The sequence below is a fragment of the Oncorhynchus nerka genome, linkage group LG3 (assembly GCF_034236695.1).
Source record: "Oncorhynchus nerka isolate Pitt River linkage group LG3, Oner_Uvic_2.0, whole genome shotgun sequence".
NCBI classification, from domain to species: Eukaryota; Metazoa; Chordata; class Actinopteri; order Salmoniformes; family Salmonidae; genus Oncorhynchus; species Oncorhynchus nerka.
This window is the reverse complement of record NC_088398.1, coordinates 77,211,974-77,333,869: the sequence shown is the minus strand read 5'-3', so window position 1 is coordinate 77,333,869 and position 121,896 is coordinate 77,211,974. Positions and strand designations below refer to the sequence as shown.

The following is a 121,896-nucleotide window of genomic DNA, read 5'->3' as shown; positions in this document are numbered from 1 at the left end:
TTTCTATGCATAGTTTTACAGATGATGAAAACAAGACGATAAAAATACTAATATCCCATTTCATCCATTTCATCCATTTCATCCATTTCGGAGGACAAAGGAAAATGCACAATACGGTAATACAATCAGGCTGAAGGGTTCAAGCTGGCAATATACAGAATGAAAGCAGCTTAATTGCAATGAAAATACTGATGAGGCACAAGGTACAAAAGCATTACTATTAGCATGTAATGTTAAATCAATGTGAAAATGAAAAAGTCATATTAGCATTGCAAGCAACCTCATATCAGAGACATTAACTGTCATTTTTACTGAACAGATCATAAGGCCTAATGTTTGCCCGGGACAAACAAACAACCCACTGGGCACAGACGTCAATTCAACGTCTATTCCACGTTGGTGCAATGTAATTTAATTGAAATGACGTCGAGACAACTTTGATTCAAACAGTGTGTGCCCAGATTTGCAGCAAATATTCAAACAACAAAAATCTTAGTGAAAGTAATGACTTATATATTGCAGTACCTTCATTTCCCCTTAAGATGTGGGGGCATAAAAAAACTTGGTACATTCAATAACAAACTAAGATACTTTGGTTATATCTTGAATATTGGGGAATTACATTCATAATGTTCTGTATGTTCAAGTTTCATTTTCCCCATCATAATAAAAACAGGGGGATGACAGTTACACTTGTGTTTGGATGAGTGAATGGATGACTATTAGAATCAGTTACAGCTGTGTTTGGATGAGTGAATTGATAACTATTAGAATCAGTTACAGCTGTGTTTGGATGAGTGAATGGATGACTATTAGAATCAGTTACAGTTGTGAATGGATGAGTGAATGGATGACTATTAGAATCAGTTACAGCTGTGTTTGGATGAGTGAATGGATGACTATTAGAATCAGTTACAGTTGTGAATGGATGACTATTAGAATCAGTAACAGCTGTGTTTGGATGAGTGAATGGATGACTATTAGAATCAGTTACAGCTCTGAATGGATGACTAATAGAATCAGTTACAGCTGTGTTTGGATGAGTGAATGGATGAATATTAGAATCAGTTACAGCTGTGAATGGATGTCTATTAGAATCATTTACAGCTGTGAATGGATGACTATTAGAATCAGTTACAGCTGTGTTTGTTTGAGTGAATGGATGACTATTAGAATCAGTTACAGCTGTGTTTGGATGAGTGAATGGATGACTATTAGAATCAGTTACAGTTGTGAATGGATGAGGGAATGGATGACTATTAGAATCAGTTACAGTTGTGAATGGATGACTATTAGAATCAGTAACAGCTGTGTTTGGATGACTATTAGAATCAGTAACAGCTGTGTTTGGATGAGTGAATGGATGAATATTAGAATCAGTTACAGCTGTGAATGGATGAGTGAACGGATGAATATTAGAATCAGTTATAGCTGTGTTTGGATGAATATTAATATCAGTTACAGCTGTGAATGGATGAGTGAATGGATGAATATTAGAATCAGCTAAAGTTGTGTATTACAATCAGTTACAGAAGGCCATGAACATTAGTTGTAAAAGCTAGTGACCAAAACATCACATTTAAGTGTAACGGCAGTAACAAAAACACAATGGGTTTTCATTTGTTTGGCAACAGCTCCACCAACAGAGAAATAGCACAAAGACACCTCTTGTTTCAATATGATAAATGTATTTGATTTCGGTTATAATATCAGCATTTTATCTCATAGGATGATATTAGAATATAAAAATGAACATTGTACGTAAGCCACTAGTATTGATCCATTCAGATTCATTCATACACCATTAGTCTGAGTTGGGAAAAAATAACATTATAAAACACATAAATTACACGGTATGAAAATAATGTGTTTTGTTATTACGCCCCCCCCCCCCAAAGACTCAGACAGTCACATCTCAGTGATGTTAACTTGTGTCTCTGTTAAGGTATGTCTTAGTGACAACATGTTGGAGTCAAGCTTCTGAAAAAAGTTTAGGTAACACATGAGGAGAGTGAAACAACAACATTAACAAACAAACACGCCGTTACTCACAGACAATTGGCACATCTCAGTAAGTAGCTGATCAACATAATCATACAGGAACACCCCCCCCCCCATCCCTCCTCTCCCCTTGGTAACACAGTAGTTGAAGTTAGTGATTCTACTCAACGCATCACACCAGTGTCTCTGGTAGTGTGTCTGTGTTGTCTGTTGATAAGAGCTTCCATATCTGCCAACTCTCTCTCTGCCAGTCTGGGCTGACTGGCACCTTTCCTTCCAGAGGACTAGAGGAGGGGTTCTTAGGGGCCACAGTCCGGTTCCTGGGGCTGCAGCTGCCCTGGGGGGGCCGTTGGGGGCTCTGTGGGGTCACACACTGGTGCGTGGAGAGGGAGAGGGAAGGTGTAGAGGGAGAACATTCTCTGTGTGTTCCTCTGAGAGGTCCAGGGTACGGAGGGGGAGGCCTTCCATCCACCCTGCCGCCAGGCCTGCCTCTGAGGGAGGGACTGGCAGGCTGTGACACTCCTCCTCTTAGTGCGAGGTCCTCTGAGCTGTCGGCCCCTGGTCTTCCCTGTGGTCGGTGATGTAATAATGAGTCGGTACCCTGCGGTCTTTGCCCTCTCTCCGTCAGAGGGCTACTACTGCAGCGAATCACCGGGGGGTGTGGTCTGCACTCAGGCACACCTAATGAGGTATAAGTTCGTCTGACAGGCAGTTTGCTGTTGTTACCTTGGTGACGGTCGAGTCCCTCTGATGAGCCGCAGGAGCCGTGTTCCGAAACGTCGCCATGGGAACCTAGGGGAAAACATTTATACACATAATCAACGTCTAACTCCATCTAGTCTACAATGTTTATTCTAGGTTGCAAAGTTTCAAAGAGCAAAGAATGAGACGTTATGTTTAAAGACAATGAATGTACCAGTGATGTGATGATCCATAAACCCTTTCCTTAGAGAGGCATGCCAGGCACCCCAGACATGTTCATCAGGTGTGTCTAATGGAAAAATAAGACATATTCCTCAGCCTAAGTAGCAATATACAATACAGCATATTGTGCTATTTTCAGAAATTAAATGACCAACAACTCGACCATTGGGAAGCTCACCTTTGCCTGTGGATGGTGAGTGACAGGTGATGCTAGGACGACCTTTGACGTGGCCAACCAGTGTGTACTGCTCTGGAACCCTGAACAGCCTATCAGAGAGGAGGTTCCTGTCCTCCTGGGGCTGGGAGAGCAGCCGCTCTGACAGCACTGGTGAGTTGTTGTCATAGGGGGACACATCCCCACTGGAGGCCTTGTTGGAGTCACTGGAGCAACGCCTCTCCCTCAAAGAGAAGGGATCCTCAGTCCTCAGAGGGCCTGGACCACTATGGGGGAGAGGAGAAGAAAAAGACATGATGTAAAATGAGACGTATGATGACCAGTAGATTTACCATAGTAGGTATTATCTGACCAGGAACAACTCATTGCCCTAGTTACAAAGTATGCCATGGTGTACAGAGAAGGGAGACAATTGAAATGATATGTTATCACAATGATGTCTGGGTAAGAGAACGGAAACTACATTATATCAAATCTAATTTTATTGGTCGCATACAACATATTTAGCAGATGTTATTGCGGGTGTAGCAAAATGCGTGTGTTCCTAGATCCAACAGTGCAGTAATTTCTCATGTTTAGGTAAGAACATTAAAACCACATGCCATCACAATGATAAGGTAAGAAAACTGAAACTATATGTCATCACGATGATGTTTAGGTAAGAAAACTGAAACAATATGTCATCACGATGATGTTTAGGTAAGAAAACTGAAACTATATGTTATCACGATGATGTTTAGGTAAGAAAACTGAAACAATATGTCATCACGATGATGTTTAGGTAAGAAGTGAAAATACACAATAATACCACCACGGGGTGCTCAAGTACCTTATCAGAGCCCCATACATCACTGTACATGATTTTTACATTTTTTGTCATGTAGCAGATGTTATCTCATCCAGAGCAAGTAGGGTTAAGGACATATTTTTCACCTAGTCAGCTCAGGGATTCAAACCAGCGACATTTCAGTTACTGGCCCAACGCTCTTAACTACTAAGCCACCTGATGCCCATTTGGCAGAGGCACAGCATCACGTCCAATCGTCCATATCTAAGCACACAAAAGGCCACACACTCACGAGTGCTGAGAATCCTTCCTCCTCAGGAGGTAATCCACCACGTCAGGATCCGTCTCTAGTAGACTCATCAGAACCTCATTCTGCAGGTCAGGCGGCACCTGGAAGGGCCAGAAACACACAATCCTTAACTAGACGTCTCAGCCGAACAGACAGTTGTTACATCTATCTCATTCTCTGTTGGCTTAAACTGGATATCTAAGTCATTCACTGTAAATCAAGCGGCTCAGATGTAGGCCAAGTGTTGAGACAGATATTGACACAATAATGTAAATATGTACTCTGAAACGCTAAATTACAAGAGCTGAAGCAAGAATGTCTCCTACAGACGATGTATAATAAGCAAGTGGTTCAAGTAAAGTTTAAAGCTATTGCACCATTGGTTAACACATGCTAATATATATATATATACAATACCGTTCAAAAGTTTGGGGTCACTTAGAAATGTCCTAATTTTGAACAGAAAAGCAAATTTTTTGTCTATTAAAATAACATCAAATTGATTAGAAATACAGTGTAGACATTGTTAATGTTGTAAATTACTATTGTAGCTGGAAACGGCAGATTTTTAAAGGAATATCTACATAGGCGTACAGAGGCCCATTATCAGCAACCATCACTCATGTGTTCCAGTGGCATACTGTGTTAGCTAATCCAAGTTAATCATTTTAAAAGGGTAATTGATCATTAGAAAACCCATTTGCAATTATGTTCGCACAGCTGAAAACTGTTGTGCTGATTAAAGAAGCAATAAAACTGGCCTTCTTTAGACTAGTTGAGTATCTGGAGCATCATTTGTGGGTTCGATTACAGGCTTAAAATGGCCAGAAACAAATAACTTTCTTCTGAAACTCGTCAGTCTATTCTTGTTCTGAGAAATGGAGGCTATTCCATGTGAGAAATTGCCAAGAAACTGAAGATCTCGTACAACGCTCGTACTACTCCCTTCACAGAACAGAATTGAAAGAGGAGTGGGTGGCCCCGGTGCACAACTGAGCAAGAGGAAAAGTATATTAGAGTGTCTGTGAGGCGTCTTTCTCAAACTAGACACTCTAATGTACTTGTCCTCTTACTCATAAACTTTGATTAGCTAACACAATGTGCCATTGGAACACAGGAGTGATGGTTGCTGATAATGGGCCTCTGTACACCTATGTAGATATCATTAAAAATCAGCCGTTTCCAGCTACAATAGTCATTTACAACATTTACAATGTCTACACTGTATTTCTGATCAATTTGATGTTATTTTAATGGACAAAAACAAAAGTTTTTCTGTCAAAAACAAGGACATTTCTAAGTGACCCCAAACGTTTGAACGGTAGTGCATATAGCTTAGATGCAATGCAATGGAAAGGGTAAGGGAGGGATGGTTGTGAGATATTTTGTGTTGAAAGATCCCACAGACTAAGGTTAAGAAAAATAGAGCAAGTTTAGAGGAAATCCACGGTTGCTGTATCTATTCCATCTATTTATGGTCTTATCAAATTAATGACATTGATTCTTGAAGAATATAACTTACAAATGCCTCTTGAGCTAAGATCAACGGTCGTACCATATCAGAAACCAAAATACACTTAAAATATATACGAAACATGCAACAATTTCCAAGATTTTACTGAGTTACAGTTCATGTAAGGAAATCAGTCAATTGAAATACATCCATTAGGCCCTATGAATTTCACATGACTTGGAATACAGATATGCATCTGTTGGTCACATAAACCTTTTAAAAAGTAGGGGCGTGGATCAGAAAACCAGTCAGTATCTGGTGTGACCACCATCTGCCTCATGCAGCGCAGCACATCTCCTTTGCATAGAGTTGATCAGGCTGTTGATTGTGGCCTGTGGAATGTTGTCCCACTCCTCTTCAATGGCTGTGCGAAGTTGCTGGATATTGGCAGGAACTGGAACACGCTTGTCGTATTTGCTGTCATACATGTTGATCCAGAACATCCCAAACATGCTCAATTGGTGACATGTATGGTGAGTATGCAGGCCATGGAAGAACTGGGACATTTTCAGTTTCCAGGAATTGTGTACAGATCCTTGCGACATGGGGCCGTGCATTATCATGCTGAAACATGAGGTGATAGTGACGGATGAATGGCACGATAATGGGCCTCAGGATCTCGTCACTCAGGATCTCGTCACGATATCAAATTGCCATCGATAAAATGCAATTGTGTTTGCTGTCCCTAGTTTATGCCTGTCCATACCATTACCGCACCGCCACCATGGGGCACTCTGATCGCAACAATGACATCGCAAACCGCTCGCCCACACGACGCCATACACGTGGTCTGTGGTTGTGAGGCCGGTTGGACGTGCTGACAAATTCTCTAAACCAATGTTGGAGGCAGCTTATGGAAGAGAAATTAACATTCAATTCTCTGGCAACAGCTCTGGTGGACATTCCTGCAGTCAGCATGTCAATTGCACGCTCCCTCAAAACTTGAGACATATGTGGCATTGTGTTGTGTGACAAATCTGCACATTTAGAGTGGCCTTTTATTGTCCCCCAGCACAAGGTGCACCTGTGTAATGATCATGAACCTCAAGGATCATATCCTTTTTTTCAATTTTCATCTAAAATGATGTAACCAAATCTAACTGCCTGTAGCTCAGGACCTGAAGCAAGGATATGCATATTCTTGATACCATTTGAAAGGAAATACTTTGACGTTTGTGGAAATGTGAAATGAATGTAGGAGAATATAACACATTAGATCTGGTAAAACATGTTTTTTCTATTTTGTATTTTTCCATCATTGAAATGTAGGAGAATGGCCATACTTTCATATAGGAGTCAAGGTGTAATTTAGATTTTGGCCACCAGATGGCAACAGTTTGTGTGCAACGTTTCAGACTGATCCAGTGAAGAATTACATTACTGCACAAAATGTTGAATCAAGTCTGCCAGGAGATTGCCTAAATGTGCCGAATTGATAATTTATACATTTTCAAGTACATAACTATAGAGAACATATAAAAATGCTTTGGGAATAAAAAATGTAAGTTTACACACTCCCAGGAAGGTCATACAGTACATGATGGATCATTAGCTTATACACTTTCACAAATCTAGATGGCCGGGTCAAATCAAATCAAATGTATTTGTCACATACAAATATGTATGTAGTTAGCAGATGTTAATGCAAGTGTAGCGAAATGCTTGTGCTTCTAGTTCTGACCATGCAGTAATATCTAACAATATCTAACATCCAATATCTAACATCCTGTGACATCGGGTGGTGTAGGTGTCCTGGAGGGCAGGTAGTTTGCACCCGGTGATGCGTTGTGCAGACCCCACTACCCTCTGGAGAGTCTTAGGGTTGTGGGTGGAGCAGCTGCCGTACGGTGGTGGGCGGTGATACAGCCCGACAGGATGCTCTCAATTGTGCATCTGTAAAAGTTTGTGTGTTTTTGGTGACAAGCCAAATTGTTTCAGCCTCCTGAGGTTGAAGAGGCGCTGCTGCGCCTTCTTCACAACACTGTCTGTGTGGGTAGACCATTTCAGTTTGTCCGTGATGTGTACGCCGAGGAACTTAAAACTTACTACACTCTCCACTACTGTCCCGTCAATGTAGATAGGGGGTTGCTCCCTCTGCTGTTTCCTGTTTTGTTGACAAATCAAGCCTATCACTGTAGTGTCGTCTGCAAAATTGATGATTGAGTTGGAGGCGTGCATGGCCACGCAGTCGTGGGTGAACAGGGAGTACAGGAGAGGGCTGAGAACGCACCCTTGTGGGGACCCAGTGTTGGGGGCGGCACGTCAGGAAGTCCAGGACCCAGTTGCACAGGGTGGGGTCGAGACCCAGGGTCTCGAGCTTAATGACGAGTTTGGAGGGTACTATGGTGTTAAATGCTGAGCTGTAATCGATGAACAGCATTCTTACATAGGTATTCCTCTTGTCCAGATGGGTTAGGGCAGTGTGGTGGCGATTGCGTCGTCTGTGGACCTATTGGGGGGGTAAGCAAATTGGAGTGGGTCTAGGGTTTCAGGTAGGGTGGAGGTGATATGGTCCTTGACTAGTCTCTCAAAGCACTTCATGATGATGGAAGTGAGTGCTACAGGTCGGTCGTCATTTAGCTTTCTTGAGAACAGGAACAATGGTGGCCCTCTTGAAGCATGTGGGGACAGCAGACTGGGATAAGGATTGATTGAATATGTCTGTAAACACACCAGCCTGCCAGTCTGTGCATGCCCTGAAGATGCGGCCGGGGATGCCGTCTGGGCCTGCAGCCTTGCGAGGGTTGACACGTTTAAATGTTTTACTCACGTTGGCTACAATGAAGGAGAGCCTGCAGGTTTTGGTAGCGGGCCATGTCAGTGGCACTGTATTGTCCCCAATGAGAGCAAAACAGTTGTTTAGTCTGTCTGGGAGCAAGACATCGTGATCTGCAACGGGGCTGGTTGTTCTTTTGTAGTCCGTGATTGACTGTAGACCCTGCCACATACCTCTCGTGTCTGAGCCGTTGAATTGTGACTCCACTTTGTCTCTGTTCTGACGCTTAGCTTGTTTGATTGCCTTGCGGAGGGAATAGCTACACTGTTTGTATTCGGTCATGTTTCCGGTCACCTTGCCCTGATTAAAAGCAGTGGTTCATGTGTTCAGTTTTGCACGAATTCTGCCATCAATCCACGGTTTCTGGTTGGGGAATGTTTTAATAGAAGCTGTGGGTACAACATCACCGATGCACTTGTTAATAAACTCGCACACCGAATCAGCGTATTCGTCAATGTTGTTGTTCGCCGCAATGCGGAACATATCCCAGTCCACGTGATCGATGCAATTTTGAAGCGTGGAATCAGATTGGTCGGACCAGCGTTGAACAGACCTGAGCGCGAGTGCTTCCTGTTTTAGTTTCTGTCTATAGGCTGGGAGCAACAAAATGGAGTCGTGGCCAGCTTTTCCGAAGGGAGGTCGGGGGAGGGCCTGAAATGCGTTGTGGCAGTTAGAATAACAGTCTAGGGTTTTGCCCTGGTAGCACAATCGATATGCTGATAGAATTTGGGGAGCCTTGTTTTCAGATTAGCCTTGTTAAAATCCCCAGCTACAATAAGTGCAGCCTCAGGACATGTGGTTTCCAGTTTACATAGAGTCCAATGAAGTTCTTTCAGGGCCGTCGATGTGTCTGCTTGGGGGGGAAATAACACATTAAAAAAACAAAATACTGCATAGTTTCCTAGGAACGCGAAGCGAGGCGGCCATCTCTGTCGGCGCCGGAAGTGAAGGCACGTGGGGTGGGTGTGGAGCCAGAGACATCAGTGGGGTAAAACTGTAGATCCCAGTTGCTGCATTTGAACATAAAAATGGATTTTATCAAACACAACTATGCTACATTTATCTCTGGGACCCTCGGGATGACAAATAAGAGCAAGATTACTAAATGTATCAAACCAGTTGCGGTGATAAAAGGTTTGTTGTTTTACACTCTCTTCAAACAATAGCATGGTATTTTTACATTGTAATAGCTACTGTTAATTAGACACAGCAGTTAGAATAACAAGAATGTAATCTTCTGCCCATATAAGACACGTCTATGTCCTGGAAAGTTGGCTGTTTTATACAACGACATTCTAGTCACATTAGCAACAACTGTCCCGGTTTAGGGACACTGATCCCGTAGAGGTTTTAAATAATCAACTTCTTGATATGCCACACCTGCCAGGTGGATGGATTACCTTGGCAAATGACAAATGCTCACTAACAAGGATGTAAACAAATTTATGGACAAAACTTTATGGAAATAAGGGTCTGAATACCTATGTAAATGTGAATTCAGTTTGACATTTTTTTTTATACATTTTTCCCAAAAATTCTAGAACCCTTTTTTGCTTTGTCATTATGGGATATTGTGTGTAGATTGAGGATGGAAGAAAAACAATTGAATCTATTTTAGAATAAGGCTGCAACGTAACAAAAAACTTCCTGAATGCAAAAACTGTGTATAGCTACAAAATATGCTTAACTATATTGTTGATATATTGAATGGTCAGTCCTTGTGTCAAAATAGCTCTGTCTATGAATTTAAGAGTGATTGCATTTCTCCATGTCCATCCCTCAACTTTTTACCATAACAGAGGCGGTGCGTGTGCTTTGTTATTGTTTCAACTGAGGATTGCCCCTTTAAGAAAAATACAGCTTGGTCTGGAAAGAAACTGTAAAACCACTGTAATCAGTATGTCCAAATCCATAGTCCTCCTTTTCCTGGACCTTATAAGGACCCGTACAGGAGTGAAAAACAAAGGCAGGAGTTGATGATCTTCTCTGTGGAGCTTGGTTTTACAAGGCTTAGGCCTTCTCCAAAACGTATAAAATGCATGTTTACATTTCATTAGATGGAGCCACTCTATTAAAGGAATAGATCTGGATTTTGGCAATGATGTCCTTTTATCTACTTCCCCAGAGTCAGATGAACTTGTGGTTACCATTTTTTTTGTCTCTGTGTGCAGTTCGAAGGACATTCCTAACTAGAACTACTGCAATGACTAACTATAGTAGCGTTACCACAATGACTGGAAGTCTATGGTATCTGCTAGCAGAAACTACCTCTAATTTCCTTCATAAAAATGTAATCCATGGGGAAGTAGATAGCAGGCCTCATTGCCAAATTCCCAAAGTATCCCTTTAAGCACAATTCCCCTAAGAACAATTATTCTAGGAAAGGAGAGCAGTGACTAAGAGAGTTCAATTGTTTGTCAGCTGTGCCAATTTTGTACTCTGTTCTCTATCTAGTGTGATAAACACTTATATATATCCATCTATTGGTGCCATGTTACAGTGTTTTCCATAAGTGGATAGCTTACCATGAAGAGGGTCTCATACGTGGTGATCATGCTGTGTACCACGCCAATGATGGCTGTACTCTCCTCTGCGCGGGCAACACTCTGAACAGTAAACTCCTTGTCCGAGCTCTTCTGCTTGTGTAGAAGGTTGGGCCCAAAGACGGTGGCCAAGTTGAGTGATGTCATCTTGTTCCCGGTGATCTAAAGACAGCAGTGGGACAATGAGCACAAAAAACATACACACACACACACACACCTTTCTGAGAAGCTCTCCTGCCAGTGCTGGCAAACATGAGCTCCTTCTGCTCGGTAGGACATGAACAGTTTGTTATGCATCGTCATGAAATCCCCAGTAATAACAGGATAATGAAGCCTGAATTGATCTCATTCTGGCTGTCCGGCCAGCAGCCCCACAACTCACAGCCTCACAGGCCAAGTACGTGATTGTTAGCGAGACATTTTCGTCTGATCTTTTGTGGTTACAGGAAAAATCAGGACTATGCTGAAGGTTAGGTTGATGGAGGTTAACTGGAAGGATTAGTTAAGGTAACACTGAATAAAAACATCAGATTACTTTCTGGTCTTTCTTTTAAGTTCAATGTAAAATTAACATGGAAAAGCAGTCATTTATACAGATCATTTTTAAAAATCAATTATGATTAAGGTAGCAATAGAAAACAATTAATGCACATGGTTGACTCTTGACACACAGAGGTGTATACATATTCAAACCGAGAGGAGTGTGGGAATTAATACTCACTTAAGCCGCTCTTGTCAACATGAATAAAGCTATAAAGTCCGTCAATTTGTTACATCAGAATGTAAAAATATCCTTCCCATGTACTCCTCTCTGCGCTCATTTGGGGTGATGGAAGTACTATTACTAGCATGCTAATGACAATGTAGTCTGCGCTGTAATGTAAAATGCTTGCAGTATTTCGATAGATGAATATGACTCATGATCTAGTCATGAATCATAAATAACCAACATTGGGAAAAACTACAACATTCATCTATGAAAGTTGATCTCAGACAAAATGAGAAAAGGACCGTAAACCTGAGTAAATTAATTACACTACTAACCTCTCATCCTGTCATGCTCTGCCCTGTCCTCCAGCCCTTTCCTCGTGTCCTGCCATCATGCCCTGTCCTCCAGTCATCCTATCCTGTCCTCCTGTCCTGCCGTGTCCTACCCTCATGTCCTGTCCGCCAGTCATCCTATCCTGTCCTGCCGTGTCCTGCCCTCATGTCCTGTCCTCCTGCCCTGTCCTCCAGTCATCCTATCCTGTCCTCCTGTCCTGCCGTGTCCTACCCTCATGTCCTGTCCTCCAGTCATCCTATCCTGTCCTCCTGTCCTGCCGTGTCCTACCCTCATGTCCTGTCCTCCAGTCATCCTATCCTGTCCTCCTGTCCTGCCGTGTCCTACCCTCATGTCCTGTCCTTCCCTGCACTGCCCTCATGTCCTGTCCTCCTGTCCTGCCGTGTCCTGTCCTCCTGCCCTGTCCTCCAGTCTTCCTATTCTGTCCTCCTGTCCTGCCGTGTCCTACCCTCAAGTCCTTGCCTGCCCTGTCCATTCCACACCTCATGTCCGTCCCTGTCCTGACTGTCCTCTGCGTGGGCGGTCACCGTGGCCAGGAACTCCAGGAGGCGTTGCAGGGTGTCACTGTTGCACGGCGGCAGCAGATACACCAGTAGCTGGATGGTGCTCTCCTGGTCTGGATGGTCCAGTACTGCAGAGGAAGACAACCATCAACACAACTCCCTCTCATTCTCACAGGTACAGGTACAGACACGTTTTACAATATAGACGGTATAGGAATCAGGTATACTCTCTTGGTGTATGAAGTATATGCTTTCTTAATAACAAACTACTGTAGTGTACAGTGGCTTGCGAAAGTATTCACCCCCTTGGCATTTTTCCTATTTTGTTGCCTTACAACCTGGAACTACAATATTTTTTTTGGGGGGGGGGTTTATCATTTGATTTAAACAACATGCCTACCACTTTGAAGATGCAATTTTTTTAAATTGTGAAACAAACAAGACAAAAAAACTGAAAACTTGAGCGTGCATACTGTAACTATTCACCCCAACAAAGTCAATACTTTGTAGAGCCACCTTTTGCAGCAATTACAGCTGCAAGTCTCTTGGGGTACGTCTCTATAAGCTTGGCACATCTAACCACTGGGATTGTTGCTCATTCTTCAAGGAAAAACTGCTCCAGCTCCTTCAAGTTGGATGGGTTCCTCTGATGTACAGCAATATTTAAGTCATACCACCGATTCTCAACTGGATTGAGGTCTGGGCTTTGACTAGGCCATTCCAAGACATTGGAACGTTTCCCCTTAAACCACTCAAGTGTTGCTTTAGCAGTATACTTAGGGACATTGTCCTGCTGGAAGGTGAACCTCCAACGCAATCTCAAAGAAATTCCCTGTATTTAGCGCCATCCATCATTCCTTCAATTCTGACCAGTTTCCCAGTCCCTGCCATTGAAAAACCTCCCCACAGCATGATGCTGCCACCACCATGCTTCACTGTGGGGATGAAGTTCTTTGGGTGATGAGAGGTGTTGGGTTTGACCCAGACTTGGTGTTTTGCTTGTTGGCCAAAAAGCTCAATTTTAGTCTCATCTGACCAGAGTACCTTCTTCCATATGTTTGGGGAGTCTCCCACATGCCTTTTGGCAAACACCAAACGTGTTTGCTTATTTTTTTCTTTAAGCAATGGCTTTTTTCTGGCCACTCTTCCGTAAAGCCCAGCTCTGTGGAGTATATGGCTTAAAGTGGTCCTATGGACAGATACTCCAATCTCTGCTGTGAAGCTTTGCAGATCCTTCAGGGTTATCTTTGGTCTCTTTATTGACTCTCTGATTAACGCCCTCCTTGCCTGGTCAGTGAGTTTTGGTGGGCGGCCCTCTCTCGGCAGGTTCGTTGTGGTGCCATATTCTTTCATTTTTTTTATAATGGATTTAATGGTGCTCCATGGGATGTTCAAGTTTCAGATATTTAAAAAAACAACAACCTTGATCTGTACTTCTCCACAACGTTGTCCTTGACCTGTTTGGAGAGCTCCTTGGTCTTCATATTGCCGCTTGCTTGGTGGTGCCCCTTGCTTAGTGGTGTTGCAGACTGAGGCCTTTCAGAACAGTTGTATACATACTGAGATCATGTGACACTTAGATTGCACACAGGTCGACCTTATTTAACCAATTATGTGACTTCTGAAGGTAATTGGTTGCACCAGATCTTATTTAGGGGCTTCATTTAGGGGTGAATACATATGCATGCACAAACCACTTTTCCATTTATAATGTTTTTGAATTTTTTTTAACAAGTTATTTTTTTCATTTCACTTCACCTATTTGGAATATTTTGTGAATGTACATTACATGAAATCCAAATAAGAATCAATAAGTTGTAATGCAACTAAATAGGAAAAACGCCAAGGGGAATGAATACTTTTGCATGGCACTGTAGGCGTAACTAAACCCTTCACACATTGGGTTGATTAAGGCTATGAGTAGTGTTGTGGTTAGATTGTGGTGAAGAAATTGAGTTATATAGTGTATGAAGTGTACATGAATGTGGGGTATGGGGTAAATGTGGGCTGTTCATGGTAGTGATGAAGGCTGTGTGAAGTGTGGTGGTGAGATTGTGTGTCATATTGTGGTATTAAGTTTAGATGTGAGCGTAAAGTATGGATTTAATAATGTGTTTGTGTCTGTCTGTGTGTGTGTGTGTGTGTGTGTGTGTGTGTGTACTTCTGTGTGTGGCCAGGGTGTGTGTGTGTGTGTGTGGCCAGCGTGTGTGTGTGTGTGTGTGTGTGTGTGTGTGTGTGTGTGTGTGTGTGTGTGTGTGTGTGTGTGTGGCCAAGCCCGTGTGTCTGTGTTCCTCACACATGGTGTTGAGGAATGCGGTGTAGAGCTCTCTGGTCAGCAGGGGTTCAGGCATATCCCTCAGGAACTCCTTAAGCAGCGCGGCCACATCATGGACACTGTTAGCCTCGTCCAGCTGGACCTCCATTCCCAGGTCACACTGCTCTCTGAGCTGGAAACAGCATACCAACATCCCAGATTCCACAGTTTAACACTATAAACCTATTGGAGACAACAGCCCTCCCTCCACATTTTAACACTAGAATCATACTTGAGACAACAGACATCCCTCCACATTTTAACACTAGAAACATACTGGAGACAACATCCCACCCTCCACAGTTTAACACTAGAAACATACTGGACTGGAGACAACATCCCACACTCCACAGTTTAGCACTAGAAACATACTGGACTGGAGACAACATCCCACCCTCCACAGTTTAACACTAGAAACATACTGGAGACAACATCCCTCCCTCCACAGTTTAACACTAGAAGCATACTGGAGACAACATCCCTCCCTCCACAGTTTAACACTAAAAACATACTGGACTGGAGACAACATCCCACCCTCCATAGTTTAACACTAGAAACATACTGGAGACAACATCCCTCCCTCCACAGTTTAACACTAGAAACATACTGGACTGGAGACAACATCCCTCCCTCCACAGTTTAACACTAGAAACATACTGGACTGGAGACAACATCCCTCCCTCCACAGTTTAACACTAGAAACATACTGGAGTGGAGACAACATCCCACCCTCCAAAGTTTAACACTAGAAACATACTGGACTGGAGACAACATCCCTCCCTCCACAGTTTAACACTAGAAACATACTGGAGACAACATCTCTCCCTCCACACTTTAACACTAGAAACACACTGGAGACAACATCCCTCCCTCCACAGTTTAACACTAGAAACATACTTGAGAAAACAGCCATCCCTCCACACTTTAACACTAGAAACATACTTGAGACAACAGCCATCCCTCCACATTTTAACACTAGAAACATACTTGCGACAACAGCCTACATTCCACAGTTTAACACTAGAATCATACTTGAGACAGCAGCCTACATTCCACAGTTTAACACTAGAAACATACTGGACTGGAGACAACATCCCACACTCCACAGTTTAGCACTAGAAACATACTGGACTGGAGACAACATCCCACCCTCCACAGTTTAACACTAGAAACATACTGGAGACAACATCCCTCCCTCCACAGTTTAACACTAGAAACATACTGGAGACAACATCCCACACTCCACAGTTTAGCACTAGAAACATACTGGACTGGAGACAACATCCCACCCTCCACAGTTTAACACTAGAAACATACTGGAGACAACATCCCTCCCTCCATAGTTTAACACTAGAAACATACTGGAGACAACATCCCTCCCTCCACAGTTTAACACTAGAAACATACTGGACTGGAGACAACATCCCTCCCTCCACAGTTTAACACTAGAAACATACTGGACTGGAGAAAACATCCCACCCTCCACAGTTTAACACTAGAAACATACTGGAGACAACATCCCTCCCTCCACAGTTTAACACTAGAAACATACTGGACTGGAGACAACATCCCTCCCTCCATAGTTTAACACTAGAAACATACTGGACTGGAGACAACATCCCCCCCTCCACAGTTTAACACTAGAAACATACTGGAGTGGAGACAACATCCCACCCTCCACAGTTTAACACTAGAAACATACTGGAGACAACATCTCTCCCTCCACAGTTTAACACTAGAAACATACTGGACTGGAGACAACATCCCTCCCTCCACAGTTTAACACTAGAAACATACTGGACTGGAGACAACATCCCACCCTCCACAGTTTAACACTAGAAACATACTGGACTGGAGACAACATCCCAACCTCCACAGTTTAACACTAGAAACATACTGGACTGGAGACAACATCCCTCCCTCCACAGTTTAACACTAGAAACATACTGGAGACAACATCCCTCCATCCACAGATAACACTAGAAACATACTGGACTGGAGACAACATCCCACCCTCCACAGTTTAACACTAGAAACATACTGGACTGGAGACAACATCCCTCCCTCCACAGTTTAACACTAGAAACATACTGGACTGGAGACAACATCCCACCCTCCACAGTTTAACACTAGAAACATACTGGACTGGAGACAACATCCCACCCTCCACAGTTTAACACTAGAAACATACTGGACTGGAGACAACATCCCACACTCCACAGTTTAACAATAGAAACATACTGGAGACAACATCCCTCCCTCCACAGTTTAACAATAGAAACATACTGGACTGGAGACAACATCCCTCCCTCCACAGTTTAACACTAGAAACATACTGGAGACAACACCCCACCCTCCACAGTTTAACACTAGAAACATACTGGAGACAACATCCCTCCCTCCACAGTTTAACACTAGAAACATACTGGAGACAACATCCCTCCCTCCACAGTTTAACACTAGAAACATACTGGACTGGAGACAACATCCCTCCCTCCACAGTTTAACACTAAAAACATACTGGAGACAACATCCCTCCCTCCACAGTTTAACACTAGAAACATACCGGACTGGAGACAACATCCCACCCTCCACAGTTTAACACTAGAAACATACTGGACTGGAGACAACATCCCTCCCTCCACAGTTTAACACTAGAAACATACTGGACTGGAGACAACATCCCTCCCTCCACAGTTTAACACTAGAAACATACTGGACTGGAGACAACATCCCACCCTCCACAGTTTAACACTAGAAACATACTGGACTGGAGACAACATCCCTCCCAACACAGTTTAACACTAGAAACATACTGGAGACAACATCCCTCCCTCCACAGTTTAACACTAGAAACATACTGGACTGGAGACAACATCCCACCCTCCACAGTTTAACACTATAAACATACTGGACTGGAGAAAACATCCCTCCCTCCACAGTTTAACACTAGAAACATACTGGACTGGAGACAACATCCCTCCCTCCACAGTTTAACACTAGAAACATACTGGAGACAACATCCCACCCTCCACAGTTTCACACTAGAAACATACTGGAGACAACATCCCTCCCTCCACCGTTTAACACTAGAAACATACGGGAGACAACATCCCTCCCTCCACAGTTTAACACTAGAAACATACTGGAGACAACATCCCACTCTCCACAGTTTAAAACTAGACACATACTGGACTGGAGACAACATCCCTCCCTCCACAGTTTAACACTAGAAACATACTGGACTGGAGAAAACATCCCTCCCTCCACAGTTTAACACTAGAAACATACTGGAGACAACATCTCCCCTCCACAGTTTAACACTAGAAACACACTGGAGACAACATCCCTCCCTCCACAGTTTAACACTAGAAACATACTGGACTGGAGACAACATCCCACCCTCCACAGTTTAACACTAGAAACATACTGGACTGGAGACAACATCCCAACCTCCACAGTTTAACATTAGAAACATACTGGACTGGAGACAACATCCCTCCCTCCACAGTTTAACACTAGAAACATACTGGACTGGAGACAACATCCCTCCCTCCACAGTTTAACACTAGAAACATACTGGACTGGAGACAACATCCCACCCTCCACAGTTTAACACTAGAAACATACTGGACTGGAGACAACATCCCTCCCAACACAGTTTAACACTAGAAACATACTGGAGACAACATCCCTCCCTCCACAGTTTAACACTAGAAACATACTGGACTGGAGACAACATCCCACCCTCCACAGTTTAACACTATAAACATACTGGACTGGAGAAAACATCCCTCCCTCCACAGTTTAACACTAGAAACATACTGGACTGGAGACAACATCCCTCCCTCCACAGTTTAACACTAGAAACATACTGGAGACAACATCCCACCCTCCACAGTTTCACACTAGAAACATACTGAGACAACATCCCTCCCTCCACCGTTTAACACTAGAAACATACGGGAGACAACACCCCTCCCTCCACAGTTTAACACTAGAAACATACTGGAGACAACATCCCACTCTCCACAGTTTAAAACTAGACACATACTGGACTGGAGACAACATCCCTCCCTCCACAGTTTAACACTAGAAACATACTGGACTGGAGACAACATCCCACACTCCACAGTTTAACACTAGAAACATACTGGAGACAACATCCCTCCCTCCACAGTTTAACACTAGAAACATACTGGAGACAACATCCCTCCCTCCACAGTTTAACACTAGAAACATACTGGACTGGAGACAACATCCCTCCCTCCACAGTTTAACACTAAAAACATACTGGAGACAACATCCCTCCCTGCACAGTTTAACACTAGAAACATACCGGACTGGAGACAACATCCCACCCTCCACAGTTTAACACTAGAAACATACTGGACTGGAGACAACATCCCTCCCTCCACAGTTTAACACTAGAAACATACTGGACTGGAGACAACATCCCTCCCTCCACAGTTTAACACTAGAAACATACTGGACTGGAGACAACATGCCACCCTCCACAATTTAACACTAGAAACATACTGGACTGGAGACAAAATCCCTCCCAACACAGTTTAACACTAGAAACATACTGGAGACAACATCCCACCCTCCACAGTTTAACACTATAAACATACTGGACTGGAGAAAACATCCCTCCCTCCACAGTTTAACACTAGAAACATACTGGACTGGAGACAACATCCCTCCCTCCACAGTTTAACACTAGAAACATACTGGAGACAACATCCCACCCTCCACAGTTTCACACTAGAAACATACTGGAGACAACATCCCTCCCTCCACCGTTTAACACTAGAAACATACTGGAGACAACATCCCTCCCTCCACAGTTTAACACTAGAAACATACTGGAGACAACATCCCACTCTCCACAGTTTAACACTAGACACATACTGGACTGGAGACAACATCCCTCCCTCCACAGTTTAACACTAGAAACATACTGGACTGGAGAAAACATCCCTCCCTCCACAGTTTAACACTAGAAACATACTGGAGACAACATCTCTCCCTCCACAGTTTAACACTAGAAACACACTGGAGACAACATCCCTCCCTCCACAGTTTAACACTAGAAACATACTGGACTGGAGACAACATCCCAACCTCCACAGTTTAACACTAGAAACATACTGGACTGGATACAACATCCCAACCTCCACAGTTTAACACTAGAAACATACTGGACTGGAGACAACATCCCTCCCTCCACAGTTTAACACTAGAAACATACTGGAGACAACATCCCTCCATCCACAGTTTAACACTGGAAACATACTGGACTGGAGACAACATCCCACCCTCCACAGTTTAACACTAGAAACATACTGGACTGGAGACAACATCCCTCCCTCCACAGTTTAACACTAGAAACATACTGGACTGGAGACAACATCCCACACTCCACAGTTTAACACTAGAAACATGCTGGACTGGCGACAACATCCCTCCCTCCACAGTTTAACACTAGAAACATACTGGACTGGAGAAAACATCCCTCCCTCCACAGTTTAACACTAGAAACATACTGGAGACAACATCTCTCCCTCCACAGTTTAACACTAGAAACACACTGGAGACAACATCCCTCCCTCCACAGTTTAACACTAGAAACATACTGGACTGGAGACAACATCCCACCCTCCACAGTTTAACACTAGAAACATACTGGACTGGAGACAACATCCCTCCCTCCACAGTTTAACACTAGAAACATACTGGACTGGAGACAACATCCCACCCTCCACAGTTTAACACTAGAAACATACTGGACTGGAGACAACATCCCACCCTCCACAGTTTAACACTAGAAACATACTGGACTGGAGACAACATCCCACACTCCACAGTTTAACAATAGAAACATACTGGAGACAACATCCCTCCCTCCACAGTTTAACAATAGAAACATACTGGACTGGAGACAACATCCCTCCCTCCACAGTTTAACACTAGAAACATACTGGAGACAACACCCCACCCTCCACAGTTTAACACTAGAAACATACTGGAGACAACATCCCTCCCTCCACAGTTTAACACTAGAAACATACTGGAGACAACATCCTCCCTCCACAGTTTAACACTAGAAACATACTGGACTGGAGACAACATCCCTCCCTCCACAGTTTAACACTAAAAACATACTGGAGACAACATCCCTCCCTCCACAGTTTAACACTAGAAACATACCGGACTGGAGACAACATCCCACCCTCCACAGTTTAACACTAGAAACATACTGGACTGGAGACAACATCCCTCCCTCCACAGTTTAACACTAGAAACATACTGGACTGGAGACAACATCCCTCCCTCCACAGTTTAACACTAGAAACATACTGGACTGGAGACAACATCCCACCCTCCACAGTTTAACACTAGAAACATACTGGACTGGAGACAACATCCCTCCCAACACAGTTTAACACTAGAAACATACTGGAGACAACATCCCTCCCTCCACAGTTTAACACTAGAAACATACTGGACTGGAGACAACATCCCACCCTCCACAGTTTAACACTATAAACATACTGGACTGGAGAAAACATCCCTCCCTCCACAGTTTAACACTAGAAACATACTGGACTGGAGACAACATCCCTCCCTCCACAGTTTAACACTAGAAACATACTGGAGACAACATCCCACCCTCCACAGTTTCACACTAGAAACATACTGGAGACAACATCCCTCCCTCCACCGTTTAACACTAGAAACATACGGGAGACAACATCCCTCCCTCCACAGTTTAACACTAGAAACATACTGGAGACAACATCCCACTCTCCACAGTTTAAAACTAGACACATACTGGACTGGAGACAACATCCCTCCCTCCACAGTTTAACACTAGAAACATACTGGACTGGAGAAAACATCCCTCCCTCCACAGTTTAACACTAGAAACATACTGAGACAACATCTCCCCTCCACAGTTTAACACTAGAAACACACTGGAGACAACATCCCTCCCTCCACAGTTTAACACTAGAAACATACTGGACTGGAGACAACATCCCACCCTCCACAGTTTAACACTAGAAACATACTGGACTGGAGACAACATCCCAACCTCCACAGTTTAACATTAGAAACATACTGGACTGGAGACAACATCCCTCCCTCCACAGTTTAACACTAGAAACATACTGGACTGGAGACAACATCCCTCCCTCCACAGTTTAACACTAGAAACATACTGGACTGGAGACAACATCCCACCCTCCACAGTTTAACACTAGAAACATACTGGACTGGAGACAACATCCCTCCCAACACAGTTTAACACTAGAAACATACTGGAGACAACATCCCTCCCTCCACAGTTTAACACTAGAAACATACTGGACTGGAGACAACATCCCACCCTCCACAGTTTAACACTATAAACATACTGGACTGGAGAAAACATCCCTCCCTCCACAGTTTAACACTAGAAACATACTGGACTGGAGACAACATCCCTCCCTCCACAGTTTAACACTAGAAACATACTGGAGACAACATCCCACCCTCCACAGTTTCACACTAGAAACATACTGGAGACAACATCCCTCCCTCCACCGTTTAACACTAGAAACATACGGGAGACAACACCCCTCCCTCCACAGTTTAACACTAGAAACATACTGGAGACAACATCCCACTCTCCACAGTTTAAAACTAGACACATACTGGACTGGAGACAACATCCCTCCCTCCACAGTTTAACACTAGAAACATACTGGACTGGAGACAACATCCCACACTCCACAGTTTAACACTAGAAACATACTGGAGACAACATCCCTCCCTCCACAGTTTAACACTAGAAACATACTGGAGACAACATCCCTCCCTCCACAGTTTAACACTAGAAACATACTGGACTGGAGACAACATCCCTCCCTCCACAGTTTAACACTAAAAACATACTGGAGACAACATCCCTCCCTGCACAGTTTAACACTAGAAACATACCGGACTGGAGACAACATCCCACCCTCCACAGTTTAACACTAGAAACATACTGGACTGGAGACAACATCCCTCCCTCCACAGTTTAACACTAGAAACATACTGGACTGGAGACAACATCCCTCCCTCCACAGTTTAACACTAGAAACATACTGGACTGGAGACAACATGCCACCCTCCACAATTTAACACTAGAAACATACTGGACTGGAGACAAAATCCCTCCCAACACAGTTTAACACTAGAAACATACTGGAGACAACATCCCACCCTCCACAGTTTAACACTATAAACATACTGGACTGGAGAAAACATCCCTCCCTCCACAGTTTAACACTAGAAACATACTGGACTGGAGACAACATCCCTCCCTCCACAGTTTAACACTAGAAACATACTGGAGACAACATCCCACCCTCCACAGTTTCACACTAGAAACATACTGGAGACAACATCCCTCCCTCCACCGTTTAACACTAGAAACATACTGGAGACAACATCCCTCCCTCCACAGTTTAACACTAGAAACATACTGGAGACAACATCCCACTCTCCACAGTTTAACACTAGACACATACTGGACTGGAGACAACATCCCTCCCTCCACAGTTTAACACTAGAAACATACTGGACTGGAGAAAACATCCCTCCCTCCACAGTTTAACACTAGAAACATACTGGAGACAACATCTCTCCCTCCACAGTTTAACACTAGAAACACACTGGAGACAACATCCCTCCCTCCACAGTTTAACACTAGAAACATACTGGACTGGAGACAACATCCCAACCTCCACAGTTTAACACTAGAAACATACTGGACTGGATACAACATCCCAACCTCCACAGTTTAACACTAGAAACATACTGGACTGGAGACAACATCCCTCCCTCCACAGTTTAACACTAGAAACATACTGGAGACAACATCCCTCCATCCACAGTTTAACACTGAAACATACTGGACTGGAGACAACATCCCACCCTCCACAGTTTAACACTAGAAACATACTGGACTGGAGACAACATCCCTCCCTCCACAGTTTAACACTAGAAACATACTGGACTGGAGACAACATCCCACACTCCACAGTTTAACACTAGAAACATGCTGGACTGGCGACAACATCCCTCCCTCCACAGTTTAACACTAGAAACATACTGGACTGGAGAAAACATCCCTCCCTCCACAGTTTAACACTAGAAACATACTGGAGACAACATCTCTCCCTCCACAGTTTAACACTAGAAACACACTGGAGACAACATCCCTCCCTCCACAGTTTAACACTAGAAACATACTGGACTGGAGACAACATCCCACCCTCCACAGTTTAACACTAGAAACATACTGGACTGGAGACAACATCCCTCCCTCCACAGTTTAACACTAGAAACATACTGGACTGGAGACAACATCCCTCCCTCCACAGTTTAACACTAAAAACATACTGGAGACAACATCCCTCCCTGCACAGTTTAACACTAGAAACATACTGGACTGGAGACAACATCCCACCCTCCACAGTTTAACACTAGAAACATACTGGACTGGAGACAACATCCCACCCTCCACAGTTTAACACTAGAAACATACTGGACTGGAGACAACATCCCACACTCCACAGTTTAACAATAGAAACATACTGGAGACAACATCCCTCCCTCCACAGTTTAACAATAGAAACATACTGGACTGGAGACAACATCCCTCCCTCCACAGTTTAACACTAGAAACATACTGGAGACAACACCCCACCCTCCACAGTTTAACACTAGAAACATACTGGAGACAACATCCCTCCCTCCACAGTTTAACACTAGAAACATACTGGAGACAACATCCCTCCCTCCACAGTTTAACACTAGAAACATACTGGACTGGAGACAACATCCCTCCCTCCACAGTTTAACACTAAAAACATACTGGAGACAACATCCCTCCCTCCACAGTTTAACACTAGAAACATACCGGACTGGAGACAACATCCCACCCTCCACAGTTTAACACTAGAAACATACTGGACTGGAGACAACATCCCTCCCTCCACAGTTTAACACTAGAAACATACTGGACTGGAGACAACATCCCTCCCTCCACAGTTTAACACTAGAAACATACTGGACTGGAGACAACATCCCACCCTCCACAGTTTAACACTAGAAACATACTGGACTGGAGACAACATCCCTCCCAACACAGTTTAACACTAGAAACATACTGGAGACAACATCCCTCCCTCCACAGTTTAACACTAGAAACATACTGGACTGGAGACAACATCCCACCCTCCACAGTTTAACACTATAAACATACTGGACTGGAGAAAACATCCCTCCCTCCACAGTTTAACACTAGAAACATACTGGACTGGAGACAACATCCCTCCCTCCACAGTTTAACACTAGAAACATACTGGAGACAACATCCCACCCTCCACAGTTTCACACTAGAAACATACTGGAGACAACATCCCTCCCTCCACCGTTTAACACTAGAAACATACGGGAGACAACATCCCTCCCTCCACAGTTTAACACTAGAAACATACTGGAGACAACATTCCACTCTCCACAGTTTAAAACTAGACACATACTGGACTGGAGACAACATCCCTCCCTCCACAGTTTAACACTAGAAACATACTGGACTGGAGAAAACATCCCTCCCTCCACAGTTTAACACTAGAAACATACTGGAGACAACATCTCTCCCTCCACAGTTTAACACTAGAAACACACTGGAGACAACATCCCTCCCTCCACAGTTTAACACTAGAAACATACTGGACTGGAGACAACATCCCACCCTCCACAGTTTAACACTAGAAACATACTGGACTGGAGACAACATCCCAACCTCCACAGTTTAACATTAGAAACATACTGGACTGGAGACAACATCCCTCCCTCCACAGTTTAACACTAGAAACATACTGGACTGGAGACAACATCCCTCCCTCCACAGTTTAACACTAGAAACATACTGGACTGGAGACAACATCCCACCCTCCACAGTTTAACACTAGAAACATACTGGACTGGAGACAACATCCCTCCCAACACAGTTTAATACTAGAAACATACTGGAGACAACATCCCTCCCTCCACAGTTTAACACTAGAAACATACTGGACTGGAGACAACATCCCACCCTCCACAGTTTAACACTATAAACATACTGGACTGGAGAAAACATCCCTCCCTCCACAGTTTAACACTAGAAACATACTGGACTGGAGACAACATCCCTCCCTCCACAGTTTAACACTAGAAACATACTGGAGACAACATCCCACCCTCCACAGTTTCACACTAGAAACATACTGGAGACAACATCCCTCCCTCCACCGTTTAACACTAGAAACATACGGGAGACAACATCCCTCCCTCCACAGTTTAATACTAGAAACATACTGGAGACAACATCCCACTCTCCACAGTTTAAAACTATACACATACTGGACTGGAGACAACATCCCTCCCTCCACAGTTTAACACTAGAAACATACTGGACTGGAGAAAACATCCCTCCCTCCACAGTTTAACACTAGAAACATACTGGAGACAACATCCCTCCCTCCACAGTTTAACACTAGAAACATACTGGAGACAACATCCCTCCCTCCACAGTTTAACACTAGAAACATACTGGACTGGAGACAACATCCCTCCCTCCACAGTTTAACACTAAAAACATACTGGAGACAACATCCCTCCCTGCACAGTTTAACACTAGAAACATACCGGACTGGAGACAACATCCCACCCTCCACAGTTTAACACTAGAAACATACTGGACTGGAGACAACATCCCTCCCTCCACAGTTTAACACTAGAAACATACTGGACTGGAGACAACATCCCTCCCTCCACAGTTTAACACTAGAAACATACTGGACTGGAGACAACATGCCACCCTCCACTATTTAACACTAGAAACATACTGGACTGGAGACAAAATCCCTCCCAACACAGTTTAACACTAGAAACATACTGGAGACAACATCCCACCCTCCACAGTTTAACACTATAAACATACTGGACTGGAGAAAACATCCCTCCCTCCACAGTTTAACACTATAAACATACTGGACTGGAGACAACATCCCTCCCTCCACAGTTTCACACTAGTAACATACTGGAGACAACATCCCTCCCTCCACCGTTTAACACTAGAAACATACTGGAGACAACATCCCACCTCCACAGTTTAACACTAGAAACATACTGGAGAGACAACATCCCTCCCTCCACAGTTTAACACTAGAAACATACTGGACTGGAGACAACATCCCTCCCTCCACAGTTTAACACTAGAAACATACTGGACTGGAGACAACATCCCTCCCTCCACAGTTTAACACTAGAAACATACTGGACTGGAGACAACATCCCCCTCCACAGTTTAACACTAGAAACATATGGACTGGAGACAACATCCCTCCCTCCACAGTTTAACACTAGAAACATACTGGACTGGAGACAACATCCCTCCCTCCACAGTTTAACACTAGAAACATACTGGACTGGAGACAACATCCCAACCTCCACAGTTTAACACTAGAAACATACTGGACTGGAGACAACATCCCTCCCTCCACAGTTTAACACTAGAAACATACTGGAGACAACATCCCTCCCTCCACAGTTTAACACTAGAAACATATGGACTGGAGACAACATCCCTCCCTCCACAGTTTAACACTAGAAACATACTGGAGACAACATCCCTCCCTCCACAGTTTAACACTAGAAACACACTGGAGACAACATCCCTCCCTCCACAGTTTAGCACTAGAAACATACTGGACTGGAGACAACATCCCACCCTCCACAGTTTAACACTAGAAACATACTGGACTGGAGACAACATCCCTCCCTCCACAGTTTAACACTAGAAACACTACTGGAGACAACATCCCTCCCTCCACAGTTTAACACTAGAAACATACTGGAGACAACATCCCTCCCTCCACAGTTTAACACTAGAAACATACTGGACTGGAGACAACATCCCTCCCTCCACAGTTTAACACTAAAAACATACTGGAGACAACATCCCTCCCTGCACAGTTTAACACTAGAAACATACCGGACTGGAGACAACATCCCACCCTCCACAGTTTAACACTAGAAACATACTGGACTGGAGACAACATCCCTCCCTCCACAGTTTAACACTAGAAACATACTGGACTGGAGACAACATCCCTCCCTCCACAGTTTAACACTAGAAACATACTGGACTGGAGACAACATGCCACCCTCCACTATTTAACACTAGAAACATACTGGACTGGAGACAAAATCCCTCCCAACACAGTTTAACACTAGAAACATACTGGAGACAACATCCCACCCTCCACAGTTTAACACTATAAACATACTGGACTGGAGAAAACATCCCTCCCTCCACAGTTTAACACTAGAAACATACTGGACTGGATACAACATCCCACCCTCCACAGTTTAACACTAGAAACATACTGGACTGGAGAAAACATCCCTCCCTCCACAGTTTAACACTAGAAACATACTGGACTGGAGACAACATCCCTCCCTCCACAGTTTAACACTAGAAACATACTGGACTGGAGACAACATCCCTCCCTCCACAGTTTAACACTAGAAACATACTGGAGACAACATCCCACCCTCCACAGTTTAACACTAGAAACATACTGGACTGGAGACAACATCCCTCCCTCCACAGTTTAAAACTAGAAACATACTGGACTGGAGAAAACATCCCTCCCTCCACAGTTTAAAACTAGAAACATACTGGACTGGAGAAAACATCCCTCCCTCCACAGTTTAAAACTAGAAACATACTGGACTGGAGACAACATCCCTCCCTCCACAGTTTAAAACTAGAAACATACTGGACTGGAGAAAACATCCCTCCCTCCACAGTTTAACACTAGAAACATACTGGACTGGAGACAACATCCCACCCTCCACAGTTTAACACTAGAAACATACTGGACTGGAGAAAACATCCCTCCCTCCACAGTTTAACACTAGAAACATACTGGACTGGATACAACATCCCACCCTCCACAGTTTAACACTAGAAACATACTGGACTGGAGAAAACATCCCTCCCTCCACAGTTTAACACTAGAAACATACTGGACTGGAGACAACATCCCTCCCTCCACAGTTTAACACTAGAAACATACTGGACTGGAGACAACATCCCTCCCTCCACAGTTTAACACTAGAAACATACTGGAGACAACATCCCACCCTCCACAGTTTAACACTAGAAACATACTGGACTGGAGACAACATCCCTCCCTCCACAGTTTAAAACTAGAAACATACTGGACTGGAGAAAACATCCCTCCCTCCACAGTTTAACACTAGAAACACACTAGGAATTTCACAGTGTGTTTTGATGAGCACCTCATCGATGTGTTCATCAGCATTTTCCAGAGAAACCTCACCTGCCGCACTCTCTTCTTTGAGCTCCCTACACGGAAGATGCCAACTGTCTGTAGACCTAAATTACATGGAGAAATAAAGGGCAAATTTGATGTGACACCAACAGGGAAAATGTGTACATAAACTCCAGTCGCATTTAACAATCCTCTGCAAGTCATATCCTCCATTGACTTCAGTGAACGATTTACATGAAAGTCTGTGTCGTCTGCGCTCACTACAACTCTGAATCGGGCCCAATATGCGTAGCACTTTCTGAAGATTGACGGCAATTCCTTTGTGTGTACCATATTTCTCCAGATGCAGGCAGCACATCTCCACCACCCTGGGAACCTGTCTATAGATGGGGTTGAGGCTAAGCTTCTTGTCCCTCTGCTTCTTCCTGTTGCTGGGTGTCTCGGCTGGTAGGGACAGCTGCAGGGCTTCCAGCAGGCGAGACTGATTGTCATCCAGGTCAGTGATGCAATCCACAGACACTCCTCCCTGCCAGATACACATAGTTGAGTGAGTACAGTACAGTACAGCCATATGGAGAGGTGATGGATAGCATATGGCGACGAGACATGGCATGGAATGATGGATTATATACAGTGTACTCGGAAAGTGTTCAGACTCCTTCACTTCCACTTCCACATTTTGATACGTTACAGCCTTATTCTAAAATGTATTCAATCTATAAACAATAACCCATAATGACAAAGCAAAAACAGGTTTTTGGAAATTTTTGCAAATATATAAAAATAAAAAACTTAAATATTACATTTACATAAATAGTCAGACCTTTTACTCAGTACTTTGTTGAAGCACCTTTGGCAGCGATTACAGCCTCGAGTCTTCTTTGATATGACGCTACAAGCTTGGAACACCTGTATTTGGGGAGTTAATCCCATTCTTCTCTGCAGATCCTCTCAAGCTCTGTCTAGTTGGATGAGGACACAGCTATTTTCAGGTCTCTCCAGGGATGGTCGATCGGTGTTTAAGTCCGGGCTCAGGCTGGGCCACTCAAGGACATTCAGAGACTTGTCCCGAAGCCACTCCTGCGTTGTCTTGGCTGTGTGCTTAGGGTCATTGTCCTGTTGGAAGGTGAACCTTCACCCCAGTCTGAGGTCCTGAGAGCTCTGGAGCAGGTTTTCATCAAGGCATGATTGGTGGAGTGCTGCAAAGATGGTTGTCCTTCTGGAAGGTTCTCCCATCTCCACAGAGGAACTCTGGAGCTCTGTCAGAGTGACCATCGGGTTCTTGGTCACCTCCCTGACCAAGGCCCTTCTCCCCTGATTGCTCAGTTTAGCCGGGCGGCCAGCTCAAGGAAGAGTCTTGGTGGTTCCAAATTTCTTCCATAGAAGAATGATCCGCTACATCCGCTACAAGACCATGGTGCTTGCCTACGGAGCTGTGAGGGGAACGGCACCTCAGTACCTCCAGGCTCTCATCAGGCCCTACACCCAAACAAGGGCACTGCGTTCATCCACCTCTGGCCTGCTCGCCTCCCTACCACTGAGGAAGTACAGTTCCCGCTCAGCCCAGTCAAAACTGTTCGCTGCTCTGGCCCCCCAATGGTGGAACAAACTCCCTCACGACGCCAGGACAGCGGAGTCAATCACCACCTTCCGGAGACACCTGAAACCCCACCTCTTTAAGGAATACCTAGGATAGGATAAAGTAATCCTTCTCACCCCCCTTAAAAGATTTAGATGCACTATTGTAAAGTGGCTGCTCCACTGGATGTCATAAGGTGAATGCACCAATTTGTAAGTCGCTCTGGATAAGAGCGTCTGCTAAATGACTTAAATGTAAATGTAATGGAGGCCACTGTGTTCTTGGGGACCTTCAATGCTGCAGAAATGTCTTGGTACCCTTCCCCTGGTCTGTGCCTTGACACAATCCTGTCTTGTAGGTCTACGGACAATTCCTTCGACCTCATGGCTTGGTTTTTGCTCTGACATGCACTGTCAACTGTGGGACCTTATATAGACAGGTGTGTGCCTTTCCAAATCATGTCCAATCAGTTGAATTTACCACAGGTGGACTCCAATCAAGTTGTAGAAACATCTCAAGGATGATCAATGGAAGCAGGATGCACCTGAGCTCAATTTCGAGTTTGATACCAAAGAGTCTGAATAATTATGTAAATAGCTTTCTTAAAATACTGTTTTCGCTTTGTCATTATGCGGTATTGTGTGTAGATTGATGAAGAAAATGTTTTATTTAATCAATTTTAGAAAAAGGCTGTAACATAACAAAATGTGGAAAAGGGGAAGGGGTCTGAATACTTTCCAAACGTACTGTAAGTGGATGGCATACATTGAAGTGAAGTGGGAGCCCGGCCAATAGTATTTCTACCTCTGCCCATCAAGTTATATGGGGAAGGCAGGGTAGCCTAGTGGTTGGAGCTTTGGACTAGTCAACTGGGAGGTTGCAAGTTCAAATCCCCGAGCTGACAAGGTACAAATCTGGCGTTCTGCCCCTGAACAAGCAGTTAACCCACTGTCCCTAGGCCGTCATTGAAGATAAGAGTTTGTATTTAACTAGGCAAGTCAGTTAAGAAAAGGTCAAATAAAATTATATGAACAAGTTGCTTTGGATGTAACAGAATACATTCAGACTCATACCATAGGTTTGTTAGAACAGCCACCACGGGTAAAAACCTACCCTTCTGCGGGTGTGTGTTGCTGCTTCGGGTGTGCTGGGTGACGGTGACTCAGTGGCCGTCTCAGAGGTGGAGCTGAGAGACGAGTTGCTGCTGGACAGCTCCTTGTCTTTGGTGCTCTTCCGTGAGGTGAGGTGTAGCAGGGAGGACACCAGGTCACTGGGGTCACGGTGCTCCTCGCGCTGGGGCTCCTGACGCTGCTTGTGGGTGCGATCGTTAGAGATCACCTGCGACAGAAGTATGCCGAAGGCCTGGGGCGTTGCCTCTATGATGCGAGGGGAAAGGGGAGGACCCGGAGTTAATATTCATAAATTCAGCATTCAATTAAATTCAAGACTTGCTTCAAAGTATGAAGTAACGTACTGTAACTGTGCAGTGAAGCCTGGATGGCTATAAACTATGCTTCCTTATTTAAAAAAAAAATAATAATTACATTTCCCATAGGCCCTCTAATTGAAAACTCTTATCTATATAAAAACATATCTAAAGGTCCTTTGGGAAATGCAGTGTTTAGCCTAAACAGTATCCGTACCATGTATACACTATCCCCAGTCAGGGGACGCATACTTTGGGATCTGTCTCTTTAAACACAGGGAGAGAAAATTTAAAAAGAGCGGGGGTGGGCTAGGGTTGTCCATGCCTGAGGTTAGGCTGGGATGACTGAGGTTAGGCGGAGATGACTGAGGTTAGGCTGAGATGACCGAGGTTAGGCTGAGATGACAGAGGTTAGGCTGGGATGACCGAGGTTAGGCTGAGATGACAGAGGTTAGGCTGGGATGACCGAGGTTAGGCTGGGATGACCGAGGTTAGGCTGGGATGACCGAGGTTAGGCTGAGATGACCAAGCCACTTCTCAAGATTGTTTTTGTTCTTTCCTTGACCGCCCAGGCGACAGAGAGAACTCACATTCATGTGAACATTGTAGCAGAAGGCTGGGCAGCAGTTGGCAGTGCTGATCAGTGGAGGCTGCTGAGGGGAGGACGGCTCATAATAATGGCCGGAACGGAGCAAATGGAATGGCATCAAACACCTGGAAACCATGGAAACCATCTGTTTGATGTATTTGATACCATTCCACTGATTGAGCCCGTTCTCCCCAATTAAGGTGCCAACCAACCTCCTGTGGTGCAGTTGTTGAAGCAGCCCTGGCTCTTTCAGGAGGAGGCTCCTACTGTATATTTTCCTCTCAGAGCTTGGTGGGTTGAAACAGCTGAGAATGCTTGCTCTAGTGAGCTCCACATAGCTCCAGTGAAACGGATCAAAGAGTCAACGGATGGCCCGGCCAGTGTGTGAGATAACGGAACCCAGCTGGACATGAAGAAAGGTCTAGAGGACTCAGTGTCTGTCCCACAGCCTCCAACTAAAAAGAGCCATGTTTATCTACACTGAAAGATCAACATCAATATTATCACTGACTACATGCAAGACACTTTTCTCAAATATGCTGTAGTGATGGAGAGCATTTGAGAATCCCCCAATATTGTCATTGTATGGTATGGCGAAGTGAAATATGTTTTATATATACTTTCCGAGGCAGTGGAGGCTGCTCAGAGGAGAAGGGCTCATAATAATGGCTGGAACGGAGCGAATGGAATGGCATCAAACCCGCTCCCACCATTACCATGAGCCCGTCCTCCCCAATTAAGGTGCCACCAACCTCCTGCGTTCTGAGGGTATTTTGAGTCTAGGGCTGCACCATTGACATGTGTAATATCCATATCCCATGCAATATTTTGAAACGCCACTCAGCAGTGTGTAATGTCCGTTTGTATAGTTTACTCGTTTGTTGTCTCTCTCCTCTAGCGGCTGCTTCCCACACACACCAAGCCCTGCCCCCTGTCACTCAAGCAGTACGCTTCCTCTGCTGTTAGATCCAATATACGTTTGCATGCTGTTCTGTTAGGTTAAATGCAGTCAACACATTGTTCCAAACAAGAACGATGGTGCTCTCCATCAATGTATTTCTATGATTCCAACAGGTCACCAAAGTGTTTTGATCTATATCGCAAGTCAAATTGCAAAAGCAGTATTTGGTTAACAAAGAAAATCGCAATGAAATGTTTTTCCCATTTTGTGCAACCCTACTTGAGACATAAAATAAACATAGCTAACTCATGTGACTAATTAATGGAACTACCTTTGTCTTTACTCATCTCTTTGGCCAGTGAATCCAACTTCCTCCTGAGGGACTTCTTACGCTTTTGACCATCTAAGAAAAAAACAAAACCACTTCATAACATTCTACCACATTCTACTGCATTCTACCACATTCTACTGCATTCTACCACATTCTACTGCATTCTACCACATTCTACTGCATTCTACCATACTTGTCACACGTAATTTCATGACTCAATATTGCATTACCATACACAAATGTTTTCATCACAATCACTCAAAAATATCCTTAAACAGACAACCCAAGCATAAATCATGTAATATTTAAAATGTGGAATATGAATCCTAATCCTAGTTTTCAATAGCACTGTTAAAGTCACATGTGACAATCCACACAAAAACATGGCCGGATATACTGTGTCTTGTCTTTTCTAACTCAATCCATATGTAGAAAGGGTGGTTCTAATGTCTGCTACTATTTCAGATTACATTTAATGTGTTTTTCCTACAGTTGACTGTTTACTTTTCATGCTAGTGTTTTCTAAAGTTTTAATGCTTTTCATGCTAGTGTTTTCTAAAGTTTTAATGCTTTTCATGCTAGTGTTTTCTAAAGTTTTAATGCTTTTCATGCTAGTCTTTTCTAAAGTTTTAATGCTTTTCATGCTAGTGTTTTCTAAAGTTTTAATGCTTTTCATGCTAGTGTTTTCTAAAGTTTTAATGCTTTTCATGCTAGCGTTTTCTAAAGTTTTAATGCTGCAGTTATTGCGAGTGACTGTTGATGGCAGTGCATGTCTATAGGGTGCCTGTCCCATGTTAGCCTAAAATAGTTAAGGCAGGAGCACACGAGGGAATGTAGTCCAAGACAGAGCCTGGCTGACCAGAAACAGACCATGAGGTGAAGATAGACAACCTCACACCACGACAAGACAGTTGAAATAAATAACTCCTACAGCTACATACCTATAATTGACTATCTTCTATAGAAAAAGTCATTAAATACACAGTTAAAACAGGGTTTTACAAATTGCTATCCATGCAAAAGCTAAATACACAGGACATCCTATGTAAAATACACAGAATAAACTAGAGATGATTTATTACATTCAGTTTTGGTGTCAGTATCTGTTGTGTAACATTCAGACTTGTTGTGACAAGAATGTTTTCCAAGTAGCTTTGCTCGTAGAATGGAGAGATCAGGAGATAGTGGATGTTAGATGGCCTCCAAGCCTGAATAGTAGAGTACCTTTGGGGATGGTGATCTGGCAGCCCAGGTTGTATTCCTGGAGCAGCCTGCTGAAGGCCACTTCTTGCAGGCGGACTCTCTCCAGCTCTGAGAGGCTCTGGAGGGGCACAGGCTTCAGACGAACGCTCCGCCCTGACATGCTGTTCCACGTGAAGGCACCCTGTGGTGAGGAGACAGGACACACACACGTTAGAGAGAAAACAAGGGATACACACACATACACACATCATATACATCTATCACTACTGTTACTGTGGAGGTACCTGACTGGTCATGCATTTGTAAAGCAACAGATATTTCTGCCTGACCTGACAGTTGAGAAACTGGAGTACATCAATCATTTGACAATTCCCATGATTAATTCCCAGTTGGTTTTAGCCTAATATGTGTTCAGATCTAGTTTGGTTTCTATTGTACAACAAATTATTTAAGGAACATACAAATTCTTATTTCTTTCAACTCTGTAAGTAAGTATGAACCAGGGTTCATGTGAATAATCTCCCTGACAACGGATCTCAATGACGACGGATCTCCCTGATGACGGATCTCCCTGACGACGGATCTCCCTGACGACGGATCTCCCTGACGACAGATGGTTATTTTGCCCACTAAGGGAAGAGAATGTAAAAACTGGGTCATGCCAACCACTCTAAAAGGAAACAGACTCATGTACTTTCCGCAAACTGAACAAACCTTTACAAGCGAGACACAAGAGCAAAACTAGAATTTAAAACACATTATGTCCCGACCTCCTAAATGAGAAGTGTGTAGGCCTAACAGGCCTAACAGTATAAAGAGCCTGTTCTGTTAAGTGAAACCCATTTACTCAGCCATTACCAAATATGTCTCTCTCCCGTCATCTCCCCTGGTCTATAATGAGGTCACAGTCCATGGTTTCAAAAGGCCATCAATAAAAGCCTAGTTGTTGTAATTTCCTCTCTGACTGGAGAACTTGGTGAATAACACAGCTGGATGGGCTGAAACTCCCACTGTGAGCGAGAGCTTGCCAGAGCACCATCCATGCTTAGGAATGTCAGACATTGAGCCCTGTGTTTCAAGCCTCATTACAGCCTCTCCCAGCTCTGGTTGGAGAGGTAAGTGCTGCTGACATACTGTATGCCAACTCTCTCTGTCTAATGTTGAGATGGTGTTAAGTGTAAATTCATTATCGTCTGACAGTATCCAAGAACTGTGACATGGAGAGAGTTCAATACTCATCCAGCCACCACCATGCGTGGAGAACATTCCATACAATACAATTTGACTAACATTTCAGGCTTGAGAAAACACACTGATTTGCTTATATAATGCAAATTCAAGACTAACAAAATAACAGTTAATGATCTATGATGAAAAGGACTCTGCTGAGTTAGTTAATAGGATGAACCCCTGTTGTGATCTACCAGACTAGGAAACCAGGAGTCCTCACTCGCTGCTGAAAACCCTGACCTCGGAGCATCTCTCTAATAAATCCAGCCAGCAGATTAGACTTCCTTTGATCTCATATGAGCCATGCTCCGAATCGACTTACGGGCTCATTATCAGGCTTTGCCTACACTACTGTACAGTAGCTTACTCTCTCCTGTTGGGAGAGAAATGTCTTTACTTCACAAAGTCTAACTACTTTAACTGAGTTAATATCACGCACCTGATACTGAATCATGGACATACATGTACATCTAACAGCTCTGCTCAGGCATGCTCCACCTCTATGGCATTGGACATACATGTACATCTAACAGCTCTGCTCAGGCATGCTCCACCTCTATGGGCATTGGACATACATGTACATCTAACCGCTCTGCTCAGGCATGCTCCACCTCTATGGCATTGGACATACATGTACATCTAACAGCTCTGCTCAGGCATGCTCCACCTCTATGGCATTGGACATACATGTACATCTAACCGCTCTGCTCAGGCATGCTCCACCTCTATGGCATTGGACATACATGTACATCTAACAGCTCTGCTCTGGCATGCTCCACCTCTATGGCATTGGACATACATGTACATCTAACAGCTCTGCTCAGGCATGCTCCACCTCTATGGCATTGGCTAACACCTCAACTGCAATCAGAGGTTCTGGGGATGGAGAGTAGAAATATAACAGCATAGAATAGAACAACTTGTTTTTTTTCTGTTGAGGAAACCAACAAACATAGACACTAGGCGTACTTGGGAGATCTAACGGAGATCTAAGGGAGATCTAACAGAGATCTAACGGAGATCTAACAGAGATCTAACGGAGATCTAAGGGAGATCTAACAGAGATCAAACGGAGATCTAACAGAGATCTAACGGAGATCTAACAGAGATCTAACGGAGATCTAAGGGAGATCTAACAGAGATCTAACGGAGATCTAACAGAGATCTAACGGAGATCTAACAGAGATCGAACAGAGATCTAAGGGAGATCTAAGGGATATCTAATGGAGATCTAAGGGAGCTCTAAGGGAGCTCTAACAGACATCTAAGGGAGCTCTAACGGAACTAAGGGAGATCTAATGGAGATCTAAGGGAGATCTAACAGAGATCTAAGGGAGATCTAACAGAGATCTAACGGAGATCTAACAGAGTTCTAAGGGTGATCTAACAGAGTTCTACGGGTGATCTAAGGGAGATCTAACCGATTTAAGGGAGATCTAAGGGAGATCTAATGGAGATCTAAGGGAGCTCGAACGGACATCTAAGGGAGATCTAACGGAGATCTAACAGAGATCTAAGGGAGATCTAACGGAGATCGAACGGAGATCTAACAGAGATCTAAGGGAGATCTAAGGGAGATCTAACAGAGATCTAACGGAGATCTAAGGGAGATCTAAGGGAGATCTAACAGAGATCTAACGGAGATCTAAGGGAGATCTAAGGGAGATCTAACAGAGATCTAAGGGAGATCTATCCATTCTACTGTATCAATCATGTTTCACAGCCTTGACGGCCTCCTGACATTACAGTGTTTACCTCAGCTCATTGTGAGGGTTCCTCCCTTGGTAGGGTGTTGAATCATTGAGTCATTTTCCCCAGTCCAACCCTCCATCGGCTACACAAGGGACTGATACTGTGTAGTACTTCCTTCCCTAATCAACAAACAAAAGATTGTCTCTGTTGCGATTCTCTCCATGTTCTGTCCACTGGAGCCAAGATCTCTGCTGTAGCCAGAGAATGTGTTTAATCTCCCTTCTCTGCGTGCCAACCCATAAAGACCAAAAACACACACACACACGTTTGGTGTTAATTATCCACAGCTGGGAGGCATCAACACCCAGTAATACATCACAGCACGTTATCACACGTTTCCACAATGTGGGATTGAACACAGAGTAAATGGGATGATAAGTCTGCCCAAACAATCCGGTTCAACAACATTACATCTTATTGTGTGGATACACGTGATATATTGTGAAGATTGTCGTCGGTTTTTCTGATATGAGAAAGTGGTCGAGAGGAAAGAAAATAAGATACATTCTATTCTTCTTCTTCTTCTATTATTTTTACAAATCAAACTCAGAGGTAAAGCTCAAAGCCCTGCTAGTTAATTGGCTTCCGAGTGGCGCAGCGGTTTAGGGGAGGGTTTGGCCCGGGGTAGGCCATCATTGTATAATAAGAATTTGTTCTTAACTGACTTGCATGATAAAAATAATAATACATAATAAATAATGGTTGAGGCTTGAGCAGGTGGCAGTCCGGGGTTGGGATACAGTCAGAAAGTCAAATAAAGCCGTCAATACAACCCTTTCCAAGATTTAATACATCTGGTAGGTAACTTAGCAACCACGTAATGGTTTACTTTCCCCCTTGCAGATTTACATATATTTACATAACAGGCTGTAGCATCTGTCCACACAATTACAGGGTATTTGTTTACAACCCACTCTGATTAAGATGAAAAGATAAGTGGGTTATGTACTGTATACATGGCAAGCAGTGGAGGCTGCTGAGGGGAGGATGGCTCAAAATAATGTCTGGAACGGAGTAAATGGAATGGCATCAAACACATGGTGTATTGGAAACCATTTGTTACGGCTGTCGTCTGAATGAGACCAAGGTGCAGCGTGGTAGGTGTACATTTTGAATTTATTAAATTAACACCAAAAAAACAAAAAAGATAAACGACACGTAAAATATAGTAGCGCTAAACCAGCAACTAACGAAAACAAGATCCCACAACAGAAATTGGAAAAAGGGCTGCCTAAGCATGAGACAGCGATAGACAGCTGCCTCTGATTGGGAACCATACTCGGCCAAAAACAAAGAAATAGACAACATAGAACCCATCAAACCCATCAAACTGAAAACCCATCAAACTGAGAATACATCAAACTGAAAACCCATCAAACCGAGAACCCATCAAACTGAGAACCCATCAAACTGAGGGAACATCAACCTGAGAACCCATCAAACTGAGAACCCATCAAACTGAAACCCCATCAAACTGAGAACCCATAAAACTGATGGAACATCAAACTGAGGAAAGATCAAACTGAGAACCCATCAAACTGAGAACCCATCAAACAGAGGGAACATCAACCTGATAACCCATCAAACTGAGAACCCATCAAACTGAAAACCCATAAAACTGAGAATCCATCAAACTGAGAACCCATCACACTGAGAACCCATAAAACTGATGGAACGTCAAACTGAGGAAACATCAAACTGAGAACCCATCAAACAGAGGGAACATCTAGGTTTTCATCCGGCGCCGACAGAGATGGCCGCCTCGCTTCGCGTTCCTAGGAAACTATGCAGTTTTTTGTTTTTTTACGTGTTATTTCTTACATTAGTACCCCAGGTCATCTTAGGTTTCATTACATTCAGTCGAGAAGAACTACTGAATATAAGATCAGCGTCAACTCACCATCAGTACGACCAAGAATATGATTTTCGCGACGCTGATCCTGTGTTCTGCCTTTCAACCAGGACAACGGAATGGATCCCATGCGGCGACCCCAAAAAACGACTCCGTAAAAGAGGGAAACGAGGCGGTCTTCTGGTCAGACTCCGGAGACGGGCACATCGTGCACCACTCCCTAGCATTCTCCTCGCCAATGTCCAGTCTCTTGACAACAAGGTTGATGAAATCCGAGCAAGGGTAGCATTCCAGAGGGACATCAGAGACTGTAACGTTCTTTGCTTCACGGAAACATGGCTCACTGGAGAGACGCTATCGGAGGCGGTGCAGCCAGCGGGTTTCTCCATGCATCCCGCCGACAGAAACAAACATCTTTCTGGTAAGAAGAGGGGCGGGGGCGTATGCCTTATGGCTAACGAGACGTGGTGTGATCAAAGAAACATACAGGAACTCAAATCCTTCTGTTCACCTGATTTAGAATTCCTCACAATCAAATGTCGACCGCATTATCTACCAAGAGAATTCTCTTCGATTATAATCACAGCCGTATATATTCCCCCCCAAGCAGACACATCAATGGCTCTGAACGAACTTTATTTGACTCTTTGCAAACTGGAATCCATACATCCTGAGGCTGCATTCATTGTAGCTGGGGATTTTAACAAGGCTAATCTGAAAACAAGACTCCCTAAATTGTATCAGCATATCGATTGCGCAACCAGGGCTGGAAAAACCTTGGATCATTGTTACTCTAACTTCCGCGACGCATATAAGGCCCTGCCTGCCCTCCTTTCGGAAAAGCTGACCACGACTCCATTTTGTTGATCCCTGCCTACAGACAGAAACTAAAACAAGAGGCACCCACGCTGAGGTCTTTCCAACGCTGGTCTGACCAAGCTGATTCCACGCTCCAAGACTGCTTCCATCACGTGGACTGGGATATGTTTCGTATTGCGTCAGATAACAACATTGACGAATACGCTGATTCGGTGTGCGAGTTCATTAGAACGTGTGTTGAAGATGTCGTTCCCATAGCAACGATTAAAACATTCACTAACCAGAAACCGTGGATTGATGGCAGCATTCGCGCAAAACTGAAAGCGCGAACCACTGCTTTTAATCAGGGCAAGGTGACTGGTAACATGACCGAATACAAACAGTGCAGCTATTCCCTCCGCAAGGCTATCAAACAAGCTAAGCGTCAGTATAGAGACAAGCTAAGCGTCAGTATAAAGTAGAATCTCAATTCAACGGCTCAGACACAAGAGGTATGTGGCAGGGTCTACAGGCAATCACGGACTACAAGAAGAAAACCAGCCCAGTCACGGACCAGGATGTCTTGCTTCCAGGCAGACTAAATAACTTTTTTGCCCGCTTTGAGGACAATACAGTGCCACTGACACGGCCTGCAACGAAAACATGCGGACTCTCCTTCACTGCAGCCGAGGTGAGTAAAACATTTAAACGTGTTAACCCTCGCAAGGCTGCAGGCCCAGACGGCATCCCCAGCCGCGCCCTCAGAGCATGCGCAGACCAGCTGGCCGGTGTGTTTACGGACATATTCAATCAATCCCTATACCAGTCTGCTGTTCCCACATGCTTCAAGAGGGCCACCATTGTTCCTGTTCCCAAGAAAGCTAAGGTAACTGAGCTAAACGACTACGGCCCCGTAGCACTCACTTCCGTCATCATGAAGTGCTTTGAGAGACTAGTCAAGGACCATATCACCTCCACCCTACCTGACACCCTAGACCCACTCCAATTTGCTTACCGCCCAAATAGGTCCACAGACGATGCAATCTCAACCACACTGCCCTAACCCATCTGGACAAGAGGAATACCTATGTGAGAATGCTGTTCATCGACTACAGCTCGGCATTCAACACCATAGTACCCTCCAAGCTCGTCATCAAGCTCGAGACCCTGGGTCTCGACCCCGCCCGGTGCAACTGTGTACTGGACTTCCTGACGGGCCGCCCCCAGGTGGTGAGGGTAGGCAACAACATCTCCACCACGCTGATCCTCAACACTGGGGCCCCACAAGGGTGCGTTCTGAGCCCTCTCCTGTACTCCCTGTTCACCCACGACTGCGTGGCCACGCACGCCTCCAACTCAATCATCAAGTTTGCGGACGACACAACAGTGGTAGGCTTGATTACCAACAACGACGAGACGGCCTACAGGGAGGAGGCGAGGGCCCTCGGAGTGTGGTGTCAGGAAAATAACCTCACACTCAACGTCAACAAAACTAAGGAGATGATTGTGGACTTCAGGAAACAGCAGAGGGAACACCCCCCTATCCACATCGATGGAACAGTAGTAGAGAGGGTAGTAAGTTTTAAGTTCCTCGGCATACACATCACAGACAAACTGAATTGGTCCACTCACACAGACAGCATCGTGAAGAAGGCGCAGCAGCGCCTCTTCAACCTCAGGAGGCTGAAGAAATTTGGCTTGTCACCAAAAGCACTCACAAACTTCTACAGATGCATAATCGAGAGCATCCTGGCGGGCTGTATCACCGCCTGGTATGGCAACTGCTCCGCCCACAACCGTAAGGCTCTCCAGAGGGTAGTGAGGTCTGCACAACGCATCACCGGGGGCAAACTACCTGCCCTCCAGGACACCTACACCACCCAATGTTACAGGAAGGCCATAAAGATCATCAAGGACAACAACCACCCGAGCCACTGCCTGTTCACCCCGCTATCATCCAGAAGGCGAGGTCAGTACAGGTGCATCAAAGCTGGGACCGAGAGACTGAAAAACAGCTTCTATCTCAAGGCCATCAGACTGTTAAACAGCCACCACTAACATTGAGTGGCTGCTGCCAACACACTGACACTGACTCAACTCCAGCCACTTTAATAATGGGAAATGATGGGAAATGATGTAAAATATATCACTAGCCACTTTAACCTGTTGCTCCTACCCTCTACTTTTTTGAACATTTTGTTAAAAATCGCGCAACATTTCAGCGCCCTGCTACTCATGCCAGGAATATAGTACGTTCATATGGTTAGAATGTGTGTATAGGAAACCCTCGGACGTTTTTAAAACTGGTTAAATCACGACTGTGGCTATTACATAACGTGCGTTACATCGGAAAGCGCAGGAAAACCTGATCACAGAAAATGGAAATAAATATCCTTGCGCCACTTCCAGCAATTGTTAACAGTGAGCCGAATTAGATAAGACCGAGCATTCAACTCCCACAGCATCCCCACGTAGTCGAGTATCTTGTGAATTTAATCATCTTTGATTCTTGGTTGAACCGAAAGAGGGGCACCGCTTACCTCCGGTCTCCGCCCAGATCATTCCGGAAGAGCTCTCTCCTGAAATTTTTCCAAGACGACAGCTAATGATATATACATCGCCTACGGATGATTTTTATCGCTTATTAACGTTTACTAATACCTAAAGTAGCATTACAAACGTATTTGAAGTGTTTTGTGAAAGTTTATCGTCTACTTTTTGAATTTTAAAAAATGACGTTACGTTGTGAAATCGCAGTTTTTTTCGTTTATCACACAGTCTACATATAACGATATCTTGGCTTTATATGGCCCGATTTAATCGAAATAAAGACCCAATAGTGTTTATGGGACATCTAGGAGTGCCAACAAAGAAGATGGTGAAAGGTAATGACTGTTTTCTATTTTATTGTGCGGTTTGTGTAACGCCGAAATGCTAATTATTTTGTTTACGTCCCCTGCTGTGCTTTTCTGTTGTAGTGTATTGGTGCATGCTATCAGATAATAGCTTCTCATGCTGTCGCCGAAAAGCATTTTAAAAATCTGACTTGTTGCCTGGATTCACAACGAGTGTAGCTTTAATTTGATACCCTGCATGTGTATTTTAATGAACTTTTGAGTTTTAACTAATACTATTAGCATTTAGCGTAGCGCATTTGCATTTCCAGAGCTCTAGTTGGGACGCAAGCGTCCCAAGTAGAGGCAAGAGGTTAAACAATGCTACCTAATATAATGTTTACATACCCTACATTATTAATCTCATATGCATACGTATATACTGTACTCTATATCATCTACTGCATCCTTATGTAATACATGTATCACTAGCCACTTTAACTATGCCACTTTGTTTACATACTCATCTCATATGTATATACTGTACTCGATACCATCTACTGTATCTTGCCTATGCTGCTCTGTACCATCACTCATTCATATATCTTTATGTACATATTCTTTATCCCCTTACACTGTGTATAAGACAGTCGTTTTGGAATTGTTAGTTAGATTACTTGTTGGTTATTACTGCATTGTCGGAACTAGAAGCACAAGCATTTCGCTACACTCGCATTAACATCTGCTAACCATGTGTATGTGACAAATAAAATTTGATTTGATTTGATGTGTGTGCGTTATGATAGACTCAGTTGTATATTACACCATATCCTATTCATATCAGCTTTAACGATAGCTCTCATCTGCTCAATCTGTTCCGATGTTCCTATCAGATCTCACTACATCAGACGAGGCTGTGGGAGGAGTTATAGGATGTAATGGCTGGAATGGAATTAATGGAATGGTATCAAACACATCAAACATATGGAAACCACGTGTTTGACTCCGCTCCATTCATTCCATTCCAGCCATTACAATGAGCCCTTCCTCCTATAGCTCCTCCCACCAGACTCCTCTGCAGTACATTCCATGGTTCACCGTCCTATTCAGAGACAGTCTAGAAGGGCATGGTCCCACCATCCTACTCAGAGACAGTCTAGAAGGGCATGGTACCACCATACTACTCAGAGACAGTCCAGAAGGGCATGGTCCCACCGTCCTACTCAGAGACAGTCTAGAAGGGCATGGTACCACCATCCTACTCAAAGACAGTCTAGAAGGGCATGGTACCACCATACTACTCAGAGACAGTCCAGAAGGGCATGGTCCCACCGTCCTACTCAGAGACAGTCTAGAAGGGCATGGTACCACCATCCTACTCAGAGACAGTCTAGAAGGGCATGGTACCACCATACTACTCAGAGACAGTCCAGAAGGGCATGGTCCCACCGTCCTACTCAGAGACAGTCTAGAAGGGCATGGTACCACCGTCCTACTCAGAGACAGTCTAGAAGGGCATGGTCCCACCGTCCTACTCAGAGACAGTCCAGAAGGGCATGGTCCCACCGTCCTACTCAGAGACAGTCCAGAAGGGCATGGTCCCACCGTCCTTCTCAGAGACAGTCTAGAAAGGCATGGTACCACCATACTACTCAGAGACAGTCCAGAAGGGCATGGTCCCACCGTCCTACTCAGAGACAGTCTAGAAGGGCATGGTACCACCGTCCTACTCAGACACAGTCCAGAAGGCCATGGTTCCACCGTCCTACTCAGAGACAGTCTAGAAGGGCATGGTCCTCACATTGACAACTACAGACATGTGTACTAGACTCTCACATTACCCCACCACTCATAAAGCATCTCTCGTTGAACTGTTTAGTGTGACAGCAGTCTTGGATAAGGTTGTTAAGGGAGGGTATACTTACTGGAAACGTTCTAAATTTAACAGGGTCACTAGATGTCTTGTGATAGATTACATAAAATCCTTGAAAGATACCAGCATTTTGTTAGTTTACTGGTCAATTTAGAAAGTTCCAGTAATATCCCCTCCCTTTGCAACCTTATCCAAGACTGCTGTACTTCAGATTATGACAGGTGTCTGTAATTATCTCTGGCCCTCTGTTGGGCCTTATCACATTTAAGATATATGAAATCATTAAATAAAATTATAAATAAAATAAGATGACAAAGCTGTAAAACATTATCCTAAATATAAATCATCAACTAAGTGAATACCATTTGTGTTTAATATGAGGGTTTCAGCATTTAATATCCTATATATATACTATATATACTCACGTGTGTGAGTAGGGATGCTTATTCCTGTTACTAACAGTTCTGATAGTTAATAACATAAAATAGAATGGATTTTCCATTCAGTTTCATGAAATAGTACTTAAATTCATAATGTACTGTAATACTGTAGCATCCTGTATGAAAGAGTTGCCACAATGTGCATGTCCTTGAGTGGTCCGTCCCCAATGCAATTAAAATAAGAGAAAGTGTTAGCCATCACTCAGTGAGGTACAATGAGTAGCCATGAGCAAGGGAAACACAAAGTAGTGAGACTGACAGCTCAGAAAACAGCCATTAAGCACACTTGAGATAGGTATGTTGGGTGATGAATATTCCTCCCTGTTCAGGAAACCATTGAATGGAACATTTAACTAGTCCTGTTCTCCACAAAGACTTCAAACCGCGGCTTGACTCATTTTAGAAACAAATACCGAAAACAATACCAAAACATCTACTACAAGTCCAACACTAATATAATTAACTAACAAAGTGGAAGAGAAACTGCCACCGTCCCAATCTGAACTAAACAGGATTCTGCACGCTGATCAATATTTATGACTGCACCTCAATGAGGTTATTTTCGGGTTGGTTGACTGTTCATTGACTTTCTGATGTCTGGGAAGTTCACAACCTGCACACACAGCAACCATTTATCTAGATCGAGGGGAAACACAACCACGATTTGTTATTTCCAATCTGATGAGGAGATGATAGATAGGACATAGTAATGACAGCTTCTGTGGCACCAAAGATAACTAAAGGAAACTAGATTCTTGGCCTATTCAAAACAATACCATAGGATTTTTTTTTATAGACATTGTGAACAAAAACAGGCTTCAATGATTACTATTATTGAGCTTTTACTAATATAGTGTTGTTGGAATAATGGTGTAAAACAGTTTATCATACTTCATATAGTACTTCCTGCTTTTAAGCAAATATTATTCAGCTACAAGGAGACTCCCCAATAATGTGTTATCTTTCATACTACATGAAGCACAAGGTCAGATGCACATATTTTCAAGGATAATTAATAAAAAACATTACTAAAAAGTGACCATGTAAGTTGCAGTATGATTTTCCTCCTACAGTTTCTACATGTATCACTGAGGTCCAATAAGATTCATAAGAAATATGGCGTTTATCTCAATGGGCTAACAGGGTCTTGTTCATGTATTTGTTTAGTTTTTACATTTGAGTCATTTTGCAGACGTTCTTATCCAGAGCGATTTACAGCAGCAATAAGGGTTAAGTGCCTTGCTCAAGGGCAAATTGACATATTTTTCACCAAGTCGTCTCAGGGATTCGACCCAGCGACCTTTCGGTTAACTGCTAGGGTACCTACAGCCAAAGTCATATTGATAACGCTGGTTCGAAACCAGGTCAGTAACATCTGCAAACAGAAAAATGTAAAGCTTGGCACAGCTCCAGACTTCACTGAAAGCACTGTAACAGGGATCAACAACTACACTGAACAAAAATATAAACACAACATGTGTTTGTCCCATGTTTTATGAGCTGAAATTAAAGATCCCAGAAATGTTGCATATGCACAAAAAGCTTATTTCTCTCAAATTTGGCACACAAATTTGTTTCCATCCCTGTTAGTGAGCATTTCTCCTTTGCCAAGATAATCCATCCACCTGACAGGTGTGGCATATTAAGAAGCTGATTAAACAGCATGATCCTTACACAGGCACACTTTGTGCTGGGGACAAGGCCACTCTTAAATTTGCAGTTTTGTTACACAACACAATGCAACAGATGTCTCAAGTTTTGAGGGAGCGTGCAATTGGCATGCTGACTGCAGGCATGTCCACCAGAGCTGTTGCCAGAGAAAGTAATGTGAATTTCTCTACCATAAGCCGCCTCCAACATCGCTTTAGAGAATTTGGCAGTACGGCCAACCGGCCTCACAACCGCAGACCATGTTTAGCCACGCCAGCCCAGGACTGACACATCCGGCTTCGTCACCTGCGGGATCGTCTGAGACCAGCCACCCAGACAGCTGATTAAACTGAGGAGTATTTATGTCCGTAATAAAGCCATTTTGTAGGAAAAAACTCATTCTGATTTGCTGGGTGGCCCAATGCCCTCCCAGGCCCACCCATGGCTGCACCCCTACCCAGTCATGTGAAATCCATAGATTAGGCCCTAAATAATTTATTTAAATTGACTGATATCCTTATATGAACTGTAAATCAGTAAAATAGTTTAAATTGTTGCATGTGGCGTTTATATTTTTGTTCATTATAGATTCAGTCGTGGGACGATTTGTTTCTTGAGCGGATGGTCAGGGAGCCGGAACATAATTACAAATATTTTGTAGATAGAAAACTGCCCGCAAGAAGCCCAAACAGATATAATATTTGACTAAAACATAATAATTTCAAACCTTGCTTACATTTGTATACTATTGCATATACACTATAAATACAAAATTATGTGGACACCCCTTCAAATTAGTGGATTCAGCAATTTTAGCCACCCCCGTTGCTGACAGTTGCATAAAATCGAGCACATAGCCATGCAATCTCCAGAGACAAACATTGTCAGTACAAAGAGCTCAGTGACTTTCAACGTGGCACCATCATAGGATGCCACCTTTCTGCTATGCGGACAATAGACAGCTGTACATTTCGATGAAACATGGTGAAACCACAAAATTGCCCTCCCTGGAAGCCTGTGTTTCAGACATAAGGAAGTGGATGGCGGCAAATGTTTTACTTTTAAACTCGGACAAAACAGAGATGCTTGTTCTAGCTCCCAAGAAACAATGAGATCTTCTGTTGGATTTGACAATTAATCCTGATGGTTGTACAGTCGTCTCAAATAAAACTGTGAAGGACTTTGGCGTTACTCTGGACCCTGATCCCTCTTTTGACGAATATATCAAGACTGTTTCAAGGACAGCTTTTTCCATCTAGGTAACATTGCAAAAATCAGAAATGTTCTGTCCAAAAATGATGCAGAAAAGTTCATCCATGCTTTTGTCACTTCTAGATTAGACTATTGCAATGCTCTACTTTCCGGCTACCCGGATAAAGGACTAAATAAGCTTCAGTTAGTGTTAAACATGGCTGCTAGAATCTTGACTAGAACCCAAAAATGTGATCATATTACTCCAGTGCTAGCCTCTCTACACTGGCTTCCTGTTAAGGCTAGGGCTGATGTCAAGGTTTTACTGCTAACCTACAAAGCATTACATGGGCTTGCTCCTACCTATCGCTCCGATTTGGTCCTGCCGTACATACCTACATGTACACTACAGTCACAAGATGCAGGCCTCCTTACTGTCCCTAGAATTTCTAAGCAAACAGCTGGAGGCAGGGCTTTCTCCTATAGAGCTCTATTTTTATGGAATGGTCTGCCTACCCATGTGAGAGACCTCGACCTTTAAGTCTTTATTGAAGACTCATCTCTTCAGTAGGTCCTATGATTGAGTGTAGTCTGGCCCAGGGGTGTGAAGGTGAACGGAAAGGCACTGAAGCGCCGAACCACCCTTGCTGTCTATGCCTGTCCGGTTCCCATCTCTCCACCGGGATTCTCTGCCTCTAACCCCATTACAGGGGCTGAGTCACTGGCTTACTGGTGCTCTACCATGCCATCCCTAGGAGGGGTTTGGCGCCCCCCTCAGGTTCGTGCCGTGGGGGAGATCTTCGTGGGCTATACTCGGCCTTGTCTCAGGGTAGTAAGTCGGTGGTTGAAGATATCCCTCTAGTGGTGTGGGGGCTGTGCTTTGGCAAAATCACCCAGATGGGGAACCCTGCACTAAAGTATAGTTACACTGTTTTAGGGGGTGGCGACACAATCTCAGGTATGTTATATTTTCTAAAAACCAAAACAAACCGTATCACAATTCTAGAGATTCAACTTAGCTTCGCCTTCAGACATACTCCAAGAGATGGCTGATAATGTCTGAACTGATCATACATGCTTTCAGTAGAAAAGCAAGTTCTTCTGTCAGGATGTTGTCAGTCAGTCAGCCCCATAATATTTACTAAGAATTCATGCTGGTTCTGACGTCATCATAACCCACAGTCCTTGAACCACCCCTGGTCCTAAGTAACACTTGATTTAATATGAGACCCATTGGCAGAACTCCCTCTCATTTCTGTCAGTGAATTACATTCTAAAATCATCTTTAAAAAAACGAGAAATTAGCTGTAAACTTAAGCAATTAACAGTTCCCGCAATGAATCATTAGTGCAAGGTGAATTGAGCATTAATCCCAGCAGTGATGTAGAACATGCTTTGTGCAGCAATATAGACAGCGAGGAGGACTCACTCTCCCATTGTGGAATTCAGTTTTCCAGTTATAGCCTCAGGTAGGTTCCTTATAGGCCAGGTATGGGGTCATAGAGTTCATAGGCCACTGATGGCTTGAACTCACCTAGATCACTGTCTTTAGACTATCACACCCTGACACCCAGCCCAATTACAGTTTGTGAAGCTACCCACTGGGCACACACTGGTGGAATCAACGTTGTTTCAACGACATTTCAATGAAATTAAGTTGAACCAACGTGGAATAGACGTTGAATTAAAGTCTGTGCGCAGTGGGTATGCTTATTGGTTCTTAGCCCAACACACCGCTGATATCACATGATAAGAGGTCATGTACGATTGCTTACTGAAATTCCCACATGACTGACTCAGCGATCCACCTAATAAGTATGGGGAACTCCTCGTGGACAAGACAAAAGGGAAGCCACCTGCTCTTCAGCGTTCCTGTTGCCTACCTGTCACTGTTAATTACTGGGCAGCAATGTACTGTATATGAGACGTCACTGTAAAGCCAAACGGTCACATGTGCATGTAGCCATTCCATTAAAGACTGGGACACCAACAAAAACAAACCACGGAGAAACGGCGTCCCATTACATTTTAATTGTGATGATTTCTAGGCTATAACACAATGCACGGCATTACATGTGAGGAGCATTTATTTCTTTTTTTAACATAATTTGAAGTTATATGTCATACAAAAGTCTGAAAATAAGCAGACATGAGGCATTTCCAATTACAACTAATATCTCCAAAACGATGTTATCGCTGACACTTTATCGAACCAACATTTTCAATACAAAATGTAGGAAATTCTCAATATCTTTTTTTAATCGTTGACACTTTATCGAACCCCCTTATTTAATACAAAATGTAGGACATTCTCAATATCTTGGATAAACATAGGCAAATGTTGGTTTGTTCAAAAACTACACAGCTGACGCGGTACAGAAGAGCACCGGACAATACTTACAAAGTATGAGATGCGCCTGTTGAAGGGTAGGAGGTCCCCCTTGATCCGAATACCTACACAGCCCGCTATACAGAGCGTTTGTGGAGTTACATTTGAATTTACATCAAGTTTGCTGAAATGTAAGTCGCTACGTCAATGACTGCAAATAGATAACATGTAAGATGTTGCTATATTTGCCCTCAGTTTTACTACATTTGTCGTTTAACTCTCATTTGCGCTTCCCCTTGTCTGGTGAAGCTTAGGTCCTTGAAGAACGAAACGCAAGGAAGCTTGACGATAGACGGGGCGGGGAAGTTTGATGCGCTCTCTCTCCATTGGAAAGTTCAACAACTCAGTTATTAATGACGTGATGACAAACACTGTCACAATCCTCAGAAAGATTCCGCCATTTGTGTTTTAACGCATATTAAACATGCCATCCTTCACACAATACATATTTTCCAATCCAAAATGTACCGACTTGTCTCACTGTGATAAGGTCATACCTCAACATCATTCAATATTGTATTTACGTTCCACTATCAATGTGCTGTCCGTGAAATCTATTTGCGTGAATAATTTGCAAAGCAGACCATTTGGTTGAGGAAGTTGATGGGAGGAATGTCTCTGTGTCGTAATAAAACTGTTTATAGAGTATGAAGTGTCCAGACCAGATGTAATGCATCAGGCCATGTAGATAAATGTAAAGACCTGTGTGATGTAGTAATTATATGGGTAGCCTACTTAAATTACGTGCTATGCAAACGACAGTGCTATGACCCTGCTAAACATGCATTACACTATAATTTGTTGTAGTTGTATTAACCTGCTTCTCACGCTTGAAAATATATTAAATCCAAATTAGATCCAGTCTACATGGTTACAACATGGTCCCATTAGCCTACTGTCCACAAAGGGTAAACAAATGTCTCTATTGCCTGAGAATGTGAATTGACTCTCCCTTATGGAGAAGAGAAATGGACATGTTTGTTATTACTGTGACATGCTGACATCTTCAGCAGCTTTGCCCATCTAAACAGGAACAACTCCTGTTCGAACAAAACAAACAAACTGCAGGTAGAGGCCAAAAACCGTGACCACTCTGTTTTTGCACAACAAATCTAAGTTATAACCCTCAACTTTCGACCACATTCTTGGGATTAGCCTGAGGATCGAGTTTCAAGACATGAGGACACAGTACTTGTGCAAGGATGAACAAAAACGTAAGTGTTTTTCATTGAATATCAGCTTGTTTGACTCGGTTTGTATTTTACATTGTTTTTCTATAACATTTATTATCATATTTATAAATTGTGACATTTTTATGATGCAAACATACAATGTTTTCTGTAATTAGAATGAACCATTTTTCAAGCCAATAACTATTTTTGGCTCAGGGGTTCAATATGATTAGAAGAAACTATAATCTGACTAGGAACGTAGTTGTAAAGCCTATAAATGTGGAAAATTTGACTTTTAATGAGACTTTTAATCAGACTCATGGGATAGCTTTCCTCTGCAAGATAATGGCTCAGTAAAGTTTGATCCAAAATATATCTGATGAAATGGGGTTACAATTTTAAAAAGCTCTTGAGATTTGCATTGCAATCCTCTGTTTTCTCAGTATAGTGTGGAGCAAAGGAGGCTGCTGAAGGGAGGACAGTTCATAAGAATGTCTGTAATGTAAGAGAATGGAACGGCATGTATTTAATATCATTACACTTATCCCGCTCCAGCCATTACCATAAGCCCATCCTCCACAATTAAGGTGCCACCAATTCCCTGTGGTGTGGGGGAATACCAAGATGCCTAGCCCACCAGAAACAGCCATACATTGCGTAACTTTCAGAGCAGGTTGTGCTTTGCTAACATACTGATCCCATCGCAAAGCCTAACTAATTTGATTATTTGAAACCATCCAAACAGCTGGATCGTCATCTTGACTACTTTCTTATGTCATTCTCGGTGGCAACAAAAGTTTTTTTTAAAAGTGTTAATAGGGGACAGAATGCGGTCGGACCGTCAAATAATTGGCATATCCACTACCGTTATAAAGTTTGGGTCACTTAGAAAAGGCCTTGTTTTTGAAAGAAACCATTTTTTTTGTCCCATAAAATAACATCAAATTGATCAGATATACAGTGTAGACATTATTAATGTTGTAAATGTATATTGTAGCTCGAGACGGCTGATTTTTAATGGAATATCTACATCAGGCATACAGAGGCCCATTATCAGCAACCATCAATCCTGTGTTCCAATGTACGTTGTTTTAGCTAATCCAAGTTTATCATTTTAAAAGGCTAGTTGATAATTAGAAAACCCACTTTCAATTATGTTAGCACAGCTGCAAACTGTTGTCCTGATTAAAGAAGCAATACAACTGGCCTTCTTTAGACTAGTTGAGTATCTGGAGCATCAGCATTTGTGGGCTCGCAAACTGGCCCTAACCAGAATAGAAAGAGAGTGGGAGGCCCCAGTGCACAACTGAGCAAGAGGACATGTACATTAGAGTGTCTAGTTTGAGAAACAGACGCCTCACAAGTCCTCAACTTGCAGCTTCATTAAATAGTACCTGCAAAACACCAGTCCCAACATCAACAGTGAAGAGGCGACTCTGGGATGCTGGTCTTCTAGGCAGAGTTGCAAAGAAAAAGTAATATCTCAGACTGGCCAATTTAAAAAAAAAAAAAAAGATTAAGATGGGCAAAATAACACAGACACTGGACAGAGGAACTCTGGCTAGAAGGCCAGCATTCCGGAGTCGCCTCTTCAATGTTGAGACTGGTGTTTTGCAGGTACTATTTAATGTTGAAGAATGGTATTTTCCCCTTTGTTCAGAAATGAAATAATCTCCAAAATATTGCTTTTTTTAAAACAAGCCATAGAAAGTTGGTTGCAATTTCAGTTTAATCCACCAGAAAAGACAGAACAAATATTACAGTAAATATTCTGGTTAAACTAAAATATACTAATTAATTATTTTTTTTAACTATATTTTTTTAGATAAAAAAAAAACAAAAAAAAACGGTATAATCTTTTTAAATTATGTCATAAATAGGACTGGTGGAGTTATATCACACATTCAGCTAACAAAAAAATATGGAAATGTCTGCTATACCCAACATCACAACCAACTAATTGCAGCATTACCGCAGAAATGGAAGAGGCAAGTGGAAGGGGGAGAACGTAAGGAACTTGTTTGTCGGCTCTGCATTAAAGATCAAAATTGTGATATATATAATTGTGATAAATAAAAAAGTATACCAGTTTCATTTAAGGACCAAATTTAAGGACTGAATTCAAATGTTTGTAAATTCATTTAAAAAAAATTGAAATATAACATTTACATTTATTTTCAGACCCTTTACTCAGAACTTTGTTGAAGAGAAGAGATGTTCGATCGTGTTCAAGTGGCTGGGCCACTCAAGGAGACTTGTCCCAAAGCCCCAGTCTGAGGTCCTGAGCGCTCTGGAGCAGGTTTTCTTCAAGGACCTGTCTGTACTTTGCTCCATTCATTTTTCCCTCTATTCTGACTAGTCTCCCAGTCCCTGCCACTGAAAAAAACAACAACAGCATGATACTGCCATCACCATGCTTCACCGTAGGGAGTGTGCCAGGTTTCCTCCACACGTGATGCTTGGAATACAGGCCAAAGAGTTCAATCTTGGTTTCATCAGACAATCTTGTTTCTCATGGTCTGAGATTGCCTTTTTAGGTGCCTTTTGGCAAACTCCGAGTGGGCTGTCATTTGCGTTTTACTGAAGAGTGGCTACCGTCTGGCAACTCTACCATGTAGGCATGATTGGTGGAGTGCTGCAGAGATGGCTGTCCTCCTGGAAGTTTCTCCCATCTCCACAGAGGAACTCTGGAGCTCTGTCAGAGGACAATCAGATTCTTGGTCACCTTCCCAAACAAGGCCCTTCTCCCCTGATCAGCTCTAGGAAGAGTCTTGTTGGTTCCAAACTTCTTCAATTTAAGAATGATGGAGGCCACTGTGTTCTTGGGGACCTTCAATGCTGCAGAAATGTTTTGGTACCATTCCCCAGATCTGTGCATCAACACAATCCTGTCTCAGAGCTCTACTGACAATTCCTTCAACCTCATGGGTCAGTTTTTGCTCTGACATGCATTGTCAACTGGGATCTTATATAGACACGTGTGTGCCTTTCCAAATCATGTCCAATCAATTGAATTTTCCACAGGTGTATTCCAATCAAGTTGTAGAAACATCTCAAGGATGATTAATGGAAACAGGATGCACCTGAGCTCAATTTGGACTCTCATAGCGAAGGGTCTGAATACTTATGTAAATAAGGTATTTCTGTTTTTACTTTTTAAAGAATGTGCAAAAATGTCTAAATCCCGTTTTTGCTTTGTCATTATGGGGTATTGTTATGTCATTATGGGGTATTGTGTCGATTGATGAGGATTTTTTGTTATTTAATTCATTTCAGAATAAGGCTGTAACGTAACAAAATGTGGAATAAGGGAAGGAGTCTGAATACTTTCCGAATGAACTGTATATACAGTAGGTGTTCCTTTTGTCCAGGTGATAAAGGGCAGTGCTGAGTGCAATAGAGATTGCGTCATCTGTGGATCTATTGGGGCGGTATGCAAATTGCAGTGGGTCTAGGGTTTCTGGGATGATGATGTTGATGTGAGCCATGACCAACCTTTCAAAGCACTTCATGGCTACAGACGTGAGTGCTACGCGTCGGTAGTCATTTAGGCAGGTTACCTTGGTGTTCTTGGGCACAGGGACTATGGTGGTCTGCTTGAAACATGTAGGCATTACAGACTCGGCCAGGGAGAGTTTGAACATGTCATTGAAGCCACTTGCCAGTTGGTCAGCGCAAGCTCGGAGTACATGTCCTGGTAATCCGCCTGGCTTTGCGGCCTTGTGGATGTTGACCAGTTTAAAGGTCTTACTCACATCAGCTTATGTGAGCGTGATCACACAGTCTTCCGGAACAGCTGGTGCTCTCATGCATGCTTCAGTTAGCTCATCTGGTAGGCTTGTGTCACTGGGGAGCTCGCGGCTGGGCTTCCCTTTGTAGTTGGTAATAGTTTGCAAGCCCTGCCACTTCCGACGAGCATTGGAGCCGGTGTAGTAGGATTCAATCTTAGTCCTGTATTGACATTTTAGGACATTGAGGGATTTTTTTTTATAAGCGTCCGTGTTAGAGTCCCGCTCCTTGAAAGCGGCAGCTCTACCCTTTAGCTCAGTGCGGATGTTGCCTGTAATCCATGACTTCTGGTTGGGGTATGTAGGTACGGTCACTGTGGGGACAACGTTATCGATGCACTTATTGATGAAGCCAGTGACTGATGTGGTATACTCCTCAATGCCATTGGATGAGTCCGGGAACATATTCCAGTCTGTGCTAGCAAAACAGTCCTGTAGCTTATCATCTGCGTCGACTGACCACTTCCGTATATTGATTAATTAATGACATTAATTTTATTGGTTTTAGCAGGAGCTGGTTACATCTGGTTTTCTACATCAAACCTCAAACTGTCTTATTACCTTATTATCTCCAGTGTTGGTTTTAGCTATTGGTATAATGATATGAGTTTAATGGTATGAGTATAATGATATGAGTTTAATGATATGAATATAATTAAAAGAGTAAAACGATATGAGTATAATGATATGAGTTTAATGATATGAGTTTAATGATATGAGTATAATGATATGAGTATAATTATTTGAGTATAATAATATGAGTTTAATTAAATGTGTAAAACGATATGAGTTTAAAGATATGAGTAAAATGATGTGAGTAGAATGATATGAGCAGAATGATATTAGCATAATGTTGTACGACACAATAAGATGACATTTATGAAACACCCATATTTCAAACAATTAGCAGTACTTAATCAAGCCTAGATTTGATCTTGACTTTTTGTATTTTGTATAGTCGTGGTCTGTGAGAGCTACGCAGGATATCGTTTATGAAAGTCTTCAGCCCTCTGCTCCTCCTCCAAGCCCTCTAGTCTCCTCTCTTCTCTCTAGAGCTCTTAGGAATGCAGTCGGCATTCCGTCCAAACACTGGGAGCTAACTACCCACACTGCAGTCCTCCAGACCCACACCTCTCTCTCCCAGTCAGCATCATATCAATCAACCCTGACTTCTCTCTCTCTGGAGGAAACATACAGATTTCCACTTCAGCTTGGAGTCTAAAATCAGAAGACCTGCATTTATTAAATGATGATGGGCATGATGGCCATCTTGCAGTACTGATGTATGGCTGATACCGTTTGTGGGTCAAGTATGCCCCTGACTCCCAGCGCACCAGAGAAAGTGCATTGGACCAAAGGTCAGACAGAAGAGTCAGTCTGCTGTTATTCCTTCCAGCTGCCAGCAAGCTGGAGATGTAGCACCATCCAAACAGGAAGCTAGAGATGTAGCACCATCCAAACAGGAAGCTAGATATGTAGCACCATTCAAACAGGAAGCTAGAGATGTAGGACCATCCAAACAGGAAGCTAGAGATGTAGCACCATCCAAAATAGGAAGCTAGAGATGTAGCACCATCCAAAACAGGAAGCTGGAGATGTAGCACCATCCAAACAGGAAGCTGGAGATTTAGCACCATTTAAAGAGGAAAACGGCCAAACATTCCTCTCATGCTATTGAATGCAATGATGCCCTATGTTAAAAAAAGGTGACATTTGGAGTGTGCAATGGCTGGTTTCACATGTTGGGCTAAAATTAAGAGCCTTTTCAAGTGCAACATTAATAGCGGTGGTATTGGGAAACAGCTCGTAGATTTGCTCCTACAAACGATGAAGTTAGCATTAAAAGATGCTTTAGTGAAAGCCTAGAGCAATTAACAGGATCAATAAGTGTGTTACTCAAGGGCTCATCAACATATTTTCACCTAGTGGGCTCAGGGATTAGAACTAGTGACCTTTCGGTTATTGGAATAACGCTCTTAACCACTAGGCTACCTGCCACTTGGCTACCTTCCACTAGGCTAACTGCCACTAGGCTACCTATCGCATGTGAAAATCGAATTTGCTGTTTTACATGTAAGAAATATGTGGAATTTGTAGTTCACATGTGGGGGTGAAATAGTGTAATTCTCCTCACGTGAAAAGCTGGTGCTAAAATGTTGCAATATCAATGTTTCCACATGTGGAACTGCAAAATCTGTAATACCATTCTGTGAAAAGATTACAGCCTATTTCTTATTTCTGAGCCATCCACTCCATTATTACTGTAGTCCTCTATTGTGTTGCATTGATATACTGTACATGTTACCACTAAAAGGGAGGCATTCGGAGTGTTACATCCACTCCATTATTACTGTAGTCCTCTATGGTGTTGCTTTGATATACTGTACATGTTACCACTAAAAGGGAGGCATTCGGAGTGTTACATCCACTCCATTATTACTGTTGTCCTCTATTGTGTTGCATTGATATACTGTACATGTTACCACTAAAAGGGAGGCATTCGGAGTGTTACATCCACTCCATTATTACTGTAGTCCTCTATGGTGTTGCATTGATATACTGTACATGTTAGCACTAAAAGGGAGGCATTCGGAGTGTTACATCCACTCCATTATTACTGTAGTCCTCTATGGTGTTAAATTGATATACTGTACATGTTACCACTAAAAGGGAGGCATTCGGAGTGTTACATCCACTCCATTATTACTGTAGTCCTCTATGGTGTTGCATTGATATACTGTACATGTTACCACTAAAAGGGAGGCATTCGGAGTGTTACATCCACTCCATTATTACTGTAGTCCTCTATGGTGTTGCATTGATATACTGTACATGTTACCACTAAAAGGGAGGTATTCGGAGTGTTACATCCACTCCATTATTACTGTTGTCCTCTATTGTGTTGCATTGATATACTGTACATGTTACCACTAAAAGGGAGGCATTCGGAGTGTTACATCCACTCCATTATTACTGTAGTCCTCTATGGTGTTGCATTGATATACTGTACATGTTAGCACTAAAAGGGAGGCATTCGGAGGGTTACTTCTGCAGGCCTCTTCTTCATACTGAAAGAAGCCCAGTGGAAAGAACAGAGAAGCTTTCTCTCCGTATCTCCTTATTTTTCTTATCTTGTTTTCCAGTTTGTATGCATGGTTACGTTTTCAAAATCTAGAGACAACATGTTTAACTAAACTGTGTTGAGTTTTCTGGTCATTTTGATATATAATTTAATTGTTTTGAGATTTTTCAATTCACTTGAGTGTAGCCAAGCTAAGTAGCTAGCTCATTTTGTATGCAAGTCAATGAGAACATGGCATTTAGGTAGATTTTTTATTTCCGTTAAATGTTTTGGCTCTTAAATAGTTTTAATTTTACAAACAAGGGTACATTAAGTGTATTTACATGTGGACATATGAACCACGCTAATGATATGTATTTAAATGCTCCTTTATATATGACATTTGTATCTATGGGTCGCATGCTAATTCCTGACAGCTAGCTAGCATAGTAATAGGTGATAGCTAGCCTTCCATCTTGTCCTAACTAGCTATTTTTAGCCTATGTTATTGTTAACTGTCCATTAGTTTTTGTGATGTTTAATACACAGGCCTACAAAGGATTTTAATATATGGATGTGTTTTCTATTGGATTGAATGTAAACAGATACTTTTCTACATTTTATTTTTTTAGTTAAGAACAAATTCTTACATATAATGATTGCCTAGGAACAGTGGGTTAACTGCCTTGTTCAGGGGCAGAACAACAGATTTTTACCTAGTCAGCTCGGGGATTCAAACTAACAACATGTACAGTTACCCAACGCTCTAACCACAAGGCTAGTGGTTCTGACAGCTCCCCTGTCAGAGAGCTGTCAGAAGAGCTGGCAAAATGAATCAATTAACTCAAGTTAACTTTTTGTAATTTTAGTGGATTTTTTTTATTTTATTGTGATTATTTGCGTTGTCTGAAAGCGTTCAAAATACACTGAAAACATCTCATATACAGCTAAAAATATCAATGTGATCTCAAAACAAGTTGACATTGAGGTACAAGAAAGTGTGCTTTATCAACTTACCAGATTCTCCTAGCCGTTACTTCGACAATCTTCTAATGCTTTTTACATTAAAAAAAATCATAAATTACAGCTCAATTTGATCAAATTCTGAATTTGAGATTAATTGTGATTAATAACAGCAAATCCTGTGATTAACTTGATTACATGTTTAAATGTTGGTCAGCCATATTTTGAATTGAACTGTCAATATTCAGAGTTTGAAAGACATTGATTGTACATGCTTCATTGGAAGTGTCGGCCCTCTTGGTCTAATGGTCAAGAAATTGGCTTCTCCTGGGTTCTAATCCTGTTGGTTACAAAAGCGCAGATCTGAATCGTAGAATATCACATGTGAAATGTTGGGAAACCACGTGTGTGAGTTACGTGAAAAATGTACTAAACTAAATTATAAATATTTTGTCATTTTAAAAGTAAGAATTATTTTTTTTCCCAAGGATGTTTATTCTGGAAACCAATATTGATTGGACAGCTCTTCTTCCAATGACACGCCATTATTACACGTCATGTAATTTCACATTTCATCAATTATAATTGTGTTGAGACAAATGTTAAACTATTAAAAACAAATGTACTGTATAGATTTTGTTGAGCAGGTTATCAGCAGTGTTAAAGTAACGTGGTACATGTCTCCCTCTAAAGGACATGAGAGGACTTAAATATTATCTATCTGCTGGGAAATACAGGAGATGCTGTGCAATAGATTCAAATATAAAATGTCTTCCAAACGATTGATTAATGAAAGCATGTCAATAATAAGCCAATCATTGAATATTACTTTTCATGCATGTTTTGACGTGTCTAATTAATTGAATACAAAGGCTAGTTTAATCTCTTTATTTATAAGAGATGAAAACAACTCATTAAATTATTGAATCATTAAATCATTGAAAACAATGATTTAAGAATTTCAAATTGCAAAGGGTCAGGTTAGTTCAGGACATAAGATGGTGAATGACAGTAAGTAGCCAGCAGATATCAGCATTGGGCTATACCCTGAGATTCAACTGAGCTTTACCATCATACTGTACATGGAGGAAAAGACAGAGCATCCCCCATAACAGCCATCATCAGAGAAAACAGCAACACACAGACACAGACACACAGTTGTATCATATACATACATTCATTTGGGGTCCACAGTAATTTGTGTTTAAAAAAAAAAATGACATGACTAAATCTCTACATTTCACATTTTTCTCAAAGGGTGCACCAAGTTTCCTACTGTAGCCGGCGGCAATTTAATATCAAAGCAACGTGATATCCTAAAATCAACCTAAATGAAACCCAAAGCCTCCATTGCTAATGGAGGTTGCAGATAGACAGAGAATATTACAGCCACAGGAAACATGAATTCACTTACTGTAAGGCTTTGATGCCTTAAAGCAGTCATATCAAAGAATCTTTGTAAACATTACGACAAAGCTGTACTGCTCAGGAGGGGTAGTCCCTTAGAAGCAATGAAAGGTCATGACTTCCTCTCTAGGTCTCTATGTATATTCATATTAGGTTCACTGCCTCATGTGTCTCTCATCTAATCTCCTTCTCTAGTGAGAGATCATCTTTTTTTGTCTTAAGGCCGGGTTGTTAAGAGTGAGGTGATTATTAGATTTAATGAGACACAACCAGCCCAAGCTATTACTTTGTGATGAGCCACGGAGAGCAACACACTAATATGAAGCAATATGATCCCCATTGAAGATCCACTCCCTGAGTGTGACAGATGAATGTTCCTTCTCCTCCATTACGTTTTCACATCCGCAAGAAGCAGCCGCTGTGCTATCTATATTTAGAAAGGCTTTCTCACCAAATAACAACAACAATGTTGTGTGACGAGCTCTCTCAGTGACGAGCTCTCTCAGTGGCGAGCTCTCTCAGTGACGAGCTCTCTCAGTGACGAGCTCTCTCAGTCAGCCCATTTACACTGAACTAGGTAGAAATCCATTCCAGTCTATTCTCTCTCTGAAAGAGGGAGTAATAAGGCCAGTAATTATGTGAGGAGGAGTGAAGAGTTTTCTCTTAGAAAATAATTCAGGAGACTGTCAACTAGTACTATAAATACTGACAAAGCAGGCAAACAGATGAACACCTTTGTCACACTGGCAAGTCAAACAGGCACTTTCGTCACCTCGGCAAGTAAAATGTTAGGAGGAAGTTGATCGTCTTCATACTGCTCTATTTTTAACGTAGAACATATGGATTATTTCGAACAGATTAGAAATACTTGCTCGACATATTCCGTGGCAGTCATCCAGGCTGTGGGTTGGAAAGGCTTTCTGGTCTCAGACTGAGTTGCTACAGTTTTGCAGCTATTCGGGCAGATCACATTGAGCTGACTGGCCCTCTGGGTCACCGTCTGAAAACATAGCCATACGGACCACGAAATGAAAATAACCATTGATTTATTTATTGAAATGTTATTTTCAGGTTCACAGTTTCACTATCTAACTCGTAGATTGTATATTTTCGCCCCTTTTCGACAGCGGAGGCGTAGGTATATGAGCATACGCTACTTTGTGTGGTAGGTTCTACAGGCAGGTCTAGTTCCATGCCATACACACTGACCGTCTCCTGTGGGAAGAAATATTTGCCTGGGGGAATGTTGCCAAGGATCAGGTTCAGCAGTTCTGCTGTGAGAAATAAGAGTTGAGATGTACTTCATGTAAACCAGATGTCCCTTTTAGCTTTACATTTCAACCCAGCCATCACAGTCCTCAAGTAGATCCTATTCAGGGCACGTTCTACTGTATACGAAATATACAAGAATAAAAGTGAAAACTAGACAAGGTCTTCAATGTTATCTAACGAATGAAATATAAATCATGTGTCAAATCACTATGCTAGGATAGGATTGACAATGATGTGCTTTTTGGGAGATTGTAATGCCATAGCAACCTCGGTCCCTAGGCTAATTGCTACCACAAAGAGCCGACTGGGGGACAAGACTAATGCAATAGTGATCCTACAGTGTAGTGGATAGAATCATGAGAATAATAGTCAAAGCATTCAGTTTTATTTATTTGTAAAGTGTATAGTAACATGTTAATAAAGGCACTTTAAATACATTGAGATTTGATTTGATTTTGAGTGTACCACTATCCCCCTTTTCGATTCCATGGGGTTCATCAATGATTGAACCAGCGTGTTGATCACTTGCATACGACACTCTATATCAAATCACATCTAATTTTATTGGTCACATACACATGGTTAGCAGATATTAATACGAGTGTAGCGAAATGCTTCTGCTTCTAGTGCAGTAAAATCGAACAAGTAATCTAACAATTCCCCAACACACACAAATCTAAAAGGGAGGAATAACAATATGTACATATAAATATATCGATGAGCGGCATAGGCATGGTGCAATAGATGGTAATAGAGATGAGTAATGTAAGATAAGTTAACATTATAAAAGTGGCATTGTTTAAAGTGACTAGCGATCCATTTATTAAAGTGGCCAGTGATATGAGTCTCTATGTAGGCAGTAGCCTCTGAGTTATTGATTGATGTTTAGCAATCTAATGGCCTTGAGTTAGAAGCGTCTCTAGGTCCCAGCTTTGATGCACCTGTACTGACCTCGCCTTCTGGATGGTAGCGGGGTGAACAGGCAGTGGCTCGGGTGGTTGTTGTCCTTGATGATCTTTTTGGCCTTCCTGTGACATCGGGTGCTGTAGGTGTCTTGGAGGGTAGGTAGTTTGCCCCCAGTGATGCGTTGTGCAGACTGCACCACCCTCCGGAGAGCCTTGTGGTTGGGGGCGGTGCATTTGCCATACCAGGCGGTGATACAGTCCGACAGGATGCTCTCGATTGTGCATCTGTAAAAGTTTGTCAAGGTTTTAGGTGACAAGCCACATTTCTTCAGCCTCCTGAGGTTGAAGAGGTGCTGTTGCGCATTCTTCACCACAATGTCTGTACAGCCAGCTGCCCTACCTGGACCATTTCAGTTTGTCTGTGATGTGTACGCCTAGGAACTTAAAACCTTCCACCTTCTCCACTACTGTCCCTTCGATGTGGATAGGGGGGCTGCTCCCTCCGCTGTTTCCTGAAGCCCACGATCATCTTCTTTATTTTGTTGACGTTGAGTGAGAGGTTGTTTTGTTGACATCACACTCCGAGTGCCCTCACTTACTCCCTGTAGGCTGTATAGTCATTGTTGATCATCAAGCCCACTACTGTTGTGGCGTCTGCAAACTTGATGATTGGGTTTGAGGCGTGCATGGCCACGCAGTCATGTGTGAACAGGGAGTACAGGAGGGGGCTGAGCACACACCCTTGTGGGGCCCTAGTGTTGAGGGTCAGCGAAGTGGAGATGTTACTTCTTACCTTCAACACCTGGGGGCGGCCCGTCAGAAAGTCCAAGACCCAATTGCACAGGGCGGGGTTGAGACCCAGAGCTTCCAGCTTAATGATGAGTTTGGAGGGTACTATGGTGTCGAAGCTGAGCTGTGATCAACGAACAGCATTCTTACATAGGTATTCCTCTTGTCCAGATGGGATAGGGCAGTGTGCAGTGTAATGGCGATTGCATTGTCTGTGGACCTGCTGGGGCGGTATGCAAACTGAAGTGGGTCTAGAGTGTTAAGGTGGAGGTGATATGATCCTTGACTAGTCTCTCAAAGCACTTCATGATGACAGAAGTGAGTGCTATGTGGCGGTAGTCATTTAGTTCAGTTATCTTTGCCTTCTTGGGAACAGGAACAATGGTGGCCATCTTGAAGCATGTGGCGACAGCAGACTGGGATAGGGAGAGATTGAATATGTCCGTAAACACACCAGCCAGCTGGTCTGCGCATGTTCTGAGGACGCGGCAAGGGATGCCGTCTGGACCAGCAGCCTTGCGAGGGTTAAAACTTTTAAATGTCTAACTCATGTTCGCCACGGAGAAGGGGTCCTTGTTCGCGGGCCGCGACGGTGGCAATGTATTATCCTCAAAGCGGGCATGATAACTGTATGCCTATAGGGCATTAAACATCCAAATGTATTGTGCATGCATATTACATCTACAGACGTATTATCTAAATTTGACCAGTTTCTCACCACAGGAAAATAATCCTGCAGCAACAGGAAATGTAAATGATTATTTGGATTTCATTTTTTTTTTAGATGGATACATCAAGTCTGACATTTTGAAATGGAAACTAGAAAACTTTTAAAGTATTTTAAAACCTTGAATACACTACAATTATCATTTCCTGCTAAACAGGAAAATGATACATCAGAGTGATCTCATTAAGATAGTCTATCTGTAAGTGAAAGATAATGCTCCTTACAGAAACAGAATATCTGTGGACATTTTAACACGACTCTCGGATCTGGGTCTGAACCTTTAACAACCCAATGGAAAAATGTACCTTAAACAACCCATGGAAAACTTAACCTTTAACAACCCCATGGAAAACTTCACCTTTAACAACCCCATGGAAAACATCACCTTTAACAACCCCATGGAAAACATCACCTTTAACAACCCCATGGAAAACATCACCATTAACAACCCCATGGAAAACTTCACCTTTAACAACCCCATGGAAAACTTCACCTTTAACAACCCCATGGAAAACTTCACCTTTAACAACCCCATGGAAAACTTCACATTTAACAACCCCATGGAAAACTTCACCTTTAACAACCCCATGGAAAACATCACGTTTAACAACCCCATGGAAAACTTCACCTTTAACAACCCCATGGAAAACTTCACCTTTAACAACCCCATGGAAAACATCATGTTTAACAACCCCATGGAAAACTTCACCTTTAACAACCCCATGGAAAGCCTCACATGCTGCAGTTACTTTGTCCTAACCAGGGACCCCAGGCTAGTGCGGCACAAGTTACAGAACATACTGTACATCTTATTATAGGAGAGTACGAGAGAGCTGACTCTTGGTGGGGGAGAGGTGCCGTGTTTCATACAGTGGGGAAAACAATGTCAAACTGACTTCACTGTTGTTATTCAGTCGGACTACAGTCTCTTAGATACAGCAGGAACACAGGGCCACAGTCTCTTAGATACAGCAGGAACACAGGGCCACAGTCTCTTAGATACAGCAGGAACACAGGGACTACAGTCTCTTAGATACAGCAGGAACACAGGGCCACAGTCTCTTAGATACAGCAGGAACACAGGGCCACAGTCTCTTAGATACAGCAGGAACACAGGCACACAGTCTCTTAGATACAGCAGGAACACAGGGCCACAGTCTCTTAGATACAGCAGGAACACAGGGCCACAGTCTCTTAGATACAGCAGGAACACAGGGACACAGTCTCTTAGATACAGCAGGAACACAGGGCCACAGTCTCTTAGGTACAGCAGGAACACAGGGCCACAGTCTCTTAGATACAGCAGGAACACAGGCACACAGTCTCTTAGATACAGCAGGAACACAGGGCCACAGTCTCTTAGATACAGCAGGAACACAGGGCCACAGTCTCTTAGATACAGCAGGAACACAGGGCCACAGTCTCTTAGATACAGCAGGAACACAGGCACACAGTCTCATAATGGCACCTTGGGCCTATTACATGTGACTGTGGTTACTGATCTGCACTGAGATATGCTTAAGCAATAAGGCCCGGGGGGGTGTGGTATATGGCCAATATACCATGGCTAATGGCTGTTCTTATGCACGACGCATAAGAAGAAGATGCAGAAACCTCATTGAGCATTTGTAATGAACATCTGTGCTTCGTATCACCATCACACAAACAACATGAGCCAAGAAGAACATCTCATCATCATTCTTACCGTTGATGAGTCAGTCTTCAACAGGTTTTAATCCAGAAGACTAACATAATTGGTTTATCATGTATATATAGTTTTAAATCAACATTATAAACCGTATGCTTGACGTAACATAACATTTAAATCATGTTACTATAGCATAAGTAAATATGCATAACGCCCACTAATCAACGCACTTGTGGTGTTGTAAACACAGGCAGCTGATTTCCAGAACACGAGCACCATGTAAGATCTGCAGCCCCAATGACGTAATAAATCATATTAAGTATCCCATTGTCATAGAACCAGTCCTCCTGCTATTAATCAGCCTCAATAGAATTTATAGTGATTACATTTCTGAGTGGTCTGGCTTTGGATTCTGTGTGAAGAAACCAGAAGCCTGGTCTTCATTAAAAGCCTATCGTAATGTCGCCGTCTCAATATGTCTCGGTAGAACTAAATAAACAGCACAGCCGTGGATACCTTCTTAAGGAAGTGCTGCTAGGACTTGATGTGCACAGCCTCAGAGATCCCTGCATTTATCCTTCACCTTGAAGTACTGCCACTGAATTGGTAAACTGCTATGGCTTTAAACTGCCCTTAGTGTCCTGAGCACAGGAGGTTGGTGGAACCTTAATTGGGGAGGACAGGTTCATGGTGATGGATGGAGCAGAATCAAATGCATGGTTTCCATGTGTTTGATGCCATTAGCTCTATTCCAGTCATTATTATGAGCTGTCTTCCACTGGTCCTAAGGGTTTGTGTCCATCAAGAGCAGTAGGAAATGTGTCAATTTACATATTATTTAACTAGGCAAGTCAGTTTAAGAACAAATTCATATTTACAATGACAGCCTAGTGGGGAACAGTGTGTTAACTGCCTTGTTCAGGGGCAGAACATATTTTCACCTTGTCAGCTTGGGGATTTGATCCAGCAACCTTCATTTACTGGCCCAACGCTCTAACCACTAGGCTACCTGCTGGTTACTGGCTCAACGCCCTAACCACTAGGCTACCTGCTGGTTACTGTCCCAACGCTCTAACCACTAGGCTACCTGCTGGTTACTGTCCCAACGCTCTAACCACTAGGCTACCTGCTGGTTACTAGTCCAACGCTCTAACCACTAGGCTACCTGCTGGTTACTGGCCCAACGCTCTAACCACTAGGCTACCTGCTGGTTACTGGCCCAACGCTCTAACCACTAGGCTACCTGCTGGTTACTGGCCCAACGCTCTAACCACTAGGCTACCTGCTGGTTACTGGCCCAATGCTCTAACCAAAAGGCTACCTGCTGGTTACTGGCCCAACACTCTAACCACTAGACTACCTGCTGGTTACTGGCTCAACGCTCTAACCACTAGGCTACCTGCTGGTTACTAGTCCAACACTCTAACCACTAGGCTACCTGCTGGTTACTGGCCCAACGCTCTAACCACTAGGCTACCTGCTGGTTACTGGCTCAAAGCTCTAACCACTAGGCTACCTGCTGGTTACTGGCCCAACGCTCTAACCCTTAGGCTACCTGCTGGTTACTTGCAAAATGCTCTAACCACTTGGCTGCCTGCTGGTTACTGACCCAAACGCACTAACCACTAGGCCAACTGCTACCCACATCAGAAGAGGCTACCTGCTACCCCCATCAGATGAGGCTACCTGCCAACCCCATCAGATGAGGCTACCTGTCAACCCCATCAGCAGAGCCTAGGCTACCTGCCAACCCAATCAGAAGAGCCTAGGCTACCTGCTACCCCAATCAGAAGAGCCTAGGCTACCTTCTGGTTACTGGCCCAATGCTCTAAGCACGAGGCTACCTGCTACCCCCATCAGAAGACCCTAGGCTACTTGCCAACCCCCTCAGAAGAGCCTAGGCTACCTGCCAACCCCATCAGAAGAGCCTCGGCTACCTGCTACCCCCATCAGAAGAGGCTACCTGCTACCCAAATCAGAAGAGCCTAGGCTACCTGATGGTTACTGGCCCAACACTCTAAGCATGAGGCTACCTGCTACCACCTTCAGAGGAGCCTAGGCTACCTGCTACCCCATCAGAAGAGCCTAGGCTACCTGCTACCCCATCAGAAGAGCCTAGGCTACCTGCTACCCCCATCAGAAGAGGCTACCTGCCAACCCCATCAGAAGAGCCTAGACTACCTGCCAACCCCATCAGAAGAGGCTACCTGCTAACCCCATCAGAAGAGCCTCTATCCCTGGCTAAGACCATCATTAAATTAGCTCTGCTTCCTCCAGTCCATATCACACACGGAAGACCCATTCATCTGGTAAATGTAGCTTACCTGCAACAAAAACAAACAAAAAACACGTTTTTCAGGCACTCCAATCATCCCAAAGCACTGCTGTGGGGAGTGCCTTAGGAACAGGTGAGTAGAAGCCAGACTTACTCCTAAAGGCTTAAACACCACCACCTTCATCGTATTCTTCTTCTTCTTCAGTTAGGTTTAATGGCGGTTGGCATCCAACGTATGTTGCATTACCACCACGAACTACCATCTAACCCTACACTCATTAAAACCCACCACCCCACCATCTAACCCTACACTCATTAAAACCCACCACCCCACAATCTAACCCTACACTCATTAAAACCCACCACCCCACCATCTAACCCTACACTCATTAAAACCCACCATCCAACCCTACACTCATTAAAACCCACCACCCCACCATCTAACACTACACTCATTAAAACCCACCACCCCACCATCTAACCCTACACTCATTAAAACCCACCATCCAACCCTACACTCATTAAAACCCACCACCCCACCATCTAACACTACACTCATTAAAACCCACCACCCCACCATCTAACCATACACTCATTAAAACCCACCATCCAACCCTACACTCATTAAAACCCACCACCCCACCATCTAACCCTACACTCATTAAAACCCACCACCCCACCATCTAACCCTACACTCATTAAAACCCACCATCCAACCCTACACTCATTAAAACCCACCATCCTACCATCTAACTCTACACTCATTAAAACCCACCACCCCACCATCTAACCCTACACTCATTAAAACCCACCATCCAACCCTACACTCATTAAAACCCAACATCCTACCATCTAACTCTACACTCATTAAAACCCACCACCCTATTCAACCCTATCTGCCCTACCCAGTCCAACAGCTAATTATAGGACACCACCACTCAACACGCCCTGTAACTCTTCTGAAGTCCCCCAAATACCCCCGAATACTGTACTACTGCTGCAGCCACCATAACATCTATTTTCTGTGACTCATCTCTACTGTAAAGTTGATAAACATAGCTATAAACCCTAATCCTTCTGTGCTGGCACAGATTTACTACTCACTGGGATCCTCTCAGGATCCTTCCCCCTTGACCCATCTTCCTCTACTTTCTTCACTGCCTCAGCACACAATACCCCTGCTCTACTCTTACCCTGGCAACCTCAACCTGCCTCTCTCACACAGGACACTTCTGATCCCCAGCCCCATAGGCACCCCTACAATTAACACATACGGCTTCTTTCTCCAATGCTACACATTCCTTTGTCTCATGCCCTTCTGCACACTTCTAACACCTAGAAACCTCCCTCCTACACACTCTTGCCACATGCCCATAAGCTTGACACCAGTAACAATGTAATGTAATCGGCACAAAAGCTCATACTGGATAACGGAAAAATCCTAACTTTGTCGGGCAAAGACGAACTCTTCTGTCTCACCGCTACCCCAGTAATCACTCCTTTCAATTGTGTCCTGTTCCGAAGAGCAAATCAAGAAACCGATCTTGGTCCCGAGTTGCGTGACATGGAGCTCCCGCTCCCTCTGGGTGGAAGAAACGCACACAAATATCCCATGCCCACTAGAGGGTACCTTTACTGACTCAACTGTCCCCAACTCCTTTCACACCCTGAAACTTCAAATGAATCTGCTAAAAAAGGCAAGGATCCACTTTCTCCAAAAAATGTCACACCTATTGGACCAGATTCTTCTTTATCATATCCATTGACGCCATGCTCAGATTCCGAGCTCTTCACCACACCTTCCACTTCACTCGCCGTGAATCACTTCCCTTTCACCTCTCGCCCCCCCAACATCTCCCTTTCTATCGCCAACTTCATCAAATTCAACCTCTGTCTCTTTAACACCTTCCTCATTTTCACCTTCCCTTCGTCACAGCCGAAACAGAAGACTGTCTGCAGCTTAGGTCGAGGCAGTAAGTCCCCACACTCACAGCCAAAGTTCCTGTGTTTCCCGTTTGTCTCTGTAGCCTTTTTCCACTCGACCGTCTCCACAAAATCCATGCTCCCCTCGACCGAGCTATTCCTTTGTTTCACCGGCCTGTCGAACAAAACTCGATGGTAAACTAGGCAAGCTCAGGTAAAGGACCTTCTTCACATTCACGTCCCAACACCACAATCTTACAACATCGGCGATTTAAATCCAGGGTCAAAAGGGGACCATCTCTAAACAGGACGTGCCGCTATTAGCGAAAGCGAATGCTACGCCAACCTGAGGATCTGACTTTTTCAGCCATCTATTTCCTGTGTTTGAGTGGCGCAAAATCCATTTGGCACTTACATCTTACTGTATTGGTAGCTTTCATTTTACTCCTGTAACTCTTTCATACTCTTGCTTGTGCCAGTCATTTTTTCCCCCGTTAACATTATGACTGTGGAAATGTTTGTAGTGACCTGTCAAACACACCCCGTGTAATGGCTGAAATGGTCTCAATGGAATCCACTGTCTGTCCGTTGCATCTATGAGAACGCTTCGTCTGGGATGTAACGCATCATCTCGACACTTACATCCCAAGGAAGAGGAGTGGCCCGAGTGGTGCAGTGGTCTAAGGCACTGCATCTTCGTGCTTGTGGCATCACTGCAGTCATCCTGGTTCAAATCCAGGCTGTATCACAACCGGCTGCGATTGGGAGTCCCACAGGGCAGCCAAGCGTCGTCCAGTTTGTGCCGTCAATGTAATTAAGAATTTGTTCTTAACTGACTAGCCAAGGTTAAATAATTGAAAAAACGTTTTAAAAGATCACTTTATTCTGATGGGTGTTCATTTGTTTGTGGAATTGTAAAAAGTTCATTTAATATAGTCGAAGTGTTAACAAATTAGATGAAAGCAACTTTCGAAAATGAACACTTGCATTATAGTGATATTATGTCTGATCTCGCAAACAATGTAAAGTATGTGTTGATTTTTTATCTGGGAGTATGCTGCTATTGACACGATTGTTGAATGATGCAGTCTAGACAACGCAGGTGAGTGCAGGTAGGTCTAGACAGAGAACGTTTTTGGTGGTTGCAGCAAATAAGGCAGATAGAATTTTCTTTATTTTGACACGAAATACACTGAGTATACAAAACATTAAGAACACCTGCGCTTTCCATGACATAGACTAGACTGACCAGGTGAATCCAGGTTAAAGATATGATCCCTTATTGAGCCAACTTGACACATCTGTGGGAAGCATTGGAGGCAACATGGGCCAGAATCCCTGTGTAATGCTTTTGACACCTGGCAGAGTCCATGCCCTGCCGAATGGAGGCTGACAATGACAATACATTGAATACCCGAATAACCACAAAAATCCCTGAACTCCATTATTTGTGCTATAATTCAGTCAATATCTGATGAATTTTAAAAAAGTATAAAAGTTTGGAGTATCTTCATCCTTTATCCAACTGTTGCAGTTATTAGAATTGTTTTTAAATCCTTTTGGTGACCGTTGCTACAACTATAGACTGGTATTGCCTCTGGATATTTTGTTTGGAGGTAAATAAGTGTGTAGATGATATTGCTAATTTACACCATCACAGCAATTCCTCGCTTTGTGACTTCCAAGTTAATAAAGTTAAATCACGACAGATCTTAGGATTTTCAAAAGCTATCAAGACGTGAGGGGAATGAGCTCGCTATCCTGTCGCTTACCAAAGTTTGTGCCAAACCAAAGTTAACCAATTAAAATAGTTTCTTTGCAGAAATGACAGGAAATGAAATGCTTGAGCTGCAGTAAGAAAGTCCACGAAGAAGAAACAACACATTACTCCAGGCAGAGTAGTCACAGGGATTTGGGTTTTCTGACTCATCTGCAATAAGATATGTATAACTCTTACTCTGTATCTGCTAACAGTTACTAGGCCCAGTTTTAAGAACTGCCAGATTGAACGAGACAATGCAAACAGACACACAGATGTGCAAGAATGGGTGAGAGAGGGTGGGCTATCTACAGCACCATATCGTTTGAGTGCATTTGCTCCACGACACTATGGAGCAAAGGATACCTACTGCATGCATCTGTGAGCTGCATGCCCCCCCCCCAAAAAAAAAACATGCCAAATGTGCAGTTTCACATGTGAAATAGCTGTTTTCATATGTTGACACCATATTTTCACAGGCATTACATTTAGAGTTCACATATTAACACCACCTATCACATGTGAGGAGAAAAACATTTGCAGTTTCACATGTTAAAAATGTTCACATGTGAAAATCGGATATGCAGTTTCACATGTGTGAATTGCAAATTCACATGTGAAATTCTCACTTTCAGATATAAAGAAAATGTCACGTGATGTGTGTGTTTCACACGTGTCCCGAAAACCATGTTTTTTAACATTGTTTTTTTTCATGTGGATAATATTTTTTTTGTAAGGGGCCTCCTTATTGAAACACATAGAAACAATGTAATGCTGTAACATTACATACAATTACTCTTAAACGTGTGTAGTAACACTGCAATTACTACAGTAGCAACATTATACTTTAGATGTTGCCACTGAGGTATGTTGAGATGGATATAAAAAAAAGATGTATGCATAGCTGGACTTTTGAAACTGCTCAACAAGTTTACTTATTAGGAAGAAGTGAACCGGCATGGGGAGGGGTGAATGATCCCACACTGCCCTGGCCACAGGAATGCAGCTTGTCCTGATTATGCCAACGAGGACTACATCTGCTTGAAACTTCAGAATTTAGGGAGAGCAATGGGAGAGAAAACGGATTGGGGGGCTTCAGACCCATCTCTACTGTAACGTTAGACCTCCTAGTCATCTCCTTACCAGCATTTTTTTTTATAGAGATGAGACACAATATGGGGTGTGTGTCTGTTTGTGTGTGTGTGTGTGTGTGTGTGTGTGTGTGTGTGTGTGTGTGTGTGTGTGTGTGTGTGTGTGTGTGTGTGTGTGTGTACGTGTGCGTGTGTGTGTGAATCCATAGAGTCAGGTGTTTGCTGAGTGTCTATATCCTTGTAATGGGATTGGACTCAAGACGCGATGCAGTGCGCCTCCAGACAGAGCTAAACACACCAATGGTCCAGAACAACCCCCCCCCCCCTTTATATAACTTTATATAATGATAACGGAGGCACCCCGATTACATTAAGTATTTAAAGTGCAGCAATATGCAAACACAGTAACCGTACTGAAATGGAAACATCATGCAGTAACTGACACCAACCCTGCTCTGTGTTTCAAGACACATTCCTGGCTATAAAAGTTGACATAAAAAAAAATAGTACAACATTCACTTAAGAACTATTACAACCATGTTACAACATTCTACATTCTAAAAACGGGTCCTGAAAAAAAAAATATGGCAACAGTAACCCTTACAACAACAACACAAAACACATGAACTAGCTGTTTTCACATGTTGAGCTTAAATTTCAGACATATTACATTTAGAGCTCACATGTTAACACAACCTTTTCAAAACTTTCTCATGTGAAAATCTCCTGTTCACATTTGGAATTGCAAGTTCACATGTGAAAATCAAATTTGCTGTTTCACATGTAAGACAACAGAAATCTCACATTCACATGTCGAATTGCAATTTAACAGGTACTAGTGAAATAGTGTTATTCTCCTCACATGTCAAAAGGTGGTGTTAACATGTTGCAGTAGCAATGCTTTCACATACGGACTTGAACATTCTGTAATGCCATTCTGTAAAAAGTTAACTTATCAGTGTAATAATTCCAGTGTATTAAAAATAATTATTTCATACTTCTGGGCCATCCATTCGGGGGGTGGTACTGCTGAAGGCACCTCTCTTCTTCATATGTTGGTCGGTGACCGTTGGAAGAAGCCCAGTGAAAAGAACAGAGAAGCTAGTGCTCCGTGTCTCCTTATCCTTTTTAACATGTTAAAATTAGCTCCGTCAGAGTTAATCAGTTAACTCAAGTTAACTTTTTGTAATTTGACTGACTTTGAGGTTAAAGAAAGTGTGTTTGTCAATTTAACAGATTATGCTAATATTCTTGTAATGCTTTTTATATAAACATTTTCAAATTACAGCTCAATTTGAGCAAATCCTGCGATAAAAACTTATTTCGACTCTGTCAATCACCACATTCTTATCGGCAGACTCAACAGCCTTGGTTTCTCAAATGATTGCCTCGCCTGGTTCACCAACTACTTCTCTGATAGAGTTCAGTATGTCAAATCGGAGGGCCTGTTGTCCGGACCTCTGGCAGTCTCTATGGGGGTGCCACAGGGTTTAATTCTCGGGCCGACTCTCTTCTCTGTATACATTAATGATGTCGCTCTTGCTGCAGGGGTTCAAAGGAGCAAGATAAATAAATAAATACAGTATGGGGATGAGGTAGTTGGATGGGCTCTTTACAGATGGGCTATGTACAGATGCAGTGATCTGTGAGCTGCTCAGACAGCTGGTGCTTAAAGCTAATGAGGGAGGTAAGTCTCCAGCTTCAGTGATTTTTGCAATTCATTCCAGTCATTGGCAGCAGAGAACTGGAAGGAAAGGCGGCCAAATGAGGAATTGGCTTTGGGGATGACTAGAGAGATATACCTGCTGGAGTGCGTGCTACGGGTGGGTGCTGCTATGGTGACCAGTGAGCTGAGATAAGGCGGGGCCCTACCTATCAGAGACTTGTAGATGACCTGAAGCCAGTGGGTTTGGCGACGAGTATGAAGCGAGGGCCAGCCAACGAGAGCGTACAGGTCGCAGTGGTGGGTAGTATATGGGGCTTTGGTGACAAAACGGATCGCACTGTGATAGACTACATCCAATTTGTTGAGTAGAGTGTTGCAGGCTATTTTGTAAATGAAATCGCCGAAGTCGAGGATCGGTAGGATGGTCAGTTTTACGAGGGTATGTTTGGCAGCATGAGTGAAGGATGCTTTGTTGAGAAATAGGAAGCTGATTCTAGATTTAATTTTGAATTAGAGATGCTTAATGTGAGTCTGGAAGGAGAGTTTACAGTCTAACCAGACACCTAGGTATTTGTTGTTGTCCACATATTCTAAGTTCGAACCGTCCAAAGTAGTGATGCTCTCTATTATGCAAAGAAATACTTTGGAACCGTAAATTAAATTACAATCCCTAAATTAAAATCACTTGGAGTTGACGTGTTGATGTTTTTATAGTCTTTCAGGTCAAACAATTTAAACAAAACGAAAAAGTTGGTGGGCCAAATAAATTCACCTGTCAGTTGGGGAGCCCTAGTATAGTCTAACACCTTCCATAATAGTAGACTCAGGCACTTTGAGCTGACAAGAATAATATGCCTTTACATTTAACACAGGTGTTCCTATAAATTGATGTATTTGTGTAATCCACCACTCCAAAAGTTCTGTTGATTCTGACTGGTCATTCTAACTGACCACATTGTTTGAATGCATTGAAGAGGAAATGGCCCTGCTGCCTTAGATGAAAGGTTTTCTATAAACACATGGTTCTGTTTATCTAAAAACAGGACATACAGTCCACAGGGACAAGAGTCCCTCTCTTAGTCTCTTCTGCAAAACTACTCAGACAGAGCTGTAATCACACCGCCAAATCCTGCAGAAAATTATTTTGATCTCTGATATACAGTACAAGTCAAACATTTGGACACACCTACTCATTCAAGGGTTTTTGTTTATTTGTACTATTTTCTACATTGCAGAATAATAGTCAACTCATCAAAACTATGAAATAACACAAATGGAATAATGTAGTAACCAAAAAAGTGTCAAACAAACCAAAATATATTTTCGATTTTAGATTCTTCAAAGTAGCCACCCTTTGCCTTCATGATAGCATGATAACCTCAGGAGGCTGAAGAAATTTGGCCTGTCACCAAAAACACTCACAAACTTTTACAGATGCACAATCGAGAGCATCCTGTCATGCTGTATCACCACCTGGTACGGCAACTGCTCCACCCACAATCGTAAGGCTCTCCAGAGGGTAGTGAGGTCTGCACAACACATCACCGGGGGCAAACTACCTGCCCTCCAGGACACCTACACCACCCGATGTCACAGGAAGGCCAAAAAGACCATCAATGACAACAACCACCCAAGCTACTGCCTGTTCACCCCGCTATCCTCCAGAAGGCGAGGTCAGTACAGGTGCATCAAAGCTGGGACCGAGAGACTGAAAAACAGTTTCTATCTCAAGACCATCAGACTGTTAAACAGCCATCACTAACATTGAGTGGCTGCTGCCAACATACTGACTCAAATCACTAGCCGCTTTAATAATAATAAATTGGATGCAATAAATGTATCACTAGTCACTTTAAACAATGCCACTTTATATAATGTTTACATACCCTATATTACTCATCTCATATGTATATACTGTACTCTATACCATCTACTGCATCTTGCCTACTCTGTTCGGCCATCGCTCTTCCATATAATTACATGTGCATATTCTTATTCATTCCTTTACACTTGTGTGTAAAAGGTAGTTGCTGTGAAATTGTTTGATTACTTGTTAGATATTACTGCACGGTCGGAACTAAAAGCACAAGCATTTCGCTACACTCGCATTAACATCTGCTAACCATGTGTATGTGACCATTAACATCTACTAACCATGTGTATGTGACCATTAACATCTGCTAACCATGTGTATATGTCCATTAACATCTACTAACCATGTGTATGTGACCATTAACATCTGCTAACCATGTGTATGTGACCATTAACATCTGCTAACCATGTGTATGTGACCATTAACATCTGCTAACCATGTGTATGTGTCCATTAACATCTACTAACCATGTGTATGTGACCATTAACATCTGCTAACCATGTGTATGTGACCATTAACATCTGCTAACCATGTGTATGTGACCATTAACATCTACTAACCATGTGTATGTGACCATTAACATCTGCTAACCATGTGTATATGTCCATTAACATCTACTAACCATGTGTATGTGACCATTAACATCTGCTAACCATGTGTATATGTCCATTAACATCTACTAACCATGTGTATGTGACCATTAACATCTGCTAACCATGTGTATGTGACCATTAACATCTGCTAACCATGTGTATGTGACCATTAACATCTGCTAACCATGTGTATGTGACCATTAACATCTGCTAACCATGTGTATGTGACCATTAACATCTGCTAACCATGTGTATGTGACCATTAACATCTACTAACCATGTGTATGTGACCATTAACATCTGCTAACCATGTGTATATGTCCATTAACATCTACTAACCATGTGTATGTGACCATTAACATCTGCTAACCATGTGTATATGTCCATTAACATCTACTAACCATGTGTATGTGACCATTAACATCTGCTAACCATGTGTATGTGACCATTAACATCTGCTAACCATGTGTATGTGACCATTAACATCTGCTAACCATGTGTATGTGACCATTAACATCTGCTAACCATGTGTATGTGACCATTAACATCTGCTAACCATGTGTATGTGACCAATGAAATGTGATTTGATTTGTTCAAACTATTGACTGATACTATATCTACAAGGAGATTAAGAGCTTTACTTGTTTGTTTGTTTGTTTCCCTCCAGATTTATTCTAAGGGTAGCTACAGCTAGCCCGGTCCCAGATCTGTTTGTGCGTATCCCTAGGCCTAATCCATTGTCATTGTCTAGACAATTCAATAAGGAGTTGACAAGAGGGCTAAAACAGACTGGCACCCAGGCTAAACTATAGATGCTACAGATTTCTATAAGTTTCTTTAGGCTATAGTTACGGCTTCTAAAGGCTATAGTTACTCTATGCTTCTATAGGCTATAGTTACTATATGCTTCTATAGGCTATAGTTACTATTTGCGTATATATGCTTCTATAGGCTATAGGCTATAGTTACTATATGCTTCTAAAGGCTATAGTTACTATATGCTTCTATAGGTTGAAGGTTTTTGATATTAACTATCCTTCTGAGGAAGATAGACAGAAATTTGCCAGTGACATCATGCTGTACGCCTAATTTATATCCCATTGCTCACAATTTGTAAGTCGCTCTGGATAAGAGCGTCTGCTAAATGACTTAAATGTAAATGTAAATGTGTGACATTGTTCCATATTTCAGAGACTAACAAATATGCATTTGAAAGTTTGATATGAAATTTGAGATCAACAGGTGTAACTATTACTCATGAGTCATGACTCTAAATACATGTTTTTGCATGTTGACAACTGACACTGTCACACTGTTAATAAACTGTGGTCTGCCACCATACTACTACTTTCACCACCACCTTCAATCATCATCATCAGCTTTATTAATTAACTAAGCTTCTTTAATTTGTGTATTATTGTGTAATACAGCCCAACCTGGTCTCAGAGCATTTCGTATAGTACTGTATGTAAATCTGAAACACTCGATTTAGTATGATATGCTTCATTTAGTATGGTTTATTTTAATTTGTGGATGTCCATTATCCATTTCGTATGATATGTTACAATTTGCAAAACCTATGATATGTTACGAATTCTAATTTGCTCTGGCTAACGTTAGCTATGCTAGGGGTTAGGGGTTAAGGTTAAGAGTCAGGTTAAAGGGTTAAGGTTAGGGTAAGGGTTAGCTAAAAGGGTCATGGTTAGGGGAAGGGTTAACTCACATGCTAATTAGTTGCAAAGTAGCCAAAAAGTAGGAAGTAGTTAAAAAGTTGACAATTAGCTAAAATGCTAAAGTTATCCGTGCTGAAATTCGAACTCGCAGACCTTCACGTTATACGGTGACCCATCCACCCCAATAACCTTCCTCTATTCGTGTTTGTCTTTAATGCCTTTAATTAACTTTCTGTCTTATGTAACCACAACAAACATAACATATCATACTAATTTGAGTGTTTTCGATTTACCTTTACTGTTACGTCTAGTCTATGAGACCAGGCTGTACAACATGAAGTCTACATAGGGTTGCAAAAATCTGGTAATTTTCCCAAAATACCCAGGTTTTCCATAAATCCCGGTTGGAGGGTTCCTTATTTCTGCAATATTTTGGGAATATTTCAACCAGGATTTCTGGAAAAACTGGCAATTTTCGGAAATTTACCGGAATTGGACAGTTTGAACAACAGTAATATGATCATGATCACCACCATCATCATCATCAACAACAACAAAAGTGGAATTTTATCACTTACTTACCTCGGATTTCCATACAGCGTATGATTGAGGGATGGATGGTGGAGATGGCTTCTTTTGAAGCCACTTTCTAGGTGAAAATAAAGTGCTTGAGCTTCCGGTTGGAGTAACGGGGCTTCTGACAAGAAAAGGTAAATCCCATGCCGTGCTTCTTTTAGTGGCCTTGGAATCGTAGTCGAATTGGCCAGAAGTATCCAAATATATTGACAGGCTTGAGGATGCTGACTGACATTGTTTTGCCCCAGCTGTAAGTGGCGCATCCAGTTTGGAGAGGCTTTCGTTTGAGGCTCGGAGGTAACGACCATGATTTACACTTAGGTAAAGCGACTTTTGATCTGTTTGACCCGATGTCCCATCCGTTTCGGTCCCACAGTGTCTTATCAAAGTTGAATCCAAACTTCTAGTCTGTCTCAGTCTCCGTTTGGACATTGTTTTGGATGTTGGCGAGGAGCATGAGAAAACGCTGCTCAGCAACCCTTGCGCGGACATATCATATATCAGTAGGCTATTCTCAACGTTCCACAGATGATCCTACTTGTAAAAATCGAGTTCATTAAAGCGATCAGAGATTAGATTGTTAGCTTGAATAAACATCATGCAATGTATTCCGTCCTCACAGTGATACTGGCTACCTGTTGCGCGCCATAAGGAACCCGAAGTTCAACCAAGAAACCACACAGACTGAAGTCATTGACCCTGTTAGTTCTTTGTTAGTTCTTCCTTCTCGGAATTTACAGGAACAAGGATGGGGGGTACATAGCCTCTCCCGGGACAGTTTCACAATTCTGGCCCCTTGCGCGTCACAAAGCTTCGCCCCTCTGAGTAATATGAAATGAATGCTTCTGCCTCCTCGCTTGAGAGCCGCTCTGCTCCCGGTTCCGCCACCATCATACATCAAGGCACCCCAGGATGGTCCTAATCAGTGGTGATTTCACATCTAAACAATGTAATGACATTGAAAGGACGTCTTTAATGCCTTGTTCACACTGCAGGCCTTATTGATCAAATCCGTTTTTTTTCTTTCAAATCCGTTTTGGAATACTTTCTATCCAAACAGCAAGTTACAAGTGATCAAATCGGAATTGCGTGCTCAGACAGCAGTCATTTGCTGACATGGCTACACTAGTTGTCTTTGTACTAACTGGTGTGTGTGCAGTGATGTAGGCTGATTGTTGGTGGTGCTCATGCTTTCTATCACTCAGAATTATGTAACAAGTTATAAGGTGACAACAATACCTGTCATGGACGTTTCCCAGTTGCTTTGAATGTTCAAAATCATAGTGTAAGAACACTTTTCCTCAAAGGATAAGATGATCCAACTTTCAAAATAACTCTTTTTTTGACTAGCCACAACAGTCAACTGGCTAGCTATGTAGGTGTTTAGTTTTCTAGCACATTCACTAATTTCTTTGTAAACATTTAACAAGTTAGTTAGCTACCACATATTCTTGTCAAACTTTCAACAGAGTGGTTGGCAAGCAACAAGATATTCCAAATAACCGTAAAAAAAAAAAAAAGATTTGACCATTCAGACACAAGTTGCATGGCCTGGAATCATGTTAGTATCTGACTTCAAGGTGGTTTGAAATGTGACCTGTGTCTTTTCGCTGTTCAGACCCCAGTAAAAAGAACAGATTCTGTTCAGATATGCCAAAAATTCTGTTTTGAATCACTTCATATAGTCAATGTGAACAAGGCTTTAGACGTCTTTGCCAGAACATTGACACCACGTGCACTTCAGGTGCTGAAGAAAAAGTTATAAGACGTCAAAACACAGATGCCTCTTAATATGAAAGAGGAGCAAAAGAGAAGATCGCAATAAAGCATGTATTATTGCTCCTATCTATGACATGCACATATGTTAGGTTTTTGAAAAACTTTAAAAGTGACAACTGACGTTTTAGGCAATCAATCATATAGAATAAACCAAAAGACCCCTTCAACTACAATAACATTCTCAGTAACAGTTAGAGATGTATTTTTCTTGCTATGACTGTGATATGTTGTTGTTTATCTACCTTAGTTGAATGTACTGTACTATAAGTCAATCTGGATAAGAACGTCTGCTGAATGACCAAAATGTAAATGTAAAGTAAACATTTGCAATGAGCTCCGCCTCCAAACAAGTACTCATTTGGTTTTTGTGGGACCAGATCCAAATCTGAACAGTGAAGAGGCGTCTCCGGGATGCTGGCCTTCTAGGCAGAGTTCCTCTGTCCAGTGTCTGTATTCTTTTATCTTTTATTCTTATTGGCCAGTCTAAGATATGGCTTTTCCTTTGCAGCTCTGCCTAGAAGGCCAGCATCCCGGAGTCGCCTCTTGACGTTGAGACTGGTGTTTTGCAGGTACTATTCAATGAAGCTGCCAGTTGAGGGCTTGCGAGGCATCTGTTTTTCAAACTAGACACTCTAATGTACTTGTCTTCTTGCTCAGTTGTGCACCGGGGCCTCCCACTCCTCTTTCTATTCAAGTTACAGTTTGCGCTGTTCTGTGAAGGAAGTAGTACACAGCGTTGTACGAGATCTTCAGTTTCTTGCCAATTTCTCGCATGGAATAGCCTTCATTTCTCAGAACAAGAATAGACTGACGAGTTTCAGAAGAAAGTCCTTTGTTTCTGGCCATTTTGAGCCTGTAATTGAACCCACAAATGCTGATGCTCCAGATACTCAACTAGTCTAAAGGCCAGTTTTATTGCTTCTTTAATCAGGACAACAGTTTTCAGCTGTGCTAGCATAATTGTGAAAGGGTTTCTAGTGATCAATTACCCCTTTAAAATGATAAACTTGGATTAGCTAACACAACGTGCCACTGGAACACAGGAGTGATGGTTGCTGATAATGGTCCTCTGTATGCCTATGTACTGTAGATATTCTATCAAATCTGCCGTTTCCAGCTACAATAGTCATTTACAACATTAACAATGTCTACACGCTATATCTGATCAATTTGATATTATTTTACTGGACAAAAAATGTGATTTTCTTTCACAAACAAGGACATTTCTAAGTGACCCCAAACTTTTGAACGGTAGATGTCTATGATTTTCTTAGATTTGGTCCGGACCAAAATCTGAACCAATTATAGAGGTCTATGTTTTTGGCTAAATAAAGGCCACTCCGGACCAAATCTGAACGTCTATGCTTGGGCCAAATATAGGCCGGTCGATACCGGACGTCTGTGGAAGTTGACATTAAGGTCGGCCTGGGACAAATCTGAACCAAACATAGATGTCTATGTTTGGCCCAAATCAAGGCCTGGACTGGGCCTAATTTGAACCAATTATACACATCTATGTTTGACCCAAATCAAGGCCTGGACTGGGCCTAATTTGAACCAATTATACACATCTATGTTTGGCCCAAATATAGGCCGGTTCCAGACCGGATGTCTGTGGAGGTTGAAATCAAGGCAGTTCTGGACCGGACCAAAAAAATACCTATAAAAGACTAGCGGTCTAGACAGTACCAAAACAATACCTAAAAAAGACTGCCGGTCTGGAAAGTACCAAGAAAATAGGCTGCCTGAAATGTTTAGTGAGATGTGTTTATGTGCTGAGGGATCTTAATTTTCTCCATGCATAGTCATAAAATGAATAGTGTACAATGTTCCTCAATGCTAATTATTTTGACACATTTCCAAAAGCTGCACAATAATAACTTTCAAATGTTATCATTTGTCTCTGTCTGGATTAAAACTCACCACTTAGCTCACCAGCAAATCAACTTTGCCATAGCCCTTTTCCCCCTTCAGGAAAGCTGCTGATGCTGCTGAGCCATGTGGCATGGGAACAGGCTCTTCCTGTGGGAACCCCATGGAAAGGACATGTCTGATAACATAGCTTGTTAACCAGGACTGTGTAGCTCTGATAAACATTCATCAGATACTGGAAACCACTAAGCAGACACAGGAAGGGATGTTAAGATTGGCTTCACGTTTGATCCACTTATTTGCTCACAAGGTTGAGTAAGACCCCCGAATGTTCAAATCAGACTTCCCATTAGGTCATTCCCTCTACAGGATAACTACTCCCTGGGGAGCTTACATCCATTGACTTTCTTAAACCTACTGACCTAAAGGCTATGGGTGGAGCTGGACAGTGTATGGGGCAAATGTATACTCTACTGGATATGAAAACATGCACTTCCCTGTCCAAGGGAGCAAGGACAGTTGTAAATGGTGCATTTCAATGTCCTGTATTTGCTATATCCGAAGCAGTTTGGGAGCCACAGGTTCAGCATAAACATCCAGCACATGTAAGGACAAACTGTTTGACGTGGACATATCTATCACCTATCTCTGCTACACAAGCACCACTTTATTCATCCGCTTTTTGCCTCAGGGTTGGACGTTGTTTATTAAGTCATGTTGAAGGGGATTTTTACATTGCACTCAATTCTGGCCCTGGTTGGTCATTCTGTTTTGTGTGACGTTAGGGTTCGTCACTGTCATTCATTCTCTATAGAACAGAGCCACCTTGTGGCATTACAATGACATTAAATGCTGCACCCACACCTTGAATACAAACTCTGAATAGCCTACTTGATGTAGACGGGGACCTTAGAGGAGAAGTTATGCTCTTATTTAGACTACAGTTGAACATCGTGGTCTAGGGACGCGTTGGGGAAGTATTTACTAAATCATTCTCAGTATGACTGAAGTATGACTCTCTGCCACCCCAGGTAACTCAAGATAGAAATAAAACCAGATTAAGAAACATAAAATAACACAGCACAACGGGGACTGTGGAGAGACATGTCTATATATTATCTATTGTATTATGTAGTGTATTTTGTATTGTACTATGTATTGTATTTTGTATTGTACTATGTATTGTATTTTGTATTGTACTATGTGTTGCATTTTGTATTGTATTATGTAGTGTATCTTGTATTGTATTATGTATTGTATTTTGTATTGTACTAGGTATTGTATTATGTGTTGCATTTTGTATTGTATTGTGTAGTGTATTATGTGTTGTATTGTACTATGAATTGTATTTTGTATTGTATTATGTAGTGTATTGTACTATGTATTTTATTTTGTATTGTACTATGTAGTGTATTATGTGTTGTATTATGTATTGTATTATGTATTGTATTATGTAGTGTATTATGTATTGTATTATGTAGTGTATTTTGTATTGTATTATGTATTGTATTATGTATTGTATTATGTATTGTATTATGTAGTGTATTATGTAGTGTATTATGTAGTGTATTATGTAGTGTATTATGTATTGTATTATGTATTGTATTATGTAGTGTATTATGTATTGTATTATGTATTGTATTATGTAGTGTATTATGTATTGTATTATGTATTGTATTATGTAGTGTATTATGTATTGTATTATGTATTGTATTATGTAGTGTATTATGTAGTGTATTATGTATTGTATTATGTAGTGTATTATGTATTGTATTATGTATTGTATTATGTAGTGTATTATGTAGTGTATTATGTAGTGTATTATGTATTGTATTATGTAGTGTATTATGTATTGTATTATGTATTGTATTATGTAGTGTATTATGTATTGTATTATGTATTGTATTATGTATTGTATTATGTAGTGTATTATGTAGTGTATTATGTAGTGTATTATGTATTATGTAGTGTATTATGTATTGTATTATGTATTGTATTATGTAGTGTATTATGTATTATGTAGTGTATTATGTATTGTATTATGTATTGTATTATGTAGTGTAATATGTAGTGTATTATGTAGTGTATTATGTAGTGTATTATGTAGTGTATTATGTAGTGTATTATGTAGTGTATTATGTAGTGTATTATGTATTATGTAGTGTATTATGTAGTGTATTATGTAGTGTATTATGTAGTGTATTATGTAGTGTATTATGTATTATGTAGTGTATTATGTAGTGTATTATGTAGTGTATTATGTAGTGTATTATGTATTATGTAGTGTATTATGTATTGTATTATGTATTGTATTATGTAGTGTATTATGTAGTGTATTATGTAGTGTATTATGTATTATGTAGTGTATTATGTATTATGTAGTGTATTATGTATTGTATTATGTATTATGTAGTGTATTATGTATTGTATTATGTATTGTATTATGTATTGTATTATGTAGTGTATTATGTAGTGTATTATGTATTATGTAGTGTATTATGTATTATGTAGTGTATTATGTAGTGTATTATGTATTATGTAGTGTATTATGTATTGTATTATGTATTGTATTATGTAGTGTATTATGTAGTGTATTATGTATTATGTAGTGTATTATGTATTGTATTATGTAGTGTATTATATATTGTATTGAATTAGGTATCGTATTTTGTATCATCACGTCCACTCCCGCTCCGGTGCTCAACGTCGCCGGTTTACCATCCACCGATCCTGGCAACCCTCATTACGCAGTTCTGCACCTCATCACTCCACTTCCTGTTTACTCCCCCTTTATGTACCACTCTATTGTTATCACACATCAGGCAGGATGGTTTCTGTGTTATGTTCAGGTGCTACTCTTGTTCTTGTACTCTCTCTATGTTCGTTCATATTAAACTCACCGACTGCACCTGCTTCCTGACTCCCTACGTCTTTTTCACAGTATGATGTATTGTGTGATGTATTGTATTTTGTATTGTATTATGTATAGTATTATGTAGAGTATGTATTTTATGTATTTTAGTTGTTTTGTTTCCTGTTTGGACCCCAGAAAAACTAGCCGATGTCTTGGCAGCAGCTAATTGGGGATCCTAATAAAATACCAAATACTAATGAAAGATAATGCCTTGCAGCAAGCAAACTGTCTATTCCTTAAAGACTAAGATTGGAGTGTACTGTACCAGGCTCATGTCAGCCTACCCTCGTATTTACCTAAATAAATCTGTCGGTAAGCCCTTTCCCTGGGACATACAACTGTCAAAAATTATAATTAACCACACTTAATGTAAAAGGCATATTCCAAAATCCTTCATGCCATTGTATAATAATATCCCTATAAAAATTCACTTGTTTTGTAAAACATATTCACACATGCAAATTCACAGCAACATTCAGAATGTTGTCGTCCTCCTTGTAACATCTGCTTCCAACTCACACCCTCAAACACCTAGATCCCCTGAACGCAGCTCACTCTCCAGATCTCAATCACCTGAATTCAAATCACCTGTTCCCACACCTGTATGTCATTAACACGCACTATTTAGTTCTGTTCTTTGCACCCCATCACTGTGAGGTATTGTTTGTTTTGTGACACGTCTTTCAGAGCACTGTGTTGCCGGTAATTTACACCTTCCGTGTATGATAGTTTTTGCCTGCCACACTAACGATGCCTTTTTTGCTTGTACTTCGGATTTCCTGTTATCTACCTATTGCCTGATCTCCCGAACTACGTTACTAGCCTTTTCCCTGCCTGTACTGTTGCCTTTGGAACCCCTGTGTATGACCTTCTGCCTGCCCCTGGACACATGTACCTACCTCCTCCTGTGGTCCTTACAATAAACACCTGCTGCTCCCTGCGCTTGAAACCAGCTCTCTGTCTCCCATCGTATTCATTACACCTTGGAAGGCCTGCAGTCGCTCTCCTTGGGAGGCCTGCAGTCGTCCTCCTTGGAAGGCCTGCAGTCGTCCTCCTTGGAAGGCCTGCAGTCGTCCTCCTTGGAAGGCCTGCAGTCGTCCTCCTTGGGAGGCCTGCAGTCGTCCTCCTTGAGAGGCCTGCAGTCGTCCTCCTTGGGAGGCCTGCAGTCATCCTCCTTGGAAGGCCTGCAGTCGTCCTCCTTGGAAGGCCTGTAGTCATCCTCCTATACCAATCGAAACGTGCTTGCACTCAAGTTGATAACTTTGACCAGATATTTGACAAAGAGTTACTCCCAGTGCTGAAAGTGCTGTAGAGAACAGTGATGGTGAGTATTGAGGATGCGGCGATGGGGGACATGGAGAGAAGGTTGGAGAAGCAACAGCTGGAAAGAGAAGCTTCTGGTTGATTCTGATGATGCGTTGTTGAGCAAGCTGGGCTAGAGTGACTGGAAGACAACGGAAAATAGAGCCAAAAGAGCAAAAGATGTAAATTAACATCACTTTCTTAAAGGAGTGTGATTTGTTAATAATTATGTTTACTTAAGAGATCTAGTTGAGGTCACAAAGATGATAAAGGATGCATTAGTAAAGGTAGAATCAGTCAGAGTTACCAGGAAGGGTTTTGTTCTGATTTCATGCATCTCGGAAGAGCATAAGGAGAAGCTTTGTGGCCCCATAAGTTGGCAACATCTGAAGTGGAGAGCTTTGATTTTTGGAGCAGGGAACCAATTCAATTAAAGGTGTTTTGTATTGCTGGAAATTGAGGCTTCATGTCTTGAGAAGAAGATTCCAGGGAGGGGTGGGAGCACGATGCCTGTACGTGTAGTGGATGGACAGAAGGACGAAAGCCAGTCGCTTTTACTGATGTTTGATGAACAGTATCTTCCCACACATGTTATTAAGATGGGATACGTAAGGGCCTTCTTAAGTAAACAGTTACAGTGCCGAAATTGCCGAATTCCTGGAATTCACTGCAAGGGTAAAGGAGTTAGAAGTTGCAAGGATCCAAACTGTACAACAGGTCTCCTACAGAGAGGTGCCGGAAAGAGTTGAAGGAGCAAGTGGATGCAGTGTATGACCTGCAGCCGATTCAAAATGTTGAGAGATACTGACACACTGATTGTAAAGAAGATGCATTTATTGGCGTTTATTGTGCAGTTGATTAATTGTACTGCCCAAATGAACAAGAAGTCTGATAAACTGGACAGAATTGTAGGTGGGGGCTGAAAGGTTTTTGGGTCTACAAGAATTAACAGCCGAATACTGAATGAAGATGTTCCCCCTTCCCAGACCCTTGAGCCTGCACAGGGATTTTATTCTATACTGTACAAAAATGTAAACGCAACATGCAAAGTGTTGGTCCCATGTTGCAAGAGCTGAAATAAAAGATCCCACACGCACAAAAAGCTTAAATCGCTAAATGTTTGTGCACAAATTTGTTTACATACCTGTTAGTGAGCGTTTCTCCTTTGCCAAGATAATTCATCCACCTGACAGGTATGGCATATCAAGCAGCTGTTTAAACAGCACGATCACCTTGTGATGGGAACAATAAAAGGCCACTCTAAAATGTGCAGTTTTGTCACACAACACAATGCCACAGATGTCTGAAGTTTTGAGGGAGCGTGCAATTGGCATGCTGACTGCAGGAATGTCCACCAGAGCTGTTGCCAGAGAATTGAATGTTAATTCAATAAGCCGCCGGTAAATTCTTTTTTATAGAATTTGGCAGTACATCCAACCAGACCAACAGACCATACCAGCTCAGGACCTCCACATCTGGCTTCTTCACCTGCGGGATCATCTGAGGGGGGGGCTGAGCAGTATTTATCTCTGTAATGTAATGTGGGGAAAAACTCATTCTGATTGGCTGGGCCTGGCTCTCAAGTGGGTGGGCCTATGCCCTCCCGGGCCCACCCATGGCTGCAACCTTGATCCATAGATTAGGGCCAAATGAATTTATTTCAATGGACTGATTTTCTTCTATGAACTGTAACAGTATACAGTATACTGATGATAACAATGTTGCAGCCATGAAAAGGAATGGTTTAATGCTATAAGAAAAATGTATTGGGAAAACTACATTACATTTAACATTTAAGTCATTTAGCAGACGCTCTTATCTAGAGCGACTTACAAATTGGTGCATTCACCTTATGACATCCAGTGGAACAGTAGTGCATCTAAATCTTTTAAGGGGGGTGAGAGGGATTACTTTATCCTATCCTAGGTATTCCTTAAAGAGGTGGGGTTTCAGGTGTCTCCGGAAGGAGGTGATTGACTCCGCTGTCCTGGCGTCGTGAGGGAGTTTGTTCCACCATTGGGGGGCCAGAGCAGCGAACAGTTTTGACTGGGCTGAGCGGGAACTGTACTTCCTCAGTGGTAGGGAGGCGAGCAAGGCCAGAGGTGGATGAACGCAGTGCCCTTGTTTGGGTGTAGGGCCTGATCAGAGCCTGGAGGTACTGAGGTGCCGTTCCCCTCACAGCTCCGTAGGCAAGCACCATGGTCTTGTAGCGGATGCGAGCTTCAACTGGAAGCCAGTGGAGAGAGCGGAGGAGCGGGGTGACGTGAGAGAACTTGGGAAGGTTGAACACCAGACGGGCTGCGGCGTTCTGGATGAGTTGTAGGGGTTTAATGGCACAGGCAGGGAGCCCAGCCAACAGCGAGTTGCAGTAATCCAGACGGGAGATGACAAGTGCCTGGATTAGGATCTGCGCCGCTTCCTGTGTGAGGCAGGGTCGTACTCTGCGGATGTTGTAGAGCATGAACCTACAGGAACGGGCCACCGCCTTGATGTTAGTTGAGAACGACAGGGTGTTGTCCAGGATCACGCCAAGGTTCTTAGCGCTCTGGGAGGAGGACACAATGGAGTTGTCAACCGTGATGGCGAGATCATGGAACGGGCAGTCCTTCCCCGGGAGGAAGAGCAGCTCCGTCTTGCCGAGGTTCAGCTTGAGGTGGTGATCCGTCATCCACACTGATATGTCTGCCAGACATGCAGAGATGCGATTCGCCACCTGGTCATCAGAAGGGGGAAAGGAGAAGATTAATTGTGTGTCGTCTGCATAGCAATGATAGGAGAGACCATGTGAGGTTATGACAGAGCCAAGTAACTTGGTGTATAGCGAGAATAGGAGAGGGCCTAGAACAGAGCCCTGGGGGACAACAGTGGTGAGAGCACGTGGTGTGGAGACGGATTCTCGCCACGCCACCTGGTAGGAGCGACCTGTCAGGTAGGACGCAATCCAAGCGTGGGCCGCGCCGGAGATGCCCAACTCGGAGAGGGTGGAGAGGAGGATCTGATGGTTCACAGTATCGAAGGCAGCCGATAGGTCTAGAAGGATGAGAGCAGAGGAGAGAGAGTTAGCTTTAGCAGTGCGGAGCGCCTCCGTGATACAGAGAAGAGCAGTCTCAGTTGAATGACTAGTCTTGAAACCTGACTGATATGGATCAAGAAGGTCATTCTGAGAGAGATAGCGGGAGAGCTGGCCAAGGACGGCACGTTCAAGAGTTTTGGAAAGAAAAGAAAGAAGGGATACTGGTCTGTAGTTGTTGACATCGGAGGGATCGAGTGTAGGTTTTTTCAGAAGGGGTGCAACTCTCGCTCTCTTGAAGACGGAAGGGACGTAGCCAGCGGTCAGGGATGAGTTGATGAGCGAGGTGAGGTAAGGGAGAAGGTCTCCGGAAATGGTCTGGAGAAGAGAGGAGGGGATAGGGTCAAGCGGGTAGGTTGTTGGGCGGCCGGCCGTCACAAGACGCGAGATTTCATCTGGAGAGAGAGGGGAGAAAGAGGTCAGAGCACAGGGTAGGGCAGTGTGAGCAGAACCAGCGGTGTCGTTTGACTTAGCAAACGAGGATCGGATGTCGTCGACCTTCTTTTCAAAATGGTTGACGAAGTCATCTGCAGAGAGGGAGGAGGGGGAGGGGGAGGAGGATTCAGGAGGGAGGAGAAGGTGGCAAAGAGCTTCCTAGGGTTAGAGGCAGATGCTTGGAATTTAGAGTGGTAGAAAGTGGCTTTAGCAGCAGAGAGAGAAGAGGAAAATGTAGAGAGGAGGGAGTGAAAGGATGCCAGGTCCGCAGGGAGGCGAGTTTTCCTCCATTTCCGCTCGGCTGCCCGGAGCCCTGTTCTGTGAGCTCGCAATGAGTCGTCGAGCCACGGAGCGGGAGGGGAGGACCGAGCCGGCCTGGAGGATAGGGGACATAGAGAGTCAAAGGATGCAGAAAGGGAGGAGAGGAGGGTTGAGGAGGCAGAATCAGGAGATAGGTTGGAGAAGGTTTGAGCAGAGGGAAGAGATGATAGGATGGAAGAGGAGAGAGTAGCGGGGGAGAGAGAGCGAAGGTTGGGACGGCGCGATACCATCCGAGTAGGGGCAAAATGGCGGGAGTTTGGAGAGTGTGAATCGCCACAACCTTGTTAACCTTGTTGCTTAATCTCATGGTAAAACTTTTGAGTTTAGTATTTGAACCAACCATGGGTGTTCCAGCTGGTGTTCTGCTAGCCCGATTTTGGACTATAGAAGCCTAACGTTACTCCTTATAGTCCGAGGACCTTACATGCCTGTTTAAAGTTTAATTGGCTCTGGAAGTCAAAACCGCCAAATACTCCATCTAAACGTGAAATCGATTATCAATTGTGGTACTGTTCTAGAAACATAACACCCTTTTATATCACATCAAAATCATTTCCCAAATGCAAAATACACACTTACTGTACACTGTTTTATCACAGTTTCAGTGGACAGTACTTTTCAGTGACAACACGTTTGTAGTGTTTGCCTTCCATTTACACACAGGTGTTCAGAGATGCAGATAGCTAATTAGCACAGGTATTCCACTCTGTCTTACATTTGTTTTCCATTAACAAGTGCTGTAACATGGAAATATGGTCGTGTGGGAACCCTAACCCTATAAAGGTGTGCATCAATTTAACCTTTTGTTTTTGGAAAATGATATGAAGGATAAGGTCCTTCCTTATGCTTCCAAAAGCGTACAGCAAGCGGTGCGTGTTCATGTTCAGACTGAGCATCGGGACTCTTACCAGAACTCCCACCTACAGAAGACGCCTTCACCCAATGACTCTTATGTGTAATATAATGGAACTAAGAGTCACGATGAAGGCCTAGTATAATGCTATCCATTGATTTCTCTGTTGGTTTATCCCCTTCTTACAAACCCTGAATAGGCCTACTATTTCACCAATTGCCATAGCAGTTGTTTTTTCTCAAAGTACAATGGTTGAAGACAATGACCCATGAGTTTTGCAGCTGTTGCACTTCTATTCATTAACATAGCCTACCCTTTTGCTTATTGTTTGATTTGAAATCTCCACAGTCTAACAGAAAAAAAAATCCAAATAACCTATTTACCAGAGGATCCTGGCATTGTAGGCTACCAGGGAGCTGGGACTGGAACATACAGTGCTGTGTGTGACTAGCAGAGGGTTCATAATGCTGCCAGAAAGGTTGTTGTCTCACTGGAGCCTGCTGCATGGAGCCTGCTGCCTACTGCATGGAGCCTACTGCCTGGAGCCTACTGCCTGGAGCCTACTGCCTGCTGCCTGGAGCCTACTGTCTGCTGCATGGAGCCTACTGCCTGCTGCCTGGAGCCTACTGCCGGCTGCCTGGAGCCTACTGCCTGCTGCATGGAGCCTGCTGCCTGGAGCTTACTGCCTGCTGTATGGAGCCTGCTGCCTGGAGCCTGCTGCCTACTGCATGGAGCCTGCTGCCTGGAGCCTACTGCCTGCTGCATGGAGCCTGCTGCCTGGAGCCTACTGCCTGCTGCATGGAGCCTACTGCATGGAGCCTGCTGCCTGGAGCCTACTGCCTGCTGCCTGGAGCCTACTGCCTGGAGCCTGCTGCCTGGAGCCTACTGCCTGCTGCCTGGAGCCTACTGCCTGCTGCATGGAGCCTGCTGCCTACTGCATGGAGCCTGCTGCCTGGAGCCTACTGCCTACTGCATGGAGCCTACTGCCTGCTGCATGGAGCCTACTGCCTGCTGCCTGGAGCCTGCTGCCTGGAGCCTACTGCCTGCTGTATGGAGCCTGCTGCCTGCTGCATGGAGCCTGCTGCCTACTGCATGGAGCCTGCTGCCTGGAGCCTACTGCCTGCTGCCTGGAGCCTGCTGCCTGGAGCCTACTGCCTGCTGCATGGAGCCTGCTGCCTGGAGCCTGCTGCCTGGAGCCTACTGCCTGCTGTATGGAGCCTGCTGCCTGCTGCATGGAGCCTGCTGCCTACTGCATGGAGCCTGCTGCCTGGAGCCTACTGCCTGCTGCCTGGAGCCTGCTGCCTGGAGCCTAGAGCCTGGAGCCTGCTTCCTAGAGCCTGCTGCCTGGATCATACTGCCTGCTGGATGGAGCCTGCTGCCTAGAGCCTAGAGCCTGGAGCCTGCTTCCTAGAGCCTGCTGCCTGGATCATACTGCCTGCTGCATGGAGCCTGCTGCCTGGAGCCTAGAGCCTGGAGCCTGCTTCCTAGAGCCTGCTGCCTGGATCATACTGCCTCCTGCATGGAGCCTGCTGCCTGGAGCCTAGAGCCTGGAGCCTGGAAGGCTTCTGGGACTGCTGAATGTGGGAGGCATTTATTTCCATTATTTATTAGGTTACCTTTTATACCATTGCCATGGGATTTCAAGTGGGGTGCAGATTGAAAAGATGAGAGGTCTGAACTTCATTAACCCAACTCTCCTGCACTGACTCCTGTCTTTGAGAGAGAGAATGTATATTCACATCAGGAAGGCTGCGTTTACACAGGCAGCCCAATTCTGATATTTTTTTCCCCTAATTGGTCTTTTGAAAAATATCTGATGTGAAAAAATCTGATGTGATTTGTCGAAAGCCCAATTAGTGAAAAAAATATTAGAACTGTGTTAACGCAGCCTACATCATCATACATCATTTCACATCATGAGGTTCTTTGTATGACTGTAAGAGTGTCATGGATGTGACATATACATTTTGAGGTATAGATTGTTCATTTAATGAATGATTGCCTTCAGATGGTATTTCCATATTAATATTGTTAAACTGTAGCAAACAAGATTAATTCCGAAGGTGTTCATTTGCCTTCAAAATGCAGTTCTCCCATTGGACACTTGTCAGTGCTGTTGTTTGGTCTAGAGTGCACTCAGTGTCAACACTTCTCTTGAACTGTGAGATTCGCTGGGCTATAATTTCAAACTTTTGCTCATCTTTTGCTCAATGTCTTTTTTATAAATGAAAGTAGGTTACCTTTAGGCGTACTTTGGAAGGCCACCTTTCAAGACTCCCTGTGTTTCTCAATAAACAACACACCTTTCTTTTTTTTTCTTCGAATTTTACCCCTTTTTCTCCCCAATTTCGTGGTATCCAACTCCCGTATGGGCTCGGGAGAGACAAAGGTTAAAAGTCATGCGTCCTCCACAACCCAACCAAGCCGCACTGCTTCTTAACACAGCGAGCATCCAACCCGCAAGCCAGCCGCACCAATGTGTCAGAGGAAACACCTGGCAACCTTGGTTAGCGCGCACTGCGCCCGGCCCGCCACAGGAGTCGCTGGTGCGCAATGAGACAAGGACATCCCTACCGCCCAAGCCCTCCCTAACCCGGACGACGCTAGGCCAATTGTGCGTCACCCCACGGACCTCCCGGTCGCAGCCAGTTACGACAGAGTCTGGGCGCGAACCCAGAGTCTCTGACGGCACAGCTGGCGCTGCAGTACAGTGCCCTTAACCACTGCACCACCCGGAAGGCCCAAACAACACACCTTTCAAGACTCCCTGTGTTTCTCAATAAACAAACTTCACAGACTGAACTGAAGCATTTCAGATCCTTTCCCTAATTAGCTTAAATCCCAGTGGAAGAAAGGATAGACATTTTCCACATGAGTTCAGTTTGTGCTGTTTTATTATGTAATACACCTTAATTGCTTTTCCCATTTTTACATTTCAGTAATTTAGCAGACACTCTTCTCCAGAGCTACTTGCAGTAGTATATGTACAAAAAAATGTTTTTGAAACTTGATTCATTCTGGTCCCCCATGGGATTCCAACCCACAACCCTGCCTTTGCAAGCACCATGCTCTACCAACTTAGCCACACAGGACATTCCCTTGTAATTGTAGAGAATTGTAATATTCTCCTTCGTATGAGTCAACTACTTTGCACTTTGGAAATTGATTAGTAAACTGGATTATTGCAATTGTTTTCTTTTCTTTAAATTATTGAATGGTTTCCTCTTTTATTACTCAGGTTTCCATGTAGCTTACCTAATATTTACAAACATCTTGCATCAGTATACAGTCATCTGTGTTCTGGTATAGGCTGCAAATGTAGTCTTGGGAGACTAACATACCACATTGATGTGTTTTGCTATTTGATTGCATCTTCGAGAGCATCCTGAAATGGTTGCATCACTGCCTGGTATGACAACTGCTCGGTCTCCGACTGCAAGGCACAACAGAGGGTAGTGCATACGGCACAGTACATCACCGGAGCCAAGGTTCCTACCATCCAGGACCTCTTACCAGGCGGTGTCAGAGGAGGGCCCTAAAAATTGACAAAGACTCCAGCCACCCGTCATAGATTGTTCTCTCTGCTACCGCTCGTCAAGCAGTACAGGAGCACCAAGTCTAGGTTCAAGAGGCTTCTAAACAGCTACTATCCCAAAGCCATAAGACTCCTGAACAGCTAATCAATTGGCTTCCCAGACTACTTGCATTGCCCCCCCCCCCCCCTTTGCCGCTGCTACTCTCTGTTATTATCTATGCATAGCCACTTTAAAACTCTACCTACATGTACATAATTACCTCAATTACGTCGACACCAGTGCCCCCTGCACATTGACACATTGACACTGTACCGGTACCCTATCATGACACTAGCCAAGACCCAAATACAGACACAAGAGGCAGATGGTTGGAGTTTAAGATGTTTAATAAATCCAAAGGGAATAGGCAAGAGAATGGCCGTGGACAGGAAAAAGGTCATAACCAGATCAGACAGGTACAGAGTGGCAGGCAGGCTCAAGGTCAGGCAGGCAGAATGGTCAGGCAGGCGGGTATAGAGTCCAGAACAGGCAAGGGTCAAAACCGGAGGACTAGGAAAAAGGAGAAGCGGCAAAGCAGGAAAACGGGAAAAACAGCTGGTGGGCTTGGACATAGAAGACAAAACTGGCACAGAGAGACAGGAAGCACAGGGATAAATACACTGGGGAAAACAAGCGACACCTGGAGGGGGTGGAGACAATAATGAGGACAGGTGAAACAGAATCAGGATGTGACAACCCCCTGTATATTGCCCCGCCATTGTTATTTACTGCTAATCTTTAATTACTTGTTATTCTTATCTCTTACTTTTTTAGAGATTTTCTTAAAACTGCATTGTTGGTTAAGGACTTGTAAGTAAGAATTTGTTGTATTTGGGGCATGTGAAAAATTAACATTTGATTTGATTTGATTGCTTCTCTTGACAATATTTGTGTCTGTCTCCCCATGAATGATTGCAATGACTGGGTGTGGGCAATAGTTTTATTTACAGCTGCCAAAATGCTAAAATGGTGCTTAGGTGGCAAGCAGTGACACAAGTGTCACAGTGACACAAGTGATTAATTTTCCATGCCATCTCACCCATGTTCTTAAATTGAGTCATCTGCAGTTATACGGAAGTACTGAACAATATTTCTAAGTAGAGGACTTTGGAACATTGACCTTCAATAATAGGTTGATATCATTCTCTCGTGAAATACATCATATTCTACAGTCATTCAGATGGTTTCAGACACATTTGTATATGGGAAATCAATGCCAAAAATATAATTGGATTAGATCCTAAACATTTCCAAAGTACCATCAATAGTCTGCACACTATTGTGGATGACTCTGGAAACAGTGTTCAGGTGCCCTACTCGGTGCTGAACAATATGGTACTATTGAAATACAATTGCTATCAGCATTATGACTTTGTAATTATAGTTATATTGTAGGCTAAATCTTCTGTATCTGTTCCATGGTTTTCCAAGTATGAGATATTTGCTAAACCTCTGGGAGGCATTTTAATATATTTAAATGGCTGGTAATGTGTGGGAGCTATCAGGTCTAATTACCAGTCACTTGATAGTCCATCTCCTCTACAAAGAAGAGGAGAATGGGAGTAATGGTGTGAACAAAATGCAATTTAGATGTCAGATAAAGCTCTTGGTTAACCACTTACAACAGCTACCCCAGCATCAGGGGCAAGGCCTTGAACGTTGAAACATAACTGGCCCACATTTATTGATTTCCGCGTTTTGGCTGCTGATAGGATTTACATTTCCGGTCAAAAGTTTTAGAACACCTACTCATTCAAGGGTTTTGCTATATTTTTTACTATTTTCTACATTGTAGAATAATAGTGAAGACATCAAAACTATGAAAAAACACATATGGAATCATGTAGTAAAGTGTTAAACAAATCAAAATATATTTTATATTTGAGATTCTTCAAATAGCCACCATTTGCATTGATGACAGCTTTGACATTCTTGGCATTCTCTTAACTAGCTTTATGAGGTAGTAACCTGGAATGCATTTTAATTAACAGGTGTGCCTTCTTAAAAGTTAATTTGTGGAATTTCTTTCCTTCTTAATGTGTTTGAGCCAATCAGTTGTGTTGTGACAAGGTAGGGGGGTATACAGAAGATATTATGGCAAGAACAGCTCAAATAAGCAAAAAGAGAAACGCAGTCCATCATTACTTTAAGACACGAAGGTCAGTCAATACGGAACATTTTAAGAACGTTGAACATTTTTTCAAGTGCAGTCGCAAAAACCATCAAGCACTATGATGACACTGGCTCTCATGAAGACCGCCACAGGAATCGAAGCCCCAGAGTTACCTCTGCTGTAAAGAATAAGTTCATTAAAGTTACCAGCCTCAGAAATTGCAGCCGAAATAAATGATTCACAAAGTTCAAGTAACAGACACATCTCAACATCAACTGTTCAGAGGAGACTGTGTGAATAAGGCCTTCATGGTTGAATTGTGAAAAGAAACCACTACCAAAGGACACCAATAATAAGAAGAGACTTGCTTTGGCCAAGAAACACAAGCAATGGACATTAGACCGGTGGAAATTTGTCCCTTGGTCTGGAGATCTCCACATGCGTATTTCCCACCACAAAGCATGGAGGAGGAGGTGTTGTGGTGTGAGGGTGCTTTGCTAGTGACACTGTCAGTGATTTAATTAGAATTCAAGGCACACTTAACCAGCATGGCTACCACAGCATTCTGCAACGATAAGCCGTCCCATCTGGTTTGGGCTTAGTGGGACTATCATTTGTTTTTCAACAGGAAATTTACCCAACACACCGCCAACCTGTTTAAGGGCTATTTGACCAACAAGGAGAGTGATGGAGTGCTGCATCAGATGATCTGGCCTCCACAATCCCCTGACCTTAATCAAATTGAGATGGTTTGGGATGAGTTAAACTGCAGAGTGAAGGAAAAGCAGCCAACATGTGTTCTTCAAGACTGATGGAAAAGCATTCCACGTGAAGCTGGTTGAGAAAATGCCAAGAATGTGCAAAGCTGTCCTCAAGGCAAAGGGTGGCTATTTGAAGAATTTGTTTATAACACTTTTTTGCTTACTACATGATTCCATATGTGTTATTTCATAGATTTAATGAAATGTAGATAATAGTTAAAAAAAAAACTTGAATGAGTAGGTATTCTAAAACTTTTGACCGGTAGTGTACATCAGACTCACAATCTCCAGGAAGGAAGACAGTCAGGGAAGGCTGGACGAGAAGCCCTCTACCCACTTCCCCCCTCCCCTCCCACCTTAGTTCCAGGATAGAGGAGGCATATGGTAGATTTCAGATTTTTTTCTCTATTTGTCCCATTGTTGAGAGCCTACCTTAGAGGGGGAACATGGAGACAGACCATAGTGATAGTGGTGTACCTGCAGTAGAAGACATTTGTGATGTCAGTATTTCCGGTATCGAACAAGTAATAATATATATTGCTTGTTGATATAATATAATAATATCAACAGAGGTGAGTGAACTGCTAACACTGTAGTTTATTTTATGTTGATATATTCTACTCCAACATGCTGATATGACAGAAAATACTGTACAGTACAATGATTTAAAACTGCATTACAGTGTATGAAGTGTACTACATGGAATAATGTGCATGTGTTATTTCTGTGTTATTGCTCTGGGTCTATACTGTAGGTTATTTTATTAAAAGCACATTTCTTGTGTTAGCATTTCCAAAGACTTTGTAATTTATCAAGATTTCACGGCTAATTTTTTTTAAATGTTACCTTTATTTAACTAGGCAAGTCAGTTAAGAGCAAATTCTTATTTCCAATGACGGCCTACCGGGGAACAGTGGGTTTCCTTGGTCAGGGGCAGAACAACAGATGTTTACCTTGTCAGCTCTGTGATTCTATCTAGCAACCTTTCGGTTACTGGCCCTAACCACTAGACTACCTGCTGGTTACTGGCCCTAACCACTAGACTACCTGCTGGTTACTGGCCCTAACCACTAGACTACCTGCTGGTTACTGGCCCTAACCACTAGACTACCTGCTGGTTACTGGCCCTAACCACTAGACTACCTGCTGGTTACTGGCCCTAACCACTAGACTACCTGCTGGTTACTGGCCCTAACCACTAGACTACCTGCTGGTCACTGGCCCTAACCACTAGACTACCTGCTGGTTACTGGCTGTAACCACTAGACTACCTGCTGGTTACTGGCCCTAACCACTAGACTGGCCCTAACCACTAGACTACCCTGGTTACTGGCCCTAACCACTAGACTACCTGCTGGTTACTGGCCCTAACCACTAGACTACCTGCTGGTTACTGGCCCTAACCACTAGAATACCTGCTGGTTACTGGCCCTAACCACTAGACTACCTGCTGGTTACTGGCCCTAACCACTAGACTACCTGCTGGTTACTGGCCCTAACCACTAGACTACCTGCTGGTTACTGGCCCTAACCACTAGACTACCTGCTGGTTACTGGCCCTAACCACTAGACTACCTGCTGGTTACTGGCCCTAACCACTAGACTACCTGCTGGTTACTGGCCCTAACCACTAGACTACCTGCTGGTTACTGGCCCTAACCACTAGACTACCTGCTGGTTACTGGCCCTAACCACTAGACTAACCACTAGCTGGTTACTGGCCCTAACCACTAGACTACCTGCTGGTTACTGGCCCTAACCACTAGACTACCTGCTGATTACTGGCCCTAACCACTAGACTAACTGCTGGTTACTGGCCCTAACCACTAGACTACCTGCTGGTTACTGGCCCTAACCAATAGACTACCTGCTGGTTACTGGCCCTAACCACTAGACTACCTGCTGGTTACTGGCCCTAACCACTAGACTACCTGCTGGTTACTGGCCCTAACCACTAGACTACCTGCTGGTTACTGGCCCTAACCACTAGACTACCTGCTGGTTACTGGCCCTAACCACTAGACTACCTGCTGGTTACTGGCCCTAACCACTAGACTACCTGCTGGTTACTGGCCCTAACCACTAGACTACCTGCTGGTTACTGGCCCTAACCACTAGACTACCTGCTGGTTACTGGCCCTAACCACTAGACTACCTGCTGGTTACTGGCCCTAACCACTAGACTACCTGCTGGTTACTGGCCCTAACCACTAGACTACCTGCTGGTTACTGGCCCTAACCACTAGACTACCTGCTGGTTACTGGCCCTAACCACTAGACTACCTGCTGGTTACTGGCCCTAACCACTAGACTACCTGCTGGTTACTGGCCCTAACCACTAGACTACCTGCTGGTTACTGGCCCTAACCACTAGACTACCTGCTGGTTACTGGCCCTAACCACTAGACTACCTGCTGGTTACTGGCCCTAACCACTAGACTACCTGCTGGTTACTGGCCCTAACCACTAGACTACCTGCTGGTTACTGGCCCTAACCACTAGACTACCTGCTGGTTACTGGCCCTAACCACTAGACTACCTGCTGGTTACTGGCCCTAACCACTAGACTACCTGCTGGTTACTGGCCCTAACCACTAGACTACCTGCTGGTCACTGGCCCTAACCACTAGACTACCTGCTGGTTACTGGCCCTAACCACTAGACTACCTGCTGGTCACTGGCCCTAACCACTAGACTACCTGCTGGTTACTGGCCCTAACCACTAGACTACCTGCTGGTCACTGGCCCTAACCACTAGACTACCTGCTGGTTACTGGCCCTAACCACTAGACTACCTGCTGGTTACTGGCCCTAACCACTAGACTACCTGCTGGTTACTGGCCCTAACCACTAGACTACCTGCTGGTTACTGGCCCTAACCACTAGACTACCTGCTGGTTACTGGCCCTAACCACTAGACTACCTGCTGCTGGTTACTGGCCCTAACCACTAGACTACCTGCTGGTTACTGGCCCTAACCACTAGACTACCTGCTGGTTACTGGCCCTAACCACTAGACTACCTGCTGGTTACTGGCCCTAACCACTAGACTACCTGCTGGTTACTGGCCCTAACCACTAGACTACCTGCTGGTTACTGGCCCTAACCACTAGACTACCTGCTGGTTACTGGCCCTAACCACTAGACTACCTGCTGGTTACTGGCCCTAACCACTAGACTACCTGCTGGTTACTGGCCCTAACCACTAGACTACCTGCTGGTTACTGGCCCTAACCACTAGACTACCTGCTGGTTACTGGCCCTAACCACTAGACTACCTGCTGGTTACTGGCCCTAACCACTAGACTACCTGCTGGTTACTGGCCCTAACCACTAGACTACCTGCTGGTTACTGGCCCTAACCACTAGACTACCTGCTGGTTACTGGCCCTAACCACTAGACTACCTGCTGGTTACTGGCCCTAACCACTAGACTACCTGCTGGTTACTGGCCCTAACCACTAGACTACCTGCTGGTTACTGGCCCTAACCACTAGACTACCTGCTGGTTACTGGCCCTAACCACTAGACTACCTGCTGGTTACTGGCCCTAACCACTAGACTACCTGCTGGTTACTGGCCCTAACCACTAGACTACCTGCTGGTTACTGGCCCTAACCACTAGACTACCTGCTGGTCACTGGCCCTAACCACTAGACTACCTGCTGGTTACTGGCCCTAACCACTAGACTACCTGCTGGTCACTGGCCCTAACCACTAGACTACCTGCTGGTTACTGGCCCTAACCACTAGACTACCTGCTGGTTACTGGCCCTAACCACTAGACTACCTGCTGGTCACTGGCCCTAACCACTAGACTACCTGCTGGTTACTGGCCCTAACCACTAGACTACCTGCTGGTCACTGGCCCTAACCACTAGACTACCTGCTGGTTACTGGCCCTAACCACTAGACTACCTGCTGGTTACTGGCCCTAACCACTAGACTACCTGCTGGTTACTGGCCCTAACCACTAGACTACCTGCTGGTTACTGGCCCTAACCACTAGACTACCTGCTGGTCACTGGCCCTAACCACTAGACTACCTGCTGGTTACTGGCCCTAACCACTAGACTACCTGCTGGTTACTGGCCCTAACCACTAGACTACCTGCTGGTTACTGGCCCTAACCACTAGACTACCTGCTGGTTACTGGCCCTAACCACTAGACTACCTGCTGGTTACTGGCCCTAACCACTAGACTACCTGCTGGTTACTGGCCCTAACCACTAGACTACCTGCTGGTTACTGGCCCTAACCACTAGACTACCTGCTGGTTACTGGCCCTAACCACTAGACTACCTGCTGGTTACTGGCCCTAACCACTAGACTACCTGCTGGTTACTGGCCCTAACCACTAGACTACCTGCTGGTTACTGGCCCTAACCACTAGACTACCTGCTGGTTACTGGCCCTAACCACTAGACTACCTGCTGGTTACTGGCCCTAACCACTAGACTACCTGCTGGTTACTGGCCCTAACCACTAGACTACCTGCTGGTTACTGGCCCTAACCACTAGACTACCTGCTGGTTACTGGCCCTAACCACTAGACTACCTGCTGGTTACTGGCCCTAACCACTAGACTACCTGCTGGTTACTGGCCCTAACCACTAGACTACCTGCTGGTTACTGGCCCTAACCACTAGACTACCTGCTGGTTACTGGCCCTAACCACTAGACTACCTGCTGGTTACTGGCCCTAACCACTAGACTACCTGCTGGTTACTGGCCCTAACCACTAGACTACCTGCTGGTTACTGGCCCTAACCACTAGACTACCTGCTGGTTACTGGCCCTAACCACTAGACTACCTGCTGGTTACTGGCCCTAACCACTAGACTACCTGCTGGTTACTGGCCCTAACCACTAGACTACCTGCTGGTTACTGGCCCTAACCACTAGACTACCTGCTGGTTACTGGCCCTAACCACTAGACTACCTGCTGGTTACTGGCCCTAACCACTAGACTACCTGCTGGTTACTGGCCCTAACCACTAGACTACCTGCTGGTTACTGGCCCTAACCACTAGACTACCTGCTGGTTACTGGCCCTAACCACTAGACTACCTGCTGGTTACTGGCCCTAACCACTAGACTACCTGCTGGTTACTGGCCCTAACCACTAGACTACCTGCTGGTTACTGGCCCTAACCACTAGACTACCTGCTGGTTACTGGCCCTAACCACTAGACTACCTGCTGGTTACTGGCCCTAACCACTAGACTACCTGCTGGTTACTGGCCCTAACCACTAGACTACCTGCTGGTTACTGGCCCTAACCACTAGACTACCTGCTGGTTACTGGCCCTAACCACTAGACTACCTGCTGGTTACTGGCCCTAACCACTAGACTACCTGCTGGTTACTGGCCCTAACCACTAGACTACCTGCTGGTTACTGGCCCTAACCACTAGACTACCTGCTGGTTACTGGCCCTAACCACTAGACTACCTGCTGGTTACTGGTCACTGGCCCTAACCACTAGACTACCTGCTGGTTACTGGCCCTAACCACTAGACTACCTGCTGGTTACTGGCCCTAACCACTAGACTACCTGCTGGTTACTGGCCCTAACCACTAGACTACCTGCTGGTTACTGGCCCTAACCACTAGACTACCTGCTGGTTACTGGCCCTAACCACTAGACTACCTGCTGGTTACTGGCCCTAACCACTAGACTACCTGCTGGTTACTGGCCCTAACCACTAGACTACCTGCTGGTTACTGGCCCTAACCACTAGACTACCTGCTGGTTACTGGCCCTAACCACTAGACTACCTGCTGGTTACTGGCCCTAACCACTAGACTACCTGCTGGTTACTGGCCCTAACCACTAGACTACCTGCTGGTTACTGGCCCTAACCACTAGACTACCTGCTGGTTACTGGCCCTAACCACTAGACTACCTGCTGGTTACTGGCCCTAACCACTAGACTACCTGCTGGTTACTGGCCCTAACCACTAGACTACCTGCTGGTTACTGGCCCTAACCACTAGACTACCTGCTGGTTACTGGCCCTAACCACTAGACTACCTGCTGGTTACTGGCCCTAACCACTAGACTACCTGCTGGTCACTGGCCCTAACCACTAGACTACCTGCTGGTTACTGGCCCTAACCACTAGACTACCTGCTGGTTACTGGGCCCTAACCACTAGACTACCTGCTGGTTACTGGCCCTAACCACTAGACTACCTGCTGGTTACTGGCCCTAACCACTAGACTACCTGCTGGTCACTGGCCCTAACCACTAGACTACCTGCTGGTTACTGGCCCTAACCACTAGACTACCTGCTGGTTACTGGCCCTAACCACTAGACTACCTGCTGGTTACTGGCCCTAACCACTAGACTACCTGCTGGTTACTGGCCCTAACCACTAGACTACCTGCTGGTTACTGGCCCTAACCACTAGACTACCTGCTGGTTACTGGCCCTAACCACTAGACTACCTGCTGGTTACTGGCCCTAACCACTAGACTACCTGCTGGTTACTGGCCCTAACCACTAGACTACCTGCTGGTTACTGGCCCTAACCACTAGACTACCTGCTGGTTACTGGCCCTAACCACTAGACTACCTGCTGGTTACTGGCCCTAACCACTAGACTACCTGCTGGTTACTGGCCCTAACCACTAGACTACCTGCTGGTTACTGGCCCTAACCACTAGACTACCTGCTGGTTACTGGCCCTAACCACTAGACTACCTGCTGGTTACTGGCCCTAACCACTAGACTACCTGCTGGTTACTGGCCCTAACCACTAGACTACCTGCTGGTTACTGGCCCTAACCACTAGACTACCTGCTGGTTACTGGCCCTAACCACTAGACTACCTGCTGGTTACTGGCCCTAACCACTAGACTACCTGCTGGTTACTGGCCCTAACCACTAGACTACCTGCTGGTTACTGGCCCTAACCACTAGACTACCTGCTGGTTACTGGCCCTAACCACTAGACTACCTGCTGGTTACTGGCCCTAACCACTAGACTACCTGCTGGTTACTGGCCCTAACCACTAGACTACCTGCTGGTTACTGGCCCTAACCACTAGACTACCTGCTGGTTACTGGCCCTAACCACTAGACTACCTGCTGGTTACTGGCCCTAACCACTAGACTACCTGCTGGTTACTGGCCCTAACCACTAGACTACCTGCTGGTTACTGGCCCTAACCACTAGACTACCTGCTGGTTACTGGCCCTAACCACTAGACTACCTGCTGGTTACTGGCCCTAACCACTAGACTACCTGCTGGTTACTGGCCCTAACCACTAGACTACCTGCTGGTTACTGGCCCTAACCACTAGACTACCTGCTGGTTACTGGCCCTAACCACTAGACTACCTGCTGGTTACTGGCCCTAACCACTAGACTACCTGCTGGTTACTGGCCCTAACCACTAGACTACCTGCTGGTTACTGGCCCTAACCACTAGACTACCTGCTGGTTACTGGCCCTAACCACTAGACTACCTGCTGGTTACTGGCCCTAACCACTAGACTACCTGCTGGTTACTGGCCCTAACCACTAGACTACCTGTTGGTTACTGGCCCTAACCACTAGACTACCTGCTGGTTACTGGCCCTAACCACTAGACTACCTGCTGGTTACTGGCCCTAACCACTATACTACCTGTTGGTTACTGGCCCTAACCACTAGACTACCTGCTGGTTACTGGCCCTAACCACTAGACTACCTGCTGGTCACTGGCCCTAACCACTAGACTACCTGCTGGTTACTGGCCCTAACCACTAGACTACCTGCTGGTCACTGGCCCTAACCACTAGACTACCTGCTGGTTACTGGCCCTAACCACTAGACTACCTGCTGGTCACTGGCCCTAACCACTAGACTACCTGCTGGTTACTGGCCCTAACCACTAGACTACCTGCTGGTCACTGGCCCTAACCACTAGACTACCTGCTGGTTACTGGCCCTAACCACTAGACTACCTGCTGGTTACTGGCCCTAACCACTAGACTACCTGCTGGTTACTGGCCCTAACCACTAGACTACCTGCTGGTTACTGGCCCTAACCACTAGACTACCTGCTGATTACTGGCCCTAACCACTAGACTAACTGCTGGTTACTGGCCCTAACCACTAGACTACCTGCTGGTTACTGGCCCTAACCAATAGACTACCTGCTGGTTACTGGCCCTAACCACTAGACTACCTGCTGGTTACTGGCCCTAACCACTAGACTACCTGCTGGTTACTGGCCCTAACCACTAGACTACCCTGCTGGTTACTGGCCCTAACCACTAGACTACCTGCTGGTTACTGGCCCTAACCACTAGACTACCTGCTGGTTACTGGCCCTAACCACTAGACTACCTGCTGGTTACTGGCCCTAACCACTAGACTACCTGCTGGTTACTGGCCCTAACCACTAGACTACCTGCTGGTTACTGGCCCTAACCACTAGACTACCTGCTGGTTACTGGCCCTAACCACTAGACTACCTGCTGGTTACTGGCCCTAACCACTAGACTACCTGCTGGTTACTGGCCCTAACCACTAGACTACCTGCTGGTTACTGGCCCTAACCACTAGACTACCTGCTGGTTACTGGCCCTAACCACTAGACTACCTGCTGGTTACTGGCCCTAACCACTAGACTACCTGCTGGTTACTGGCCCTAACCACTAGACTACCTGCTGGTTACTGGCCCTAACCACTAGACTACCTGCTGGTTACTGGCCCTAACCACTAGACTACCTGCTGGTTACTGGCCCTAACCACTAGACTACCTGCTGGTTACTGGCCCTAACCACTAGACTACCTGCTGGTTACTGGCCCTAACCACTAGACTACCTGCTGGTTACTGGCCCTAACCACTAGACTACCTGCTGGTTACTGGCCCTAACCACTAGACTACCTGCTGGTCACTGGCCCTAACCACTAGACTACCTGCTGGTTACTGGCCCTAACCACTAGACTACCTGCTGGTCACTGGCCCTAACCACTAGACTACCTGCTGGTTACTGGCCCTAACCACTAGACTACCTGCTGGTTACTGGCCCTAACCACTAGACTACCTGCTGGTTACTGGCCCTAACCACTAGACTACCTGCTGGTTACTGGCCCTAACCACTAGACTACCTGCTGGTTACTGGCCCTAACCACTAGACTACCTGCTGGTTACTGGCCCTAACCACTAGACTACCTGCTGGTTACTGGCCCTAACCACTAGACTACCTGCTGGTTACTGGCCCTAACCACTAGACTACCTGCTGGTTACTGGCCCTAACCACTAGACTACCTGCTGGTTACTGGCCCTAACCACTAGACTACCTGCTGGTCACTGGCCCTAAACCTACTACTGGCCCTAACCACTAGACTACCTGTTACTGGCCCTAACCACTAGACTACCTGCTGGTTACTGGCCCTAACCACTAGACTACCTGCTGGTTACTGGCCCTAACCACTAGACTACCTGCTGGTTACTGGCCCTAACCACTAGACTACCTGCTGGTTACTGGCCCTAACCACTAGACTACCTGCTGGTTACTGGCCCTAACCACTAGACTACCTGCTGGTTACTGGCCCTAACCACTAGACTACCTGCTGGTTACTGGCCCTAACCACTAGACTACCTGCTGGTTACTGGCCCTAACCACTAGACTACCTGCTGGTTACTGGCCCTAACCACTAGACTACCTGCTGGTTACTGGCCCTAACCACTAGACTACCTGCTGGTTACTGGCCCTAACCACTAGACTACCTGCTGGTTACTGGCCCTAACCACTAGACTACCTGCTGGTTACTGGCCCTAACCACTAGACTACCTGATAGTTACTGGCCCTAACCACTAGACTACCTGCTGGTTACTGGCCCTAACCACTAGACTACCTGCTGGTCACTGGCCCTAACCACTAGACTACCTGCTGGTTACTGGCCCTAACCACTAGACTACCTGCTGGTTACTGGCCCTAACCACTAGACTACCTGCTGGTTACTGGCCCTAACCACTAGACTACCTGCTGGTTACTGGCCCTAACCACTAGACTACCTGCTGGTTACTGGCCCTAACCACTAGACTACCTGCTGGTCACTGGCCCTAACCACTAGACTACCTGCTGGTTACTGGCCCTAACCACTAGACTACCTGTTGGTTACTGGCCCTAACCACTAGACTACCTGCTGGTCACTGGCCCTAACCACTAGACTACCTGCTGGTTACTGGCCCTAACCACTAGACTACCTGCTGGTCACTGGCCCTAACCACTAGACTACCTGCTGGTTACTGGCCCTAACCACTAGACTACCTGCTGGTTACTGGCCCTAACCACTAGACTACCTGCTGGTTACTGGCCCTAACCACTAGACTACCTGCTGGTTACTGGCCCTAACCACTAGACTACCTGCTGGTTACTGGCCCTAACCACTAGACTACCTGCTGGTTACTGGCCCTAACCACTAGACTACCTGCTGGTTACTGGCCCTAACCACTAGACTACCTGCTGGTTACTGGCCCTAACCACTAGACTACCTGCTGGTTACTGGCCCTAACCACTAGACTACCTGACTGGTTACTGGCCCTAACCACTAGACTACCTGCTGGTTACTGGCCCTAACCACTAGACTACCTGCTGGTCACTGGCCCTAACCACTAGACTACCTGCTGGTTACTGGCCCTAACCACTAGACTACCTGCTGGTCACTGGCCCTAACCACTAGACTACCTGCTGGTTACTGGCCCTAACCACTAGACTACCTGCTGGTCACTGGCCCTAACCACTAGACTACCTGCTGGTTACTGGCCCTAACCACTAGACTACCTGCTGGTCACTGGCCCTAACCACTAGACTACCTGCTGGTTACTGGCCCTAACCACTAGACTACCTGCTGGTTACTGGCCCTAACCACTAGACTACCTGCTGGTTACTGGCCCTAACCACTAGACTACCTGCTGGTTACTGGCCCTAACCACTAGACTACCTGCTGGTTACTGGCCCTAACCACTAGACTACCTGCTGGTTACTGGCCCTAACCACTAGACTACCTGCTGGTTACTGGCCCTAACCACTAGACTACCTGCTGGTTACTGGCCCTAACCACTAGACTACCTGCTGGTTACTGGCCCTAACCACTAGACTACCTGCTGGTTACTGGCCCTAACCACTAGACTACCTGCTGGTTACTGGCCCTAACCACTAGACTACCTGCTGGTTACTGGCCCTAACCACTAGACTACCTGCTGGTTACTGGCCCTAACCACTAGACTACCTGCTGGTTACTGGCCCTAACCACTAGACTACCTGCTGGTTACTGGCCCTAACCACTAGACTACCTGCTGGTTACTGGCCCTAACCACTAGACTACCTGCTGGTTACTGGCCCTAACCACTAGACTACCTGCTGGTTACTGCTGGTTACTGGCCCTAACCACTAGACTACCTGCTGGTTACTGGCCCTAACCACTAGACTACCTGCCCTGGTTACTGGCCCTAACCACTAGACTACCTGCTGGTTACTGGCCCTAACCACTAGACTACCTGCTGGTTACTGGCCCTAACCACTAGACTACCTGCTGGTTACTGGCCCTAACCACTAGACTACCTGCTGGTTACTGGCCCTAACCACTAGACTACCTGCTGGTTACTGGCCCTAACCACTAGACTACCTGCTGGTCACTGGCCCTAACCACTAGACTACCTGCTGGTTACTGGCCCTAACCACTAGACTACCTGCTGGTTACTGGCCCTAACCACTAGACTACCTGCTGGTTACTGGCCCTAACCACTAGACTACCTGCTGGTTACTGGCCCTAACCACTAGACTACCTGCTGGTTACTGGCCCTAACCACTAGACTACCTGCTGGTTACTGGCCCTAACCACTAGACTACCTGCTGGTTACTGGCCCTAACCACTAGACTACCTGCTGGTTACTGGCCCTAACCACTAGACTACCTGCTGGTTACTGGCCCTAACCACTAGACTACCTGCTGGTTACTGGTCCTAACCACTAGACTACCTGCTGGTTACTGGCCCTAACCACTAGACTACCTGCTGGTTACTGGCCCTAACCACTAGACTACCTGCTGGTTACTGGCCCTAACCACTAGACTACCTGCTGGTTACTGGCCCTAACCACTAGACTACCTGCTGGTTACTGGCCCTAACCACTAGACTACCTGCTGGTTACTGGCCCTAACCACTAGACTACCTGCTGGTTACTGGCCCTAACCACTAGACTACCTGCTGGTTACTGGCCCTAACCACTAGACTACCTGCTGGTTACTGGCCCTAACCACTAGACTACCTGCTGGTTACTGGCCCTAACCACTAGACTACCTGCTGGTTACTGGCCCTAACCACTAGACTACCTGCTGGTTACTGGCCCTAACCACTAGACTACCTGCTGGTTACTGGCCCTAACCACTAGACTACCTGCTGGTTACTGGCCCTAACCACTAGACTACCTGCTGGTTACTGGCCCTAACCACTAGACTACCTGCTGGTTACTGGCCCTAACCACTAGACTACCTGCTGGTTACTGGCCCTAACCACTAGACTACCTGCTGGTTACTGGCCCTAACCACTAGACTACCTGTTGGTTACTGGCCCTAACCACTAGACTACCTGCTGGTTACTGGCCCTAACCACTAGACTACCTGCTGGTCACTGGCCCTAACCACTAGACTACCTGCTGGTTACTGGCCCTAACCACTAGACTACCTGCTGGTCACTGGCCCTAACCACTAGACTACCTGCTGGTTACTGGCCCTAACCACTAGACTACCTGCTGGTCACTGGCCCTAACCACTAGACTACCTGCTGGTTACTGGCCCTAACCACTAGACTACCTGCTGGTTACTGGCCTTAACCACTAGACTACCTGCTGGTTACTGGCCCTAACCACTAGACTACCTGCTGGTTACTGGCCCTAACCACTAGACTACCTGCTGGTTACTGGCCCTAACCACTAGACTACCTGCTGGTTACTGGCCCTAACCACTAGACTACCTGCTGGTTACTGGCCCTAACCACTAGACTACCTGCTGGTTACTGGCCCTAACCACTAGACTACCTGCTGGTTACTGGCCCTAACCAATAGACTACCTGCTGGTTACTGGCCCTAACCACTAGACTACCTGCTGGTTACTGGCCCTAACCACTAGACTACCTGCTGGTTACTGGCCCTAACCACTAGACTACCTGCTGGTTACTGGCCCTAACCACTAGACTACCTGCTGGTTACTGGCCCTAACCACTAGACTACCTGCTGGTTACTGGCCCTAACCACTAGACTACCTGCTGGTTACTGGCCCTAACCAATAGACTACCTGCTGGTTACTGGCCCTAACCAATAGACTACCTGCTGGTTACTGGCCCTAACCACTAGACTACCTGCTGGTTACTGGCCCTAACCACTAGACTACCTGCTGGTTACTGGCCCTAACCACTAGACTACCTGCTGGTTACTGGCCCTAACCACTAGACTACCTGCTGGTTACTGGCCCTAACCACTAGACTACCTGCTGGTTACTGGCCCTAACCACTAGACTACCTGCTGGTTACTGGCCCTAACCACTAGACTACCTGCTGGTTACTGGCCCTAACCACTAGACTACCTGCTGGTTACTGGCCCTAACCACTAGACTATCTGTTGGTTACTGGCCCTAACCACTAGACTACCTGCTGGTTACTGGCCCTAACCACTAGACTACCTGCTGGTTACTGGCCCTAACCACTAGACTACCTGTTGGTTACTGGCCCTAACCACTAGACTACCTGCTGGTTACTGGCCCTAACCACTAGACTACCTGCTGGTCACTGGCCCTAACCACTAGACTACCTGCTGGTTACTGGCCCTAACCACTAGACTACCTGCTGGTCACTGGCCCTAACCACTAGACTACCTGCTGGTTACTGGCCCTAACCACTAGACTACCTGCTGGTCACTGGCCCTAACCACTAGACTACCTGCTGGTTACTGGCCCTAACCACTAGACTACCTGCTGGTTACTGGCCTTAACCACTAGACTACCTGCTGGTTACTGGCCCTAACCACTAGACTACCTGCTGGTTACTGGCCCTAACCACTAGACTACCTGCTGGTTACTGGCCCTAACCACTAGACTACCTGCTGGTTACTGGCCCTAACCACTAGACTACCTGCTGGTTACTGGCCCTAACCACTAGACTACCTGCTGGTTACTGGCCCTAACCACTAGACTACCTGCTGGTTACTGGCCCTAACCACTAGACTACCTGCTGGTCACTGGCCCTAACCACTAGACTACCTGCTGGTTACTGGCCCTAACCACTAGACTACCTGCTGTTCACTGGCCCTAACCACTAGACTACCTGCTGGTTACTGGCCCTAACCACTAGACTACCTGCTGGTCACTGGCCCTAACCACTAGACTACCTGCTGGTTACTGGCCCTAACCACTAGACTACCTGCTGGTCACTGGCCCTAACCACTAGACTACCTGCTGGTTACTGGCCCTAACCACTAGACTACCTGCTGGTCACTGGCCCTAACCACTAGACTACCTGCTGGTTACTGGCCCTAACCACTAGACTACCTGCTGGTCACTGGCCCTAACCACTAGACTACCTGCTGGTTACTGGCCCTAACCACTAGACTACCTGCTGGTTACTGGCCCTAACCAATAGACTACCTGCTGGTTACTGGCCCTAACCAATAGACTACCTGCTGGTTACTGCCCCTAACCACTAGACTACCTGCTGGTTACTGGCCCTAACCACTAGACTACCTGCTGGTTACTGGCCCTAACCACTAGACTACCTGCTGGTTACTGGCCCTAACCACTAGACTACCTGCTGGTTACTGGCCCTAACCACTAGACTACCTGCTGGTTACTGGCCCTAACCACTAGACTACCTGCTGGTTACTGGCCCTAACCACTAGACTACCTGCTGGTTACTGGCCCTAACCACTAGACTACCTGCTGGTTACTGGCCCTAACCACTAGACTACCTGCTGGTTACTGGCCCTAACCAATAGACTACCTGCTGGTTACTGGCCCTAACCAATAGACTACCTGCTGGTTACTGGCCCTAACCACTAGACTACCTGCTGGTTACTGGCCCTAACCACTAGACTACCTGCTGGTTACTGGCCCTAACCACTAGACTACCTGCTGGTTACTGGCCCTAACCACTAGACTACCTGCTGGTTACTGGCCCTAACCACTAGACTACCTGCTGGTTACTGGCCCTAACCACTAGACTACCTGCTGGTTACTGGCCCTAACCACTAGACTACCTGCTGGTTACTGGCCCTAACCACTAGACTACCTGCTGGTTACTGGCCCTAACCACTAGACTATCTGTTGGTTACTGGCCCTAACCACTAGACTACCTGCTGGTTACTGGCCCTAACCACTAGACTACCTGCTGGTTACTGGCCCTAACCACTAGACTACCTGCTGGTTACTGGCCCTAACCACTAGACTACCTGCTGGTTACTGGCCCTAACCACTAGACTACCTGCTGGTCACTGGCCCTAACCACTAGACTACCTGCTGGTTACTGGCCCTAACCACTAGACTACCTGCTGGTCACTGGCCCTAACCACTAGACTACCTGCTGGTTACTGGCCCTAACCACTAGACTACCTGCTGGTCACTGGCCCTAACCACTAGACTACCTGCTGGTTACTGGCCCTAACCACTAGACTACCTGCTGGTCACTGGCCCTAACCACTAGACTACCTGCTGGTTACTGGCCCTAACCACTAGACTACCTGCTGGTTACTGGCCCTAACCACTAGACTACCTGCTGGTTACTGGCCCTAACCACTAGACTACCTGCTGGTTACTGGCCCTAACCACTAGACTACCTGCTGGTTACTGGCCCTAACCACTAGACTACCTGCTGGTCACTGGCCCTAACCACTAGACTACCTGCTGGTTACTGGCCCTAACCACTAGACTACCTGCTGGTCACTGGCCCTAACCACTAGACTACCTGCTGGTTACTGGCCCTAACCACTAGACTACCTGCTGGTCACTGGCCCTAACCACTAGACTACCTGCTGGTTACTGGCCCTAACCACTAGACTACCAGTCCCGGGTTGGAGCGAGCGGTCGCATCTGCACTCGGTCCGCAGGTAGTATTACATTTCATTACATTTCATTATAGTACAACGGTTTGATTTGTCTAATCTTAGCGATTCCTTCTTAGCTAGCTACACAGCCGTCTTTGTATCATAGATAATTGCGTAATTATCGTATTTCGTCGTCCTAACGCAGTCTACACTGCCCTGCAGCTAGCCAGCTAGCTAACGTCCACCGTTAGCTAGTCCACCGTCTACCGATTAGCAGCACAACTATTACACTCAACTGAACGACTTGATTAGTGTAGTGTTAGCTAGCTACATAGTTGTCTTTGCTGTCTTCGTACCCAAGATAATTGTGTAGTTTAGAGTGTGTAGTTTTATGTCGTCCTTAACATAGGAGACTCTGCTAGCTAGCCAACAGCTAGCCAACGTCTACCGAACAGAACTTCTGCACTCAACAATCCGGTCGCATTTCGCTTCGCTCCACAGGTAGTATCACATTTTTCATTTCATTTCATTACAGTACAACGGCTTGATTATCAAGCCGTTGTACTGTGTAGTCTAGAGCGATTTCCTAGGTTAACTAGCCAGCTATTGTCGTTCTTTTAACGCAACGTAACGTAATCAACACTGCTAGCTAGCCAGCTAGCCCCGAATAGCAGCACAGTAGAAACTATTACACTCAACGGAACGACTTGATTAGTGTAGTGTCAACAACGCAGCCAATGCCAACTAGCCTACTTAGTCAACAACGCAGCCTCTGCCAGCTAGCCTACTTCAGCAGTACTGTATCATTTTAATCATTTTAGTCAATAAGATTCTTGCTACGTAAGCTTAACTCTCTGAACACTCGTGACGTGTAGTCCACTTGTCATTCCAATCTCCTTTGCATTAGCGTAGCCTCTTGTGTAGCCTGTCAACTATGTGTCTGTCTATCCCTGTTCTCTCCTCTCTGCACAGACCATACAAACGCTCCACACCGCGTGGCCGCGCCACCCTAATCTGGTGGTCCCAGCGCGCACGACCCACGTGGAGTTCCAGGTCTCCGGTAGCCTCTGGAACTGCCGATCTGCGGCCAACAAGGCAGAGTTCATCTCCGCCTATGTCTCCCTCCAGTCCCTCGACTTCTTGGCACTGACGGAAACATGGATCACCACAGACAACACTGCTACTCCTACTGCTCTCTCTTCGTCTGCCCACGTGTTCTCGCACACCCCGAGAGCTTCTGGTCAGCGGGGTGGTGGCACCGGGATCCTCATCTCTCCCAAGTGGTCATTCTCTCTTTCTCCCTTACCCATCTGTCTATCGCCTCCTTTGAATTCCATGCTGTCACAGTTACCAGCCCTTTCAAGCTTAACATCCTTATCATTTATCGCCCTCCAGGTTCCTCGGAGAGTTCATCAATGAGCTTGATGCCTTGATAAGCTCCTTTCCTGAGGACGGCTCACCTCTCACAGTTCTGGGCGACTTTAACCTCCCCACGCCTACCTTTGACTCATTCCTCTCTGCCTCCTTCTTTCCACTCCTCTCCTCTTTTGACCTCACCCTCTCACCTTCCCCCTACTCACAAGGCAGGAAATACGCTCGACCTCATCTTTACTAGATGCTGTTCTTCCACTAACCTCGTTGCAACTCCCCTCCAAGTCTCCGACCACTACCTTGTATCCTTTTCCCTCTCGCTCTCATCCAACACTTCCCACACTGCCCCTACTCGGATGGTATCGCGCCGTCCCAACCTTCGCTCTCTCTCCCCGCTACTCTCTCCTCTTCCATCCTATCATCTCTTCCCTCTGCTCAAACCTTCTCCAACCTATCTCCTGATTCTGCCTCCTCAACCCTCCTCTCCTCCCTTTCTGCATCCTTTGACTCTCTATGTCCCCTATCCTCCAGGCCGGCTCGGTCCTCCCCTCCCGCTCCGTGGCTCGACGACTCATTGCGAGCTCACAGAACAGGGCTCCGGGCAGCCGAGCGGAAATGGAGGAAAACTCGCCTCCCTGCGGACCTGACATCCTTTCACTCCCTCCTCTCTACATTTTCCTCTTCTCTCTCTGCTGCTAAAGCCACTTTCTACCACTCTAAATTCCAAGCATCTGCCTCTAACCCTAGGAAGCTCTTTGCAACCTTCTCCTCCCTCCTGAATCCTCCTCCCCCTCCCCCCCTCCTCCCTCTCTGCAGATGACTTCGTCAACCATTTTGAAAAGAAGGTCGACGACATCCGATCCTCGTTTGCTAAGTCAAACGACACCGCTGGTTCTGCTCACACTGCCCTACCCTGTGCTCTGACCTCTTTCTCCCTCTCTCTCCAGATGAAATCTCGCGTCTTGTGACGGCCGGCCGCCCTACAACCTGCCCGCTTGACCCTATCCCCTCCTCTCTTCTCCAGACCATTTCCGGAGACCTCCTCCCTTACCTCACCTCGCTCATCAACTCATCCCTGACCGCTGGCTACGTCCCTTCCGTCTTCAAGAGAGCGAGAGTTGCACCCCTTCTGAAAAAACCTACACTCGATCCCTCCGATGTCAACAACTACAGACCAGTATCCCTTCTTTCTTTTCTCTCCAAAACTCTTGAACGTGCCGTCCTTGGCCAGCTCTCCCGCTATCTCTCTCAGAATGACCTTCTTGATCCAAATCAGTCAGGTTTCAAGACTAGTCATTCAACTGAGACTGCTCTTCTCTGTATCACGGAGGCGCTCCGCACTGCTAAAGCTAACTCTCTCTCCTCTGCTCTCATCCTTCTAGACCTATCGGCTGCCTTCGATACTGTGAACCATCAGATCCTCCTCTCCACCCTCTCCGAGTTGGGCATCTCCGGCGCGGCCCACGCTTGGATTGCGTCCTACCTGACAGGTCGCTCCTACCAGGTGGCGTGGCGAGAATCCGTCTCCACACCACGTGCTCTCACCACTGGTGTCCCCAGGGCTCTGTTCTAGGCCCTCTCCTATTCTCGCTATACACCAAGTCACTTGGCTCTGTCATAACCTCACATGGTCTCTCCTATCATTGCTATGCAGACGACACACAATTAATCTTCTCCTTTCCCCCTTCTGATGACCAGGTGGCGAATCGCATCTCTGCATGTCTGGCAGACATATCCGTGTGGATGACGGATCACCACCTCAAGCTGAACCTCGGCAAGACGGAGCTGCTCTTCCTCCCGGGGAAGGACTGCCCGTTCCATGATCTCGCCATCACGGTTGACAACTCCATTGTGTCCTCCTCCCAGAGCGCTAAGAACCTTGGCGTGATCCTGGACAACACCCTGTCGTTCTCAACTAACATCAAGGCGGTGGCCCGTTCCTGTAGGTTCATGCTCTACAACATCCGCAGAGTACGACCCTGCCTCACACAGGAAGCGGCGCAGGTCCTAATCCAGGCACTTGTCATCTCCCGTCTGGATTACTGCAACTCGCTGTTGGCTGGGCTCCCTGCCTGTGCCATTAAACCCCTACAACTCATCCAGAACGCCGCAGCCCGTCTGGTGTTCAACCTTCCCAAGTTCTCTCACGTCACCCCGCTCCTCCGCTCCCTCCACTGGCTTCCAGTTGAAGCTCGCATCCGCTACAAGACCATGGTGCTTGCCTACGGAGCTGTGAGGGGAACGGCACCTCAGTACCTCCAGGCTCTGATCAGGCCCTACACCCAAACAAGGGCACTGCGTTCATCCACCTCTGGCCTGCTCGCCTCCCTACCACTGAGGAAGTACAGTTCCCGCTCAGCCCAGTCAAAACTGTTCGCTGCTCTGGCCCCCCAATGGTGGAACAAACTCCCTCACGACGCCAGGACAGCGGAGTCAATCACCACCTTCCGGAGACACCTGAAACCCCACCTCTTTAAGGAATACCTAGGATAGGATAAAGTAATCCCTCTCACCCCCTCCCCTGAAAAGATTTAGATGCACTACTGTTCCACTGGAGGTCATAAGGTGAATGCACCAATTTGTAAGTCGCTCTGGATAAGAGCGTCTGCTAAATGACTTAAATGTAAATGTAAATGTTACTGGCCCTAACCACTAGACTACCTGCTGGTTACTGGCCCTAACCACTAGACTACCTGCTGGTTACTGGCCCTAACCACTAGACTACCTGCTGGTTACTGGCCCTAACCACTAGACTACCTGCTGGTTACTGGCCCTAACCACTAGACTACCTGCTGGTCACTGGCCCTAACCACTAGACTACCTGCTGGTTACTGGCCCTAACCACTAGACTACCTGCTGGTCACTGGCCCTAACCACTAGACTACCTGCTGGTTACTGGCCCTAACCACTAGACTACCTGCTGGTCACTGGCCCTAACCACTAGACTACCTGCTGGTTACTGGCCCTAACCACTAGACTACCTGCTGGTCACTGGCCCTAACCACTAGACTACCTGCTGGTTACTGGCCCTAACCACTAGACTACCTGCTGGTCACTGGCCCTAACCACTAGACTACCTGCTGGTTACTGGCCCTAACCACTAGACTACCTGCTGGTCACTGGCCCTAACCACTAGACTACCTGCTGGTTACTGGCCCTAACCACTAGACTACCTGCTGGTTACTGGCCCTAACCTCTAGACTACCTGCTGGTTACTGGCACTAACCACTAGACTACCTGCTGGTTACTGGCCCTAACCACTAGACTACCTGCTGGTTACTGGCCCTAACCACTAGACTACCTGCTGGTTACTGGCCCTAACCACTAGACTACCTGCTGGTTACTGGCCCTAACCACTAGACTACCTGCTGGTTACTGGCCCTAACCACTAGACTACCTGCTGGTTACTGGCCCTAACCACTAGACTACCTGCTGGTTACTGGCCTTAACCACTAGACTACCTGCTGGTTACTGGCCCTAACCACCAGACTACCTGCTGGTTACTGGCCCTAACCACTAGACTACCTGCTGGTTACTGGCCCTAACCACTAGACTACCTGCTGGTTACTGGCCCTAACCACTAGACTACCTGCTGGTTACTGGCCCTAACCACTAGACTACCTGCTGGTTACTGGCCCTAACCACTAGACTACCTGCTGGTTACTGGCCCTAACCACTAGACTACCTGCTGGTTACTGGCCCTAACCACTAGACTACCTGCTGGTTACTGGCCCTAACCACTAGACTACCTGCTGGTTACTGGCCCTAACCACTAGACTACCTGCTGGTTACTGGCCCTAACCACTAGACTACCTGCTGGTTACTGGCCCTAACCACTAGACTACCTGCTGGTTACTGGCCCTAACCTCTAGACTACCTGCTGGTTACTGGCCCTAACCACTAGACTACCTGCTGGTTACTGGCCCTAACCACTAGACTACCTGCTGGTTACTGGCCCTAACCACTAGACTACCTGCTGGTTACTGGCCCTAACCAATAGACTTCCTGCTGGTTACTGGCCCTAACCACTAGACTACCTGCTGGTTACTGGCCCTAACCACTAGACTACCTGCTGGTTACTGGCCCTAACCACTAGACTACCCTGCTGGTTACTGGCCCTAACCACTAGACTACCTGCTGGTTACTGGCCCTAACCACTAGACTACCTGCTGGTTACTGGCCCTAACCACTAGACTACCTGCTGGTCACTGGCCCTAACCACTAGACTACCTGCTGGTTACTGGCCCTAACCACTAGACTACCTGCTGGTCACTGGCCCTAACCACTAGACTACCTGCTGGTTACTGGCCCTAACCACTAGACTACCTGCTGGTCACTGGCCCTAACCACTAGACTACCTGCTGGTTACTGGCCCTAACCACTAGACTACCTGCTGGTTACTGGCCCTAACCACTAGACTACCTGCTTGTTACTGGCCCTAACCACTAGACTACCTGCTGGTTACTGGCCCTAACCACTAGACTACCTGCTGGTTACTGGCCCTAACCACTAGACTACCTGCTGGTTACTGGCCCTAACCTCTAGACTACCTGCTGGTTACTGGCACTAACCACTAGACTACCTGCTGGTTACTGGCCCTAACCACTAGACTACCTGCTGGTTACTGGCCCTAACCACTAGACTACCTGCTGGTTACTGGCCCTAACCACTAGACTACCTGCTGGTTACTGGCCCTAACCACTAGACTACCTGCTGGTTACTGGCCCTAACCACTAGACTACCTCCTGGTTACTGGCCCTAACCACTAGACTACCTGCTGGTTACTGGCCCTAACCACTAGACTACCTGCTGGTTACTGGCCCTAACCACTAGACTACCTGCTGGTTACTGGCCCTAACCACTAGACTACCTGCTGGTTACTGGCCCTAACCACTAGACTACCTGCTGGTTACTGGCCCTAACCAATAGACTACCTGCTGGATACTGGCCCTAACCACTAGACTACCTGCTGGTTACTGGCCCTAACCACTAGACTACCTGCTGGTTACTGGCCCTAACCACTAGA

The 121,896-nt window shown here is 44.7% G+C and overlaps 1 protein-coding gene across 2 annotated transcripts; it reads right to left on the bottom strand.

Annotated features, from left to right (window-relative positions):
• Positions 1–374: 374 nt before the first annotated feature.
• LOC115116748 (rho GTPase-activating protein 6-like) lies at positions 375–81,297 on the bottom strand. Of its 2 annotated transcripts, none has more exons than XM_065016042.1 (13): positions 80,478–81,297; positions 35,323–35,482; positions 34,099–34,170; positions 31,965–32,227; positions 29,603–29,798; positions 29,321–29,376; positions 14,868–15,018; positions 12,551–12,699; positions 10,991–11,170; positions 4,180–4,277; positions 3,104–3,366; positions 2,918–2,992; positions 375–2,793 (listed from the first exon to the last, which is right to left on the bottom strand). In XM_065016042.1, exons 1-13 carry the CDS (start codon positions 80,961–80,963, stop codon positions 2,174–2,176), a joined length of 2,769 nt encoding a protein of 922 aa, XP_064872114.1. In that variant the 5' UTR covers positions 80,964–81,297; the 3' UTR covers positions 375–2,173. The 2 variants fall into 2 exon arrangements, with proteins under 2 accessions (XP_064872114.1, XP_064872115.1); XM_065016043.1 differs by lacking the exon at positions 80,478–81,297 and adding an exon at positions 51,323–51,590.
• Between the last annotated feature and the right edge of the window lie 40,599 nt (positions 81,298–121,896).

What these genes read in the sequence shown, in the direction of transcription:
- LOC115116748 (XM_065016042.1), bottom strand. Translation starts at nt 80,963, where the DNA reads ATGTCCGCGCAAGGGTTGCTGAGCAGCGTTTTCTCATGCTCCTCGCCA. An exon ending in CAACACACACCCGCAGAAGG is followed by an intron (nt 29,799 to 31,964) that starts GTAGGTTTTTAC and finishes TGTATCTGGCAG; the next exon opens with GGAGGAGTGTCTGTGGATTG. An exon ending in AGGACAGGGACGGACATGAG is followed by an intron (nt 11,171 to 12,550) that starts GTGTGGAATGGA and finishes TGCTGTCTTTAG; the next exon opens with ATCACCGGGAACAAGATGAC.